General features: G+C 45.3%; 1 protein-coding gene across 1 annotated transcript; it reads right to left on the bottom strand.

The window, feature by feature from the left end:
• Positions 1 to 43,345: 43,345 nt before the first annotated feature.
• Positions 43,346 to 112,520, bottom strand: NCR3LG1 (natural killer cell cytotoxicity receptor 3 ligand 1). The gene is made up of 12 exons (XM_088458238.1): positions 112,466 to 112,520; positions 100,771 to 101,103; positions 96,581 to 96,913; positions 88,862 to 88,969; positions 75,869 to 76,333; positions 71,848 to 72,207; positions 66,553 to 66,858; positions 59,111 to 59,422; positions 57,377 to 57,682; positions 55,824 to 56,141; positions 53,117 to 53,164; positions 43,346 to 43,829 (listed from the first exon to the last, which is right to left on the bottom strand). The coding sequence occupies exons 1-12, from the start codon at positions 112,515 to 112,517 to the stop codon at positions 43,507 to 43,509; spliced, it is 3,264 nt and encodes a 1,087-aa protein (XP_088314364.1). The 5' UTR covers positions 112,518 to 112,520; the 3' UTR covers positions 43,346 to 43,506.
• Between the last annotated feature and the right edge of the window lie 215 nt (positions 112,521 to 112,735).

The raw sequence follows: 112,735 nt of genomic DNA, 5'->3' as shown, positions 1-112,735 counted from the left end.
TAATTAATAGGATTCAAACATCTCATATAGAAAACATAGTCATCTCCGATCATGCGCCTACATGGTTCACGTTACAACTATCTACCCCCAAAACATCTTCCTTCAATTGGAGATTCCCCTCATACTTATTCACTTCTCCAGACTTCAAAAAATACTTAGAACAACAATTTCTTAATTATAATAATGATAATGCTTCTCATATTGGCGACATATCATTGTTCTGGGCCGCATCTAAACCAGTAGTGAGAGGGCATATTATGGGATATGTTTCCCATAAACGCCGTAAACTTAACACACGTTTCACGGAATTGAGTAACGCCCTATCACAATCGTATGCCATTATGCTGCAAAATAACAACACAGAGACACGGCGGAATTATTTGAATAACAAAAATTTATATGACACATTGTGCACTGAAAGAGCCCAATATTATCTAGATTTCCAGAAACATCGCTATTTCCGTTGGGGAAATAAAGCGGGCAAACTGCTAGCTAATATAGTGAGAAGTCAGAAAACATCCTCTCCCATTCTTTCTCTTAAAGGTCCCCTAGGATCATTACATACCAACGAGGACATTGCGGCCTCTTTCTTACAATATTACACAGACTTATACTCCGCACAGGATGATAACCCTGTTCTGGGGATGAACTTTTTGAAAGAGGCTAATCTACCTTCCCTCTCTGAAGAGGCCCGCGACTCCCTAACAACTCCTGTTTCGGAGTTGGAGGTTGCTCTAACTATCAAGTCCCTGGCCAACGGAAAGACACCCGGCCCAGATGGCCTTAGTGCCGAGTACTACAAAATATTAAATCCACTTGTAACCCCTCATTTAGTTTCCTTATTTAATTCAATATTGAAGGGAACCTCAACACCACCAGATTTTAACCAGGCCCGAATTATCCTTCTCTTGAAACCTGAGAAAGACCCTACGCTGACCCAATCATATAGGCCAATATCTCTGCTCAACCAGGATTTTAAAATCCTCACTGGTATTATCGCTCAACGTTTACAATTAGTATTGCCACATCTCATACACACCACACAAACTGGGTTTATGAAAGGACGACATTCAGTGATCAACGTCCGACATTTGATTGCAGGATTAACTAAATCTCACCAAATGAGAAATAACCAAACGCTCCTTGTCAGCTGCGAAGCTGATAAGGCCTTTGATAGGGTGTCGTGGAACCACCTACTGCGCATCTTCCAGTTACAAAATTTTGGTCCCGAATTTATTACATTATTCAAAACAATATACCACACCCCTATAGCATTCCTAACAGTTAACGGCCTGAATACTCCATCCCTTAGACTACATAGGGGAACCCGACAGGGTTGTCCCCTATCTCCTTTATTATTTAACCTGGCTATAGATCCTCTTATCCGCACCTTTTTGCTATGTCAACAATGGCAGGGAATAAATATCGGAAATAATACTTTGAAAGTCTCCGCGTATGCGGATGACTTATTACTGTATTTTGAGAACCCACATTCTGCCATACCTAAACTCCTTCATATCCTGAAAGACTTCCATATTATCTCTGGTTTTTTGATAAATTATAACAAAACAGAGGCCTTGGCCCTACACTCGGACGTCACAAAAAACTGGAAAAATTCTTTCCCATTTAAATGGGCCAAAACAACTCTAAAATACCTAGGCCTTAATATCCCGGCACATCCCTCCGCCCTATACTCAGTCAATTTCCCTGCTTTAATACAACGTACACTTTTAGATTTTAAAAAATGGAAACATCTCCCACTCTCATATCTCGGTAGATGTCAATTAATTAAAATGATATCTTTTCCTAGGATTTTATATTTTTTTCAGATGCTCCCTTTGCTTCCTTTAGAATCTGATTTAAAATTGATTAACAAAGCGATCAGCAAGTTCATTTGGGCGAACAAAAAACCCAGGATTTCATTATTCAAACTCAGACAACCACCTGCTTTAGGCGGAATTAATCTCCCTTGCTTAAAATCTTATGCTATTGCGTCAAATTACCGATACGCAATTGACTGGATTAGAGGAACAAATGGATTTGCTGACACGCTAATAGAGCAATCTTTTAGTGTTGAAATGCCATTAGCTAGTTTGCTACACACACGACCCTTGTCCTTTCCACCTCACGTAGCACAAAATCTACTACTACATACTACATGCTTGGCTTGGCGCCGAGCCAGAACTCAAATGAGAGTCCCTCCCAATGTCTCCTTGTTCCTTCCTATCGGCCATAACCCAGGGTTTGATGCTGGTTTTCTAACACAGACTTTCAAAACCTGGAACACACAGGGATTGCGTTACATATATCAATTATTGGATCTCTCCACAATGACTATTTACTCTCATAACCAAATACAGGAAAAATTTCCCTGTATCCAAATCCCTTTATTTATATATTTCCAAATACGTAGTTATGTCAATACTTTACTCCCTAAAATTCCCATTATACCTGGGAAAAATGGTTTGGATGATGTGCTGTCTCGCTGCCTCTCTATGTCATTTTCCACTTCTATGCTATACACCTATATACGCCGGGAAATAAATTTGGAAGTGGAGACGGTGGGATTTGCCAAGTGGCATTCCACATTCCCTAACATACCCCTATCCACCATTTTGAAATCTTTTGTTAGACTCAATAAGCAATTAATTTCGGCTTCATACGCGGAAATGCAGTATAAATTATTGCATTGTGCCTATTTCACCCCCAAATTAAGACTCATCACAGGTACTTCCACAGACTCAAATTGTTTTAAATGTGGTCAACCTGATGCGGATCTAATGCATTGTATGTGGCACTGTGCGGAGGTACAGAGGTTCTGGTCCTTGGTACACACCTATATTTCCACCAAGTTGGGAATTGCCTTTGAACTAACACCCGAGTGGGCTATGTGGGATATTGTACCATCATCTGGATCATCCTGTGCCCCTGGAGGTGCCCGTCTATTACTAGCAAAGATTGCAGCAGCTGCGAAAAAAACAATATTATCTCAATGGATATCCACTGACACTTTAACGCTCAGTCTTTTACAACCTAGAATTACGCACCTATTTAATATGGATTGGTTAGAACTATCCCTTAATAAAGACAAGGAAGCAGAGAAGTTCTTTAATATTTGGCTCCCATTATGTTCACACATTAACACCTCAGGTTAAAGACACGCTTCGAGCTGCAGTTCAACTTACAGCCTGGTATAATGAAGAAACCTTGTCTGCAGGTGAACCACCATTTTAATTCCTGTATTGTTACGTTCCTCATGGATACATTGTATTGCACATCACTGTTGTGGTCCTGTTGATGTCTTGTCATTTTCTGATCAATATGTTATATTGTTTATTGCGGTTTTACAATAAAAATATGTTTTAAAAGACGGTTTTTCTCCTGGCAATTGCTTCGGCCAGGAGGGTGTCTGAATTGGGGGCGCTTTCCTGTCGCCCTCCTTTCCTGATTTTTCACCAGGACAGAGCGGTGCTCCGCACTCGTCCTGAGTTTTTGCCCAAAGTGGTCTCGAAGTTCCATATTAATCAGGAACTTGTTGTGCCAGCTTTTCAGTCCCCTGATCTTTCAGCTGGTGAGACTTCCTTAGATGTGGTCCGGGCGCTTAGAATTTATGTAGACCGGACGGCTTTGGTTAGGAAGTCTGATTCCTTGTTTATCCTCTTTGGTTTTCACAAGAGGGGTTGGCCTGCCAACAAACAAACGTTAGCCCGTTGGCTTCGTTCCTTTATTTGTGAGGCTTATGCACAGGAGGGCTTACCTGTGCCAGCCTCTGTTAAGGCTCATTCCACTCGTTCTGTGGGTCCCTCTTGGGCTGCTAGACGTGGCGCTACTGCTGTTCAGCTGTGTAAGGCGGCCACTTGGTCTTCAATTCAAACGTTTTTGAGGTTCTATGCGTTTGACACCTTTGCCTCTCAGGATGCATCCTTTGGGCGCCGGGTACTCCTTTCAGCACAGGAGCGTCCCCGCCCTTAGTTGTACTGCTTTGGGACATCCCCAAGGTCAACCCTGTGGACCCCCTATGGACCCTGAAGTAGAAAACAAGAGATATGGTAAGAACTTACCTTTGTTATCTCTGTTTCTACGAAGTCCATAGGGTCCACAGGGCGCCCGCCCTGACGCACCTGGCTTCAAATGGGCTGGTCACCGGTTTTCCGTCTCCCATTTCTGTGAGTATGGTTTCTTGTGTGTTCCAGTCTTCCTTCTCTCTGTTTAGTCTCCTCCTCCGGCCTTGGCTGCTTACCAACTGAGGTGCTGTGGCCGGGGGCGGGGTATAGAGGAGGACGGACCCAAGTGCATCCTGGGAGCAGCTAAAGCTTTAACTGCGTGGTGCCCATGGATCCAGATCCAGCTATACCCCAAGGTCAACCCTGTGGACCCTATGGACTTCGTAGAAACAGAGATAACAAAGGTAAGTTCTTACCATATCTCATGTTATCCCACTACTTCACTGTACACTGACACATATCAAACACTGTATGTATCCCACTACCTCACTATAGACTGACACACATCACACACTGTATGTATCCCACTACCTCACTATACACTGTCACACATCACACACTGTATGTATCCCACTACCTCCTTGTACACTGACACATCACACACTGTATGTATCCCACTACCTCACTATACACTGCCACATCACACACTGTATGTATCCCACTACCTCACTATACACTGTCACACATCACACGCTGTATGTATACCACTACCTCACTATGCACTGACACACATCACACACGGTATGTATCCCACTACCTCACTGTACACTGTCACATATCACAAACTGTATGTATCCCTCTACCTCACTATTCACTGACACATCACACACTGTATGTATCCCTCTACCTCACTATACACTGACATCACACACTGTATGTATCCCACTACCTCACTATACACTGACACACATCACACACTGTATGTATCCTATTACCTCACTGTACACACACACATCACACACTGTATATATCCCACTACCTCACTATACACTGACACACATCACACACATCACACACTGTATATATCCCTCTACCTCACTATACACTGACAAACATCACACACTGTATGTATCCCACTACCTCACTGTACACTGACACACATCACACACTGCATGTATCCCACTACCTCACTGTACACTGACACACATCACACACTGTATGTATCCCACTACCTCACTGTACACTGACACACATCACGCACTGTATATATCCCACTACCTCACTGTACACTAACACATCACACACTGTATGTATCCCACTTCCTCACTGTACACTGTCACATATCACACACTGTATGTATCCCACTACCTCAGTATACACTGACACATCACACACTGTATGTATCCCACTACCTCACTATACACTGACACATCACACACTGTATGTATCCCACTACCTCACTATACACTGACACACATCACACACTGTATGTATCCGACTACCTCACTGTACACACACACTGTATATATGCCACTACCTCACTGCACACTGACATCACACATTGTATGTATCCCACTACCTCACTGTACACTGACACACATCACACACTGTATGTATCCCACTACCTCACTGTACACTGACACACATCACACACTGTGTATATCCCACTACCTCACTATGCACTGACACACATCACACACTGTATGTATCCCTCTACCACACTATACACTGACACATCACACACTGTATGTATCCCTCTATCTCACTGTACACTGACACATCACACACTGTATATGTATCCCACTAACTAACTATACACTGACACACATCACACACTGTATGTATCCCACTACCTCACTATACACTGACACACATCACACACTATATGTATCCCACTACCTCACTGTACACTGACACACATCACACACTGTATGTATCCCACTACCTCACTATACACTGACACATCACACACTGTATGTATCCCACTACCTCACTGTACACTGACACATCACACACTGCATGTATCCCCCTACCTCACTGTACACTGACACATAACATACTGTATGTATCCCACTACCTCACTATAATACTGACACACATCACACAATGTATGTATCCCACTACCTCACTATACACTGACACACATCACACACTGTATGTATCCCACTACCTCACTGTACACTGACACATCAAATACTGTATGTATCCCACTACCTCACTATAATACTGACACACATCACACACTGTATGCATCCCACTACCTCACTGTACACTGACACACATCACACACTGTATGTATCCCACTACCTCACTATACACTGACACATCACACACTGTATGTATCCCACTACCTCACTGTACACTGACACACATCACACACTGTATGCATCCCACTACCTCACTGTACACTGACATACATCACACACTACATGTATCCCACTACATCACTGTACACTGACACATCACATACTGTATGTATCCCACTACCTCACTATAATACTGACACACATCACACAATGTATGTATCCCACTACCTCACTACACACTGACACGCATCACACACTGTATGTATCCCACTACCTCACTGTACACTGACACACATCACACACTGTATGTATCCCACTACCTCACTATAATACTGACACACATCACACAATGTATGTATCTCACTACCTCACTATACACTGACACACATCACACACTGTATGTATCCCACTACCTCACTATACACTGACACACATCACACACTGCGCTTACCTCTTACCAGGGAAGTCCAGGACCAGAGTATTGTGTCCCTCCTGGAGAGGGTCATGTTGGGAGGTATGCTGTCAGACATCACACACTGTATGTATCCCACTACCTCCTTGTACACTGACACATCACACACTGTATGTATCCCACTACCTCACTATACACTGACACATATCACACACTGTATGTATCCCATTACCTCACTATACACTGACACATCACACACTGTATGTATCCCACTACCTCACTGTACACTGACACACATCACACACTGTATGCATCCCACTACCTCACTGTACACTGACACACATCACACACTGTATGTATCCCACTACCTCACTATACACTGACACACATCACACACTGTTTGTATCCCACTACCTCACTGTACACTGACACACATCACACACTGTATGTATCCCACTACCTCACTATACACTGACACATCACATACTGTATGTATCCCACTACCTCACTGTACACTGACACATCACACACTGCATGTATCCCACTACCTCACTGTACACTGACACATCACATACTGTATGTATCCCACTACCTCACTATAATACTGACCCACCACACAATGTATGTATCCCACTACCTCACTACACACTGACACACATCACACACTGTATGTATCCCACTACCTCACTGTACACTGACACATATCACACACTGTATGTATCCCACTACCTCACTGTACACTGACACATATCACACAATGTATGTATCCCACTACCTCACTATACACTGACACACATCACACACTGCATGTATCCCACTACCTCACTGTTCACTGACACACATCACACACTGTATGTATAACACTACTTCACTATACACTGACACATATCAAACACTGTATGTATCCCACTACCTCACTATAGACTGAGACACATCACACACTGTATGTATCCCACTACCTCACTATACACTGTCACACATCACACACTGTATGTATCCCAATACCTCCTTGTACACTGACACATCACACACTGTATGTATCCCACTACCTCACTATACACTGCCACATCACACACTGTATGTATCCCACTACCTCACTATACACTGTCACACATCACACGCTGTATGTATACCACTACCTCACTATGCACTGACACACATCACACACGGTATGTATCCCACTACCTCACTGTACACTGTCACATATCACACACTGTATGTATCCCTCTACCTCACTATTCACTGACACATCACACACTGTATGTATCCCTCTACCTCACTATACACTGACACATCACACACTGTATGTATCCCACTACCTCACTATACACTGACACACATCACACACTGTATGTATCCTATTACCTCACTGTACACACACACATCACACACTGTATATATCCCACTACCTCACTATACACTGACACACATCACACACTGTATGTATCCCACTACCTCACTATACACTGACACACATCACACACTGTATTTATCCTACTACCTCACTGTACACACACACATGTATCCCACTACCTCACTATACACTGACACACATCACACACTGTATGTATCCGACTACCTCACTGTACACACACACATCACACACTGTATATATCCCACTACCTCACTATACACTGACACACATCACACACTGTATGTATCTGACTACCTCACTGTACACACACACATCACACACTGTATATATCCCACTACCTCACTATACACTGACACACATCACACACTGTATGTATCTGACTACCTCACTGTACACACACACATCACACACTGTATATATCCCACTACCTCACTATACATATACACTGACACACATCACACACTATACGTATCCCACTACCTCACTATACACTGACACACATCACACACTGTATGTATCCCACTACCTCACTATACACTGTCACATATCACAGTCTGTATGTATCCCACTACCTCACTATACACTGACACACATCACACACTGTATGTATCCCACTACCTCACTATACACTGTCACATATCACAGTCTGTATGTATCCCACTACCTCACTATACACTGACACACATCACACACTGCGCTTACCTCTTACCAGGGAAGTCCAGGACCAGAGTATTGTGTCCCTCCTGGAGAGGGTCATGTTGGGAGGTATGATGTCACACATCACACACTGTATGTATCCCACTACCTCCTTGTACACTGACACATCACACACTGTATGTATCCCACTACCTCACTATACACTGGCACATATCACACACTGTATGCATCCCACTACCTCACTGTACACTGACACACATCACACACTGTATGTATCCCACTACCTCACTATACACTGGCACACATCACACACTGTTTGTATCCCACTACCTCACTGTACACTGACACACATCACACACTGTATGTATCCCACTACCTCACTATACACTGACACATCACACACTGTATGTATCCCACTATCTCACTGTACACTGACACATCACATACTGTATGTATCCCACTACCTCACTATAATATTGACACACCACACAATGTATGTTTCCCACTACCTCACTACACACATCACACACTGTATGTATCCCACTACCTCACTGTACACTGACACATATCACACACTGTATGTATCCCACTACCTCACTATAATACTGACACACATCACACAATGTATGTATCCCACTACCTCGCTATACACTGACACACATCACACACTGCATGTATCCCACTACCTCACTGTTCACTGACACACATCACACACTGTATGTATCCCACTACTTCACTATACACTGACACATATCAAACACTGTATGTATCCCACTACCTCTTTATAGACTGACACACATCACACACTGTATGTATCCCACTACCTCACTATACACTGACACACATCACACACTGTATGTATCCCACTACCTCCTTGTACACTGACACATCACACACTGTATGTATCCCACTACCTCACTATACACTGCCACATCACACACTGTATGTATCCCACTACCTCACTATACACTGTCACACATCACACGCTGTATGTATACCACTACCTCACTATGCACTGACACACATCACACACGGTATGTATCCCACTACCTCACTGTACACTGTCACATATCACACACTGTTTGTATCCCACTACCTCACTATTCACTGACACATCACACACTGTATGTATCCCTCTACCTCACTATACACTGACACATCACACACTGTATGTATCCCACTACCTCACTATACACTGACACACATCACACACTGTATGTATCCTATTACCTCACTGTACACACACACACATCACACACTGTATGTATCCCACTACCTCCTTGTACAGTGACACATCACACACTGTATGTATCCCACTACCTCACTATACACTGCCACATCACACACTGTATGTATCCCACTACCTCACTATACACTGTCACACATCACACGCTGTATGTATACCACTACCTCACTATGCACTGACACACATCACACACGGTATGTATCCCACTACCTCACTGTACACTGTCACATATCACACACTGTATGTATCCCACTACCTCACTATTCACTGACACATCACACACTGTATGTATCCCTCTACCTCACTATACACTGACACATCACACACTGTATGTATCCCACTACCTCACTATACACTGACACACATCACACACTGTATGTATCCTATTACCTCACTGTACACACACACACATCATACACTGTATGTATCCCACTACCTCACTATACACTGACACACATCACACACTGTATTTATCCTACTACCTCACTGTACACACACACATGTATCCCACTACCTCACTATACACTGACACACATCACACACTGTATGTATCCGACTACCTCACTGTACACACACACATCACACACTGTATATATCCCACTACCTCACTATACACTGACACACATCACACACTGTATGTATCTGACTACCTCACTGTACACACACACATCACACACTGTATATATCCCACTACCTCACTATACACTGACACACATCACACACTGTATGTATCTGACTACCTCACTGTACACACACACATCACACACTGTATATATCCCACTACCTCACTATACATATACACTGACACACATCACACACTATACGTATCCCACTACCTCACTATACACTGACACACATCACACACTGTATGTATCCCACTACCTCACTATACACTGTCACATATCACAGTCTGTATGTATCCCACTACCTCACTTTACACTGACACACATCACACACTGTATGTATCCCACTACCTCACTATACACTGTCACATATCACAGTCTGTATGTATCCCACTACCTCACTATACACTGACACACATCACACACTGCGCTTACCTCTTACCAGGGAAGTCCAGGACCAGAGTATTGTGTCCCTCCTGGAGAGGGTCATGTTGGGAGGTATGATGTCACACATCACACACTGTATGTATCCCACTACCTCCTTGTACACTGACACATCACACACTGTATGTATCCCACTACCTCACTATACACTGACACATATCACACACTGTATGTATCCCATTACCTCACTATACACTGACACATCACACACTGTATGTATCCCACTACCTCACTGTACACTGACACACATCACACACTGTATGCATCCCACTACCTCACTGTACACTGACACACATCACACACTGTATGTATCCCACTACCTCACTATACACTGGCACACATCACACACTGTTTGTATCCCACTACCTCACTGTACACTGACACACATCACACACTGTATGTATCCCACTACCTCACTATACACTGACACATCACACACTGTATGTATCCCACTATCTCACTGTACACTGACACATCACATACTGTATGTATCCCACTACCTCACTATAATACTGACACACATCACACAATGTATGTATCCCACTACCTCGCTATACACTGACACACATCACACACTGCATGTATCCCACTACCTCACTGTTCACTGACACACATCACACACTGTATGTATCCCACTACTTCACTATACACTGACACATATCAAACACTGTATGTATCCCACTACCTCCTTGTACACTGACACATCACACACTGTATGTATCCCACTACCTCACTATACACTGCCACATCACACACTGTATGTATCCCACTACCTCACTATACACTGTCACACATCACACGCTGTATGTATACCACTACCTCACTATGCACTGACACACATCACACACGGTATGTATCCCACTACCTCACTGTACACTGTCACATATCACACACTGTTTGTATCCCACTACCTCACTATTCACTGACACATCACACACTGTATGTATCCCTCTACCTCACTATACACTGACACATCACACACTGTATGTATCCCACTACCTCACTATACACTGACACACATCACACACTGTATGTATCCTATTACCTCACTGTACACACACACACATCATACACTGTATGTATCCCACTACCTCACTATACACTGACACACATCACACACTGTATTTATCCTACTACCTCACTGTACACACACACATGTATCCCACTACCTCACTATACACTGACACACATCACACACTGTATGTATCCGACTACCTCACTGTACACACACACATCACACACTGTATATATCCCACTACCTCACTATACACTGACACACATCACACACTGTTTGTATCTGACTACCTCACTGTACACACACACATCACACACTGTATATATCCCACTACCTCACTATACACTGACACACATCACACACTGTATGTATCTGACTACCTCACTGTACACACGCACATCACACACTGTATATATCCCACTACCTCACTATACATATACACTGACACACATCACACACTATATGTATCCCACTACCTCACTATACACTGTCACATATCACAGTCTGTATGTATCCCACTACCTCACTGTACACTGTCACACATCACACACTGTATGTATCCCACTACCTCACTGTACACTGTCACATATCACACACTGTATGTATCCCACTACCTCACTATACACTGACACACGTCACACACTGTATGTATCCCACTACCTCACTGTACACTGACACACATCACACACTGTATGTATCCCACTACCTCAGTATACACTGACACACATCACACACTGTATGTATTCTACTACCTCACTGTACACTGACACACATCACACACTGTATGTATCCCACCACCTCACTGTACACTGACACACATCACACACTGTATGTATCCCACTACCTCACTGTACACTGTCACATATCACACACTGTATGTATCCCACTACCTCACTATAGACTGACACACATCACACACTGTATGTATCCCTCTACCTCACTGTACACTGACACACATCACACACTGTATATATCCCACTACCTCACTGTACACTGACACACATCACACACTGCATGTATCCCACTACCTCACTGTACACTGACACACATCACACACTGTATATATCCCACTACCTCACTGTACACTGACACACATCACACACTGTATGTATCCCACCACCTCACTGTACACTGTCACATATCACACTGTATGTATCCCACTACCTCACTATACACTGCCACATCACACACTGTATGTATCCCACTACCTCACTATACACTGACACACATCACACACTGTATGTATCCGTCTACCTTACTGTACACACACACACATCACACACTGTATATATGCCACTACCTCACTATACACTGACACATCACACACTGTATGTATCCCACTACCTCACTATACACTGACACACATCACACACTGTATGTATCCTATTACCTCACTGTACACACACACACATCATACACTGTATGTATCCCACTACCTCACTATACACTGACACACATCACACACTGTATTTATCCTACTACCTCACTGTACACACACACATGTATCCCACTACCTCACTATACACTGACACACATCACACACTGTATGTATCCGACTACCTCACTGTACACACACACATCACACACTGTATATATCCCACTACCTCACTATACACTGACACACATCACACACTGTTTGTATCTGACTACCTCACTGTACACACACACATCACACACTGTATATATCCCACTACCTCACTATACACTGACACACATCACACACTGTATGTATCTGACTACCTCACTGTACACACGCACATCACACACTGTATATATCCCACTACCTCACTATACATATACACTGACACACATCACACACTATATGTATCCCACTACCTCACTATACACTGTCACATATCACAGTCTGTATGTATCCCACTACCTCACTGTACACTGTCACACATCACACACTGTATGTATCCCACTACCTCACTGTACACTGTCACATATCACACACTGTATGTATCCCACTACCTCACTATACACTGACACACGTCACACACTGTATGTATCCCACTACCTCACTGTACACTGACACACATCACACACTGTATGTATCCCACTACCTCAGTATACACTGACACACATCACACACTGTATGTATTCTACTACCTCACTGTACACTGACACACATCACACACTGTATGTATCCCACCACCTCACTGTACACTGACACACATCACACACTGTATGTATCCCACTACCTCACTGTACACTGTCACATATCACACACTGTATGTATCCCACTACCTCACTATAGACTGACACACATCACACACTGTATGTATCCCTCTACCTCACTGTACACTGACACACATCACACACTGTATATATCCCACTACCTCACTGTACACTGACACACATCACACACTGCATGTATCCCACTACCTCACTGTACACTGACACACATCACACACTGTATATATCCCACTACCTCACTGTACACTGACACACATCACACACTGTATGTATCCCACCACCTCACTGTACACTGTCACATATCACACTGTATGTATCCCACTACCTCACTATACACTGCCACATCACACACTGTATGTATCCCACTACCTCACTATACACTGACACACATCACACACTGTATGTATCCGTCTACCTTACTGTACACACACACACATCACACACTGTATATATGCCACTACCTCACTATACACTGACACACATCACACACTGTATGTATCCCACTACCTCACTGTACACTGACACACATCACACACTGTATGTATCCCACTACCTCACTGTACACTGACACACATCACACACTGTATATATCCCACTACCTCACTATGCACTGACACACATCACACACTGTATGTATCCCTCTACCTCACTATACACTGACACATCACACACTGTATGTATCCCTCTATCTCACTGTACACTGACACACATCACACACTGTATATGTATCCCACTAGCTCACTATACACTGACACATCACACACTGTATGTATCCCACTACCTCACTATACACTGAGGGCCTGATTCAGACCCGGATGCAAGTGGTCGTTTGCTCGTTCGGCGTACGAGCGAAAAAATGTAAAATCAAGCGCTTGCTCGTATGTTTGCTCGCAGCTATTCTTCCGCCCCATAGTCTGCCAACCCCTCCTCTAGCTAGTGAACGTTCAAAATAGTGACCGTCCGTCTCCTCTTTGGTTGCAGGGAACGCTCGCACAAGTCAGTTCCGGAAGTGGCCCTGTCAGTTTTCGATTGCCTGCTATTTCATTCAGCAAACATACTTGAATCGATTAATGGCAATCACTATATTAATTACCTTAATTGGTATTCACATGTTTGCAATCCTTTTTTTTTTTTCATTGTCAATAAACTTATTATTGTTAGTGTGTGTCATTGCTTCCGCAGAATACGTATGGTTGGACCAAGGGGATGGTTGTTCAAAATTAAAGTTTGTTTGAATGCTACTATTGTTTTGCGTTTTTTATATGCAGATTTTTCATCTTTTTTATTAATATTTAAATTAGCTTACGCATTTCACTGCATCAAGCCTATCATAACTCACATTATATTTGTGAGGGTGTAGGTCACATGACTCATACAATAACCAATAGAATGCTTTCTGTTAATTTACAAAGTACATTAGCCAATCAAATTTTTTCTAGGACCTTTATTAAAACTGTTTTGTGTAAAAAAAATCATTGCCATCATGAGAGCCGCAGCTTTTTGTTGCCGCGAACTCCTGGTCCTCACTGATGTGATGGACCGGAGAATAACGGAGCATCCGGCCCCCAACACTAACCTCCGCAAGCGGCTTGCCTATGCGGAGGTGCGGCACCGCCTGCGTACGATCGCCTACCGCCGAAATATCGGCCAACTTGAAAGAAGGTGGTCCGATCTCAGGCGCAGATCCCCACGCCTGTTGGCCAATTTGCGTCAGCAAATACAGGAAAGTAAATGTTTTTTTTTTTTTATTTAAAATGTAAGCATACCTGCGTGTGCATGTTTCCCGTATAGCCCTGTTTCTTTATTTTGGACATACCTGCATGTGCATGTTTACCGTATAGGCCTGTTTTTTTATTTTGGACATACCTGCGTGTGCATGTTTACCGTATAGGCCTGTTTCTTTATTTTGGACATACCTGCGTGTACATGTTTAACGTATAGCCCTGTTTTTTTGGTTTTTTTTGGTGTGTAAATTTTGGAATAAAAATATTAAATATGTAATGATATAAATTTTTCGACATCATTTAGGGGCTGAGCGCAGACTACAACGTCTCCAACGTTACCGACGTCGGGCTCATCCCCTATCCCCCACTCCCACCCAAACATCCTCTTCCCCAAATTCCCCCTCCACCCCAGACCTGGCAGACCGTGATGCCCCTCCCTCTCCTCACATTCCCATCCCTCCAACTTCACCCTCCCCTCCACCCCCCCTCTCTTTTCCTCCCCTCTACCCCCCCTCTCTTTTCCTCACCCTCAACTTCCTCCCAAATCACCCCTCCTCCATCCGTGCAGCACTGGCCCACCTCTGAGGAGGACGATTTCGGGGCTCCTGGCCCAGTCAGCATTATGACCAGTATGTTTCCCTTTTAAACTATGGTTGCTTTTGCATTTTTTTGTTTATTTTGTCCTTTTGCCTGTGCAGTTCAAAATTGTAAAGTATTTCTAATGTTTTGGATATATATCTTTGTGAAACAATGTCTAGGATGTTTTCCCCTTACACATATGACACATGTCCAAACACTCATACTTGTGTCTTTCTTGTTTACAATACCAACGAATGTAGTATTTTTGCGTAGTTGTCCCTATTTTTTGTAGAATTTTGATGTAAATTTTTTTTTTTTTTATACAATCTTTGCGTTTGGCATTACTTTTGTGTTGCAGATGTTTTTTTCTCATTTTTTTGTATAGTCTGACTTTTAAGTTGTTTGGTAACATATAAATTAAGGTGTCATTTTAGTAATCCCCACATTTTTTAAACCCACAGAGGACCAGAGGCGGAACGAACAAATGTATGCAGGCTTGCAGAGTTTGAGGATCCATGTAGTAGGCATGCTAGTGGTCTTGGATCATCTGTTGGCGCTCCTGCGCCACTAATTTTTTTTTCTCCAAAAAAAGTTACAAAAAATAAAATATATTTTGATTTATTTAAGTCTCATTCCTTGTCTGTAAATCTTAGATTGTTGAACCTTACATAAGTTGACTATTTTAGCATGAGTTTTTAAGTAATGTAAATTACATTGTAGAAAGCTCAAGTAAGTATGTAAGCTGGCACATTAAACACCTAACAATACCAATAGGTTTGTAGAATTAACTGCAAAAATATTTTTTTCTTTTTTGTGGGTAATGTAAAAATGAAAACAAACCTGCTTAGGCCTAGATTAGAAAACATACTGATTCACCATAATACCTTTGGTGTTTGTTTTTAGCCACAAAGCAGGGTAAAAAACTTTACAATTTAACACATTACAGGATTAGCCATTAAGCAAGTTTGCCTTTTTTGGACCAGGTTACACTTGCTTGTAATTTACCAAGGAAATGTTTGTTTAACGTTAAAAATAAATTTAATGCACACAAATAATAAACACAAAGTGAATTGTCACAATTCACTCACAAAAATCCAATCAACACCAAAAAGCCCAAAATAACAACAACAATCAAGAACTGTTTGAAGAAGTAGCATGCCAACATGAATCCACAAATGAGGTGAAGAAATCATTGTTCCAGAAGTTATATCCAATGTGTCCACATGAAGTAATTTTTTAGGATCAGGTAGTATGCATTGTTTTTTAAGGTAATTCTATGGAATAAAAGAAAAAACAAATAAAAATTTAAATTGTACATTAAAATAATACATGTCAACATTGTGTCAATTAAATTAATTTGAGGAAATAATTACCTAAAAAATCTGGAAGCAATGTCATCGCGTATGGCCCCCCCACATACTGACCTCCGACCAACCTCGGGGGGGCCATCCTCAGGCAAGGCATCCTCTGGCTGCATTGGGACACCACTCCTTATGGCGATGTTGTGAAATATCCCACACAGGACCACAATTTTCGAAACCATATCCGGCAAATGCATGAGCTCGCCACCAGAGTGGTGGAGGCATCTGAATCTGCCTTTTAAAAGGCCGATACAGCACTCCACCACCTGCCTGGTGGCTGTAAGTGTGGAATTATACTGACTTTGTGGCCCTGGTGTGGGAACCAAAGAAAGAGTGAGCAGCCAGGGCGTGCAAGGGTAACCACTGTCTCCTGTGAAAATATTACATCAGGACCATTGGGTACCAAGCTTTGCATTGTTTTCAATAGAAAGTGTCAACTTACCCAGAAGCCATGCATCACCAGCTTGTAGGTTGTTTAATTTGTGCCAAAGCCCTGATTGCCAGATGACGAAGAAAAAATGTGCACTGCCTGGGAATTTGGCATTCAGGGACAGGATCTGGAGGGAGGCATCACATACCACCATTACATTCAGTGAATGAAAGTGCTTTCGGTTCTGACATATTGCCTCCAGACTTGCTGGAGGCTGAAGTGGTATGTGAGTACCATCAACAACCCCTATGATGTGTGGGAAGGCAGCAATTTGGTAAAAATTAGCCTTCACCACACTAAGGGAACCCATATCCAATGGCATTTTAATAAAATGATGGAGGTGTTTAAAAAGTGCATCCATCACTGCCCTCAGGATCCTTGAAAAGGAGGATTGGGAAATTCCTGCCACTATTCCCACGGTGGTTTGAAAGGATCCTGAGGCACAAAAATGTAACACCGACATTAATTGCGTAATTGGTGGTATTGCTGTAGGACTGTCAATTTACCGTTCAAGATCACTCTCTATTAATGAGAGAGTGTCTATGATGATTTGTGGTGGAAGATGGTAGCGCCTAAACACCTCATCATCTGGCATTCCAAAAAGGGTGACAGGTGTTCTATATATCTGGGGCCTTGCACACCTACGAGGCCTACACCTGGGACGAAGTTGAGGTTGGTCGGGTTCTGGAACCATGGCCAATATAATACGACCAACATCAACCTGAAATGGTAAGCCAGGTAGTTATTGTTTTAGACAAATGTGTAAAGAAAAATATACTTATCTTTTCAAAGAAATCCAAAGATGCTTACAGGCCTGGGACGTGTCATGTGCTGAACAACCTACATTTCAAAGTAGAAAATATATTTAAGATTAATTTAATAAACTATGATTGTAAACAAAGTTCTTGGGGGAAAAATAGAGAAGGGAGGACACATTAGTTCTGAAAATATTACGCAACATTTAGTGGTAAGACATGATTTTACACTGAAGAATTCAAAACACATTAGTTGGCTAAATAGTATGCTACTTTTACCGTTAAATGACACATTAGTTCGCAAAATAGTACGCTACTTTTACCGTTAAATCAAGACACATTAGTTCGCAAAATAGTACGCTACTTTTACCGTTAAATAAGGACACATTAGTTCGCAAAATAGTACGTTAATTGTACAGTTAAATCAAGACACATTAGTTCGCAAAATAGTACACTACTTTTACAGTTCAAAAAGGACACATTAGTTCGCTAAATAGTACGTTAATTTTACATTTAAAACCACTCAAACATTAGTTCGCAAAATAGTACGCTACATTTAGTGGTAAGACATGATTGTTCCCAGAAAATAAACAACATTACTTAGCAAAACATATGCTAAGAGCAACACATCGAATTTGTAAATTCATGAAACCAAAAACACTTACCAAAAACAGACAAATATCCCAAAGTTCAAAAACATCACTGGGGCAATGCCAAAATAACTGTAAAAAAGAAAAATATTACAAACATTTGTAAACTATTTACTATTATTTTTTATGGTGGTTTTTTAAAATACTTACTAAAAAATTCAAAGAAAAATAGCCAAACAATAAAAAAAAAAGCGAACGGAAAAGAAAGAAGTAAGAAAAAAAACCAAAAGATCCCACTAACAAATTGCTCCTTCTACTCAAAAATCAGCCAACAATCCACTCCAACACAAAAGCTCCATCAATCATAACATGCCACCTCGACTTGAGTCACACCAAGCCATAAATAGTCTTTATTTTCCCGCTCAAATTAAGGACCGACAATAGGAGCGCACAATCAATGATGCGGCCAAATAATGCTGACGCATGTATAAAAACGTCACTGAAAACCCAAATCGGTCTGCTCTAGTGAGACCTGAAAGTCCAAAATGACTACAGAGCAGCAAAGCACTGGCCAAGAGGCGCCAGGTAAGTATTTGTCTTTTTTGGGCTAAAGGATTATGTTGAACAATAATTTTGGGAACACTTTACATTATAAATTTTATTTCCATTTTAAAAAAAGGTGTTGAGGATGTCATGGAAGAGGCTGCTGGGCCTAGTAAGCCAACTAAACAACCAAAAAAAAAAGACAGCCACAATTCACAAGAAAGGAGATGGAGGTTTTGGTACAAATGTGCAATGACAACCTGCCACAGGCAGCAAGGAATATGGGTGCAAGCCAGAAATGGAAAATGTGGGATGACATAGCCAGTGCTGTCAATAAGGTGGGTGAGTTTGAACGTTCAACCCAGGAGGTCAAACGCCGGTATGTAAAAACTACATTTTAGTAAAAAGTGTTTACAGGTCCAAATACTGCAGGAATAATGCCAACTTTTTAACCCATAGATGGAGCGACTTCAAATATCGGCTTAAGCAAAAACTGTCTGACAGGGCTAGGCATGCAGGGGGGACAGGTGGGGGTCCCACCCCTGTGTCACTGGAGCTCACCGATTTGGAGGAGATGGCCCAGGGGTGTGTGCAGGATGAGGAGGTGTTTGGCGTGTCGAACATGGATATCGACATGACAGACTTTGCGGCTCCTCATGTTGCCTCAGGTAAATGTAGTAATGTTAATAACTCAGAAATGTGTTTGGGACAATATCTAGATTATAATGTTACTCTTTTCTCTTTTTTCTCACAGAGACACAGGGGGATGAGTCTGCTCCAGAGGGGAGCTTTGGCCGCAGAATTTCTGCTGGTTCTGCAGGGGAGGAAGCAGTAGATCTGGCTGGGGACCCTGTGGCAGACAGTCCAGGGCATTCCCCCTCGCAGGCAGTGGCCCTCCTCACTGAGCTCAATATTAAAATGGATCAGCACACTGAGATTCTGGTGAGGCTGGATGCCAGTCTGATACGGGTGGCGGAGGCCTTGGAGCAAAGTGCTGCAGCCAACGTGACCATTGCTAAGGCCCTGGCGGAAAATACTGGGGCCAACGTCCGTATTGCAAATGCCCTGGAGCAGCTCGTTCGCCAGCAGATGTTGGAGCCGGCCTCCCTTCCTGCCGGAACATCAGGATCCTCCACTTCTGGCACAACAACAGCCATCCCTCCAAATGTGCCTAGCCCAATGCCTAGTCCAGAGGCCCCAACATCTGCCTCTGGCCAGGCTAGCCGAAGGACCTCCCGGACCCGTTCAGGCTCCCTCCCTACCCCGGCCAAACGGGCCAAAAGGCGATGACAGCACTGGCTAATTTTCCCACATTCCTTATCTGTGTTTGCCCCGTATTCCTTAATGGCCAAAACCTCCCTCTCCTTTCTTGTGAATTGTTTTTACATTTTGTTTGTTTGTGGTTTAAAAATGCCACTTTTTTTGTTTGTGCGTTTCTAAAAACATTTGTTATCCATATTTTAAAAACATTTGTTATCCATATTTTATTTTTGAAAATACTCAAAAAATAAAAATTGTGTAAAAAAATAAAAAAAAATTGAAAATCTGAACAATTCTATTGTTAATTTATTCTAAAACTGGTTAAAAGGTAATCGGACAAACAAAATTACAAACAATACAACGGAAATGTAAACATTATTTAAAAAAAAAAAACCAAGGGTTAAAAACCATTTAAGAGTTTTAATTAACACTTAACAAAAAACAAAAGGACGCTTGTTTTCTTGGCCCCTAAAAAAAGCAGAAAAATACCAAACATGCCTACAATATTGTTGGCCGAAAAAAAGTATTAAACTAATTTAGGAAAAACACGCAAATTTAAAATACATTTGTAAACGAATTGATTGTATAACCCAGAAATTAGTAGCTGAGTAGTTCACCTGCGTACGTTTTTTTGCTAATAAAAAAAGGCTATTTGCTAAACACCTTACAAGCATTTTTGCAATTCAAAACAGATTGTTTTTGTGTCCTCAATTGATAAATCGGAATACTATCGATGAGCCACGGGAAGGACGAAGAGACCATCGTCATTGCGGTAGAGTATACCAGACCACAAGCTGAGCGAGCAGTTTGAATGGGAAGTGGATCAGACAGTGACGTATCACTTTTTCCGTTCACATTGGCCGTTCACATCAGATAATTAATACGCCCAAAAAACGCCTCGCCACGCTTGCGTTTTCCCATCTCCACCCCCGTCACCGCCCCAAAACGGACAGTTCTGTCAATCACATTTGACATGTCACTTCCTGTTCGCTATTCGACGAACGACTGAAAAAATGATCGCAATCAGCCGTACGCACATGCGCACTGTTACACCGACGCATGCGTGGTTTTACAACATCGGACGGCTACGAGCGTACGGCCGCTTACGAGCGGCTCTGAATGAGGGCCTAAATTCCATCATAAATGATTTCCCCGATACCAAAAAGGAACTAGCCAAATGTCAAAGATTTTTGAGGAATTTGGGTAGTTCTCATGAGCCAACTAATAAAGATTGGCGTGTAGTGTTAAGGGCCTGTCTACCACGCAATACCGACGTGACAAAATTTATCACGGATTGTGTATTGGATGGTGATGTTCCCTTAACAGATCAAGTAAACCAAGGTAACATTTCCCGCATTGTAACTCAATTGGGTATATATTTTCCGGTAGTAGTTAACTGGAACAAAATTTTTACCATAAAGCAAAAGGAGAGTGAATCTGCAGAAGATTATTGTGACCGGGCTCTGCAGGCTATCACCCAGTACACTGGGTTAGAAGATATTAAAGATAGCACTCACCACAGGGGAATGATAGTCACAGTACTCATGGACGGTCTTAAAGAGAACTTAAAGACCCGGGTTCAGACCTCACAACCTGGCTGGAGGGGAGTCACAATAGATACACTCATAGAATCTGCCATAGAACATGATAAAAACATCTCAAAGAAGAGAGAGATCCAGAGCGAAAAACTAATGGCTGTCAGTATCCAAGCTCTGGAAGGAATGACGGTAACATCACAGCCAACAGACACACTTGCATCTACACACACACTTACACCTGAACAGTTATGGTATATGCCCTCACTAATCCCACGCAACAGCAAACAGCTCTATTCCACTAACCCTACACAACCACAGGTCCCACCCTACACAACCACAGGTCCCATACTACTCACAAACTTCATACCCCCCACAATACCCTTATCCTCCATATCCGTACCCATATCCATCACCTTTTCCCCCTGCTCAAACCTTACAACAACCCGTATCTTCATACTATCCACGAACATGTTTTATCCCAGAGAGAGTTGCGCACGAGGTGCGGGATATGTTGGACACTCCCCAAAGGATAATGTATCACTACAAGTTTAAATGAAAATCCATCTTAGGTAGATCAAATGTTGTCCCAAATTCCAGATTCCCTTTGGACTAAGGATGGATAGGACACTGGATTAATGGCAAACGTAAGCCCTGTAATGGTAAATTTAAAAAGCGGTAGGCAAGCTCCAAAAATTCCCCAATACCCACTAAAACAGGAGGTAGAATTAGGGTTTTTTTCCAATAATTGAGCGATTATTGCAACAGGGAATTTTAGTTCGTACAGCTAGTGTAGCCAACAGTCCCATCTTCCCGGTGAAGAAGAGTGGTGGGAGGGGTTATAGGCTGGTACAAGACCTTAGAGGTGTTAATAAGGTAGTAGAGAGCCAATTCCCAGTAGTGCCAAATCCAGCTGTCATCCTGATGCAGATCCCACCAAATGCAACCCATTTCACTGTCATTGACCTCTGTTCTGCTTTCTTCTCTGTGCCTCTCCACCCTGACTGTCAGTATTTATTTGCATTTACATACAAAGGTGTACAATACACATGGACACGGTTGCCCCAAGGTTTCATAGACAGCCCCAGTATCTTCTCTCAGGCCTTGCACGACTGTTTACAATCTTTTCAACCTGCCAATGGATCTGTTCTAATTCAATATGTGGACGATTTATTGCTATGTTCTGATTCGTTTATGTCATGTTTGAATGATACTAAACTTTTGTTTACTTCATCTCTCGCATACAGGACACAAGGGGGCTAAGGACAAACTACAGCTGTGCCAATCCAGAGTAAAATATTTGGGACACTGCCTAACTCAGGGGTTACGACATCTCACAAATTATAGAATCCAGGCCATACAGAACATGACACTGCCGCAGAATCAACAGCAAATTTGTACCTTCTTGGGAATGTGTGGATACTGTAGAATGTGGATCCCAGGTTTTTCTATTTTGGCCTTGCCTTTACAGGAATTAGTCTTTTCCTCAAAGCCCAATCGTGTCATACACACAGAGGAATCAGAGCAGGCTTTCCTTAATCTTAAGGATAGTCTGACAAAAGCACCTGCATTGGGAATACCTGATTATGAAAAACCTTTCGATTTGTATTGTACGGAAACCGATGGTTGTGCTGAAGGTGTCCTCACACAAAAACATGGTGATGCCAGTAGGCCCATAGCATACTACAGTGCCCAATTGGACACTGTGGCAAGATCACTCCCCACCTGTTTGAGAAGTGTAGCAGCTACCGCTCTATTGGTGAGTAAAAGTGAGGACGTAGTATTGGGTCATGATATGATTGTCTACACTCCCCACGCTGTATTTACTCTGCTGAACTCTGCTCAAACCAGACACGTCTCTTCGGCTAGGTTTACCAAATGGGAACTAGCTCTAATCGCACCTGCAAACATCATTGTTAAACGTTGCAGCACGTTGAACCCAGCAACGTATTTACCATATGTACAACATGATGTACAAAGGGTGGAAGGAGGCGAGTTGCTGGCGGGAGGTGAGTTCAGCAGACATAATGATGCACACGATTGTATGGAATATCTGAATCAGACCTTTACTGCTAGACTTGACATACATGACACACCTTTAGAGAATGTAGATGTGACTTTTTACACGGATGGGAGTTGTCATAGACAAACAGACACAGGTGAATTATGTACAGGTTATGCTGTTGTAAATGACACAGACATCATAGAAGCTAAACCTCTTGGTCCTCCTCACTCAGCCCAGGTGGCAGAGTTAGTAGCACTAACTAGAGCGTGTGAACTGGCAGCAGGCAAGTCTGCTAACATTTACACTGACTCGAGGTAGGCGTTCGGGGTGGTGCACGATTTCGAGGCTCTATGGCGTCTGAAAAATTTTATGACAGCAGCAGGCACACCAGTTGCACATTCCCGACACATAAAACATCTTTTAGAAGCAATCCAACTGCCCAAAGCGGTGGCAGTAATTAAGTGTAAAGCCCATACATGTGAGGATGATCCAGTGTCACTGGGCAACAACAGAGCTGATGAAGCTGCAAAATGGGCAGCAGGGTTAAAAATGTTTTCTCCAACTGAAAAAATTATGTCTTTTCAAACAATTGATATGCTGAAGTTAATTGAGATGCAAAATTTGTGTTCAATCCAGGAAAAGTCCATCTGGAAGTCTTAGGGATGTGGGTAAGAGTCCTCCGGGCTCTGGAGGGACGGACAAGGTAAACCAGTAGCCCCCAAGGCATATTACCCCAGCCTGGCTGAGGCAGCACACAGTCTGACTCATCTGGGAAAGCAAATGTGCAAATTGGTAAGAGCATACTGGTGTGCACCAGGTTTTTCTTCACAAGCAGAAAAGAGAGCAATGTCCTGTCTGACCAGCTTGAGGAAGAACATAGGGAAAGCGATCCCTACCGAACCGTCCCACATTCCACCGACTGATGGACCTTTCCAGGTGATACAAATTGATTTCATCCAATTACCACCCTGCAGGAATAGTATGTATTGGTGTGCACTGACGTATTTTCTAATTGGGTTGAGGCCTACCCAGCGGCCACTAATACTGCTGCATTTACTGCCAAGAAAATAGTTCAGGAATTTGTATGCAGATACGGTATCCCTAAAATCATAGAGAGTGACAGGGATACTCATTTCACAGGTGATGTTTTTCAAAATATGTGTAAGCTGATGGGTATTAATAGCCGACTTCACACCCCCTACCGACCGCAATCCAGTGCCAAGGTAGAGAGGATGAACGGGACTATTAAAAATAAGTTGAGTAAAATCATGGCAGAGACTGGACTAGGATGGCCAGAAGCATTACCGTTGGTCCTGCATAGTATAAGGACCACTCCCAGACCCCCTCTAAATCTGTCACCCTTTGAAATACTGATTGGTAGACAACCTCATTTGATTATAAGCCCACAGGAAGACTTAAAAGGTAACAATGAGGTAACTGTAAGGTATCTTATATCAATGAGTAAGCAGTTAAAACAGCAACAGCAGAAACTGAAATTGTTGTCCCATGATATGCCTGAAACTAACTGTCATGATGTTGAACCAGGAGAATATGTTATGATCAGAAATTTCTTGTGTTCAGGTTGTTTGACTGATCGGTGGGAAGGTCTGTACCAGGTGCTGCTGACAAGTACTACATCTTTGAAGGTGGCTGAGAGAGATACCTGGGTCCATTCCACTCACTGCAAAAAGGTCAATCAACCGGTGGAGACCAGGCTGATAGCGTGGACCTGTCGATCGCGAGCTTGTTCCGGGAGGATTGAAAAGGTCGTAGTGAGATACCTTAACTAAAAGAAATTAGCAGGTCTTGTTGTGGCAATGGATGGGCCTGCTGTGTTCATTTTCATATTCTCTTTTAGAGTGTTCACCATCCTGGTCAGTTCTGGGATATCCGGTTTCTGTGACGGGGGACCGATTGAGGAGATGGGAGCTGATGGCAGTGCTGATGGAGTGGAATCAGGAGGAGTGCTATGCCAATCAGGGGACTGTCTGACCAATCTTAGTACTGTTATTGTTAAGAGAACTGTTATTACGGATACTCGGGGACGGTGTGGAAGTTTATCGTCTGAAGATTCCTGTATTTGTGAGCTTTGTGGGTCCCTAGTTAATGAGAGCTGTATTCAACGGTGCCAGCCTAAATATAACCCATACTGGGGTGGGTATCCTTTAGAGGATTATCATAGCATGGTAGGCAAAGTATTAAATCAAACTGATTGCTGGGTGTGTTCACATGTGCCACAGGGACAGCATAATGTAGGGTAGGCCATTTCAGCTGAAATTTTAGAATTGCAAAAAGGGAAAACATTGGATGGAAAATTCCTCTCATCCAAACCACCTCATTTTAAGCTCCATCAATTCCAAGTAGATAGATCACTTTTGTGTTTGAACATAATCAACCCCAATAAACCCGGGAGTTGGGAAGTGACAGGGAATAATCAGACGATGACCTTTTCACAGAGAGCTGATAATGAGTCCGTAAATCATGATCTGTTATGTTCAATTAAATATAGTGGGAAACATTTTAGGTACCGGTATACATTGAGTTCCACCAAAGAAATTATTGGTAAGGTACCAGATGGTTATTGTACTAAAATAATACAACCAGAAACTTGCATATACCAGATGGAAGAGCCTGAGATAGGATTGTTTGGAAGGGAAATGTGTTTTATGATGCATACCATTCCTTATGTTCTCCCCGATAATGTTTATTTTATATGTGGAAGAAAGGCGTATAAGTGGCTCTCCCCGAGTTCCGAAGGTTTGTGTTACCTGGGAAGAGTAGTCCCAGAAGTTATGACCCTCACACATGTTGAAAAGCTTGGTATCCATAAAAAGACACCATCACCATACCTTCACATGCAATATGAACACAGAGACAAACGAAATATGATACCTGGTGACGTGCATAAAGCCACTCAGTTAATTAGTGAGACAACTGGCTTCCAAGCTTTAGTTGCACTGGATCCCATCAGGATCGGTCGGGGTACATTAAATTTTAGATATATTCAGGAACTTGCTAAATTGATAGATAATATCACCGAGATGTATGATGACACATTCAGGTATACAGGGAGAGAATTGCAAGCATACAATAAAGAACTGGTGCAACACAGACTAGTGTTAAATTATTTAACTGCTGTTACTGGAGGGTACTGTGTAACTTTGGCCACCCAATTTGGAGTAAAATGTTGCACCTATGTCACCAATGATACCAGCGACCCCAAGGAGGTGATAGACCGGAAGATGGATGAAATTCTGCAGCTAAAATGGGAGTTTCGTAAGAACCATAATGCTTCAGTGGCTGAAGTAGGGGAGAAGATAGAAGGATGGGTTTCATGGCTGAACCCAGTGAAATGGTTCTCAGGTCTAGGAGAATGGGTCCAGGAAGTAATCGTCAGCATAGGCAAATTCTTGATCCTTATACTGATTGTCATCATAATAATTGGCATATGTTTCCGGTGTGTTCCTAATGTGTTGAAGTGTGGAAAATGTAAAGATAAAGTAAAACGAAAGAACAAAATTATGATGGTGGTCATGTTAAATTTGTAAATGTTAAATTTGTAAAAAAACCTTTTAATATATTCCTTCCTATAAACCTCTAAGATTCACCTGCCTAGAACCTCTAAGACAAAACCCTGCCTAAAAACCTCTAAGACAAAACCCTGCATATACCTTCTAAAACCACAAGATGTCGCTATTTTGATTATACCATTAATGAAATACTGAGACAGTTGAATAGCGTTCCAAAGCGCTAAAGATTATTATTCAGGTAAAAGTACAGATGTTACAACGCTATGATCTAATAATGAGCGCAAATAAATAGTACAAACATTAGGTCATAAGGTACAGTTAAAATACATGAAACGGTTATTAAAGATCAAAATGCAATGAGAGATATATCAATGTCTGCTGAGAGCACACGTTCAAGATGGCTGGTGATGGAGTGTGTGTGTGTGAGGGGGGGGGTTGGGAATGTTTCCTGCCCTATTGTCCAAACCGCATGGTCTACAAACTCCATTATGAAGCTACCTCATTGAAATCTCCCATAACGCCATAGTTAATTAAATATGCACGCTGGATATCATATGCCAACACATCAGGCAAACACTGCACCATTTAATATTCCAACATGTAGCACACAAGCTGATTCCAATATACAACAATACCATCCTACTACAGACCTCATCCAGTAGTCACTAGACCGTGGGGAGGGGGAAGGGCCGAAGCACATGTTTTTCCTTTGTTTGCAAGCCTCATGATCCCTAGGCAAACTCCATCCTGCACCAAGCTGCAACTCCGTAAATCATCCATCAATGACTACAACAAAGACAATATACCTATCTGACCCACACAACACCACAACTGGGCAGAATCACAATTTCCCTTGTTCACCCCACATGGAGGCAAGCCATCTCCAACAAACCGCAGACAACATACCCATCTGACTCACACAACACCACACTATGATCACATTCATGAGTATACAACACACACAAAGCCCATCTCTCCCAAGCAGAGATACCGTTCAAGCACACGGCAAGGCCCAAACACAGAACACATGGCAAGGCCCAAACACAGAACACATGGCAAGGCCCAAACACAGAACACACCAGAGGATCTCAATCAACCAGCATCAATCATTCACAAATATCACAACAATTCCACAATCAATCCCTTTCCTGCATGCTGACAACAGACCACTGTACCCTACAGTGCAGATGAAAAGCACAGACCAGACAACACATCATCCACTGCATGCCAACACAGACCCATGAATATCCTTAGAAAACTACAAACCACACACCATGCTAAGCTAATAACAGATTAACACCAAAAAGCCACAGACACCCAAATAGGCTAAATATTGCACAATTTATACTTAGCTACAACCCAGGGGAACTGAGATCCATTTTCCGTTGTCTTGTGAGAGAGGAAACCTCTCTCTCCTCCAAAAAATCTGCCAGTGTGTGTGTGTGTGCCGGCCTTTGTGTCCTCAGAATGCCATACTCCTCCCCCCACCTGTGAAACTCCTATCCCAACAGTGTGATACAAATGCTAAACAGGTCACTTCAAATGGACACAGATCAGCCTCCAAAAGCTTGTTGTCTCCTTATTCCCCCCTGCATGCATAACTAAACTGCTAACATTTTACAAGGTACATTTTGGTGTTTTAACTCTCTACGGTCCATAAGTTGAGAATGCATGTTGCGATCTTCATATTGATGTCACCGGAGCGCTGTGGAAACAAAGTCGATCAGTACGGTTCCACACACAATCCAATTGTCATTTACTAAGCCATAGTTACAGAACAAACATTCATTTCTTTATATACTGACATTGCGTTTAAACCAAGTAATAATTATCCTTTTTGCGTTACGGGACCATTGCTTTTAAATGTATGTATGCGGGGAAAACAGCACTGAATTGCATTGTGCGTCTGATTGCAAACAGATTCTGTCTTCGCCAATTATCCGGTTTTGACAGTCAGTAATGACAATATGAATACCGAGGTAAATATAGAACTGCATTACAACCCTGAACTAGGAAATACCATCATTTAATGTATTGTATTTAGACATGCATAGAATGTATTATTGAAATGTTATTTTTAAAACACCTCAGATAATGTAAAGTCTCAAATTTCCTTTCAAGACTACCTTTATAGGATTGATGCATCCCCACATCACCCCCATGATCTTCCAAGATCCGCGGTGTGCGTATAATAGTAGTTTTATGTCCCCACTCAGAGATACATTATTGATAGATTAAGAACCACCTTGTGCCATCCCATAATAACACTAAATAATATATAAATGTAAGCCTAAATTAAATTTTTAAATCAGATTGTGATAGCATATTGTTCGCTATCAATGGGTGGACTGTCGAAGCTGGATTATTGGCTGAGACAAGATCAGCTTAAAATTAGATTGTAAAAAGACGCCATCTTGCGACTGGCCGCAAGACGCCATTTTAGAAAATGAGATTGCAAGACACCATTTTGCGAATGGCCGCCCAAGCGCCATTTTAGGTAAACTCACACTTAAGTACATATGGCGATATCACTATTAGCATCATGCGACTGCATCTTTCGCCATTTCTCATTCACACATAAATACGCATAATTGCGCTGTTAACTAGTCGCATTTTAGCGAATGCATAAGATCCTGTGTGAAAACGCTGTTTATTAGCTTCATGTGCATGCATCTGCCCCAAGTTAACTAGCGTCTTTATATCAAACCCCAAATACTTACACATTACATATTCACATAAAAGGTTTCATAAACTTTAAAGTATAAGATTCAAGTATGTTCTTTTATTATAATTGCTGTGAAATAAAGGTTATTTGGTAGCTAAGGTCTAATACATGATAAGCAAGTCATGTTTGATATTATACTGATCTGCACTCTTTCAACAGCATTCCGGTATTGTCGGTGTGAAGATCGCAACAAGCATTCTCAACTTATGAACCGAAGAGATTTAAAGCAGCAAAATGTATTCTTGTGAATGTTTGCATGGGCGGGAAACCAGAGACCACCAGTTGTTAGAGGCTGGACTGTGCCTATTTGAATCAACCTGTTAAATACCTTGTAACATATGCACTCTCCTTTAGGACCAATGGTATTAGCAACAAACTTCTCTATTGTGTTGTCTGTTTCTGTGAGGGTATAAATGTGTGTTGTGACCCCAGTCTGGAGTCGTCTTGCTGAATGCTGATTGACGGAGGTTTCTTGCTGATGCCGATATCTGTTCCAGAGCACATGCGTATGTATACTGTACTTGGGTCTGTATAATTCTTTGTGCTAAATTGTACTTAGATCATAGCGTGTAACTGACTGTACTTTTACTTGAATATTACTTTGTGCTTTGGAACCACAGGTTCAAGGTCTGGAGTCTTTATTTACTGTATGACTGCGTACGCAAAATAGCGTCATTGTTACAAGTCCAGTCCAGGACTTGTCTCCTGCCAGTATTCCTCCTGCTCCTGACCATGCTTCTAGGTTGCCGGTTGCTAGGAGACCCAGACGTCAGAGGATTTCACATGTTTCCTCCTAGTGTTGCCTGATTGGCAGCTGATCCTATTTGAACTTCCTGGACTGTCGCCGCCCTGTCGGCTATAGAGTTTTCATGTGGAACTTTTGGTTATGCAACCTGCTCTCTGTGTATCCAGACTTCCAGCTATATTTTCTACATGCTGCGTGTATTCTGCTCACCGGCTTTAAAGTGACCCAAGTACCCTGGGTCCAAGCAATGCTGTCTCCAGGGCCCTCAGGCCATACAGCTATCCTGCTCCTATACCACATTTCAAGTAACGCTGTCTGCAGGCCCCTCCAGGCCATATAGCTATCCTGCTTCTATACCACGGTTCAAGCATCGCTGTCTACAGAGCCACCAGGCCATACAGCTATCCTGCTTCTATACCACGGTTCAAGCATCGCTGTCTACAGAACCTCCAGGTCATAAAGCTATCCTGCTTCTATACCACAGTTCAAGCATCGCTGTCTACAGAGCCCTGCAGGCTATACAGCTATCCTGCTTCTATACCACGGTTCAAGCATCGCTGTCTACAGAGCCTCCAGGCCATACAGCTATTCTGCTTCTATACCACGGTTCAAGTATTGCTGTCTGCTGAGCCCTCCAGGACATAGAGCAATCCTGTTTCTACAACAGGTTTCAAGCATCGTTGTCTACTAGGCCCTCCAGGCCATACAGCAATCCTGCTTCAACACCACGTTTCAAGCATCTCTGTCTACTAGGCCCTCCAGGCCATACAGCAATCCTGCTTCATCACCACGTTTCAAGCATCACTGTCTCCAGGGCCCTCCAGGCCATACAGCAATCCTGCTTCATCACCACGTTTCAAGCATCACTGTCTACTAGGCCATCCAGCAATCCTGCTTCTACACCATGTTTCAAGCATCGCTGTCAACTAGGCCTCCTGGTCATTTAACAACTTTAGTTTGGACTGTAAGTCTACAGTATATTCTATTGACTGTCCTATTGTTTCAGCTCCTTATTACATCATGGACATGTTGTGTTTGTACTGGCCCTCCTGGTCCACCATATCATTTATTAAGTAAACTGCCATTATTCTAATATTCTGCTTGTGACTGTTCTTCTATGTGCCACGTATCTCCAATACCTACATCTCGGTCCTAGCAATTGCTAGAGGATCGTAACATTATAGCCGACCAAATCTTTGGACTACGATGGAGCATACACAGAACCCAGCACAAATTCTGGCAGCTCAAATTCAGACTCTTACTCAAAAAGTTAATGAACTCTCACTTAAAGTTGAAGATGTCCGTACCTCCTCGTTACAAGCTGCACTTAAGGAGCCCAAAATGAACTTGCCTGATCGTTTTGCTGGGGACAGAAACTTGTTTGTGAATTTCCGTGAGAGTTGTAAACTTTATTTCCGCATGCGTCCAGTCTCTTATGGTTCTGAGACACAAAGAGTTGGACTTATTATTTCCCTGCTTCAGGGTGATTCGCAAACATGGGCATTTGGACTGCCTTCCTCGCATGTTGCCCTTCAGACTGTGGATGCCTTTTTCCTTCAGCTGGGCCTGTTGTTTGAAGACCCAGATAAGGTATCACTTGCAGAATCCAAGCTTCGCTCTCTTAAACAGGGACAAAAAGCTGCAGAGGATTATTGTTCTGAATTTCGTAGATGGGCAGTGGAATCAGGCTGGAATGATTCGGCTTTGCGTAACCAGTTTCGGATTGGTCTTTCTGGAGAAATAAAGGACATTCTTGTGCAACATTCCCCGGCAAAAACTCTGGATGACTTCATGCAGACGGTTATACGTATTGACTGTCGTTTACGTGAAAGATGGAGAGAGCAGCAGTTGCCTACTATGTCCCCCCGATCTTCTTTGTTACCTCCTTCACTGGATCACGAGGAGCCTATGCAAATGGTAGCTTCTCGTCTGTCTCCAGGAGAAAGGCGTAGAAGACGTTCACAAGGTCTCTGTTTGTACTGTGGAGACAAGGCTCATTCCATAAAAGACTGTCATTTGATATTTGTTAAAAGACAGGGTCTAAGTGTACAGAAGGGATTACACTTAGGTTTAGCCTCAATTTCCTCGAAGAATTCAGTACTTGTTCCTGCATCCATTAATTCAGCTAATAAAGAGTTCAAGACACAGGCTTTTTTGGATAGTGGAGCAGCAGCTAATTTTATGGACTATGCGTTCTTTCAGAAGTTAAAGATTCCTGCAGTTCCATTAGAGCAAGAAGTTTCCATTTGTGGCCTGGATGGAGGATTAATCCCTAAAAGAACTCTTAAGGTTAAGACACCTTTTATTCGGCTTTCTGTGGGTGTTTCACATATAGAACTCATTTAATTTTTTCTTATGCATAGTCCTTTGGTTCCAATTGTTTTGGGCCTTCCGTGGTTAAGATTACACAATCCTTCCATTGACTGGTTCTCTGGGGAGATTATTAAGTGGAGTCCTGAATGTCAGTCCTCATGCCTTTCACTCCCTGTGCAGATGCTACAGTGTCCTGAAGTTTCGTCCGCTTGTAGCGTTCCTCCTCAATATATGGATTTTGCTGATGTGTTTTCTAAACAAAAAGCTAATGCATTGCCTCCACATCGAACATATGATTGCGCCATCAATCTTGTTTCGGGTTCTTAAGATGTTAAAGCTGACGCTCTCTCCAGAAGTTTCTTCTCTGACCAACAAGTCTCCGTTTCTGAAGAACCCATCATTCCTAAAGATTTCATTCATTTTGCCTTAACCCGGACTCTGGCTGAGACACTTCAGAGATACCAATCTGAAGCTCCATTGAATGTTCCTGCTCATCTTCTTTTTGTTCCTGAGAGACTTAGGAAAACTGTCCTTTTGGATTTTCATTCTAAAAAAGCCTTTGGTCATCCAGGCATTACTAAGACTATGGACATTCTCTACTGTTCTGTCTGGTGGCCATCCTTAGCCAAAGATGTCCGTGAGTTTGTGTTAGCATGTGAAGTCTGTGCCCGTAATAAGACTCCTCGGACAGCTCCTCCTGGTCTTCTTCTTCCGTTGTCTACACCTAAGAGTATTGCTGACAGGCATCGAAGACCATGTTTTTTGAAAAAGGGAGATTTGGTCTGGCTTTCTACTAAGAATATCAAGCTGCGCCAACCTACTCATAAATTGGGACCTAGATTCATCGGGCCTTTTCGCATCATTGCTCAAGTGAATCCCGTCGCTTTCAAGTTGCAACTACCCAATTCTTTATGTATTAAGAACACTTTTCATTGCTCTCTCCTCAAACCATTTTTTTCTTCCACGAGATTTGGAAGTAAGCCTAGTTCTAAACCTGGTCCAGTGACTGTCCATGGTCAACAGGAATTTGTTGTTGAAAGAATTCTGGACTCCAAGTTCTCCAGAGGTAAATTACAGTTTTTGGTTCATTGGAGTGGTTACGGCCCAGAGGAACGTTCCTGGGTTTCGGAAGATGCACTCCATGCTCCCAGACTGAAAAGACTTTTCTTTCAGACGTTTCCTGATAAACCTGGATCTGGGGGTTCTTCAACCCTGCGTCAAGGGGGGGGGTACTGTTGCAAGTCCAGTCCAGGACTTGTCTCCTGCCAGTATTCCTCCTGCTCCTGACCATGCTTCTAGGTTGCCGGTTGCTAGGAGACCCAGACGTCAGAGGATTTCACATGTTTCCTCCTAGTGTTGCCTGACTGGCAGCTGATCCTATTTGAATTTCCTAGACTGTCGCCGCCCTGTCGGCTATAGAGTGTTCATGTGGAACTTTTGGTTATGCAAGCTGCTCTCTGTGCATCCAGACTTCCATCTATATTTTCTACATGCTGCGTGTATTCTGCTCACCGGCTTTTAAGTGACCCAAGTACCCTGGATCCAAGCAACGCTGTCTCCAGGGCCCTCCAGGCCATAGAGCTATCCTGCTCCTATACCATATTTCAAGTAATGCTGTCTGCAGGCCCCTCCAGGCCATACAGCTATCCTGCTTCTATACCACGGTTCAAGCATCGCTGTCTACAGATCCTCCGGGCCATACAGCTATTCTGCTTCTATACCACGGTTTAAGCATCGCTGTCTACAGAGCCTCCATGTCATACAGCTATCCTGCTTCTATACCACGGTTCAAGCATCGCTGTCTACTAAGCCCTCCAGGCCATACAGCTATCCTGTTTCTATACCACGGTTCAAGCATCACTGTCTACAGAGCCCTGCAGGCTATACAGCTGTCCTGCTTCTATACCATGGTTCAAGCATCGCTGTCTACAGAGCCTCCAGGCCATACAGCTATTCTGCTTCTATACCACGATTCAAGCATCGCTGTCTACTAAGCCCTCCAGGCCATACAGCTATCCTGCTTCTATACCACGGTTCAAGCATCGCTGTCTACAGAGCCCTGCAGGATATACAGCTATCCTGCTTCTATACCACGGTTCAAACATCGCTGTCTACAGAGCCTCCAGGCCATACAGCTATTCTGCTTCTATACCACGGTTCAAGCATCGCTGTCTCCAGGGCCCTCCAGGCCATACAGCAATCCTGCTTCATCACCACATTTCAAGCATCACTGTCTACTAGGCCCTCCAGCAATCCTGCTTCTACACCACGTTTCAAGCATCGCTGTCAACTAGGCCTCCTGGCCATTTAACAACTTTAGTTTGGACTGTAAGTCTACAGTATATTCTATTGACTGTCCTATTGTTTCAGCTCCTTATTACATCATGGACATGTTGTGTTTGTACTGGCCCTCCTGGTCCACCATATCATTTATTAAGTAAACTGCCATTATTCTAATATTCTGCTTGTGACTGTTCTTCTATGTGCCACGTATCTCCAATACCTACATCTCGGTCCTAGCAATTGCTAGAGGATCGTAACAGTCATCCTTAGAGGTTTATAGGCAGGATATTAGAAGGTATAGGCAGGATATTAGAAGGTATAGGCAGGAGTGTATAGAGGTTCTAATTCAGTATCGTTATTATGTAGACATAACCCCAAAATTGATTGGGACTCTATGCAAATACTGTCCTGGGGTGAAGATTGCCGTACCTTCTGTTTACCCCATGTCACACCAGTAAAAAAAATACAAATGTCTGATAATTCGCAAATTCCTTGTCAGTATGTTTTGTTTAGTGATGTGTTCTGTAAGGCTGGAGCAGATTCTTTACCTCCACACCGGGACTGGGACTGTCCTATTTAACTGATGCCGGGAAAGACTCCTCCTAGGGGTCACACATATCCTCTATCCCTGCCTGAATCTAAAGCCATGTCTGAATATATTCGGGAGAATCTAGAAAAAGTTTCATCAGACCTTCCACTTCACCAGCTGGTGCAGGATTCTATTTTGTGGCCAAGAAAGATCTTTACTCTCTGCCTCTTATTACGGAACTATTGTACAGAGTCAAGGGGGCTACAGTATTTACAAAACTGGACTTGAGAGGGGCATACAACCTCATCAGGATTCGTTCAGGGAACGAATGGAAGACCGCGTTCTATACCAGGGATGGACATTTTGAATATCTGGTGATGCCTTTTGGCTTATGCAATGCCGTCTTCCAGGGATTCGTGAATGAGATCTTCAGAGACTTGCTTTACTCCTCAGTCGTAGTGTATCTTGATGATATTTTGATCTTCTCTACTTCACTCGAGAAACATCAAGGCCACGTAAAAGAAGTTTTATCCCGTTTGTGAAAGAATCAGTTATACTATAAGCTTGAAATATGCATCTTCGAGGTGCCTTCTATCCCTTTCCTAGGTTACATCATCTCAGGATCTGGATTGGAGATGGACCCAAAGTAAATACAGGCCATTCTCGATTGGTCCTGACCTATTTCCCTAAAGGCAGTTCAGAGGTTCCTAGGGTTTTCCAACTATTATAGGTGATTTATTAAGGGCTTTTCCACCTTGGTGGCATCAATATCTGCATTGACCCGGAAAGGAACTACTCCCTCTCAGTGGCAGCTTTCATCACTGCTCCCATTATAAAACAACCCAATTTAGAGAACCCTTTTTTGCTAGAGGTGGACGCCTTTTCCAAAGCAATAGGAGCGGTACTTTCTCAGAGATTGGAGGATAACAAAATAAATCCCTGTGGGTATTATTCTAAGAAATTTTCGTCTGCAGAAAAGAACTACCCTATTAATGAGCAGGAATTGTTAGCAGTTAAGCTTGCTTTTGAAGAGTGGCGATATTTACTTGAAGGCGCCAAGTACCCCATCACTGTGTACACTGATCACAAGAATTTACTCTTTTTGAAAAATATTCAATGCATCAGTCCTCGCCTAGCCCAATGGGCAATTTTCTTCTCCCATTTTGAATTCAATCTAACCTTTCGCCCAGGATCACAGAATTTAAAAGCTGATGCACTGTCACGATCTTTCTCTTCCGAGAGTTCTGCCGGAGATCTTGTAGTAGCACCTGTCCTAAAATCCAAAGTATTTGCCACTACCAATATCCAGCTACCTCCAGGGAAGATCTATGTAGTTCCAGACCTAAGGAAGCAACTTCTAACCTGGGCACATTCATCACGATTTTCCGGTCATGCCGGCACCCGAAAAACCCTAGAATTCCTTCAACGATCCTATTGGTGGCCTACCATGAGCACCAAAGTCTCAGAATTCGTTGCCTCTTGCATCCAGTGTGCCCAACACAAGACTTCTCGACAAGCACCAGCGGGAGAGCTCAGACCCCTTTCCATCCCAACTCGTCCTTGGTCCCACTTGTCCATGGATTTTGTGACTGACCTGCCCATCTCAAAAGACTACACGACCATTTGGGTAGTGATAGACCATTTCTCAATGATGGTACATTATATACCTCTCAAGAAATTGCCTTCTGCCCCTGAATTGGCTCAACTCTTCATTTCCCATATTTTTCGTCTACACGGATTACCAACTGAAATTGTGTCTGACCGCGGAGAAAAAGTTTGTGGCAAAGTTTTGGAGAGCCTTATGTTCAGCCCTGCAGGTCAAGTTAAAATTCTCCACAGCTTATCATCCCCAAACTAATGGGAGCACAGAGAGAGTGAACCAGGACCTTGAGACGTTTTTGAGGATCTACATGTCTTCCTCTCAAGACAATTGGGCAGATCCTTACCATGGGCAGAGTTTGCACATAACAGCTCATATCACTCTTCTACTGGACAAACTCCGTTCCTCGCGGTCTATGGCTACCATCCCAGAGTTCCCAATTCTGCCAGCCTTTGATGTACCAGCAGTGACTACTTCTTTATGGAACTTTTCTCAATTTGGTACCGGATTCGTTCTTCACTGTTGAAAACATCCCATCGATATAAATTAGCGGCGGATAGGAAGAGAAAAGGTGCTCCTAGCATGAAAGCAGGGGATCAGGTATGGCTCTCCACCCATAACCTACGTTTAAGGGTTCCCTCCATGAAGTTTGCCCCCCGCTTCATTGGCCCACTTACCATAACGGAAGTAATTAATTCTGTAGCTTACAAGCTAAGGCTACCTACTTACCTCAAGGTTCCAATGTCTCCTTACTCAAGTCACTTGTTCTTAACCAATTCTTACAATTCCAGACTGAGAGATGGGTGGAGTTCGAGGTTAAGCAGGTCTTGGATTCTCGATTGCGTTATGGACAACTTCAGTACCTGTTGGACTGGAAGGGCTATGGCCCAGATGGAAGATGTTGGGTGAAAGAAAGAGATGTCAACGCACCCCGTCTCATTAAAATTTTTTATTCCGAAACCCCAGAGAAACCCAAGAGGTGCCCAGAGTCACCCATAAAGGAGGGGGTACGGTCACGATCAGGGCTGTGTGTGCTCGGGGGCAGCGGACCTTACCTTTCCGGATGTTATGGCGGGGTCCCGCTGGTGGAGGTGCGGGCACTTGGAGATCTGCGCTGCATGCCAGGGGGTTCCGGAGACATACTGTCCTGAATACTTGTGGTGAGTATGGGTCAGGTTTGGCAGTGCTGCAGCGTGACATGGGGGCTGCCATCTTGGATTTCAGCATGTGACACATTCCAGCCAATCCAGGCAGAGCATTCCGGGCGTCCTAGCAACCAATCCTGCACTTCCTCCGGGTATTTAAGGGCTGATCTGCAGTCCTTTCATTGCCAGTGCAATGTTATTCCCATCTCTTGCTGGGTGCTAGTTCTCTGTGCTCCTTTGCTGTGTTTCCAGTCCAGTTTGCCATTACAACTCTGCTTCAGGGTTGCCTACCCTCCCGATTCGGGCGGGAGCCTCCCGATAAATGGGTGCAGCTTCCGCCCCCCCAGAAAGGCAGGCAAGCCTCCCGCCTGCCGCTGATCCCCCGACCCCCCCTCCGAATTACCTGATAAACCCCCGCGATTCGCGTCATTTTGGCCCCGCCCCTGCTTCGCAATGCCTTTTTTTCCTGCATTGTGTAGTGGGGGCGGGGCTAAAATGACGCGATCACGTGGCCACGCCCCCTGTCACACCCGCAAACCCACCTCACCTCGTTTGGACCCACCCCCTTTTGCCGACCATGCCCCCTGTTCTGCCGATCTGGCTGCTCCCTCCCGAAAGGAGCAGCCAGATTGTCAGCAAGTATGCTCTGCTTGCTTCAGGATCCAACTACCACTGATTACCGCCGTGTGCAGCAGTGCTTCTCCTGGCTCTTGCTCCCAGTTGGGATCCCTGCTAAAATCCACGACATCAACGTCCCCTCCGGCTATCCAGTTACCTACAGTCGGTACCCACGTGCCTTTCTGGGTAAACGGCCATCTGAGACGTTCACTATCTTTATTGGGCCACTCATGAGCAGTACTCCTCTCAAGCCAGCGTCCTTCCAGTATCAGAAGACTGTTCTTAAACCCACTCCTGATTCCATTCCGGGTTCAAGTCCACAACCATCCGTGACACCTAGAATATCAACAGGGAAAGCAATAGGTCCCGCACAGGACTTAAGATAATAGTATATTAATTAGAAACCAACGATAATGAAAATACTGTATCCCTCTTTAGGAATCATATATAATATAGTTGGTGGTGCACCCGGAGTCAGTGTCTACATATAGTAAACCAAAAGAAGAAAATAGGAAAGACTCTTTGTTGGGGCACTCTTATACAACAGAAGAATGAAAGACTATTAAAATATAACTTTTAATTCCATATTGTTTAAAAAATATTTTTTTTAATCCAATTATGAAAAAAAGAAACAAGTATATAAAATGATCAGTAAAATATCATTCTATATCAGTCTTATTGCCAGATCTGTATCCCCCAAAAGTCCTATGCCACCAAGTAATGAACAGGGACCTGTTCTCTCAATTAGTTAATTAGATTAATTGTTCATTATTTGGTGGCATAAGACTTTTTGGGGATACAGATTTGGCAGTAAGACTGACGTGGATTAATATGTCATTGAAAATTGTATATACTTGTTTCTTTTAGCTCATAATTGGATTTAAAAATAATTTTTAAACAATATGAAAATAAAAGTTGTATTTTAATAGTCTTTCATTCTTCTGTTGTATAAGAGTGCCCCAACAAAGAGCATTTCCTATTTTCTTCTTTTGGTTTTCTATATGTACCTAGAATATCGCAAAGGACAGCTAACCCCGTAAGAGCGGACCTTCGCGATGCCCCCGAAGAGAGGGTCTTTGGGCTTAGCACCCAGAAGTCCCTTTGCCGTCCTTCTGCGCATGAACAGGAGGCTACAGGGGGGGGGGGTGATGGGAGGAATCCCTCTCAGAGGGAGCGTCTTGAGAAGATGCCCATAGGCTTCTATTGGGCAACGCCACCTGAAGATAGCGTTATCCACTGGGACGAAGCATTCCACTGCTTTGTACATATGAGGTATGTATTCTATGTGTTTTCCCTTTTAGTACATCTTATAACACCACCTGGTACAACTATGGCAGGTGCAGTATCTCCGTATGGTCTTCACAATGAACAACTGAGCGTACACGTTGTAATGCATGCGCCATAGCAGTTTCTAGGGATTTTCAGTAGCAAGAATATCGCGTAACTAGGTGAACCACAGGCCCATTATCTTCACACGGGGCCAGATTCAGAAATGGATGGAATTGCAGAGACGCACCCAAGCGGCTGTGTAATTCTGCCCATCTAAAACGCTAATGCAGCAGGAAACAGAGGGCCTGATTCAGAGCCGCTCGTAAGCGGCCGCTCGTTCGCTCCGAGCGATGTTCGCACATCTGCGCATGCGTATGGGTTGTAATGCGCATGCGCCAACCAGTCATTCCGGTCGGAAATCGTGCGCTCGCAAAACAGCAGAATGAGGCGTTTGTGGGTGGTAACAGGAGAAGGTGCTTGAAAATGGGGAGAGGAGATCAGAACGCAGGCGTGCCAAACGGTCAAAACGGGCATTTTAAGAGTGTGCATAATTAACAAAGCAGTGTCATCGACCGCGTCACTTGGTTGTCTCTTAGCCTGAACTGCTCGCAGTGATAGCGGTAGGAAAATGCTACCACAAGAATAGCGAGCAGTTCATACGCCTTTCGATGTACTCGATTAATCAAATAAATAGCGGAGATGACGTATGATGCGAGCGGCCAGGGGGCGTCTTTACAAAATAGCGAGCGCATGTTTCGTTCGTTCAGACATAGAGGCGTCAACAGACCGCAAAGAGCGCTCAATTTAAATAGCCAGACCCTTTTTCTGAACGAACGTCCGCAAATAGCGTCCGGCTCTGAATCAGGCCCAGAATCCTCCGTGCTGCATCTGCAATCCCAGCTCTGCGACCAGGGTCACAGCCTGTGATCACCATCGTGCCCATTGTTTGCCTTTGGCCAGGCTGCGGTAGCTGAAGCCTACTGCAGCCTGACTGGATCCTGGCAGCTTTTGCGAAGCCAGGAAATCTGCGCCCATCGACACAGATCCTGGCCTAATCCCTCCCCGGGAAGAAGACAACGACAAATTCTTCAGAGCTGGTCGCAAACATTAGTTAAACAAAAATAGGGTGAGAGTTTTCCATGTAAGATTTAAAGGGCAATAATTATACATTATGAAATTATCAGGATAAGGGGTCCTATACTGTATTTCATTTTTCAACTTCTCTTCAGCTGCGGCTGCTCCTAACTATCTCTTTACACTGCACTTTTCTTACTATGGTGGTGCCCTGGGGCAGCTTGGCTGGCTCTGATTTGGGGGGTCCTGCGCTCTGGATTTGAACCCTAGTATGTTAGGGACCTACCCGAAAGAGGTTACCTGGATATGGTGGGTAGGCCCATAACCTTGGCCATGATTATGCTAAAAACCTCTATTGATTGCAAAATTTAATTGCATTTATATATATTATTAATAATTTGGAGTTGTGCACCTGAGATTTGTCTGTTTCTGTGCCTGCAATTAGTCTCATCAGGTAGCACCTCCCATTATATATAGTCAGGTTGTGCAGTCCAGAAATCTTTCCCATAAATCACACACTTGTACTTTTTATTATTCTGCAAAGAGACAAGAATCCCAAAATTCCTGAGCCGTGTAGTCTCTGTTCTGGTATGAATGATGAGAGTCCACCATCATACAATACAGAGCATTGTACAGAGGTAGATATTACTCGTTCTGGTTCCCTCATAATCTTCAGGTCTTGTCCTGTTCCCCCAGGCTCAGAGTGAACATTTCCTCAGTTGTCTGATAATTATAACAGGCCTCAAATCTGATTGTACAACTTCTATCCGATTCCTGCGCTTTGAAGGTGACTGTGGAGAAACTGCCAGAACCGTCCTCCAGGTCTCCGTTTTTTGTTATGCCGTCAATGGGAAATGCTCCATTATACCAGGAAAACGCAGAATTTTCCACATCACATCCATCAACGTAACATCTAAGTGTGACATCGTCGCCCACTCGGGGGCTGTTCGTCAGACACTCAATTCCTCTTATTTTAAATGATTTCCTTTCATCTCCTGTGGGGGGAAAAAATGGATATTACGTTAGTAAATGATTCGGTTACTGAGCAGATCTTGAATTCTTCCAGAATACACTTTTAAAAACCACACAAGTGGTATACATACATTATTAAATTAATTTTAGGAAAATCAGAGTATCTGAATAGTGACAATGGGCTCTATTTACTACAATCCCCATATTGAATGCAGATTGTAGTGTGATATTACCGAGTGAATTCGCATTGCGAATTCAGGCAATATCACAGGGATTTACTACAAATCCCATACAGGGACAGAGCTTGCGATAAAGCTCTGTCCCTGCAAATCCCCTTCGGAGCCTTATCACGGTATTTTCGCAAAAAATACCGTGATTAAGTGCCCGCGCATGCACCGACCGATCGCCGCTGCTACCCCCCGGCGCTAAGCCCCACCCTCCGGTGCTAAGCCCCGCCTTCACAGACCCCCCGCGACCCCCTCCTCCCTTAATAGCACTTACCTGCATGCTCCGGGCCTCCGGTGATGTTCTCCATTCCTCCGGTCAGGTGATTTCCCATACTGCACTGGGGCCCGATCACCTGATGACCGGGCCGCAGTGCACTATGGGAGACCAGCTGACCGGAGGGGAGTCATCACCGGAGGCCCGATCACCGGTCCCTGGAGTCAGGTAAGTAAATTTTTTTTTTTTCTTTTTTTTACAGTAATCAGCTTGCGGTCTGTTTAGACCACGCAGCTGATTACTGGGACCTAATCCCGCCTCTGCTCTCCCTGTTAGAGCAGGGCAGGAGGCCGGTAACCGGGGGAGACCCTGGATAACGTCACCTCCAGGTGGCGTTATTATCACAGGGCTTCCCCTGGTATTTTTTCACATTTTATTTTAGTAACTCTGGTCGGATCACATTTCCCATTACAGTTATGGGAAATGCGATCTGCTTTACTAAAAATAAGTGATACTTAGGGGTTGGAGTAGAATTTTACGAATTCTACTCCAATTGCCATGTAATAACTATAGGTGATACTAAAATAATGTGAAGAGGGTGTGAAATCACAAAACACCCTTTTTCACATTATTTTAGTAAAAATAATGTTGATAAATAGAGCCCATAGTCTGTGATTTTGTGTTTCACCTTAAAAAATAATTGTACTTTTCAGCTGTGGGGGTCACTGGATTCCTAATACACGGGGGTAGGGTTTTCAGATTCCAGGACAAAACTTTGGTCTTTCGTGTGGGGAGGGGACAAATAAAACAAGCATTTTATTTGTCAGAGTCCACTCATGTACAACATATGCCATCAGAGCCCCACATGCCCATCTATATGCCATCAGAGCCCCTACATGCTCCTTTATGGTTTCAGAACCACTTATGCCCATATATATGCCAATCAGCACCCCTTCATATGGTATGCAGGTATGCAGTCAGGAAGCTGACAGTCGAAATGCCGACCGCCGGCTTCCCGACTGTGCAATCCCGACAGGGGACTAATGATAGGCGTCGAAATCCTGACGCCTATCATTATCCTCTCGCCTGGAGCCCGACGCCCAGCATACCGAATGAAGTCGGGGGGGATGGTTAGGGGCTCCCAGGGGGGACTTAGGGTTAGGCACCCCCACAGGAGAGTTAGGGTTAGGCTAGGGCAAGGGGGGGGTTAGGGTTAGGCACTTACAGGGGGTGGTTAGGTACAAGGGAGGGAGGTTAGAGGGGGGGGGAAGAGGGCTAGGTTTAGTTAGTTTACTTACCTATTGGGATCTTCACTGCTGCCAGTCTTCCGGTGTCGGGATTTGAACCATAGGTCCGGCGGTCATTCATACTGATCCCCTTCATACACCGTTATATGACACCACACCCCAATCATGCCTCTACATATTCCAGAGTCCCTATATGCCCCTTTATATAGCATCACAGCCCCCTTATAATATATATATATATATATATATATATATATATAAAACCATACATATAACTTAAGCTTAAAATACTGCTACAATCTCTGTCACTGCCTGCACTGTCTGTCACTGTCTGTCACTGTGTGTCAGTGAGTGTGACAGTGTCATACACTTGCAGGAGTGCAGCCGCACCGCTGCGGAGATGATGCTCTCGTGATATAATGACGTCATCATCTTGCGAGGCTCTCTCCCATCACTAGCAGTCACCAGTTCCAGCCTCCGGGCAGAGACGGGAGGGATTGCAGAAAGGCAGGTGAGTGTGACTGTGGGGCAGATACTCAGTGTGAGTGAGTCTAAGGTGTGAGACTGCAATGTGAAGGGAAGAGCCAGAGCGTGCCACTGACTGCCATGCAGTCAGTCTGTCACTGTGTGAGTGACTGTGACTTGGCTGCCTTTATATATTATATAATACATATATAATATTTATATAAAGTGTACATATCTCTAAACGTGTAAAATGCAATGAGTCTTTATTTCTGGAGTGCTGCCATCCTACTGTATTTATATTATTATCCTCCTTTATTTATATGGCTCCACAAAGGTTCTGCAGCGCCTTACACAGTACATAAAAGAGGACACAAGAAAAACTGTTGTTATTAGAGGTACAATACAATGGAGGACAAGGACACGGTTTATAAACATAGCTGCATACCACAAGCAGCTGGGCGTCAGCAACCAAGAGTTAGGTGCCGTTTGGGGAGTTAGGAGTACATGATAGTATAAGTAGGGGAAGGAGAAGCACGTGAGGGACGAGGGCCCTGCTCGTGAGAGCTTACATTCTAAAGGGGAGGGGCAGACAGGGGCGACACAGATGGGGTATATAGTGAGGAAGCAGCATGGAGCAGTGGGTTAGGATATGTGCTGCGGAATGTGTGTGTTTTAAGATGGTGGATGCTCCCACTCCGGGATCGCAACCCGCTCCATCCCTATGGGAAGGAGGTCCGGGTTGTGAAAAGGGATTATTTCAGATCCCTCCACCCCTTCCTGGCTCCTTCCGCCGGATGTCGGGGCTATTGTGCGCATGCGTGACCTGTAGGTCGCGCATGCACAGTCCCGTCACTGCTCCGACAGGAGCTCCAAAATGGAGCAATGAAGTTGCTCACATGGACAGCTGATTTCGCATCAGCTGTCACCGCGCCGGATCAATGATGAATTGAGCCGCAGATCCCGCGCAGTTCCAGTAAAAAAATCTCAAATTGTCATGTGTATGACATCTGTACGAAATTGTTTCTGCATGTATTTTCTGTTATAATACATTAATGGTATATTTTTGCCATCATTAAATAGTTTGAAAGATTGCTATTATTAATAAATAGAAATTTACTTGACAACAGCTGGCATCGTTTATTGTAGTGGGATGTTACCTCTGACGCGGAGTGTGACCCTCTATTCCTTCTGGTAAGATACCTGAATCTCACTACACCACCCTACACTGCCTGTCAGGGTATTACAGGTAGGCCACCTCAAAACAATCCTGAGTAACAGTCGACAAGGACTTAAGGGGTCTATGTACTAAACCTTGGAGAGAGATAAAGAGGATAGAAATAAAGTACCAACCAATCAGCTCCACTATTCAAACACAGGCCCTGATTCAGAGCCGGACGCTCTGACAGAGCGCTCGCTCTGAATCAGGGCCGTCCTTCCTGATTTTAGAGCGGCCTCCTGGCCGCTCGCGTAGCTGTGGGTGGCCACCCACAGCTATAGCGAGCGACCAAAAAGATGGTCACGATAGTCAACCATCGGGCTTGCGGCGAGACCCTTGTGGTAGGGTCTCGTCTGCCGCAAGCCCTGGAGTGCTTTTGGCTCTATCAGAGCCAAAAGCACTCCCACTGACATCACTTGTGATGTCAGTGGGGCCGGCCCCAGACGGTAGGCGTTCCCATGGGAACGCCTCCGTCTGGCCAGCCACGCCCCCGGCACGCCCACCAAAGGGGGCGTGCTGTCACTCACCATCGACAGCACGCCCCCTTTGTAGCGAGACCCATAGCGACGGGTTGCCCGTCGCTATCCGGGTCTCGCACATGCACACGACGGAGCCGGGTCCGTCGTGCGCATGCGCACTGGCCCAACATCGACCCGCTTGCGAGGGGATCTGAATCAGGCCCACAGCCTGTAAAGTGAGTTAGGAGCTGATTGGTTGGTACTTTATCTCTCTCCAAGGCTTAGTACATAGTGTTCCTTTCCCCTGCCAATGGAAGATGTCAACCGCCAAAATAGACCAGGAAAGGTCAGGAATCTCTTGCAGAGTGAGGGGCTCCTTGGCATGATGAGCATTACGGTCTATGTCACATGACATAGTAGACCAGAGGAGCACCTCTTTAGCCCTCCACTTGATAAGCCTCACATCCAGTGAGACCCTGATGAACCTGGGTGGCAAGGAAACTGCAAGGCAAAGGAAATGACAAAACGTTGAACCCCTCATGAGGATGCTATAAAACAGCTTTAGTTCAACACACATAGCGTAGAAAGGACGCAAGCCCAGAGGTAACTCACAAGAGATGGCCATCGCTCCAGTATAACCAGTTCCTCAAGCTGAAAATAGAAACTTATGTTTGACACACTCAGCGCTTTGTGGTCATAACAGAATACAGAGAATCTGTCGCAATGTTTCTGAAAGTGTATCACATGCAGAAGTTCTGTTTCTAATGAGTCCTGTTCTTAGAATCTGCACTTGAAACTGCACATTCACTGATGCAACCAGGGGCGTATTTATAATGGGTGCAGGGTGTGCGGTGCACACGGGCCCCAGGGGCCAGGGGGGGCCGCAGCGCACACCCTGCACCCATATTATACTTACCTCTCCGGAGTCCCACGTCGGCGCTGGTGTCTGTGCTGGCAAAACGGCTGGAAAATAGTCATTTGTGCGGTCGTTTGCGCATGCGCAGTATAGGGAAAATGCTCGCCGCCGCCATTTTCCCGGTGACCTGCTCATGCGCTATAGACTCTGGGCACACTCTAATGCCCAGAGTCTATAACTGCGGCGCTGGCTCAGTGCGCGGCCAGCTGCCGGACGGAGAAACGCCCCTGGATACAATCCACTCCCATCCAGAGCAATATAGTTACTCAGCTGACTTAATTATCGCATGAGGGAAGTAGTCCATTCAGTATTCCTAATAAAAAGCTATTTTTATTGATATTAAAATATTCAACAAAAATAGAATAAAACACCACAGTTCTTATTCTCACAGCACCTTTTTTCAGCCAGATATACAATAGACGGTGACATACTTGTGAGCAGCAAAGATAAATCCAGATGATAATGGACAAAATAAACAATACCTCTGTTCAGCCTCTCAGTGTGCTTAGGACAGTGTTGGCTAACCTTGACACTCCAGCTGTTGTGGAACTATATATCCCAGCATGCCCTGCCACAGTTTTAGCATGCCCTAATAGCAAAACTGTAGCAGTGCATGCAGGGTTATGTAGTTCCATAACAGCTGGAGTGTCAAGGTTAGTCAACACTGCCTTAGGAGGAATTTTAGCTCACCGGACCCCTGTATGTGTTCTGAGTGCATTGGGATAACCAGCAATGATGTTTCCCCGGGGTCTCCGGAATCCACAATGGTCACCAACCGGGCAAAAGCTCCTGAAGCTCTAGAGAAGACAACACGTCCATCTCCACGATGTCAAAATCATAATCACTGTCAGTAGCCCTGGCTGGTAAACCCTAGTGTTGGGTAGTGGAAAATTTGGGGGGGTCCAAGATTTTTTTCCACTACCATTCTAGGCTTTGAGGCCTGCGGCTGATTATCAGTTTGTGGGATGACCCCATGGTGTCATTTTTATTTGTATTCTGTGTATTCTCACCAAAAAAATAAAAAAAGCCTGCATGGAACCGTGCAGCCCTTTACCTAAGATCACTCTCACACTGTAGGTGTTTTTTTTTTGGCCATCTCTATTGGCGGGTTCAAATCCAAAATGCTTAGTAAATGTGAGGTTCTAGCCTTTTAATGGAGAAAAATGGGGATGGCAAATTCCCAGTGGAATTGAAGTGGTTTAGAGTTTAGTAAATAGAAATCCCGCCGGAGAAACTCTGCAGTGGCACTAATATAGCCTAACAGATGTTTATTAGATTTTCCCCCACAAAGATTGGTTGGACCATTGGTCAGTTTTCCGTCATGTGAATACTGAGGGGAGGGGGTTAGAAGACTGTTGCTATGGCACAGACAAAGCCTGTCTAGACAATGCAGTAAAATGGCTGCCAATCTTTGTTATAACCTGAGCACCCAGCTCTTTTTTTTTTTTAGCGGTTTGGGGCAAATCAACATTTTTGAAGGATACCCACAAAATAGAAGAAGCATCCCCTGGATGTATTGCGGGGCTTCCGCATAAAATATCTCTGATATCTGCTGCAGTCGCCCCCCCCCCCCCCCCCCCCATTCAGATGTCAATAGCAGCACGCATAGGTTTCTATGGGGGCTGCTATATTGTGAAATTTACAAAGCTCCAGTATGCAAAGTATACCATAGATGGGATGTAGGTAATAGACTGGCGGATGCCGGAAAGCAGAAGGACGCGGGACTGATCGAGGTAAGTCCGTGCATTTTAGTACTTAGCAGCCGGGGGGTTAGGTTTAGGGACCCCCGGGCGTCTTAGGGTTAGGCTTCCCCTGAGGAGGGTTAGGCTAGGGGGAGGAGGGTTAGGGTTAGGCTAGGAGGAGGTTAGTGTTAGGCACCCCCAGGAGGGTTAGGTTTAGGGTGCGGGAAAGGAGGGTTAGATTTAGGCACCCCGGGGGGGGACTTACGTTTAGGCACCACCCCGCAAGTCTTAGGGTAAGGCACTACTAAAGGAGGGGAGAGGGGAGGGTTAGGGTACTTACCAGCCTAGACGGGATCTTGTCCTGCGGGCTTCTGGAGTCGGGATTTGAACCGCCATTATTTCATACCCATTCCCCATAGATATGTAGGCTACATATCACACAATTTACCGGTATAGGGTCCTCCCTGGTAATGGCCACTCGCGCTGGTAATGATCACTTTATTTACACATTGCAGGGAGGGGGTCCTATCGGAGCCCCTGCCTCTGCATGTGAATTTATTACCGGATAATAATAAATTGGCCCCATATAAAGTTTATCTAATGGTAAAGCTAAAAGAAAACTGCTGGGAAAACCTTATTCTGTAGCTTTGGGACTGTTGTACATGAATGCAGACAGTTTCTTGTGCATATTTTAGGTGTTTTTTTCTGTGTAGTAGTTGTGTAATCTGTTGTCAATGCCTTTGTTGTCCTTTTGCAGTTAAAGTGGTGGCATGAGAGGAAGTATGTGGTAGGGCAATATTACACTCTATAATCAAAATGCTGGGGGTTCTGGCACAAACATGGGGAAGATTTGACCTTTTTTTTACCCCTGAAATTTGCATTGCCCTTTAGTGCGGGAGCTTGCACATGTTGAAAACACACCCATTTATGCAAAATCACTAAAACTGCTTAATAAGTCACTTTACACTGCAGTGTACACTCATTTTACAGCAGGGGTGGGGAACCTTTTTTCTGCCGCGGGCCATTTTGAGATATATATATATATATATATATATCATTATTCGCGGGCCTGGTGCAGGCCACGCCCCCTCCATGTGATGTCACACGGGCGGGGCCACAATCGCCGATGGTTACAGCAATGCCCGGAGCATCCTGTGATCGTCTGAAACGTCCTAAGGATGCTCCTGGCGGCACTGCTGCATAGATTTTGGCTGCAGTGTGCTATTCTAGGCACCCTGCTAGCCAAATGAGGCTGGCAGAAAAAAGCTCCGAGGGCCAGACCGAATGATTCCAGGGGCCTTATACGGCCCCCGGGCCTGAGGTTCCCCATCTCTGTTTTACACAAACAAAGAATGCTTCCTACTCAGTTTGGAAGGGGAAGTCTGCACATATATTAGTGACTGTTGTCATGAATAAATATTTCCTTTGGCTTTCTTGAATATTAATTAAAGGACTTACTGTAGGCCCGTATTTAATTTGAGGCGAAAAGCCGGAATCGGTGAAAACGTTTCGCCGATGATGTCGTTTCGCCAGGCGGTAAAGTATCGCTGTATTCAATTTGAAAGACTTTCCGTCAAGGCGAAAGGTCAATGCCATGTAATAGGCGAAAAAGTTTAGCCTATGAATAGCAGGAGGAAAAAAGTGCAGAATTGGGGTTTTGGGGTGCAACTTTGCGGGGACCCCAGTTCAGCCTTCAGACAGTCCCCCAAAGGTAAACTGCATCAAAAATTGTTAAAAAAAAACCTTAACACCCCAAAAAAATCACTTTGAATTTGGGGGCGAAAAAAAAAATGTTGGGGGACAAAGTTCAAACTAGCGAACTTGACTCCAGGGGGGTCCCCAAGTATGCCCCAGGTGTTTTTATCATTGCAGGTGCTTGTGGAAGGTGGATTTTTCATGAATTTTTAAACTTAACTTTATCAACTTTTAAATATGCTACCCCTCATTTCCAAGTACCCCAAATTTGCTGGAATAAGTTATTTTCTGCAAAAAACCCCCTCCTGAATACTATTCTGCACCACTTATACAAAAACGCTATTTAGCAGCTATTGAGCCCGTTTAAAACCACCAAATACCTTCAGCGAGCCAAATTAGGGGGTACCATAGCTAACCCCCATGTCAGAGCATCTTTTAGGGGGTGTCAGGCTGATTTCCCCAAATCTGACAGTACTTTCCGCTTGTTTAAGTTTCGCCGGGTCCCATTTTCGCGTACTTTCTTAAATTGAATACGGAGATACGCGGGCACACGCGCGATACTTTTCCGCCTGCAAAACACGCGATAAGTCCGGGAGGCGGAAAAGTATCGTGGGTGTGCTCAAATTGAATACAGCTCTTAACATTAAACGAAAAGCATTGATGTCACGTGAGTTTATGGTATGGCGCTAAGGGCCTGATTCAGCAAATATCGCAATTGCAAAGCTGCGCTCAGGCAGCCTCTGCCTTTCCTTAAATGCCTCTGCCCTTCAGTCACTCGCAGAAGGAGTCATGCGCACGTGCAGGATTATCGGAAATCTGCGATCAGCAGTGCACGCAGGCCCTAATTCCACATATGATATTGTACTGGGTACAGAATCACCTTCTTCACATTAAACTCATGTTACACAATTTTCTTTTGTAGTGAAATTATATAGGGGCAGGTGTACTAAGCCTTGGAGAAAGATAAAGTGGGCAGAGATAAAGTACCAACCAATCAGCTCCTGCCATGTTTCAAACACAGCCTGTAAATGACAGAAGCGGATTGGTTGGTACTTTTTCTCTCTACGCTTTGATAAAACACCCCGTTTATGAGCACGTTTGCATTGATACGTTCCATTCTCCTTAGGTTTATCATCGTAACTGACAATTTAGTTATTCACACCCAGATAATGGATGACAGGATCACTTACTTGGAATCTGTGATGTTTTTGTGCTGCCGGCTACAGGGTCAGGTTCTCCTAGTAATACAACAGAAATAACATATTATAATATATACGTAATTAGAAAGCCTTCTCCGTGGTTAGACGATAAAACAGCCCTATCATAGCAGACAGACTCTCACTAGGAGCTAAAGCTTGTCCATAGAGTGTAAGCTTTGGGGAAGCGAGATGCACTATGCAGAAAAATGCGGTCAAACCTCTGAAAATAGAGGTCTGACCGCATTACCCGCATGCACATAATTCTAAACTTGGTAAGATCATTTATATAGGCACAAGCAATGAAGATAGTACCAATCCGCATCAGAGGGCAATCCGTATCAGCCAGTCATAAGTGGGTAACTAGTTTGCAATCACAAGTGTGTGGTTTGTACTATTAGTTAATAATTATTTTCTGTAGAGATGTGTGCCGACCTTCTTTTTTGGTTTTGGATCTGGTTTTGGATTTTTTCCTTGGTGTTTTGTTTTTCGGTTTTGGTTTTGGATCTGGATTTTTTCTTAAAATATCATAACAGCTAAAATCAAATAAAATGGGCCTGTTTTTATTCCTACAGTATTATTAACCTCAATAACATTTATTTCCAGTCATTTCCAATCAATTTTGACCACCTCACAATATCATTTTTTTCATCTAGTTAAAGCCAAGAGGTTGCATCCAGCTAGCTGGCTGACTAAGCTAAGCGACACAGTGGGCGGCACTAACATGTGGCAGTTCAGCTTCCAATTTCCAACACGGATACAGTGTGTTATACAGTGTGGGTTGGATACACCAATAGTGCACTTACTATGACAGCAGTGTCAGCAGAGCGGTGGTGCCAGCAGTGTCTTCAGTGCAGGTTTGCTGGCTGTGTTGGCAGTACAGGGGTTGCTGACGGTGTCTTCAGTACATGGAATGGCAGTGCTGCGGTGCTGGCAGTGGCCCTGATTCAGCGCCGGTCGCTATTTGCAGTCGTTCTTTAAAAAAAAAAAAGCGGTGGCTATTCAAATGACGCTGCTGTTTTAATTATGCACTCCCATAAAACGCCCGTTTTGACCTTTAAGCACGCCTGCGTTCTGATTTCCACTCCCCGTTTTCAAGCACCTTCCCCTGTTACCACCCACATACGCCTCCTCCTGTCACTCAAAATAGCAGGCATTCGCTATTTAGCGAACAAACGATTTTCGGCCGCACTGACTGGTTCGCGCATGTGTATTAAAATCCGTACGCATGCGCAGATGTGCGAACATCGGTCAGAATGAACGAGCGGCCACTTACGAGCGGCTCTGAATGAGGGCCAGTGTCCACAGTGAAGGGTACCGGCGATGTCAGCAGTGCCAGCGGTGTCTTTAGTGCAGGTTTGCTGGCTGTGTCGGCAGTGCAGGCGTTGCTGACAGTGTCCTCAGTACATGGATTGGCAGTGGTGCGGTGCTGGCAGTGTCCTCAGTGAAGGGTACTGGCGATGTCGGCAGTGCCATTCCATGTACTGAGGACAGGTGCAGGTTTGCTTTCTGTGTCGGCATTGCGGGGATTGCTGGTGGTGTCCATGTACTGAGGACAGGTGTAAGTTTGCTGGCTGTGTCGGCAGTGCGGGGTTGCTGACTGTGTCCTCAGTACATGGGATGGCAGTGCTGGCAGTGTCCTCAGTGAAGGGTACTGGCGATATCGGCAGTGCCAGTGGTGTCTTCAGTGCAGGTTTGCTGGCTGCGTCAGCAGTGCAGGGGTTGCTGATGGCATCCTCAGTACATGGGATTGCAGTGCTCCTCTGCTGGCAGTGTCTACGTTGAAGGGTCCCGGCAGTGTCGGCAGTGCCAATGGTGTCTTTAGTGCAGGTTTGCTGGCTGTGTTGGCAGTGCGGGGGTTGCTAACGGTGTCCTCAGTACATGGAATGGCAGTGCTGCGGTGCTGGCAGTGTCCTCAGTGCAGGGTACCGGCGGTGTCGGCAGAGCAGGGGTGCCAGCGGTGTCCTCAGTGCAGGTTTGCTGACTGTGTCGGCAGTGCAGGGGTGTTCTCAATACAGGGTGCTGACAGTGTCGGCAGCATGGAGGAGCTAGTGGTGTCAGCAGTGGGGGTGCCGACAGCTGGTGTTTCGGCAGCGGGGTTGCCGGCAGCAGGTGTGTCAGCAGCGGGGGGGTGCCGTTTGTGGAACCAGCGCCATCTTCTTTTTTCCCTGCATTCAATGGGCTTAACGCTGATTGGCTGAGAGCCGTGACAGATGGCTCTGTCAGCCAATCAGCGCTTTGCCCATTGAAGGCAAAGGGATTTTTAAAAATGGCCGCTCGAGGCAAAACCTCGAGATCCAACAGAGGATCGCAAGGTTTTGCCTCGATTAGGCAGGAGGAGAGATCCGAGGGGTGCCTCGGGTTGCCCCGAATCCCTAAAGTTCGGGTGGGTCCGGTTCTCAGGAAACCGGACTCGCTCATCTCTAATTTTCTGTATGTGGAAGTTGTCTGCCACCCTGACAATTAAATCAGACAGTGAAAACCCTTGTGAGCGCCATCTTGAGGTTGTCCGTGTCAGTCATTTACATATTGCAAATCATCCACCTAGTAACATGATGACATTCTTCCAAGACTGTATATTAACAAATAAATAAATATAATCATAGTTTACTTTCTTCCAATTATTTTGAAACTGACTATAATCTGGACTTTGCAAGAAACTGAGGAAATACATGAGGTACATGACGTCAGACCCCCTTACCTGTGAGACGCAGAATACACTGTTTCTCTCTTATTGCATTTTTGACCATATGTGTCACCTCACACCGGATGGACATGTTATGGTCACTCAGCTCAGGAGTAATTCTCAGGGTGCTGGTACATGTATATAAACTGTCCTTCCCAATCCGTAGATCTGACATTGTCACAGCGTTACCAGGAAACACGCTTAATCCTTTACACCATCGCACTTGAATGTCTTTTGGGGAGAATCCAGATATTATTACTAAGAATGTAGTTTCCTTCCCCACTTTTGGTTTCGCCGGTTGGACAATAATGTCAGATAATACGGGTAATTCATCTACAATAGAGAATGTCACAATATGTCAGTTCTTGAGTTATCAGCTGTAAAGCAATAATGAGTCATAATCCCTTATATTAGGAAACATGAGGTAGCAACGGGGAAAACACACAACTACCTATAATGGTCACCACCAATACTCTATCATCATGCACAGAAGTCTCAGTAACAATGAATTCTTAGCAAAAAGATTAAATACAAATAATATAATTTAAATATCTAAGCGAGACATCTATGTGACATGAAGGTTTTTCAATCTATAAACATCTCATATTGCTTCATTTTGGGCCTAGGTGCATTTGCCTTTGAGGTAGGAACTTACTCCTTAACAGACCTCGTTCCACCAACAGCAGATCCTCCTACATGTAGTTTTCCTGGAAGTATGACCTGTGTGACCTGGGAGCTGTTCAAGTATAATTTATTGATGACAGAAACAAATATTAAGGAGTCTATTTACTAAGCAGTGTTAGGAGACACAGTGAAAAGTGATAAGGTGCCAGCCAATCAGCTCCCAACTGTCATTTTTCAAACACAGCCTGTGAGATGACAGTTAGGAGCTGATTGGCTGGCACCCTATCACTTTTCACTCTGTCTCCTAACACTGCTTAGTAAATAGACCCCTAAATTATTACTGTAAAATGGTCCAAGACCATAAAGCAACTACAAGATTAGGCCCAGTTACTATGAGGCCTGGAAGTAGAGTATGGGTGGCCTGGCCTTACCGATCCACTCATTTACTAACCCCACACACTGCTAAGGAGAGCTGAGTAGGGTCTTTAAGGTTCTCTCTCTCTCTATTTGTCCTTTCATTTCACTGACACAGTATCTTAAAAACAAAGGAACATGTCTGCATGAGGAGTGTCTCATGAGCCTGTAGGTGCCAGTACCCGAAAGTAAACAGCTACAAGATCCTCCAATTGCTGAACAACATAGTAGTGACATAAGGTAACATTTGGATTAATGCTTATCGAAAACAAACAGAAAAACATTTTAAAATTGGGGACAGCACTGTCAAACCCATTGACCTGTGCTGCGTAATAGTAATCCAGGCATTGCAGGTTGTAACGTATGGGGGAAGAATCTACTCCTTACTATATTCAGTAAAGGATAAACCCTACAATATTTAATGTACAGTATTCAGTACAGCCATACACAGCCCTTCCCATATATTCATTATAAATAGTGTCTTTGCTCTCTGATTAATGCTACTATAAATATAAAACATGAATTCTTACCCGGGAGCATTACATAGATCTCGTTCTTGACTGCTTGTGCAATATCCTTGTGTTTCACACTGCAAGTATACAGCTTCCCATAGTCCTCAGCTGTTGGTGTTATACTCAGTATACAGCATAGCGAACCCTTCTCTACAATGACTCGCGTTACTGTTTCCAAGCGTCTCTCCAGTAGTTTATTATTCTCTAACCAGTCCACCTCCACATCTTCATGTTTACACTCAGTCACATTGCAGCGGAGAGTTAGGGGTTTCCCATAGCTGGCTTTACCGGGCTCACTGGTGATTTTACTAAGTGTGGGAATCCCTGAGGAGCCAGAAAACATTGAATCTGCGTTCAGCACACAATCACATCCACAAACTAACGGGAATATTGAAAGCTCAACATGTAAAGGCAAAAATCAGAGATTTTACTGTAAGTTACTCATTTCTTATTCACTTATTAGTTTATGTACTCTGTAAGGCGCTGCGGAACACTTGTGGCGCCACATAACTAAAGGATACTAATAATAATAATAGTTTTACTATTTGTAAGATGCGATGAAGGTGATTTACTTTGATTTGCTGTTATAGCTACTGGTATATGGCAGCTATTATTATTATTATTATTATTAGGGCAGCACAGTGATGTAATGTTTGGCATTACTGACTAACAGCGCAAGTTCAATACCCAACAAGAGCCCTATTTGTGTGGCTTCCTCCGGGGTACACTGTTTTCTTAGCAACACTAAGTGGATGGAGATAAGGGATAAGATGTATCAAATCTTGAAGTGAGAACGTACCAACCAATCAGCATATAACTGTCACTTTACAGGCTGTGTTTGAAAAATGACAGTTAGGAACTGATTGGTTGGTACTTTATCTCTACTTTATCTCTCTTCAAGGTTTGATACATCTCCCCCAAGGCACCAACTCCAGCGAGCCTTCCTGTAGTTTTAAAGCAGCAATCATTTTAAAGGCAATACCATATTGGTTTTGCCTTTAAAATGATGGCCGCCTTTAATATACGGGAAGCCTCGCAGGAGTTCCCGCAGCGGCTGCTGCTCGCATTCTATTACATAAGCCCCCTTTGTTTCCACACTGGGACAGTCCTTACTATTCCAATGGACTAATTTTGAACATTTCCTAAAAATCCTGCAAATCGTTATGATTTAAATCACCCTCAATCTGGGCTGTAGATCACTAGTGTATGGGCGCGTATTGGTGGATTGGAGAATTGTCAAATCAGGGGGAAAAATGCAAAAACTGTGAATTTTTTTGTGATTGCTGTTGTATGGGCCCAATTAGAACCAAACTTTGAGGCAGATGTACTAAGCTCTGGAAAGTTATAAATTGGAGAGTGATAAACTATCAACCAATCAGCTCCTGTCACAGCTTGTAGCATGACAGTTAGGCGCTGAATGGTTGGTACTTTATCTCTCTCCATTTTACCTCTCATTGAAGTTTGATACATGTCCCCCTAAAATTTTACTCTACACTGGGCACAGCAACAATAATTAAAGCCCAAACTGTTGATGTGCTTCCCCTGCCTATATTGTCAGTCTACTGTGTCATTATTACTGTAGTTTATGTATTTTATTATTTTTCAGTTGTATAGGATCATTGCAATTTTTCTTTTTTTTTCCAGTCATATAGATCATGGGGAGTAATGCACAACAGTGCAGATATTATATATGTGGGTCTATTCTACTTGCACATATTTAATGTACAAAGACATCGGACTGGTAATTAGTACCTCTCAGCTTCATGGTAAATGTCTTTGAAAGTGTCACTGCGCCGTGAGTGATGAACATATGGAAGTCAGCATTATGATCACCGCTATTCGGTATGAGTGTCAGCTCTGTGGATCCATGGAATTTCCCAGATTCCGGGTCTTGTTGGATCTTCTCTTTATGTTGTGTCTGGACCATCTTCTCAAAACCTTTATACCACTGAACTGTACAAGCTCCGGGGTACATGTCACTGACCGTACAGGATAATGTCACCGGTTTCCCAATATCAGGATAAACAGGGTCACAAGTTATATCACTTATACTGGGTGCAGAAACTGTAATATACAACAACATCAGTGTTATATACAGTACAGCATGGAGTCAGTAACAGTGGAATATAGAGTAGAAGCAGTGTTATATACAGTACAGCATGGAGTCAGTAACAGTGGAATATAGAGTAGAAGTAGTGTTATATACAGTACAGCATGGAGTCAGTAACAGTGGAATATAGAGTAGAAGCAGTGTTATATACAGTACAGCATGGAGTCAGTAACAGTGGAATATAGAGTAGAAGCAGTGCTATATACAGTACAGCATGGAGTCAGTAACAGTGGAATATAGAGTAGAAGCAGTGTTATATACAGTACAGCATGGAGTCAGTAACAGTGGAATATAGAGTAGAAGCAGTGTTATATACAGTACAGCATGGAGTCAGTAACAGTGGAATATAGAGTAGAAGCAGTGCTATATACAGTACAGCATGGAGTCAGTAACAGTGTAATATAGAGTAGAAGTAGTGTTATATACAGTACAGCATGGAGTCAGTAACAGTGGAATATAGAGTAGAAGCAGTGTTATATACAGTACAGCATGGAGTCAGTAACAGTGGAATATAGAGTAGAAGCAGTGTTATATACAGTACAGCATGGAGTCAGTAACAGTGGAATATAGAGTAGAAGCAGTGTTATATACAGTACAGCATGGAGTCAGTAACAGTGGAGTATAGAGTAGAAGCAGTGTTATATACAGTACAGCATGGAGTCAGTAACAGTGGAATATAGAGTAGAAGCAGTGTTATATACAGTACAGCATGGAGTCAGTAACAGTGGAATATAGAGTAGAAGCAGTGTTATATACAGTACAGCATGGAGTCAGTAACAGTGTAATATAGAGTAGAAGCAGTGTTATATACAGTACAGCATGGAGTCAGTAACAGTGGAATATAGAGTAGAAGCAGTGTTATATACAGTACAGCATGGAGTCAGTAACAGTGGAATATAGAGTAGAAGCAGTGCTATATACAGTACAGCATGGAGTCAGTAACAGTGGAATATAGAGTAGAAGCAGTGCTATATACAGTACAGCATATAGTCAGTAACAGTGGAATATAGAGTAGAAGCAGTGTTATATACAGTACAGTATGGAGCCAGTAACAATGGAATATAGAGTAGAAGTAGTGTTATATACAGTACAGCAAGGAGTCAGTAACAATGGAATATAGAGTATTGTTGTCACCATTAATGGCCAAAGGCTGCAGTGAGCTGGCTGGTTACTAAGCGACAGAGCAGTGACACAGACACCACAGTTTAAAGCACATCTATGACACATTACCACAGTGGCAGAAATTAGCAAGATGGAATTGTCCTTGGGTCCTCCCACCCAACTGGGGTAGAGCCAGCAGAGTCACAGTACTAGTTTACACAGTGGGCTATTGTCCAAGGAGTCACAGTGCTTATACACACAGAGGGCTATTGCCCAAGGAGTCACGGTGCTTGTATATTCTAGTGCCCCCTATGCAATGCCCCCAGTAGTAGTGCCCCAAATAGTAATGCCCCCTGTAGTAATGCGCCCAGTTGTAGTGGCCCAAGTGGTAGTGACCCCAGAGGTAATGTACTATTAGTGGTGCCTTCATTAGTAGTGCCCCCAGTAGTAATGCCCCCATTAGTAGTGGCCCCAGTAGTATCCCCCTATTAATAGTGCTCCCATTAGTAGTGCCCCCAGTAGTAGTGCCCCTAGTAATATGCCCCATTTAGTAGTGCCCCTAGTAGTATGCCCTCAGTAGTGTCCCTAGTGGTATGCCCGCATTAGTATGCCTCCATTAGTAGTACCCCTAGTAATAATGCCCCCATTAGTAGCGCCCCCAGTAGTATGCCCCCATTAGGAGTGCACCTAGTAGTATGACCCCCATTAGTAGTGCCCCTAGTAGTATGACCCCCATTAGTAGTGCCCCTAGTAGTATGCCCCCATTAGTAGTGCCCCTAGTAGTATGCCCCCTTTAGCGGTGCCCCCAGCACCTGGTACTTAGGTGGCCGCCTGGATTTATGCCTCCAGCAGTAGAGGCTTACACAACCCACGAGAGAACGCAGGACTGCTGACTAGGACAAGACAGGATGGTGATGTGGCAGTCCTTCCACAACTGGCTTACTGGAGTGAGGCTGCAGGTAATGGTATTTAAACAGGCAGAATGGACAGGATACACCAGCAGCAACAGTTAATGGGTCTCAGGAATGTCCAGGGACAGTGGTGCAGCTGGGTAGTCAGGCAATGAGTGGCACGACAAAACTAATTGCTGCAGGGCAGGAGCAACCTGGACTGGGCTAGACAAGACAAGAATAGAGCATGTCAAGACTGACAGAAAACAGACACGAACTGGACGGACACAAAAAAAATAGACACAAGGTACTAGATGGCCTTGCGGGCCGTGGTGCAGCTATGACAGCCAAGATGAGATGCAGGCCATGATGCAGCCTTGCGGGCCGGGATGCGGCTATGACAGCCGAGACGAGATGCAGGCTATGATGCGGCCTTGCGGGCCGTGATGCAGCTATGACAGCCGAGACGAGATGCAGGCTATGATGCGGCCTTGTGGGCCGTGATGCGGCTATGTCAGCCAGGACAAAATGCAGGCTATGATGCGGCCTTGTGGGCCGTGATGCAGCTATGACAGCCGAGATGAGATGCAGGCTATGATGCGGCCTTGCGGGCCGTGATGCGGCTATGACAGCCGAGACGAGATGCAGGCTAAGGTGTGTCTGGAGCAATATGACAGACAGGTGAACTCAGGCACGACAGGAACACAGGCAAGAAGCAGACTGACACGGCTTGGCTGGACTCTGGAATCAACGTGCCACAGGCAGCAGCAGGATATATTCCACAGGTAAATATTAAACAGACAAATAGGTGCAGGACACTGGGACTGTGGAACTTGGAGAGACTGGCAAAAGTTCAGACTTCAGAGAGACATGCATACACTGGTTGTCAGACAATATAACCGGCATGAACTGAACTGCTAGCTTAAACTTAAAGGAAGCAGGATCCAATCAGAACCAATTTCTGGAGATTAATTACTAACCCAAGGCATGTGTGTATTAGCTCTGCAAAGAGACAGCTAGTAATTAGTGGAGCACCTGAAACAAACACACAGACAGACATGAATGACAGGTAGGATAAAACACAGACAAGACAGGATTTCCAGCTTCCTGCAAAAAGGCCAGAACAAGGATAGAACATGATGCAGTATCCCAGTAACAACTATGACTGGGAACTGCCACCAAGATGATTTGCTCCGCAAATCCTAACAATAATTTATCAGTAACTGAAAGAAAAGTCCTTAAAGATCTGGGAGAGTATAAGGATATTGTGATTCACCCCGTTGATAAGGGTGGGGCGATTGTTATCCAAAATATTTCTACCTACAGGAAGAGATCTATAGCCAACTAGGAGATTCCAAGGACTACACCGGTTGTACAAAGATCCTACTGACATTTTGAAAAGGTATTTGGTCAAGATACTGGACAATGCAGCAATTATTTCTAAAAAAAAAAAGACCAAAGATGCCTCCATTCAAGACTGGCCTAAGATCCGAATATTATATACTATCCTAAAGCTGCATAAAAATGCTATTACACCTCCAGGTAGACCCATACTGTAATTGCAGCAACAGATTCACTATACAGGGACTATGTGGTCTCACAGTTCTTAGATTGATCACTTGCAGTCAGTGGTACAGGCGAAACCTACCTTCTTAAAGAATACCACTTCATTAATTTTAAAACTGTAAGAATTGTCACCTCTACCATACAAACATCTAACGTACACTACTGATGTGGTAAGCCTGTATACCAGAATTCCACATGCAAGAGGTATAGAGGCTACACGAAGATTGTGGACTAACTGCCCACTACATAAAGGTCCAGATGTGGATTTTTTTTCTGTCCTTGCTGGAATTTACACTATCAAGGAATTATTTATTTTTGAAGGGAAGCTGTACATTCAATGTCTTGTGTGGCCCCAAGTTTTGCAAACTCCTTTATGTTCGAATTTGAGAGAGGCCTATTTTTCACAGATCCCGAAGGGTCACAATATATAACATCTTATTGTCGGTATATAAATGGCATCTTCTTAATCTTGTCTGGAGAGGAGGCCTACTTCATGAAAGTTATGGAATGGATCAATGAGACTGATACTTTCCATTAAATTTACACATGAGTGCAGATACTCTAAAGTCCGTTATTTGGACGTTGCAGCAGGCCTCAACAACAACGAATTCCATACTTCTGTCTTTTGCAAAAGCACGGACAGAAATACATTCTTACAGGCAGACAGCCATCATCTGTCTGCTCTGAAGAACAGTTTACCCTACTCACAATTCCTGTGAATCCTTAGGATTTTAAGAAATCATCAATATGCGATTACAGAAATTGACAACATGTCACGTAAGTTTCTGGTTAGAGGATACCACCACAAAGAGCTCAAGGTGGCTAAAAATAGGGAGTTATCCTTATCTAGATCAGAAATGTTGCAACCTAATAAGAAGCAAAAATAGGACAATAGGATCACTTGGTCTCAAGATTTTACTACTGCCAGTGGGAGTTGTGAAAACAGCCAAAAAGCTATGGCCGGGATGCAATCGGGAAGCCGGCTGACATTATACCGACAGCCGGCTTCCCGACTGTCATATCCCAGCGAGGGTGAAATGACCGATGTCTAGATGTAGACGTTGCTCATTTCACCGACGCTGGGAGACCGGCGCCCGGCATCCCGATCGAAGGGATGCCGGGCGCTACGAGCGGACAGCCGCTGGGGGGGGGGTAAGGTTTAGGGCTCCTGGGGGGGACTTAGGGTTAGGCACCCCCCCGGAAGGTAAGGGTTAGGCTAGGGGGAGGGAGGGTTAGGTTTAGACACCCCCGGGGGGAGGTTAGGGTTAGGCACCCCCCCGGGGGACTTAGGTTTAGGCAGCGGGGAAGGGGGGGTTAGGTTTAGGCACTTAGAGGGGGGATTAGGGTTAGGCACTTGGGGGGGAGGTTAGGGTTAGGCACCCCTAAGAGAGGGTTAGGGTTAGGGGGGTAGGTTAGGTTAGTTTGTACTTATCTGGGGACGATTGGGATTTCCAGCGCTGTCGGGCTTCCGCTGCTGGGATCTGTTCCTCTGTCGGCCTGACGCTGCCGGGATTCGAACTGCCGGCCATGCAGCCGGTGGTATTACATACGGATTCCCTATGGCCTATTGTATCCACTGATAACTGATTACCAGTTAGCAGCAGTATGTGATACTGTCATCATGCCAGCATACAGACGGGGCTGAAACATTAAGGATGTTGTAGTACATAATGATATCTCCCAACATACTGTAAGCCTGATACCCCGGACCACCTGCAGTTTTATTTTAGAAACAGGCAATACCTTTGTCCATCTCCATTCGAGTAAAACATATTCCATCAAATCTCCATTGACTTGTTCTAGCAGGTTTGTCATTTACTACATACAGGAAGATGCCCCTGTGGTCTTCTCTATATAGGGAAGACCACAAGATAACTAAGGAGCGCATGGCTTTGCATAGGTCGAGTATTAGAGCAGCTTCGGAGGGTAAAAATTCGGACCAGCCAGTAGCCCGCCACTTTCGGGATTTGACTGTCCATGATTAGATACAAGATGATAGACTGGATTCCACTGAATGTTCGTGGTGGCAACAGAGGACATATCTTATTGTAACATGAAACCAAGGTGATCCATACGCGACATTGTATCATTGATGTAACCACAAGAGTAACCTCGATGTAGCGGCTCCCTGCATAGACTTCTATGGGGAATTCTCACCATAGAAGTCTATGGGAGACACAGGCTGGCCGCAATCAGCTAATCAGGGAGCTGCTCCGACGGAGATGCTCCCTGATTGGCTGGCGGCCCCTTCACACATACCTTTGCTGTGTCTGGCATGGATCGGTTTTTTGCGGTTTTTTATTTTAACCCCTGGATCGCCAGTGGACGTGATCGACGCATAGGAGAGGTGAGTATGGATTTTTTTTCTCAGGTACACCCCTATGGATTACTTCGGATACTAGATGAGTATGTGTGAGTGTGAATGTGAGTGTGCATGTATGTTTTATTAAAATTTTACTTTCACGGTGTATGTTTGTTTATTTATGTATTTCTTTAGTTGTGGAACTACAAGTGCCAGCGGGCCCGTAATGCCCTGCATGCAGGTATTTGTGGTTCTCCAAATACCAGCATGCAGGGAAGGCTTGCTGGTACTTGTGGTTCTACAACTAAAGACAATATGCAAACTTTATTTTAACACTTTACACTATCAACCCGGCACCCACCACCCTAGGGTGCCAGGGATAGCCCCGGGCTATCAGTCTAGGCCTGGGGTGCCTGGAGAGGGGGGCCCCTTTATTGGGGGGGTCCTCAACACCCCAGGGATCCCCGGCCTGGACTGACTAGCGGTCAGGGATAATGCTTTGGCCGGGGAAACCGGTGAAAGGTTTTCCCTGGCTGTGGCATTATACCCCCGCTAGAAAGAGTTCGGTACTGGTTCTGGAATTTTCAGGGGACCCCTACTAGTTTTGTCCCCTGATTTTCCAGAACCAGGACCAGCTCAACAAAGCCCTGTGCTGGTTCTTAATATACAGGGGCCCCCTACGCATTTTGGCCCCTGTAATTTTAGAACCAAAACAGGCTTTATAAAGCCCGGGGCTGGTTATGCTTTTGGGGAGGGGGTGCACGTAATTTTTTTTTTATTTAAAAACATTTTACATAAGTACACACAGAAACATGTACATATCTCATGGATATGTACATGTTTCTGTGTTAATCTGACCTGCCCAGGATGTACTAGCTAGCCTGAAGCAGGTCTATTATTTGGGGACTTTTGGTAATCTTTTTTTTGCGAGTCTGAAACAGACACTCTATTACATTGGGCGAGTTGATTGTTTTCAATGTGAAAACATCTGGATGCGAGTTTGAGAATGGAGAGTTTTAGTAACTCTGAAAAATGCGAGTTTTAGTGAACAGACACCCTATTACATTGGAGAGTTGTGAAAAATTGCGAGTTTAGCACCAAACTCGCAATTTACCAAAACAGACTACCTATTACATTTGGCCCATGGTCCTAGTAAAGCCATCACTGGGTTTCTTGTCTTCTTTGATAAATATGTTTTTATATAGATTTTTTTTAATGTACTTACTGAGGTCACGCACTCTCCATTCGACACTTCTGCGATCTGCAAGACTGTCATGTAGAGCTTTACACCTGTATGTCTTCCCCACATCCTTAATTGTCGGGTTGAACGTCATAGTGCTAGTGACATAATACAGTCCATTTGTTTCAGAGAGGGCGTTACTGGTGTGAGAGGATAATATGGTTCCATCTTCCGTGTACCATGTAACGTCTATCCGTGCTGGGTAAAATGAATGAATTCTACATGATAGTTCCATCTGGTCAGCAGAAACAGACTTCTGCGTCATCTGTATTGGATCCAGCACAGGACGAGCTGAAATATCACACAGTACAGTCAGTAATAGGAGCTGAGATATCACACAGTACAGTCAGTAACAGAAGATGAGATATCACACAGTACAGTCAGTAAGAGGAGCTGAGATATCACACGGTACAGTCAGTAAGAGAAGATGAGATATCACACAGTACAGTCAGTAAGAGGAGATGAGATATCACACGGTACAGTCAGTAAGAGGAGCTGAGATATCACACAGTACAGTCAGTAAGAGGAGATGAGATATCACACAGTACAGTCAGTAAGAGGAGATGAGATATCACACAGTACAGTCAGTAAGAGGAGCTGAGATATCACACGGTACAGTCAGTAAGAGGAGATGAGATATTACACAGTACAGTCAGTAAGAGGAGCTGAGATATCACACAGTACAGTCAGTAAGAGGAGATGAGATATCACACAGTACAGTCAGTAAGAGGAGATGAGATATCACACGGTACAGTCAGTAAGAGGAGCTGAGATATCACACGGTACAGTCAGTAAGAGGAGATGAGATATTACACAGTACAGTCAGTAAGAGGAGCTGAGATATCACACAGTACAGTCAGTAAGAGGAGATGAGATATCACACAGTACAGTCAGTAAGAGGAGCTGAGATATCACACAGTACATTCAGTAAGAGGAGATGAGATATCACACAGTACAGTCAGTAAGAGGAGATGAGATATCACACGGTACAGTCAGTAAGAGGAGATGAGATATTACACAGTACAATCAGTAAGAGGAGATGAGATATCACACAGTACAGCAGGGCCGGATTAACAATGGGGCGGGTGGAGCTACAGCTCCAGGCCTCCCCATGAAAATAGGCCCTCAGCATCCTCTGTAGAGCAGGCAGTGATGACAGGCAATTTTTTTTCTTCCTGTCACTACTCCGATCATTAGCCTCCTGGAGTCCTGGCTACCCTACCCTGGAGTCCCCGGCCACCTGAAACCTCGCCTACCCTCGGGGCCACCCGAAGCTCCGCCCCCGGACCGTTCGAAGCTCCGCCCCCGGATCGTCCGAAGCTCCGCCCCCCCAGGTCATCAATGGAGCAAAGCATAGTGTTGTTACTCGGTGCAGACGGGACCCTGCAGTGACACATCTATGGCAGCCAGGCAATGAATGGGATAGGGAGGAGTCGTCGAGCATTGAGAAGTGCAGGAGGGATAGGAGCAGATGAACTGGCTTGTAAGAAGAGTTCCAGGGACCCTCTGTAGGAGAGTGTGTGCATGAAGTGGAAACCCAAGAGAAGAGGTGAGCAGAAACAGTGCCTGCTAGTTTGCCCAGTGCTGGGGGTGCAGGGAGAAGTGGGACCTGCACTGGGGAAGAATCAAGTGAGTCCCTTTTATCTATATAAAAAAAATAAAATACAGGTACTGCCCATTTAAGCCTCATTCCTGCCTTGTGAGTGTGATGCTGGTACACACTATGCCATATGCCGTTCGTGCAGCCAGCAAATAACATATAGCAAAGTGCATTTGCGGGTCTGTACAGACGATATGTCTGTGAACGACGTTGTTCACAGACATATCAGGTCGGCCCTGCAACACAGACGATGCCGATATATCCTGCATATATATTGGTATCTCTGCCTGTGTGTACAGGTGACCCACTGACAACACACGCACTAGCCGTAGGAACCACCCATACTGACATCACAACAGTGGCGGATCGGGCGGGGGGGTGTGGGGGTGAGAAGTGCGAACGCCCCTCGTAACAAACAGCCTCAACCCCACCCACCTGCTGATCCTGCAGGCAGCAGTTCAGCTCCAGGCAGGGCAGACGGAGACGGCCGGGGTGAGCTGTGGAGGCACCCGTGGTTGCCACTTCAACCCCTTCCTCCCACATCACTGAGTGATCCACCTGCCTCTCTGTCTAACAGCCTGCCACTGAGGCTGCTCAGAGGAGGAGAGGACTAAGGGGGCAGGCACAGGCATCAGCTGCGGCCCACACACAGTCTGCTCTGACTCACTGTCCCAAGATTGAGCTTCAATGTGGCGCTTTCTTGAGTGGAGGAAGGCGGTGGCTGCGCTGTGGCAGTGAATGCATTGCAGTACATTCAAGGAACCATTCAGGGATTCCTGGCACTGACTGCTTAGTGCCAGGAGAGGACTGCTCAGAGGAGAGGACTGTCACTGCTCCCCCTGAATCTGCACTAGCCACCAATGCCAAGCAGCTACATTAAGGATGCCACAGCAGCCCACCACAAGCTCACAGAATCAGGCTGACAGTAAGTGTGATGGATATTGATCGAAATTTTTTATTTCATTTTTTATGGGTTTTTTCTCATGTGGTAGCGAATATGTTTGTTGTTTTTTTTTCATGCTGGGGCCTATGTGTTTTTTTCTTTCTTTTATGCAAAGCCCTTATGTTTGGTATTTTCATGTGGGGGGCCTTCTTACTGCAGCCATGCACACAGCATACATGTCACATAATAACAAAGGAGCAGAGTGTAAAATTGAAAATGAAAGGGGAAAAAAAGGAAAGAAGAAGCAAAAAGATAAATAGATGGAGACAGGAATGGGTACACAAAGCGATGACGTAAGGTTATTGCCTGAAAATGGGAGGAACCCCCCCCCCCTAAAAGAAAAGTCTAGATCCGCCCCTACATCACAACTGGGCGGGCAAATTTAAATGCCGGCCAAGTTGTGTTGTTTTTTCAGACATCGAGCGGCCCTTTGGTAAGTATGTATCACTTACCAAATTGGCCACTTGGTCAGCCGGCTGCCGTTCAGCCACTCAGTTGCTTTAGTGGATACCTAGCTTAAGGCATCATATTTCATGTGGATGTGCCCTAGAGTTAGCCATAAATATACCCACACCCCCTTGCATGGTGGTCATGCCCACTTTAGTGGTGTGACGTGGAAACCCCCCCTTTAGAGATCCTGCATTTGCCCCTGTATACGTATATAGAACTGCCAGCAGCTTGTTGTATGATTTATCCCAATGGAGGAGCCATGGTGTGTAACTGTGTATTAGCAGTCACTTGGATGCTTGGTGTATTATTTGGCGGTCACTGTAATGCTGTCTGTATTATATGGCAGTCACTATGATGCTTTCTGTATTATATAACAGTCACTACAATGCTCTCTGTATTATATGGCGGACACTGAGATGCTTTCTGTATAACAGATATGTCCACATTCATCTAGCCTCTTTGAGCGTTAAACAGCACTTGATAGTGCCGAGCATCTTTTGCATGCAACTTTTTTCCCTTTAAAATGCATCTTATTCACAAAGCAATGCAAATAGGATGCACAAACAGCTTATGCTGATTAAAATGATATGCTGCATGCCTATATTCTATGTGAGACTGCGGGTGCATCTGCATGCAAATGTAGACTACTATAAGATTCACGTTCTGTAGCTTGGTAAATCCGACAGTGCTGGTCACACCCCTTGCAGCAGCACACAATAGGCCCTTCATAAATTTCAGCTCCAGGCCCTTGTCAACATTAATCTGGCACTGCAGTACAGTCAGTAAGAGGAGCTGAGATATTACACAGTACAGTCAGTAAGAGGAGATGATAGCACAAGAAAGTTTAGTCAAAAAAAAAAAGGATTTTTTTTTTTCTAATCTGTCATGTGGTCTGCTGGAAAACCACATGACAGACCAGCAGGACGGAGCCGGAGGCTGCTGCACGGACAGGTAAGTCGGGGGGGGGAAGGCGAGCGGAGGGTTGGAGTACGAAACTTAACGCATCTGTAGGCAGTGCTGCGCATGCGCTGGTTTTACAGATGTAACAGCGCATGCGCAGCACTGTTTCCAGATGCGATAAGTTAGTGTAGGCAGGGGAAAGTATCTATTTCCTGAAAAGCTGTCATCGCAAAAATGACAGCTTTTCGGAATAGATACTTATGGAGAGGTGGAATGATGAATTCCACCTATAATTAGCTAGAACTCCATGAGAGTTCTAAAGCTAATTATCTAGGCCCCACAGAACAGTCAGTAAGAGGAGCTGAGATATCACACAGTACAGTCAGTAAGAGGAGATGAGATATCACACAGTACAATCAGTAAGAGGAGATGAGATATTACACAGTACAGTCAGTAAGAGGAGATGAGATATCACACAGTAGTCAGTAAGAGGAGATGAGATATCACACAGTAGTCAGTAAGAGGAGATGAGATATCACACAGTACAGTCATTAAGAGGAGCTGAGATATCACATAGTACAGTCAGTAAGAGGAAATGAGATATCACACAGTACATTCAGTAAGAGGAGATGAGATATCACACAGTACATTCAGTAAGAGGAGATGAGATATCACACAGTACAGTCAGTAAGAGGAGATGAGATATCACACAGTACAATCAGTAAGAGGAGATGAGATATTACACAGTACAGTCAGTAAGAGGAGATGAGATATCACACAGTAGTCAGTAAGAGGAGATGAGATATCACACAGTAGTCAGTAAGAGGAGATGAGATATCACACAGTACAGTCATTAAGAGGAGCTGAGATATCACATAGTACAGTCAGTAAGAGGAAATGAGATATCACACAGTACATTCAGTAAGAGGAGATGAGATATCACACAGTACAGTCAGTAACAGGAGCTAAAATACCATATAATACAGTCAGTAAGAATAAGAGGAGCTATAACACAGGACAGTTAGTAGAATATGAGAACCTGAGATATCACACAGTACAGTCAGTAATAAAAAGCAGCTCTTATATGCCATTAATGCCACATTGACCCAGACTGACATCATCCTCACAAGCTTTGGTCCCTATTCTAAGCTGCAATGCAAATAATAAATGTAACCATCACACTCAATTGTATTATATTTAGTAAGTGAGAATATAATAACGCAAATCCAGGTGGGGAGGCGTGATTAGGATGATTGCTCCCCCCCTTAGGCAGAGGAGATTGCTGCTACTGGGAATTAGTACCCGCTCCTCCCTCTCCCCTCTCGGCACCCCTGCCTGCGGAATAGGCTATATGCAAACGGTATACATTCTGTAGGACATCACTCACCGGTAACCACCATATCCAGTTCTTGCTCTGCAGTTTGGGCTGTTGCAGGGTGATGGGTTCTACAAACGTATTTCACTCCTTGATCTTCACTCACATTTGGTTTCAGTGTCAAGGCACTTAAAAAGCTGTAAGATTTATCATCATGTTCATTGTCTGTTAGATTGTGTGAATATTTCTCATTGAGAATGACGTTTCCATTAGAACCCCACTTAACAAGTTCTGTTTCCTGGTTCTGATCTTTCCTCAGCCAAGTGATGTACAAATCTCTGGGTTTAAATCCATTAATCGGACAAGTCATCGTCACCATCTCGTCATGTGTCAGATGCTGAGGGGCCACGATCTTCAATAATTTGGGAGCAACTACAAGTGAAACAGAATATTCATTATATTTCACAACAAGCACAAATTTAAATAGTTTCACTTTTACCCTCACATATAACAAAGACATTTAATAATAAGGTGGAAATCCAGAGTTTATATGATAGGCTCATTTTTGATACACCCCTGGAAATGCCTAAATTATAGGTAAATCTCAGGGGGGTTCCAGCTGCCCTGAAATAACCCCTTCCCCCAGCTAAGTAGCTCGCCCCCCTTCCCCCCATAACATTTGAGAGAGGTCCCAGGTGCACACTGAGTGCATTACTGGGTGGAAAGGTCTATTGCCCCTTCAGTTTCTGGGCCTAATTCAGACCCGCTCGCGAGCGCTGAGCGCTCGTAAGCGGGTCGATGTTGGCCAAATGCGCATGCGCACGACGGAGGCTGCTCCGTCGTGCGCATGCGCGAGACACGAATAACGACGGCCAAGCCGTCATTATGGGTCTCTCACCAAAGGGGGCGTGCTGTCGATGGTGAGTGACAGCACGCCCCCTTTGGTGGGCGTGCCGGGGGCGTGGCTCCCCAGACGGAGGCGTTCCCATGGGAACGCCTACCGTCTGGGGCCAGCCCCACTGACCTCACTAGTGACGTCAGTGGGAGTGCTTTTGGCTCTAATAGAGCCAAAAGCACTCCAGGGCTTGCGGGAACGAGACCCTACCGCAAGGGTCTCGTCGCAAGCCCAATGGTCGCGATGGTCTTGACCATCGCGACCATCATCATGGACGCTCGCATAAGCTGTGGGTGGTAACCCACAGCTATGCGAGCGTCCAAGAGGCCGCAACAAAAAACAAAACAAAAAACGCCCTGATTCAGAGCGGGCGCTCGTTCAGAGCGTCCGGCTCTGAATCAGGCCCTCTGTACCTGGAAGTGACGTGCAGTTCCCTGCCCATACAGTCCTCCAAAAATAGAAACTTGTCCCCTCGCGGGATCGCTTTGCTTGCCACACTTTGGGCACGGTGTGGCACATCGACTGTGTACCCAGCTAAGAATAGAGCCCCCTCTATTGAACAGAAGCAGTGAGGTATTTACTAAGTATATATATATACATATACAGCTGTATGTAACATTTCTGACTTATTAGAGGATAAAGTTTAGGGAAGTTGCATATTTGTTTATTTTGACGATACTGACAACTCACAATACATACTACTGACACCTCCTATAGCATTATCACTAAACAAAACCAACTTAAATGTGCAGCTATTTATATCCTACTGAAATCTGTGGTTTTTTTTTATAAGAACGTTTATGTTATTATTGGTTTTGGTCATTACAAGGTGAAGTCTGAGCATGTCTTCCTCCTCTGCGTGTAACCAGCTCACCTGATAATAATTTCCATGTGTGGCATGGATGTAATGTGTACTACACCTATGGTGCTAAACTTAATGCATTATTAGTTGTTGCATGAATTGCTGGATTGGAGGGATTGGGAATCCCAGAGCCAAATGTAATAGGGTGAGAGTTTAGAAAATGCGAGAGTTTAGCAGTAAATTCTCAGACTTTTAAACTTGCCCAATGTAATAGTCAGAGAACAGGCAAGCTCGCCCAATGTAATAGAGTCAGAGAACAGGCAAGCTCTCCCAATGTAATAGAGTCAGAGAACAGGCAAACTCGCCCAATGTAATAGAGTCAGAGAATAGAACAAACTTGCCCAATGTAATAGAGTCAGAGAACAGGCAAACTCGCCCAATGTAATAGAGTCAGAGAACAGGAAAACTCGCCCAATGTAATAGAGTCAGAGAACAGGCAAACTCGCCCAATGTAATAGAGTCAGAGAACAGGCAAACTCGCCCAATGTAATAGAGTCCGAGAACTGAACAAACTCGCCCAATGTAATAGAGTCAGAGAAAAGGCAAACTCGCCCAATGTAATAGAGTCAGAGAACTGAACAAACTCACCCAATGTAATAGAGTCTGAGAACAGAACAAACTCGCCCAATGTAATAGAGTCAGAGAACAGAACAAACTCGCCCAATGTAATAGAGTCAGAGAACAGAACAAACTCGCCCAATGTAATAGAGTCAGAGAACAGAACAAACTCGCCTGTTTTTAAACTAAAAACACTCTAACAATTTAAACTCTCATCCTGATGTTTTCCCATTTTGAAGATAAAACTCGACCAATGTGAGAGCTTACTGCTAAACTCTCACATTTTCTAATCTCTCACTCTATTACATTTGGCATCCCTGTGTCTGTATTTGGGTGGATTCTGACATTGTAGTCACCATATGTGTGTTTTCATGTCTGTACATAGGGCGGCCAGATGGAGCAATCAATCCTGTCTCGGACGTCTACAGACAATTCCTTGGACTTCATGCTTGGCTTGTGCTCTGACATGCACTGTCAAGTGTGGGTCCTTATATAGACAGGTGTATGCCTGTCAAAATCATGTCCAATCAACTGAATTTACCACAAGTGGACTCCAATTAAGCTGTAGGAACACCTGAGCTCAATTTTGAGCTTCATGGCAAAGGCTGTGAATACTTATGTACATGTGATTTCTTAGTTTTTTTTATTAAATAAAATTTTCAAAAATCTCAAAAAAACTTTTTACAGGTTGTCATTATGGGGTATTGTGTGTAGAATTTTGAGGACAAAAATTAATTTATTCCACTTAGGAATAAGGCTGTAATATAACAAAATGTGGAAAAAGTGAAGCGCTGTGAATACTTTCCGGATGTACTGTATGTATGTGTGTATGTATATATATATATATATATATATATATATATATACACACACAGTATATATATATATATATATATATATATATATATTGAACGCAAGGCGGCACTCCGTAATAAATGTATCCAAAAGCAGAAGATAGTTTTGCAACATTTCAGCGCTTTATTCCGCGCTTTCATCAAACATACAAATCATGATTTGTATGCTTGACGAAAGCGCAGAATAAAGCGCTGAAACGTTGCAAAACTATCTTCTGCTTTTGGATACATTTATTACGGAGTGCCGCCTTGCGTTCAATATGTTCAGTTTGCCCCATTGCTAGAGGCTGACTGTGGAGGGCACCCGGCCCAGTCACTTGTGGAACCCGTGAGTGCCGGAGTGATGGCTATATATATATATATATATATATATATATACACACACACACAAAGTCCATCATAAGACAATCCTTTAATTATTCCATATATGAAAAAGTGCATGCTATAGGTAGAATCTATAACTTGTACCCATATATGACTTGCCATGTGTTTCTCTGTGACAAATAGAATAGTAGGCGGTATATATGAATGTATAACTCAAATACCATACATGCAACATTTTCCTTTTTTCCCTTAAGGCGGATGGTCAGATGTATGCATCCTTAAGAATAAATATCATCATAAGTACAGGGGTATCACATGGTAGTGTCTTTGTAGTGAATGTTAAAATTACAGATAAGCGGTTTGGTTTTGGTTCAGACCATCCTGCCAAGTTTGGGTTTCAGAATTAGGCAAAATGTCATCTTTCCCAGACCTCTCAGCACAGATGTCTGTGAAAAATGACGTTTTGCCTCGTTCTGAGATCCCGACTTGGTGGGAAGATCCGTGCCAAAACTGAACTGCTCATGCCACAAGTCTAAGCCAAAAGTCAACAAAGGACTGCAGGAAATCAACCACAAGTGCCGCATCTGGGAAGAGACTTACCTCCAATGATGTTCAATGTTCTCCATACAGAGACCGGTGACCTCAGAGCCGGGTGCGCTACCTGTACCGATAGTTTAGCTTCATTATCTTCAGCAATGCTGGGAGTTATATGTATAGAACACTGACAGCTGGAAGTACCAAGTCTACTGGTCTTTATAACAGGAATCAATTCTAGACGTAGGGGTCTCTCCTCATGATTTGCAGCCCCATTAATCAGTCCCTGCTGCTCCTCTACTTCTATTACCACATGGCCTCCCCCAGTACTGTCATCTCTTGTCATGCGGGCTGAGGGAATGGGGTCTCGGGATCTCCAGGAATGGATAACAATCCTCTTCTCTCCTCTTCTCAGACATACAGAGATTTCAATGTCATTGGGCCTGAAGTTCATGATCTGACATGTGAGGGTCGTCCTGGTCATGTCAATAATCTCCTCATTCCCCGAAATCTCAGAAAGGCTGGGAGGATCTACGGGAAAATAAATATCATGTAATAACTTTTATTTATGCAGTTTCACAGCCATATGTTTGGAGTCAATATCCTACATACAATAAAGTCATACAGTCCCTATGAACAATGACAAAGATCCCTAGACCCTAATAAAGTCAGTCAGCAGTCCCTTAGAAGCAGAGTAATATCAGGAGCCAAGAAAGAAAAAACAACCTCACTTGCACTAAGAATTGTTCCGATAGCTGACAAAGTTCATATAGAGAATGTCCAGTTCACTCTGATGAAATGATCCAAACGCACAAAAAATAAAATCAGAAAAAACACACAATAGTGCAATACTATCAAACAAAGGCACAACACCCCAGGGATGTGTTCACGTAGTTAGAAAAACAGTGTGAATGGGTCATATTAGTCTTTAATATTTTATTGAGAATTTAATATTTTAGAACAATAGCCCAATTTCTTCTGATGATACCCTCCATTCTCTTATGATGTTTATTGAATTGTGTGTTGAAAGCTAACTGAAAGGTAGAACTGTTATCAGTTCTGTTCTCTTCTTTGTTGGGATTTAGTAGTTGGTTTCTATCAATACTACCAATCTCTTCCAAAGTATTTTGTAGAATAGTTTTTTTATAACCCTTTTTGACAGACATTTTTATACTATTATTTGCTTGTTTTATGTATATAGCATCTTCCGAACAATTGCATCATAACCGTAATAACTGGACCTTATGAATATTATTAAGCCACTGGGGTATATGGTTGCTTTTATATATCATTATAGGTGTTACAATCAGCTGGTTTGGTATAATTACTCTTTATGATCCTCCCTTCGATAATGTTGATTGTCAAATCTAAGAAATTAACTTCTATTTTGATAGAAAAAAATGAGTTTTATGTTAAGAGTATTATCATTTAGATAATCACAAAAATCCTTTAAACTGCCCTAATCTTCCTTGCATACAAATAAAATATGTGCTGCCACCAATGCACCAGATTTATGCACCAGCCATGCCCTGACCAAACATGGGATTCCTCTTACCTAGACATAAATAGGTTCGCATAACTGGGCACAAATCTGGTGCCCATGGCGGTACCAACAAGTTGTTTGTAAAAGGAGCCGTCCAAATGAAAATAATTATTCTTTAAAATTAATGTTATCCTATCAATCAGGAAATGACAAAAGCCTTTATTCATTTTCAATTTGTTTAGGGTTTCTCTAATGGCATTAATCCCATCTACATGGGAAATAATGGTCTATAATGACCATACCTACTTTTTCAATATATTTGACATGATATTTATTATATTATTATGTATATACTGTATATGTATTTATTTCCATTATTTTAGAAAGACACTCATCTTGAAAAAGGTACTGCAGCGTGCTGATATGCATTGAGGTATTGGTGTGGTACATTAACATACACTACTCACCTGCCTTTCACTGACCCGGGTTCCGACTTCATTAGTGCAGTGGGACTAATACAGTTCCATCATTTGCTGGTATGGGCATTTCTGCATTTTTTATTAATAAAAGCCTATGTTTATATGTCACACAGCATTATACAGTAGCTTTGTTTAATTCTATTTTGGTTCACACTAGGGGTGAGCGGGTTCGGATTTCTGAAATCCGAACCCCCCCGAGCCCCCCCGATCCGAGGCCGATCCGAGTCAGGCTCGACTTTTCCCGCCTGACTCGGATCTGAAATCGAGGCAAAACGTCATCATCCCACCTTCCGGGTCTCGTGGGTTTTGGATCCTATATAAGGTACCCACGTCGGCGCCATTTTCTCACTCGGCTGTGGACAGTGAAGAGGGAGGGTGGGAGTTAGGGCTGGCTGGGCTGTGTAGTGTAGTGTTGTGCTGTGCTGTGCTGCTGTTGTCCATAGGGGCTGTGTCCACTACTTCAAAGTCCATAGGGGCTGGCTGGACTGTGTTGTGCAGTCAGTTGTCCATAGGGGCTGTGTCCACTCCAAAGTCCTGTGCAGTGTCCCAGTCCTAAAGGGGTGCTGTAGTGTTGTCCAGGGGGTGCTCTGTCCATCAGGGGTGCTCCCCCCAAGTGCAAAAAAAAATTATACTTTTTTTGTGTTTGTGAATTGTGTGCACTGTGGCTGCACGTGCATCAACAAAGGAGCAGCGCCAAGCGTGCGCCTGTGTCTCATAAGTAAAAGGCCGGCTGGCTTGTCCGTTAAAGGGTGCTGTAACCCCCAAAGGGCACTCCAAACAAAATAAAAAAATATATTTTTTTGTGTTTGTGAATTGTGTGCGCAGTAGCTGCACGTGCATCAACAAAGTAGTGCCAAGCGTGCGCCTGTGTCCCATAAATAAAGGGCCGGCTGGATTGACCGCTAAAGGGTGCTGTAACCCCCAAAGGGCACTCCAAACAAAATAAAAAAATATATTTTTTTGTGTTTGTGAATTGTGTGCGCATTAGCCGCACGTGCATCAACAAAGTAGTGCCAAGCGTGCGTCTGTGTCCCATAAATAAAGGGCCGGCTGGATTCACCGCTAAAGGGTGCTGTAACCCCCAAAGGGCACTCCAAACAAAATAAAAAAATATATTTTTTTGTGTTTGTGAATTGTGTGCGCATTAGCTGCACGTGCATCAACAAAGTAGTGCCAAGCGTGCACCTGTGTCCCATAAATAAAGGGCCAGCTGGATTGACCGCTAAAGGGTGCTGTAACCCCCAAAGGGCGCTCCAAACAAAATAAAAAAATATTTTCTGTGTCTGTGAATTGTGTGGGCTGTAGCTACACGTGCATCAACAAAGGAGCAGCGCCAAGCGTGCGCCTGTGTCCCATAAGTAAAGGGCCGGCTGGCTCATTTCTTAAAGGGTGGTGTAACCCACAAAGTGCACTAGTCTCCAACAAAAATAAAAAAATATTTTCTGTGTTTGTGTGCGCCTTAGCCGCACGTATATATCAATATAACATAAATGGAGGACCAAACTTTCTCAGATAAAAATAAAATAGGGAAAGATCAAGAACCACTTCCTCCTAGTGCTGAAGCTGCTGCCACTAGTCATGACATAGACGATAACATGCCATCAACGTCGTCTGCCAAGGCCGATGCCCAATGTCATAGTAGAGGGCACATACAATCCCAAATGACAAAGTTCAGGAAAATGACCTTGAAAAAAACATTTAAATCATCTGAAGAGAAACGTAAACTTGCCAATATGCCATTTACGACACGGAGTGGCAAGGAATGGCTAAGGTCTTTCCCTATGTTCATGACTAGTGGTTCAGCTTCACATGACGATGGAAGCCCTCCTCCCACTAAAAAAATCAAACGAGTTAAGCTGGCAAAAGCACAGCGAAGAACTGTGCGTTCTAAGACGATATCACAAATCCCCAAGGAGAGTCCAAGTGTGGTGGTGGTTGCGATGCCTGACCTTCCCAGCACTGGACGGGAAGAGGTGGCTCTTTCCACCATTTGCACGCCCCCTGCAAGTGCTGAAAGGAGCACCCACAGTCCACTTGCTGATATGCAAATTGAAGATGTCACTGTTGAAGTACAATAGGATGAGGATACTGGTGTAGCTGGCGCTGAGGAGGAAGTTGGCGAGGAGGATTCTGATGGTGATGTGGTTTGTTTAAATCAGGCTCCGGGGGAGACAGTTGTTGTCCGTGAGATGAAAAAGCCCATCACGGTCATGCCTGGGCAGAAGACCAAACATTCCACCTCTTTGGTCTGGCAATATTTCTATCCAAATCCGGACAACAACTGTCTTGCCATATGTACCATATGTAAAGGTGAAATAAGTAGGGGTAGGGACGTTAACCACCTAGGAACATCCTCCCTTATACGTCACCTGCAGCGCATTCATAAAAAGTTACTGTCAAGTTCAGAAACTTTGGGTAAGACTGTAAGCAGTCCAGGGACACCTAAATCCCTTTTTCCTGTTTTATCCAAGGAATCGGTGGATGAGGAGGATGAGGACGACATCTTGCCTCCGTAGAGCCAGTTTTTGCAGGGACACATTAACTGCCAGCTTGTTTTGTGGGGGCCCAAACGAACCAATAATTTCAGCCACAGTCATGTGGCAGACCCTGGCGCTGAAATGATTGGTTTGTTAAAGTGTGCATGTCCTATTTATACAGCATAAGGGTGGGTGGGAGGGCCCAAGGACAATTCCATCTTGCACCTCTTTTTTTTCTTTGCAGTATTGTACTGTTTTGGGCCTAGTTTTTCAAACTGCCATCCTGTCTGCCACTGCAGTGTCACTCCTAGATGGGCCACGTGTTTGTGCCGCCCACTCGTGTCGCTTAGCATAGTCATCCAGCTACCTCGGTGCAACCTTTTGGCCATAAAAACAATATTGTGAGGTGTTCAGAATAGACTGGAAATGAGTGGAAATGAAGGTTATTGAGGTTAATAATAGCATAGGAGCAGAAAAACCCACAAATTCTGTGATTTTAGCTGTTTTTATGCTTTTTTTCAAAAAAATACAGATCCAAAACACAAAACCCAGAACCCAAAACACGGAAGGGTGGTTTTGGCAAAACCAATCCAGATCCAAAACACGAAGAAAGATCCAGATCCAAAACCAAAACACAAAACACGTAAAGTGGCCGGTGCACACCCCTAGTTCACACCCACAGGAGAGTATCTTCCATTATATGAAGACCTCTGAGTCGATGGTATAGAAGATAAGAAAACCTTTATGTGCATATGCTTTCCAGATACAAGTAAGCATACATGTAAGGATTGCACACAGCACACAGCATATTATCCACTCACGTCCAAGTGATACCTACGGCGTTTTGGTTACCTGAAGCTGAGAGACGACCCATACACACTGCCTTCTTAACTACGTGTACACATCCCTGGGGTGTTGTGCCTTTGTTTGATATTATTACACTATTGTGTGTTTTTTTCGGATTTTATTTTTTATGCCTTGGATCTACTGGAACAATATCTGGTTTAGAGTGAGTAACCAAATAAATATTTATGTAACACTTATTCAAATACACTCTTGCAAAAGAAACAAGAGTCACACTCACAGCATGGTCTCACACAAGAAATGATCACACTCACATCAGGCTCTTACTTATGCAGAGTCACACTCACAGCAGGGTGACACTCACAGCAGGCTCTCCCACATGCAGAGTCACACTCAGAGCAGGGTCTCACACAAGCATGATCACACTCACAGCAGGCTCTTACTTATGCCGAGTCACACTCACAGCAGGGTCTCACACATGCAGTGACACTCCCAGCAGACTCTCACATATGCAGAGTCACACTCACAGCAGGTTCTCATACATGTAGTCACACTCCCAGCAGATTCTCACATATGCAGAGTCACACTCACAGCAGGGTCTCACACATGCAGAGTCAGTCACAGCAGACTCTCACACATGACGTTAGCAAAACCATTGTCCATTCTTACACCATCTCCCTACGTGACTACTACTGCTACTATTACTGACTCCTCCTATGTGAGGGGTCTTCAACCTTGGCCCTCCAGCTGCTGTGGAACTACACATCCCAGCATGCACTGCCATAGTTTTATCATGCTTCTATATCAAAAAGGTGGCAGTGCATGCTGGGATGTGTAGTTCCACAGCAGCCGGAGGGCCAAGGTTGAAGACCCCTGTCCTATGTGGCCTTCCCCTCACTCATCTAGCTCCTCTACAAGCCGCACTGAGTGCAGGGGTAACACAGTTTTGTTTTCAGCAGTTCCCGTTCATATATCACTGACCCAAAGATGGAGCTCCCGGTTGCTACATTTGCCTCTTGGTGTCCGGTGTGTGGAGGGGCTGCAACAGGTGGGGAGGGGGAGGAGTGCAGTCTCCAGAGAGCTGGATTGGGTCTATGCCGCTGACTATGTTTCATAATCTCTCTGTGTGCTCCTGTGCACCTCTCTGTATTCGTGCAGCTCTTCCTCCTACCACTAAGCAATAGCAAGGAGGGCTCTTTGTGGGGTGGGTCTTGCCTTAAGGCATCGTGGCTTAAGTTCTGCCCCTGCACTGAGCTCATCACATGATGCACTTCAGCCGGACCTCTCCATTCTCCCTCTGACCTACACCTTACCTCTCTAAGATAATCACCTCTCATTCGAACCTCCTGAACTTGAGATGTGCTGTTCCCCACTTATGGATGTCCCTTCCCTGCCATCCCAGCCTGTCCCCCAACCTCTAAACACTCTCTCAAAGCCCATTACTACATTATTTTCTGCATTTTTCAGTAACAAACTTTTGGTTTAAGGGTGCCGTGAAAACAATGCTGATACTCTACGGCGCCCTGATTCAAAAAAGTTTGGGAACCACTGCTATAGCCTCTTACCCAATATGACACAGCCCTTTAGTAGAGGGCCTCTACATGCTCAACCTCATCCACTCTTGCTTTGCTATTGCTATTGCCCTTGCTTTTCCCTCTTCCTGCTTTAACTCACATTACAACTCTGTTGACATTCTCCCGACAACATAATGCTGTCGTCATTTTGACTGTCATTAGCATTACTATCGACATATCGTATGTATCCCTTAGAGTCCACATCTCAGTCCAGAATCATTCCAAAATTATTTTATGTGTGGCGCACTCCAGGCATTTCTGCGGTAGTTCACTGTTTCCACGGAAACAGCTAAGGACAAGGCCCTGACTAGAATGAACTGAATGGACAGCAGTCTTTTTTGAATGCTTCATTCCACATACTATTTGGTCTCTAAGGGCGTCTGCGAGTCCCGCTCAACATTGGCAGCAGTGCTCTGATAATTCCCTTAATTCAAGCACATAGGGCCTGATTCAGAGCCGCTCGTAAGCGGCCGCTCGTTTGCACTGAGCGATGTTCGCACAACTGCGCATGCGTACGGTTTGTAATACACATGCGCGAACCAGTCAGTGCGGCCGAAAATCGTTTGTTCGCTAAATAGCGAATGCCTGCTACTTTGAGTGACAGGAGGAGGCGTATGTGGGTGGTAACAGGGGAAGGTGCTTGAAAACGGGGAGTGGAGATCAGAACGCAGGCGTGCTTAAAGGTCAAAACGGGCGTTTTAAGGGAGTGCATAATTAAAACAGCAGCGTCATTGACCACGTCACTTGGTTTTTTTAAAGTCAGAACTGCTCGCAAAATAGCGATTGAAAAAAAGCAACCACAAGAATAGCGAGCAGTTCATACGCTGTACGATGTACTCGATTAATCTAATAAATAGCGGACATGACGTATGGTGCGAGCGGCAAGGGGGCGTATTTTTCAAAATTTCTACCGCAAGTTTTGCTCGCTCGTTCAGTCTTAGAGGCGTGAACAGACCACAAAGTGCGAACGGTTCATTTGAATAGCCACCCCTTTTTTTAAACCGAACGACCGCAAATAGCGAGCGGCTCTGAATGAGGTCCATATTTTGTTCATACATGCCTACTCTCCCGGAAATCGCGGGAAGCTCCCGATTTTTCGGGTAACCCCCCCGCGCCCCTTGTAGAGTAGGCATATCTCCCACATCCCGCCCACTTCCTAGTGAAGTGGTCAGAATGGGGAGATTTACGCAGCGATTGCGGGTCCCCACGAAGGGGGTGGGGCTTAATTATGCAAATTGTCAGGTCCCGCCCCCATCACAACCCACCTGCTTCTCCTCCCTGGGAGAAGCCCGGGGAGGAAGAATAAGAGGTAGGCAAGTATGGGAAGAGTCCTCAGGGGTCTATTTACTAAGCAGTGTTAGGAGACAGAGTGAAAAGTGATAAGTAAGTGATAAGGTGCCAGCCAATCAGCTCCCAACTGTCATCTCACAGGCTGTGTTTGAAAAATGACAGTTGGGAGCTGATTGGCTGGCACCTTATCACTTACTTAACACTTTTCACTCCGTCATCTAACACTGCTTAGTAAATAGACCCCTCAGTATCACTGTAAAAACTGGATATAGATCCAATAAATGCTGCCTTCTCCTTACTGTAACTGAGGGGTCTATGTACTAAGCAGTGATAAGAGACAGAGTGAAAAGTGATAAGTTATAAGGTGCCAGCCAATCAGCTCCCAACTGTCATCTCACAGGCTGTGTTTGAAAAATGACAGTTGGGAGCTGATTGGCTGGCACCTTATCACAGACTTATCACTTTTCACTCTGTCTCTTATCACTGCTTAGTACATAGACCCCTTATTCTCTTATTGATCTGAAATCGCAGCCCTCAGTATGCTCCTTCACAGGCTCAGTATCACTGTACTGCTGAATGCACTAAGCACTAAGCGACTTTCAAGCCGCCCATACACGGTGCGATATGCACCTTCCGACGCAACGGGGGATCCGACGTCCGACATATCAGGCGGTCCCCACACATGGTGCGATCGGGTGGCAGACCGCCCGATATGCCAGCACCCCCCTCCCCCACCCGCATAGCGCTGCATGGGATCGCACATCGTATCCCCAGATCAACTGTACATGCAGGAAGATCTGGGGGTCCGATGTACGACCCTACGGGAGCGCGCTCTGACCGTTGTCACGCCCACACACGGTACGATATAGCAGCAATATCGTACCAATCCGTCGGATCGGCTGCTATATCGCACCGTGTATGGGCGCCTTCACTGTCTTTCAGATGCATCTGTAAGCTTCTGTGACTGCCATCCATAGCTTCTGGAAGCGATACAATAAGACTTGCTTTAATCCTTGTCGCCAGTGTTACATGTGTGAGAGGATGTTTGTATATATGACACCATACTCAGGGTCTGATTCAGCAAGGAACGCAAAGGAGAGAACACACGCACTCAGCCGATGTTTCCGCACTGCACATGCGTATGCATCGCAATGCGCGTGCGCGAACTACCAACTGCGATGGGAACTGCGTGAGCAGAGGCTACGCAGACCCAAGGCAGAGTGATTGACAGGAAGTGCCGTTTGAGGGTGGAGACGGGTTGGTGGTCGGGCAAACACAGGTGTGCCAGTGCGTTGCAACGCCGTTACAGGGGCGTGCATAATTAAGGCAGTGCGGCGGTATATATGCAGCCATATCCTGAGCTCTACACAGGAAGCAGCCAATATCCTGCGGCAGGTCAGGTCAACCACTAATATGCTAATGGGTCCGATGGTTCTCGATGTTACCGATGTTTACGTTATCTTGCGTACTGATCAGACTTCAAGTAAAGGGAGATGGGCGGCTTAATATGCCGCAGGACGTCTGCATGTTGTGCGTATGCATTGATTAGCATATTCTCGCAGCGGATGGGTGCGTGCGTTCTCTCCTTTGCGTTCCTTGCTGAATCAGGCCCTCAGATTGGAACAACAGTGTGTGATAGTTTACTAGATAACAGCATGCAACAACAACATAACTATGTACTGAACACCTACATACCAGGAAGTAACAGAAACAAGTAACAAGTTCTGGCATGTACCTCTGCCGGACAATCACACCGAAACCACAGAAAAGATAGATAGAGGATAGTGCAGAGGCTTCGGCGTATCTACCCATTGGCCAGGATGGCACTCGCCAGGGGCGCCGACCAAAGGGGGGGCGCCGCCCGGCAGTGCCACCAGTAGCCAAGGGGTGGACAAGTCCCCCGGCCCCACAAGTGTAGGGCAGACGGCAATGATAGCGGTCTGCCCTACACAGTTTACAAACACACATCCGCCAGCGGCGGCTGTGTGTTTGTAATAGCAGTCAGCTAATGAGAGTCAGACAGCTGCTGCGTCGTCCGCGGAGGGAGCCGGCTGGAGCTCACTAATGAGCTCCGTGTGCCGGCTCCCCCCGCAGCATGTGATGGGGGAGACGTCATACGTCATGACATCTCTCCCATCCAGGAGCAGAGCGGGCCGGGACTCAGAGCGGACAGCGGCGATCAGGTAAGTTGAATTTTTTTTTGTTCTTTGTTTGTGTGTGTAAGCCTGGCACTACAGGGGGGGGAGGCACTGAAATAGGGGGTGGCCGCTACTGGGGGGACTTTATGGGGGGGTTCCCGCTACTGGGGGGCACTGTATAGTAGTGGCCACTACTGTGGGCAAGTTAGGGGGTGGGTGGCCACTACTGGGGGCACTGTATAAGGGTGGCCAATACTGGGGGTAATTTAGGGGGGTGGCCACTACTGGGGGCACTGTATAGGGTGGACACTACTGGGGGCACTGTATAGGGGGGGACTACTGCTGGGGGGCACTGTATGGGAGGACTACTACTGGGGGCACTGTATAGGGGGGGACTACTACTGGGGGGCACTGTATGGGGGGACTTGAACTGGGGGCACTGTATAGGGGGTGCTACTACTGGGGGGCACTAGAACTGGGGGCACTGTATAGGTGGGGCTACTACTGGGGGCACTGTATAGGTGGGGCTACTACTGGGGGCACTGTATAGGGGCTATTAATCGAGGGGCTACTACTGGGGGTAATGCAGCATAGGGGGGATTACTATTGGGAGCACTGCATGGGGGGGAGGGCGCCAGTCCTTTATATTGCCAGGAGCGCTTGGATCACTAGATACACCCCTGTGCAGAGGAAGGACGCAGGAGGTCACTGGTGGTAGACAGAGCATAACAAGGAGACAGCTACTCGGAAGAATGGAAGTCATCAGTCAATTAGCGCCATACTTGCCTAATTTAGTAATTTCCTCTCTGGGAGAAGCCCACATAAGAGATGCAGGGGGGCAGTGATGAGGGCGAGGCCGGACTACTTGTGTCATTAGGCCCCAACACCTTGAGGCAACGCAGCGAATTGCACATATTTGAATAGGGGACGGGGCCAAATTATGCAATTATCATAGAGTCATGTCATTAGGCCCCGCCCCTCCTCGCGGAATCCCGGTATTATTCTGTCCACTTCACTAGGAAGTGGGCAGGATGCGAGAGGAGTGCCTACTATTCCGGCAGTGCGGGGGCTACCCGATCCTCCCACAGGTTCCGGGAGAATAGTCAAGGATGATTAGCTGTATTTATTCATATAGTCAGTCAGATATTTGATCATATACGGGGAGATGTACTAAGCCTTGAAAAGTGATAAAGTGGAGAGTGATAAAGTACCAACCAAACAGCTCCTAACTGCCACTTTTACAGGCTGTGTTTGAAAAATGGCAGTTAGGAGCTGACTGGTTGGTAGTTCACTCTCCACTTTATCATTTTTCAAGGCTTAGTACATCTCCCCTATAGTCAGGTGTAACTATTCATATAGTCAGTTAAAATGCATAGAGTCAGTCAGTTGTAGTTCATACAGTATAGTCAGTCAAGTAAGCGGTAATTATAATGTAGGGACTGGCAGAGATTTGCTATAGAGCCAGAGTAATAACTTAGGGCCTGATTCAGAGCCGGACGCTATTTGCGCTCGCTCGTCCAGAAAATAGGGGTGGCTATTCAAATGAACCGTTCGCTGTTTGCGGTCTGTTCACGCCTCTAGGTCTGAACGAGCGTACGATACTTGCGGTCGTTTTTTTGGAAACTACGCCCCCTGGCCGCTCGCATTCTACGTCATGTCCGCTATTTATTAGGTTAATCGAGTACATCGAACAGGGTATGAGCTGCTCGCTATTCTTGGGGCTGGTTTTTGCTACCGCAATTTTGCGAGCAGTTCTGACTATAAAATAACCCAGTGACGTGGTCAATGACGCTGCTGTATTAATTATGCAAACCCATAAAACGCCCGTTTTGACCTTTAAGCACGCCTGCGTTCGGATCTCCACTCCCCGTTTTCAAGCACCTTCACCTGTTACCAGCCACATACGCCTCATTCTGTCACTCAAATTATCAGGCATTCGCTATTTTGCGAGCACATGAATTTCGGCCGCACTGACTGGTTCGCGCATGCGTATAACGATCCGTACGCATGCGCAGTTGGGCAAACATCGCTCGGAGCGAACGAGCTGCCGCTTACAAGTGGCTCTGAGTCAGGCCCTTAATGTGGTTAGTTAGTAGTAATTAGTCAGATAGGGTGGGATGTACTAAGCTCAAAAATTAGGGTAAACCCCCGAAAATGCTGTTTTCGGGGGGGGGTTTACCGCATTTCTCATATGCACATGCGCATAAAGACACCAGAGGGACTTGTGGGTCATAAAACCGGAAGTCCCTCTAACGCAAAGAACAGATTATACCGGGAAAGCTGTCCTTTGCGATTTTCTAGGTACATACCAGCGATATTATAGCCGGGTTGTACCCGATAATTGGCGGTATGTACCCGATAATTGGTGGTATGTACCCGATAATTGGCGGTATGTACGGCATCGGGGATGCGATGCTTAGTACATCCAGCCCATAGTCAGTTAATTTATTAGCGTTTAGTGTCAGGCAGGCAGTTAAGAATAAGTGAGAATGTCTGTCAGTTAATATTTAATGACTAGTAATTTGGACCCGTCGTACGCCGTGTGCGTTTAACATTAGTTCACTTTAATCCCTAATTTATAGTTGGTTAGATTGCATCACTTATTACTCTGTTATGATAAATATACTTATTTATTTGTAGTCTAGTCCAACAGACTATTCCCCAAATTCTATCCATATAACCAGCTATAAGAGCCATTCCCTTAGGAGGCCTGTTAATTAGTCTGTTTATTACTATGTGTCGGAGTCCGTGGCCTGAAGATGAAGCTAAAGAACGCAGTATTGATGGCGGAAGAGCGCGTTTTATAGTACTCACCTTTCTTGAATCGTTTATAGTAAAAAACAACGGCTGAGACTATTAGTAACGTAGAGAGAAGTGTCCCAATCACAGCTCCAACAATTGCGCCAGTGTAATCTTCACGTTCTGTAATCAGATAAGTCAAATTACACTTCAGTTATTAGTTACAAAGTAAAGTTTCCTGTGCAAATTTCAATAGCAAACAAATAGTTCTTTAATATCCAATTAGTTCATCAATAAGATGCTGTAATTTTCAGAAATGATGTTAAATATTTGATAGAAGGCAGAAAATAATATCTATTTATACTAGTTTTGTCTATTCTAGTTTCTGTTGCTGGAACAGGGGAGCTATTAGTCACAGGGCGGAGTTCACAATAAAAATCCAAGTCATATTCTCAATGTCACTACCCTGTGAATTACACTCAATGTTGCTCCCATTCGCTCATCTATATTGTGTACTGTATTTATGAAATATTATCTCAAGTCTTTACCAAGAAGTTTAATAGGTTAACATGCACAGGTTCTCAAACTCGGCCCTCAGGACCCCTAACATGTTTTCCAGGTGTCCTCATGGAATCACAAGTGAAATAATTAGCTCCACCCAGCAGCGTAACTAAAGTGGGGCTAGCAGGGCACGTGGCCTGGGCGCTGTGGCAGGCCCAGCAGAGGGGGTTGCCGATGGCCAGGGCATCGTACGCGCATTGCCCACCCACTACCATTGTGCTGCAGCCACCCGTCGACCACCATTGCGTCGCTGGGCAAGGCCCATGCTGCACGGTGGTGTTACTGCAGCAGCAGCTCCCACTTTGTTAGGGCTGCTGCTGGTAGCACGACCATGATGCCAGCATCACACTTCCTGAGCTTCAGCTTCCTGCCTAGCTTCACCATACCCATCAGCACCCGGTTGAAGGGGGGGGGGAGAGACACACAGGGAGATATAGAATGAAGGGGGAGGGGAAGGGACACACAGGGAGGCATAGAATGAAGGGGGAGACACACAGAGAGGCATAGAATAAAGGGGGGACACACACAGAGACATAGAATAAAGGGGGAGATGATGCAGGGGGGGAGATGATGGTGTGCTGAGAGATGATGCAGGGGGGAGATGACGATGTACTGACAGATGTCGTGGTGGGGAGGTGATGGTGTGCTAAGAGATGACACAGGGAGGAGATGATGGTGTGCTAAGAGATGACAGAGTGGGGAGGTGATGGTGTGCTGAGAGATGATGCTGTGGGTAGGTGATTGTGTGCTGAGATATGACGCTGGGGGAGATGATGGTGTGCTGAGAGATGATGCTGTGGGGAGGTGATTGTGTGCTGAGATATGACGCAGGGGGAGGTGATGGTGTGCTGAGATGTGACGCAGGGGGAGATGATGGTGTGCAGAGAGATGACACAGGGAGATGATGGTGTGCTGAGAGACAATGTAAGGGGAGGGTGATGGTGTACTGATAGACAATGCAGGGGTGGAGATGATGGTGTGCTGAGAGACAACACAGAGGGGAGATGATGGTGTGGCTGAGAGACGCAGAGGGAGATGCTGGTGTGGCTGATAGATTCAGGGGGAGATGGTGTTGCTAAGAGACAACACAGGGGGAGGTGATGTTGTGGCTGAGAGATGACACAGGGGGAGGCAATGGTGTGCTGAGAGATGATGCAGGGGAGATGATGGTGTGGCTAACAGATGCAGTCACATGGAGGAAATGATGGTGTGCTGAGAGATGACATGGGGGAGATGATGGTGTGGCTGAGAGACGCAGGTGGCAGATGATGCTGTCGCTGAGAGATGCAGGGAGGAGATGATGGTGTGGCTGAGAGACGCAGGGGAGAGATGATGGCGTGGCTGAGAGACACAGGTGGCAGATGATAGTGTGCTGAGAGACGATGCAGGGGGGAGGTGATGGTGTACTGAGAGATGTGGTGGGGAGGTGATGATGTGCTGAGAAACAATGCAGGAAGGAGATGATGGTGTGCTAAGAGATGACACAGTGGGGAGGTGATGGTGTGCTGAGATATGACGCAGGGGGAGCTGATGGTGTGCTGAGAGATGATGCAGGGGGAGATGATGGTGTGCAGAGAGATGACACAGGGGGAGATGATGTGCTGAGAGATTACACAGGGGGAGATGGTGTTGCTGAGAGACAACACAGGGGAGGTGATGGTGTGGCTGAGAGATGACACAGGGGGAGGCAATGGTGTGCTGAGAGATGATTCAGGGGAGATGATGGTGTGGCTAACAGATGCAGCCACAGGGAGGAAATGATGGTGTGCTGAGAGATGACATGGGGGGAGATGATGGTGTGGCTGAGAGATGACTCAGGGAGGAGATGATGGTGTGGCTGACAGATGCAGGGGGGAGATGATAGTGTGGCTGAGAGATGACACAGGGTGGAGATAATGATGTGGCTGAGAGATGCAGGTGGCAGATGATGCTGTGGCATAGAGATGCAGGGAGTAGATGATGGTGTGGCTGAGAGACAGGTGGCAGATGATGGTGTGGCTGAGGGACGCAGGTGGCAGATAATGGTGTGGCTGAGGGACGCAGGTGGCAGATGATGCTGTGGCTGAGAGACACAGGGAGGAGATGATGGTGTGGCTGAGAGAAGCAGGGGGAGATGATGGTGTGGCTGAGAGACGCAGGTGGCAGATGATGGTGTGGTGAGAGACAACATGGGGGAGATAATGATGTGGCTGAGAGATGCAGGAAGGAGATGGTGTGGCTAAGAGATGCAGGTGGCAGATGATGGTGTAGCTTAGAGACACATGGGGGAGATGATGGTGTGGCTGAGAGACACAGGGGGCAGGAGTTACACAGGGGGTATGTGTCTACTTGAACCACTGTTGTATGATGATGACGTTGTTAATATTCCTACACAAACAGGCATCTTCCAGAATATGTGACCTACATGAATTGTCGGTGTGTTTGAAGAGGGCTCTATTTATTTAAATTTACTAAAGGGCAATTGGAGAAGAATTCGTAAAATTCTACTCCAAGCCCTAATTATCACATATTTTTAGTAATCAGAACGCATTTTCCATAATTGTAATCGTAAATGCGATCTGCCTAAGATTTACTAAAAATAAAATGTGAAAAAATACCAGGGGAAGCCCTGTGATAATAACGCCAGGATAATATCCAGGCTTTCCCCCGGTTACCGGACTCCTGATCTTCTCTAACAGGCAGAGCAGAGCCCAGAGCTGGCCCCTGTGATCAGCTGTGTGATCCACAAGCTTATGACTGCTAAAAGAAAAAAAAAAAAAAAAAAAACTTACCTGAGTCTGAGTCCAGGGCCGGAGGTCGTTGCTCTGGTGATGTCCTCACTCTGGTCAGCTGGTCTCCCGGCTCCTGCACTGTGACCCTGGTCAGCTGCTGCATTAAACAGATGACCGGGTCACAGTGCAGGATGGAAGACCAGCTGACCGGAGCTCCAGAGGGAGGACATCACCGGAGCAGCGATGACCTGACCGGAGGTAAGTAAAAGTAAGGGGGGGTCACAGGGGGCGACAGCGAGGGGGGGTCGCAGGGATGGGGGTAGCGGCAGCCGGCGCATGCACAGAACCTTGTCACTGTATTTTTTGCAAGAAATACAGTGATAAGGCTGCAGAGGGGATCCACAGGGCCAGCACTTTATCGTAAGCTCTGTCCCTGCAAGGGATTTTGAATTTTTCCCTGTGATACTTCCTGAATTCGCAATACGAATTCAGTCGGAAATATCACACAACAATCTGCATTTTAATGCAAATTGTAGTAAATAGAGCCCTTTGTCCTTTCTGGAGCCCACCCTCCCGCCCAAAAATTTTGCTGCTTTGGTTTGTTATGCTAACTTTTTATTCCTTATTCAGGGAAGGCACAGCATGGCGGGAGAACGCTGCATCTCAGTGGCTTTATTGTGGCGCAAGAGAGCGCTGTGAGGGCATTGACCCTCGATGTATATGGCGAGTTTGTCCTTCTCTGTGCGGGGGGAACCGGGCGTTTTTATACGGAAGCGTTCGGACTAGGCCGAGGAGGGAGGCGAGTCCTTCGCAGCGTAAGTGCGTCTTTATGGGGGACGTTTCAGTCATTCCCCGTGTATGTCTCCATCTAGAAGGCTGGAACTGAGGATGCAGCGTCTCCTGGCCACCACGGTTAGGTGAATTAATTAATTGGTAAATAAAAGCTGTGACCTTTTAGCCAAGCTGTTATTGTGTCCCTCTCCTTATTTATTAGTTAAGTTAAGTAAGGTTGTTTAAGGGATTAATCAGCAATAAACCAATGGAGGTCTTATGAGTAAGTTACATTAGGTTCTCCCTATCCTGGATAAGAGTGGTGGCAGTTCTAGATAAAGTGGATGTAAGAATACTGTTTTTGGATACTTTAGCTGATCTAAAGGGTGACAGAGATTGAGCTCTAAGGGCCTGATTCAGCAAGGATCGCCGATGAGATCGCGGCTGCAATCGTGCACGCAGGTCTGCTGCGAAAGTATGCTAATAAAAGCACTCGCACGGACAACATGCAGACGCCCACTCCCCCTCTCGCACATCCATAATACCTTGCAATCCATCCAAAACATTGATAACATCGAAGTACATCGGAGCCTCTCGCACAATTACGGCAGGTCTTATAAATTGATAACTATCCTGTACGCAGTGAGCACTCAAGCTGTGTATGCCGTCGCAGGGGCTAATTTATGCACGCAAATGTAACAGCGTTCCAACACACTGACACACCTGTGTTTCACCAACCACCCCACCGTCAGCACCTCCAAACACTTTCTGCCTGTCAATCATTCTGCGATTGCTCTGTGTGGTCTTTGTGATAGCAGTGCAGCATTCGCACTTGTATTACCCTATAAACGCCCATCTGCGTTTGCGATTGCAATAGCAATCCTTGCCAAATCAGGCCCTAAAATATTTAAGCAACTTTACAGAAGCACCCGTGTACAGAACTCAGTGCTTGCATGCGTGATAACTGATGTTAATTAGAGCATGATCCTGCACAGAATGCTGAATCACCAGTTATACTTTAACATATATAAGCGTGTTTGTTACTAGTTAGTTTTATATGTCCATAACAAATCTTGTTTCCACTATATTCTGTCGTATAATAACTGTGAAATATAGCCAACATCATATTACCATCAATTCTATTCCGTACCATACATGCTATATTATGAAGAAAATAGATCTCAGACTGCACATTCTGGACATATATATATAATTGGAGGTGCTACCGGTGGAGACCATTGATATATACACAAAGAAGAAATACAGGTGCACAACTCCAAATTAACTGATTATATATAAATAAATATAAATATATAAATAAATACATTTCTTATTAGAGCGGTGCTTTGGGGTGGATTGGCTGGGCTAGTTTGGGAGTGTCCTGCGCTCTGGATTTGAGCCTTAGTATGTTAGGGACCTGCCCTACAAGAGGTTACCCGGATATGGTGGGCAGGCCCATAAGCTTGGCCAAGATTATGCCAAATACCTCTATAGTATTTACTGCAAAATGTATTTATTTATAATTTTATATATAATCAGTTAATTTGGAGTTGTGCACCTGTATTTCTTCTTGATGTTATATTATGAGCATGATACTAGGAATCGGTATGAAATACCGCCGGCCGCATGGCCGACAACAGCAGAGTTCCCAGCAGCGGAAGCCCGACAGCGCTGGAAATCCCGATCGTGGATAGGTAAGTACTAACTAACCTAACCTAACCCCCCTAACCCTAACCCTCCTTAGTGGTGCCTAACCCTAACCTCCCCCCCAAGTGCCTAACCCTAATCCCCCCTCTAAGTGCCTAACCCTAACCACCCCTTCCCCGCTGCCTAACCCTAACCCTCCCGAGGGGGCGCCTAGCACTAAGTCCCCACCGAGTGCCCTAAACCAACCCTCCCCCCAGCGCGGCTGTCCGCTCGCGGCGCCCGGCATCCCTTCGATCGGGATGCCGGGCGCCGGTCTCCCAGCGTCAGGGAAATGTCAGGCGTCTACATCTAGATGCCCGGCATTTCACCCTCGCCGGGATATGACAGTCGGGCTTCCCGATTGTATACCTGATACTATGGGCCCTATTTATTAACATTATTTTTACTAAAATAAAGTGAAAAAGGGTGTTTTCACACCCATTTCACATTATTTTAGTATCACATGAATTTACTAAAGGGCAATTAGAGTAGAATTCATAAAATTCTACTTCAAACTCTAATTATCACATATATTTAGTAAACAGATCGCATTTCCCATAATTGTAATGGGAAATGTGATCTGCCTGAGATTTATTAAAAATAAAATGTGAAAAAATACCAGGGGAAGCCCTGGTGTTATCCAGGGTTTCCACCGGTTCCCCAACACCTGCTCTGCTCTGGTCTAAATAGATCACAAGCTGATCACTGAAAAAAAAAAATTGGCAAAAAAAAAAAGTTACCTGAGTCCAGGGCCAGTGAACAGCGTTCCGGTGATGTCCTCTGGGGCGCCGGACAGCTGGTCTCTCGGCTCCACACTGTGACCCTGGTCAGCTGCTGCATAGAACAGCTGACCGGGGTCACAGTGCAGGAGCCTGGAGACCAGTTGCCCGGAGCCTCAGAGGACATCACGGGAGCACTGAAAACTCAGGTAAGTGTAAGCTGGGGAAAAGGGGGGGGTGCAGTCACGTAGGGGGTAGGTTGCGATCACGTGGGGGTGGGCGAAGGTTCTGTCCCTGCATGTGGATGTTAGTCAGAAATATCACACTACAGACGCAGGTAAAATAAAAGTGTCTGCAAGGCTATTCTCCTTGATTAGTGCTCACAGGGAAGTGCATTCAGAGTAGGAGGCAAAAAACTCCCCTGTCATACCGTGAGATTTGATATAAAAATTATTAGAGTAATACAAAGAAGATATTTATAACTTATAAACATCTTCTTTGTTTATTGTAATAATTTTTATGGTTAACACTCACCAGCTATGGGTAGCTCCCTGAGACTGCAGGGAGTCGAGAGATGAGGCGGCAACAGCCTCGCTTCTGTATAGTCAGACACTGCTTGCAGAGCTGAGGGCGGAGCCACACCACAGGCTGTAAGCTGCACAGAAAGAGAGCTAATAGAGGCATGCCTCAGAGTATGGGGGGACATGCCTTGAGCACTGATGAATACCTTGGATGTGTTATGTGACCAGGAAGAGCACTGCAGTGTTTAGAGATCGGAGCTGTCAGCAACAGCAAGAGGAGACACAGTAATGCAGGTAGGAGAATCAATGGACACTGAAGCGTAGTGAGGGGAGAGTTACAGTGAGTAGGGGATCAGACAGGCTACCAGCATTCAGACCAATCTCCATGTGTGCCTCCCCAGCCATTGACCTCACCGCACATCACTGTCTAGAACCCATTATGTCACTTGAGGGGGAGGAGCCGCTGGCAGTAGCAAGTGGACAGCTCACCCTTTGGATGCTCCGAGCAGCACTGCAGCAGGTTACTGTACGCAGGGTGCGATGGCACCGCTCGTACCCCCTCCCTACAGCCGTGCATTTCTATAACAGTTGTATGAAGATTTATATTATTTCACCCACAGTAGTGAAGTCGAGAGGGCGACAGATAACCAGAATGAAGAGCAACTCTTAGTTGTCTGGTCACGCAAATAAAATTACAGCGCACACCAGGGACCCTTTTACCACCCGGTGCCAGCAATAAGTATGGACTCTCCATATTCTATTATTATTACAATTTCCACTGATCTGACAGTTGTGCCTATTACATCACTGTAAAGGTGTACTTACCTGTCACCATCATAGTAAAATTCCTCACAAGCTCATTCTCCAGAGACCTGTGGACCACGATGCAGGAATATCTGTACTCATCATCACCTAGTGTTGTAGGATGTAACGTCAGATGACTGGTAACATTAAACGTTTCATCTTCATTAGTGACTGGGTCAGTGGTGCAGGTTCCCCGATCCAAGGCCACGCAGCCAGGGGATCCTTTATTGTATCTCACCCAGTGTATGGTCACCGGCTGGGGGTAAAAATTGGTGGCTTCACACAACATTGATCTCTCTGTTCCCAGCTGAACATGGATGATATCTTCCGGGGTCAGGGTAACCGATGGACGAGCTGCAAAAATAGACATACAAAGATTTACTCACTACAGACTGTACAAGAGAAGATGCACAATGGGCCTGATTCAGCAAGGAACGCGAGTGAGAGAACGCACGCACTCGGATGATGTGCGCAAACTAGCCAGTGCGATCGGGTTAGGGTACGGAGACTACACGCAGTGTGTATGCAGACCCTTCCGAAATTGATTGACAGGAAGTGCCGTTTGTGGGTGGTGACGGGGGGTGGCCAGGCGAACGCAGGCGTGCCTGTGCGTTGGGACGCCATTATAGGGGCGTGCATAATTAAGGCAGTGCGGCAGCATACGTAGCCACACAGGAAGCTCTACACAGCAAGCGGACAAAACCCTGCGGCTGGTCAGATCAACCACTAATATGCTGATGGGATCGATGGTTCTCGATGTTTACGCAATCTTGCGTACTGATCAGGCTTTGAGTAGAGGGAGATGGGCGGCTTAATATGCCGCTGGACGTCTGCATCTTGTGCTGCAGTCTCCGTGCGTATGCATTGATTAGCATATTGTCGCAGCGGACGCGTGCGTTCTCTCCTGTGCGTTCCTTGTTGAATCAGGCCCAATGTTCCCTGTACAAAGTAAGTTATTAAACTTTAGATGCTGTCTAGATCAGGGATGGGGAATCTCAGGCCCGGGGGACGTATAAGGCCTGCGGAACCATTTGGTCTGGCCCTCTGAGCTTTTGTCTGCTAGCCTCATCTGGCTAGCAGGGTGCCTAGAATGTCACCCTGCAGCCAGAATCTATGCAGCAATGCCGCCTGGAGCATCCTTAGGATGCTTCAGACAGTCACACCGCTGCCCTTACAGCTCCCTGGAGCATCCTCAGGATGCTGTGGGCACTGCTATAATCACCGGCGATTATCCCCCATTCCCGTGTGATGTCACACGGAGGGGGCGTGGTCTGTACCAGGCCCGCAAATAATGTTATATGTATCAATACGGCCCTCTGCAGAAAAAAGGTTCCCCACCCTTGGCCTAGATGAAGACATGGGAGTGACTGGGGCCAGCTAGATCAATATGTCTCAAGTCTGCTTTAGAGCCAACTTTAAAATCTTACCCCTCCACGTGACTGAAAAATGACATGCATAGACAGGAATAGCAGCAGTACAAATATTGGTGGTGCACAAAGAACTGGCTCCTATGCAGTGCTTAAAGTGGTCCTAGAGAGGTGGTGGAACTCACCCTCCACCCCCTTGGTGCTTTTTCAATAAAGGGACAGCGCGCACCGAAAAAAAGGCATGGTCTCAAAAGAAAGGGACGTGGTCACACAATAGTATTTCCAATTCAAATTATACCACACAGTAGCACAATCTTGATTCTCATTACACCACATAGTAGTGTCCCTTATTCATGTATGACACAGCAGTGCCCCTTATACACAATGCCCACAGTAGTAGAGCCTCTTATACAATGCCCACAGCAGTAGTGCCCCTTACACATAATGCCCACTGTAGTGGTGCCCCTTATGCAGTGCCCCCAGTAGTGGTAGTGCCACTTATGCAGTGCCCACAGTGGTAGTGCCCCTTATGCAGAGCCCACAGTAGTGGTAGTGCCCCTTATGCAGTGCCCCCAGTAGTGGTAGTGCCCCTTATACAGAGCCCACAGTAGTGGAGCCCCTTATGCAGAGCCCCCCTAATGCAGTGCCCCAGGAGTGGTGCCGCTTATGCAGTGCCCCCTATGCAATGCCCCATTAGTAATCCTCCTGTAATAGTGCCCCCAATAGTAGTGCGAGGAGGGATCCCGGTGCCTGCTGGTAACAAAATCTCAGCGGGCGCCTCGCAAATGGAGCCTCCCTGCGGTGCCGGGCTAAGGTGGGTAAGAGGAGGCGGAACTGGTTCTGTCTCCAAATAGAAATGACGGGATGCAGTTCCACCTCATCCCGGCCCACTTTAACCCCTGCTCCTATGTCCTCATGTGCTTTCATTCAGAGCAAGACTGCGCAACGTAAATAGGTGAAAGATGTAAATAAGCTAAAGTTATTAAAATATGAATATAGTTAAATGTAACCCCTTTCTTTCCTCCATAGACACACGTATTGGGCCTGATTCTGAGTTGGGCACATCTGCAGCAGCTTCTCCGCCCAGCTGTGGCAGCCTCCTTGCTATTTTGTATCCGTTCGTCTATGCAACTATCCGTGCGTCTTCATGTAGAAATCCAGGCTGCCCACTGATTTTTCTGGCTGCAGCCGTTGTCATTAGACACTAGTACCAGCACATGCAGGGGCGCCGTGAGCGGCCACGAGCCTGGGTACTGAGTGGGTGTGGCCAAATCCAGGGGAAGCATGACCACCCCCCCTCAAAAAGAGAGGTTAAATAAAAGCATTTCATTGCACGGGAGGGGAGGGGGGAGTGGAACGGCAGGTACTACAATCCCAATCGCTTTCCCCCCGAACTCCGCAGCATGTCATTCATGCTGCAGCTTGGGGAACTGTGGGCCTGATTCAGAGCCGCTCGTAAGCGGCCGCTCGTTCGCTCCGAGAGATGTTCGCACAACTGCGCATACGTATGGGTCATAATGCGCATGCGCCACCCAGTCATTGCGGTCGGAAATCGTATGCTCTTACAACAACGAAGGGCTGCTAATTTGATTGACAGAATGTACCGTTTGTGGGTGGTAACAGGGGAAGGTGCTTGAAAACGGGGGAGTGGAGATCCGAACGCAGGCGTGCCAAACGGTCAAAATGGCGTTTAATGGGTGTGCATAATTAACAAAGCAGCATCATCGACCACGTCACTTGGTTGTCTTTTAGCCTGAACTGCTCGCAGTGATAGCGGGAAGTAAACCCTACCACAAGCACTGCGAGCAGTTCAGACGCCTTACGATGTTCCCGATTAATCAAATAAATAGCGGAGATGATGTATGATGCGAACGGCAAAGGGGCGTCTTTACAAAATAGCGAGCGCATTTTTCGGACGCTCGCTCAGACATAGAGGCATCAACAGACCACAAAGAGCGAACGCTCTAATTAAATATCCGGCCCCTTTTTAAGAACGAGCGTCCACAAATAGCGTCTGGGTCTGAATCAGGTCCAGTGAGCGATCTCGCAGAGGGAGACCTGCACATGCGCAGTACAGATCAGGCCCATAGATTGTTTGCTCCACTGGAGCTGGTGACAAATGTGAATGTCCAAATGTTCTCTGTCAAGCGCTGCAGAATATGCATGTGCTGTGCTACATAAATAACTTAATAAATTATAAATAAGATCTCCTTGATAAATATTTAAAAATTGTATATTCTCAGTGCTTTAACTCTGGCCAAGGTCTGTATTACTTAACTTGGGTGGCACCTACAGATTCCCATATTACTGACTGGGTGTCACTGCTCAGTAATACTGCGGGATGCATGATATTTGTATATACCGGTAAAAATGCTGTACCTAGGTTTGCTCGGAGGGTCGGAGGTCGCCGGGACGCTTGCCTGCCTTTTCGGGGGGGGGGGGGGGGGGCGAGAGCGGCACCCAATTTTCAGGAGGATCCCGGCCGAATCGGGAGGGAGCACAGTGCGAAGTAATCGGCCGATTGGGTGCGTATAAGCAACTGCATTCCTTGCTGAATCAGGCCCTCAGTCCAATATGGCAGCGCCCATGGGAGGAACGGCGGGACTGCCATGATCAGAGATGTGGCCGGGGCTCCAAGACCAGGGCCGCCGGCTGTATGCAGGATATCCCCGAGTGGCCCTGCAACCATCCCCAACATCCTACTCCCCGGATAAGTAAGCGCCGGTGCTGCGCTCCGACACCTGGGTGTTATAATGACCCAATTATCTTTAACAAAATTTTTTTTTTACGCATCAATGTATCTGTCTGTACAAATACCTGGCTGTGTATTATATTACCACTCACCCGACACCTCCAGAGTAGATTTTCCTTCCACTTTATCAGGAGTGACTATAACAGTGCAGGTATATTCTCCTTCATCAGAGAACTGGACACGTGGGATATGAAGCTCAGCGTTTCCTCCGTATATTTCACTCTCCACCATGTAAGATCCTGGTCTGTACACTCTTTCTTCAGCTTCGTAATGATACACCTCGTGCCTACTCCCGTTCCATGTCCTGGTCCAGTACACTGCAATAGTTCTATCTGGTCCCACATCAGAGATATCACAGGGGATAGTGACATTCTCTTCTCGTAATGCTCCAATACGTGTTTTCCTCATAGTTACCATCAGTTCATCTAAATAAGAAAGAACAGTGAATAAATTCTGAACACACTGGATTCAATATAACCATATGGAAACATTCTGTATAGTATTTATAGGGAGTATTTTATTACCACTAATGGAAACAGCAATTCTGAGTATAAAATGTACTTTTTGCTTAAATATAAAACCCATACATTGTATGTAGGAGTCTTCTATTCATACATTTGGGTGTGATAAATGGGTATTACATGTCTTTTTACACTCAGGATTACGTACTGATGATACAGTATTTATAGCAGTCAGCACAATATTTAAACCATGTAATCAAAGCAAACAAATAAACCATCTCAATAGTTAGAAAGTAGCAGTTGGATTATGATGTCGCTAATCCTGCTTAGAAACTCTGTTGCAATACAAATCGTTTCTGTTTCTACAACCAGCTTGATAAGGGCCACACCAGTTGCTGAAACGCGTTGCTGTCTCCTTAATTTATGCTGATAGTGGCTACCGACTGCGGACCGGTTATCCACGATTGGACTTTGCCCTCTGATGGGAAAGAACTGCACCGGACCCACCTGTCCCACACGAGCCGGGGATCAAAGACCTTAACACTGAAGATAATATTTCAGCTGTTCCAGTACCCTGAATCTGCGTAAAACCCTATCTAGAACTGATGAACAGGGAGTACAAAACCTGCTGCCACCTTGCCACATGCAAAATATGCATTCACTGCCTTTACCGAGGCGAAGCAGGAAGCACTAACGATGAGATGTATTAACATCTCATCAGCCGGATAGCGGGGAGCGATCCCCGCTAGAGACCGCAGCGCATCAGCCTAGTGCTGATGCGCTGTGTCTCAGTTCCGGCCAGCTCCACTGAGCATGTGCGGTATCTCGCAAGTATCACAAGATCCCCACCCTGGAGCCGGCAGCCCCCGCAGCAAGGACGGCACTGTCCCTGCTGTGGGGATAGGGCATCGCCGGGCTGCAGTTGTTGATAGCGACAGCTGCAGTGGGTGGAACAGTCAGGCGAACTGACCTTTCATACATAGCCCAGGCTATCGGCGCTGCTATCTTGTAGATACCAGCTCCGATAATGACAGGGGCGAATAGCGCCCCTGTCATTTACCACCCGAACGTGTGCTGATGCCGCTTCGGCAGTTAATACATCGCCCCCCATGTGTTTTAACTACAAAAAGAGATATCTGGTTTTTACCACAAATAAGTCTATGATTTTATACACTAATTTTTCCAGTTACAGAAATAGAAAAGACTTGTATTGCAACATAGGGCTTGATTCAGAGCCGGACGCTATTTGCGGACGCTCGTTCAGAAAAAGGGGCTGGCTATTTAAATTGAGCGCTCGCTCTTTGCGGTCTGTTGACGCCTCTATGTCTGAGCAAGCGAACGAAACATGCGCTCGCTATTTTGTAAAGACGCCCCTTGGCCGCTCGCACCATACGTCATCTCCGCTATTTATTAGATTAATCGAGTACATCGAAAGGCGTATGAACTGCTCGCAGTGCTTGTGGTAGCATTTTCCTACCGCAATCATGCGAGCAGTTCAGGCTAAAAGACAACTAAGTGACGTAGTCGATGACGCTGCTTTGTTAATTATGCACACCCTTAAAACGCCCGTTTTGACCGTTTGGCACGCCTGCGTTTGGATCTCCACTCCCCGTTTTCAAGCACCTTCCCCTGTTACCACCCACAAACGCCTCATCCTGTCACTCAAATTAGCAGGCATTCGCTATTTTGCGAGCACACAATTTCCGACCGCAATGACTGGTTGGCGCATGCGCATTACAACCCATATGCATGCGCAGATGTGCGAACATCTCTCGGAGCGAACGAGCGCCCGCTTACGAGCGGCTCTGAATCAGGCCCATAGTTTCTAAGCAGGATTAGCAACATCGTAATCCACCTGCTACCTTCTAACTATTGAAAAGGGCAGTTTGCTTTGATTACATGTTTTAAATATTGTGCTGACTGCTATAAATGTAAGTTAAGAGGGCATATGAAATTATATTATTGTGATGTTTACTACTTATCGTTTTATATGTCTACATAAATAATTTATTTTATTTATCGGTCTATGTAAGTGTATTTCATTACACCAGTGCAGATTCTTTTCATTTCTAGTTTTTTTTCTTTATGAAGTTGACAATTCCTGATCTTCTGCTGCAGATGTGATTGATAATTTACACTTCACATTATCTGTGCGGGAGCAGGCGCTTAGTTAGTTTTATTTATTGAAGATACAGTACAGATGTGTCCAGCTACATCTTCACCGATCGCGCTACAAACGTGCACGCGCATCGCGCAATGCGATTACCCAAAGCAGCATGCACTACGGTATGCTATGGCGTGCACTGAGGCGGCACCATGCAATCCTATGGAGGCGCGGGTGCGGGTGCAGTGCAAGTATCCTCTCGTGGACGCATGCCTCGCGTCATGCGTGGTGCGATTTGCTGCACACGCAGCAACGATGTAGCAGGACACATCTGTATATCTGAAAGTGAGCACTGCACTGTATATACTGAGAGTACAGACAATGCTACCACCATATAAATGGACACTTTTTGTGTGTTGGCATTTACTATTTTTCCAGTGGAAAGTCTTTTGAGATGCAGACTTGGAAGTAGGATTATATTTCGCACCTTGTGGGTGAGGTGTAAATTAGCAGCAGAGGATATAATTAGTGTTCGTACAAAAAGCAGCTGTGTTTGCATAATGCCGCAGAAGCCTGATTAAAGACCTCGTGCTAATGCAAGTTTCAATGGGATTAGAATTAGAGAGTATTAGCACCTATCTATAGGTAACAGGATTACAGCAGATAATAGGCTTTGTGCAGGATCTTGTTGGGAGACTAGTATTTAATGCTCATGTATAGCCCCTACAAGGATCATTACACATCACTATGTGGAAGAGCACAAGATGGAACACACAGCAACATGTGTCAAAAATCCTAATACGCACTTAACATGCTGCAACAATCCTTGTGTATGTTTCACCTAGGGGTGGCCGCCGATGGGTTAATCATGGATGGTCACCATCAATGGTGCCATTGGTGTTTAACATCGATGGCATTAAACCATTGATGGGGAACCATCTATAATTTGCATCCATGTATGGACTTCTTTGTTTTGGGGAATGGCAGGTAGTGGACCAATAAGGGAAGAGGCTGAGGCTTATTGGTCCACTGAACTAAGCACTGTGCCCTCTGCATGTAAGGGGGGGGGGGGGGGAAAGCGGATATCGGCCACCTGTTTGCTAGCAATGCCATTGGATCTCCACCACTGATGGCAAAACCATTGACCATTGGTGGTTGTTAACAGTCTAAGGTCATGCCTAGTTTCAGCAGGGTGGCCATTCTTGGAGACTTGTAGGGGTCCAACCAATTAGATCTAGATTTTACTGGACCAATGGACAGGGGCCAATGGTTAGTCGTGAATGCAGACCTGTACTCATTCAAACAGGAAATCTAACAACAAAATACAGAAATATGACAAATTAATGTGTAACACCATGGGGAAGCTCTTTCACAGGGAAAAATGTGTTATCTAAATGAAGGATTCAGACACAATATACAGCAACCTCGGAATTCACAACTAATTGCATGCTTTATCACTGGGACAGTTTCCTTATTGCCGCTAGTACACATTCACACACAAGAGTCACTAGTTTGCTAAGCAAATTAATGCAGTTGTCAAGGTGATGCCTTCCCCCAGCTAAGCACGGACCAGGTTCCAATATACATGTGATTTCCTGTTTCATTGTATACCTAAAATGCAGTATCTTCATCTTCATACACTTACTGCATTACATTACAATACAATAATATATACCAAGCTTGCTGCGCCGATAATAGGAATAAAGTCATACAATACGATATCTCTACCCATATTCCTGCAGGGGAAGTTGGATCCCTCTACAGTAGTTGTTTAGCCTTTGGCTGCAGGAAGGGGATGTGGTCATATCCCGACTGCGGGGATTCCAGGGGTCAGAATACAGGCGCCGGAATCCCAACTCATGTCAGAATCCCGGTGTCGGTATACCGACTGCTGGAAGGAATTCTGAAGGTAAGTAGTGGGTTTAGGGGTTAGGGTTAGGCACTATCAGGAAGTAAGGGTTAGACACTAAGGGGTTGGGGTTAGGCACAAGGGGGGAGGGTTAGGTTTCAGACCCATGTTCCCCTCTACTCTGTCCAACCAAGTGCAAGGGGTCTGAACCAAACCTAGGGGTCTGATTCTGAGTCGGTGATGTTGGACGCAGTAGAGTGATTTTTTCCTTCTAATGCTGGGCATACACCATACAATTATCGTGCCGATCCACCCTATATTGGCAGATTGCCCCGATAATTGGGAATCGGTATGAAATACCACCGGCCGCATGGCCGGCGGTTCGATTCCCGGCAGTGGCAGCCCGACACTGGAACAGATCCCGGCACTGGCAGCCCGACAGCGCTGGAAAACCCGATCGTCCCTAGGTAAGTATTAACTAACCTACCCCCTAACCCTCCCTTAGGGCTGCCTAACCCTAACCTCCCCCCCAAGTGCCTAACCCTAATCCCCCCTCTAAGTGCCTAAACCTAACCCCCCCTTCCCCGCTGCCTGAACCTAAGTCCCCCGGGAGGGTGCCTAACCCTGACCTCCCCCCGGGGGTGCCTAACCCTAACCCTCCCTCCCCCTAGCCTAACCCTCCCCCCAGCGGCTGTCCGCTCGCGGCGTCCGGCATCCCTTCGATCGGGATGCCGGGCGCTGGTCTCCCGGCGTCGGTGAAATGAGCGGCGTCTACATCTAGACGCAGGGCATTTCACCCTCGCCGGGATATGACAGTCGGGAAGTCAGCTGTCGGTATAATGTCAGCCGGCTTCCCGATTGCATCCCGATAATTGTACTGTGTGTGCAGCTGACCAATGCTAAAATATTGATCGTTCGGGCATGCCGGATTGTCCAGCATGCCCATCTGATGCGATATTTTGCAAGTTAAATGTCAGCCGCATCGGGGAAATGTGTCCTCCCCTGGGGGGCACAGCCCAGATATCGGGGCCAATACTCTGTGAGATATCTCATAGTGTATGCCCGTGATATCTGCAGGGTGTAAGGCTGCCAGATAAAATGTCTGTCGGTCTGACAGGCATTTTATCTGGCAGTGTATGTCCAGCATTAGTCGCACTGTGCATGTATCCCGTGCGCACAGAGTCGCTGTTGTCACTGCAGCACTTGGGAGACGCAAGGTCTCAGAAGTGTTTTGAAAATGTATTGGAAGTTCCTGAGCAGTGACAGGGAGGGGGCTTAGCGGCCGCACAGAGATGGTCCGTCTTACGGGCATGATATGGGCCTGTCGTTAATAATGGTTTCGCATAGAGGGCCTGATTCACTACGGATCACAACTGCGATTACAATAGCGATTATGCACGCAATCTCACTGCGATAGTATGCTAATCCATTGCGATCGCTATGCCGTTGCAGCACAACATAAGGACACCCACCTTACCTTACACATATCCGTAATGTTTAGCAAGACTGTGAAACCATCGGTACCATCGCAGCCTTACGCACACTTGCACAAGCTCTGACCTTACTCAGGAATTGCTAACTCCGCAGGGGGGGAGGGTTTGGTTTAGGCTCCCCAGGGGGAGAAAAGGGTTAGGCAAACCCCAGGGAGGGTTAGGGTTAGGCTACAGGGAGGGAGGTTAGGGTTAAGCACCCCAGGGGGACGTTGGGGTTAGACACACCCCGGGGATTGTTAAATTTATGGTGCTGGCAACTTTCAGCCTGGGGGGCAAACACAAGCCAGTGGCCCCGGCTTTTCTTTCAGCATATTGTGAACCATTTAGCAGCTTGGCCCCGAAAGTGTAATGCCTGAACGCACCATCAACGGAAAACTCCGCCCCCACCCTCCCGCTGGCATTACTGGATAAACACTGAGGGGGAGGGAAGGGGCGCGGCAATGCAGCACACTCTATTTATATATAAACACACACGTGCAATATTGGTTACAAGAGATTATAATTATCGAGACTAGGAACTGATAATTAATAAAAATGCTGCTTTGGGGCCCCATATTAATGTATATATAAATACAAACATTATATATATATCCCTCACACAGCTCCCCCCCCCACAGCTCGCGCCCCTCACTCAGATCTTTCCCCTCATATAGCTCTCCCCTCCTCACACAGATCCCACCCTCTTATAGCTCTCCCTTCCTCACACACAGACCCACCACCACATAGCTCTCTCCACTTACTCATATCCCCCCATACAGTTCTCTGCCCACTCACTCAGCTCCCCCATCACACACACAGCCTCCAACTCTCAGAACCCCCCCCACACACAGCTCTCCCTAATCACTAAGATCACCTCCTCACACACATACAGTGCTGCACCCATACAGATCCTCACCACACACAGTATAGCGAACATCGGTGTAGTACGACCGTGCGGCCGCTTCAACCGACTCTGAATGAGGTCCAAAGATCTTCCCCCTTTCACAGAACCCCCTCACACAAACCCTCTCCCTACCCTACTCACTCAGGACCCCCCACCCCTCACACGGCGCTTCACCCACACATAGATTCCCCCACCCCTAACACAGAACACACGGGGGGAGATCACCTGCTGAGTCTCCATTACATTGAGATCAGTGCCACTCCGCCCATACAACACCACCCTGAAAGCACTGATCTCTCAATTTAATGCAGGCCCAGCAGGTGGTCCCCTAACCCTCCGCCCTCCTGTCCGTGACCTGCCTTCTTCCGGCAGTCAGCCGCACATACCTCCGGGGGCTGGAGCAATGGAGGCTACCTCCTCCATTGTATCCGGTAGTTCCGCCCCTTTCACGAGCAGAGAGAATAGCCTCCAGGCAGCTTTAGGATTCGGCACACTTTGTAAATTCCGCGGCCAGGACCGGTGGTGCGGTGCAGCCCCGGACCACCCGAGTAGTTTCCCCAGTGCCTGTTTGTCTGCCGGCACCTTCTTTACTTGCACTGCTGACAGTGACAGCTGGAAGGCAGGCATAGGAACCTCCCCGGGCTGTCACTGATCTCTTCTTACAGAGCGCAGCGGCGGCCCCTAGTGTACCGGCCCCGGGGGCAGATGGCACCCTGCCCCCCGGCCCAGCCCGCCACTGACCGTGGGGAGGTTGGGCTTAGGCACCACTAAGGGAGGGTTTGGGGGGAGGGAGAGGGGAGGGCTAGGGTACTCACCGGCCCCTGTCAGGATTCTTCACGATCGGGGATGTCGGCATCAGTGTTTTGACCGCTGACATCCCATCCATCGGTATATCATACCGATTCCATCCAAAATACTTGTGTCTATATAATAACAATGGTTTCTACAGTCCTTTGGGGGTGGCTGCTTGTGAGGCACTTTGATCTTGTGGCCACATTGCCATATACTTGTCTGCTAACTGTGCAGTTGCCTTTAAGGTGGCAGGCTGCCATTACCCACTACTTCACCTCTGTGGTGAACTGCGGTAGAACTGCTCTTGGCACAACAAGTCAGTTAGTGTGTCCAAAGTTGTGGCACCAGATCCCTTCACCCACTTCAACTGGGTAAGTACTGAATCTTTTTTTCTGGTAGGAATTATAGGAAACTAGTTTAGGAGGACACTTATGACTTTGTCACATTCCTCAGTGGCGACTCCATGATAAGACTCCAAGACCTCTTTGTCTAGAGTGGGAACTAGGTATCTGGTCCACTCCTTCTTGGGCAGCTCATAGAGGTTGCAGGTCTTTTGAAACACTTTTAAATGTCCCCAACACTGTCCTCAAACTTGGCTAAGTGAATTGGTCCTGATCTGAGCAGAACACTTGGCGATGGTTCTCTGGACCCCACAGCCAGTGGTGCCCGCTTGTCGGGATACCTCTGGAAAGCAAGTATCAGCTCATTCTCGGTTGCTCATTCTCCCAAGTCAGCCAGTCATTCAGCTAGGGTGTCCCCACCTGGGCCCTTCAGATGATGGTGGTGCTAGAGATTGTTGTTGGGAATCACAGATGATATGAGATGGGGTTGGGTCTAGAGTTCTCACCAGCTTCTCTCGGGTTTCTGTTGGTAGGCTGCTTTCTTGGTCACTACCACCTTCAGCATTTCCTTCCTCTGGCATGTCTACTGCCTCCCAGTGTTTGACCACTTCCCTCATGTTACTTTTGGTTGCATTGTAAGGGATTTCAACACCTTTGTCTTGGCACACTATTTCAAAAGCGTCTTTGGACACTGCACTGTAGTCAGCCATCTTGTGCTTTCTCCTGTGCTGCATTTACTCCTGTGTGGAGTAACTTGACATTCACGATCTGGTCAACCACCCACCTGTGTTAATTCCACCGCTATGCCACCAATATCTGTGACCAGGTGGCTTTACTCTGCTGGTTGATATAAATTTTGGGGAGGTTACTCGTACCTGAGTATCGTGAGTGTGCTTACTTTGCTACTCCTGAGGTAAAGGGATTCTCTCTCACCATCAGCAACCACTTGCTGCTGACTCTTCCCACTGCATCATGGGTGGGTAACTCGCTGTCACCATCATGCTCTCACACTGGCACCTGGAACTGCTTGTTTCACCAGGCTCTTACACTGACACTTGGAACCACTTCCCTCAAGCTCCTACACCAGGACCTGGAACAGCTTACATTTTGGTATGTGTGGCCACGCTGTTGCAAAACTCCCTGGATGATGTCAGCTAATTCCCAACTAGCTAGTTACTATGGAACGTGTGCTGTGCTTGTTAGCAAGCAGAGGGCTTGAGCATGGAGTCACTGAGCTCAACAGCAGGACACAAGCAGATGCAAGCATCTTGAAGCATGAAAGATCTTAATTTGTCCTAAAAGACACTGGCCCTCATTCAGAGTCGATCGCAAGAAGCAATCGCTCACTCTGAATGAGGGCGGGCACTTCATGTTTTGAAGTGCTGCCTCCAGGTCGCAAGCTAAGCTGTGGGTTACCACCCACAGTTTAGCTTGCGATCAGGACACTGGTCGCGATGGTTATCACCATAGAGACCATCGGGGCTTATGACCAGACCCTAAGGTTGGGTCTGGGCACTCGTAAGCCCCAGGGAACTTCCTGTTCTGTTTGAGCAGGAAGTTCCCCACTGACATCATCAATGATGTCAGTGGGGCCGCCCCCAAACGGCAAGCGTTCCGACTGGAATGCCTCCGTTTGGCCGGGCACGCCCCGTCCAACCCAGCAAACGGGGCGAGCTGTCACTCAACATCGACAGCTTGCCCCGTCTGCTACGAGAACCCTAGCGATGGAGCGCCCGTCACTAGCCGGGTCTGGCGCATGCGCACGACGGAGCAGGCACCGTCGTGCGCATGCTCTGTGGGGACCATCGACCCGGTTGCGAGCGCATCGGCGCTTGCGACCGAGTCTGAATGAGACCCACTATTTTTAATGGCATGCACCAGGAATTTCACATCACACAAGATGTTTTTAGAAGTTCAGATGATACACACACTACAATGTATAAAAATAGAATACACACTGGGCCCTGAAGTTTTAAGAGTAGTTCACAAATCTTATCAGGAAACAATGTCTTCCGCTATTAAATGTAAATAGTGCAACAGCGTAAACATCGGTTACATCAATGCACATCGGACAGCCGCAGAGAGCTCTCATGCTGTGAAGGGATTGCAATGGCTAATTTATGCACGCCTATGTAAGTTTAAACGGTCAGACACGTCTGCGTTTTTCTAACACCCCCTGTTATCACCCCCAGACGCTGACTATCTGTCACTTACTTTGTGAGTGGTTCCTCTGTACGAGTGTAATCGCAATGCAGTCGCTGCGCGTGCACAGTGCGTCTTTTGAAGAATGCACAACTGCAAACAAGCGCTAGATCTGTGTAAATATCGGCTTTGCGAAAATCTCTGAGTCAGGCCCTTTGTCAATGGGATATGTCCATACTGACTTGTACACACACAGGATACCCCCTGGTGTGCATTCAAGCTATGAAATGTGTTTGTTCGATTATCAATAAAAAGTACATTGCTGAGGGAGAGTTACCTTATGTTTTCCTGTGGCAGAATGTCACAAGCTAATCGTCAAATTAGAAATACCTTAAAACCTCATATACCTTACAAATACATATCTACAGCCTCCAGAACCAAACCTCTGTCAGTGGGGCAGCACTTCACATTAAATAGTCCAGCACAGTAATGCCAACCATTCAAAATAATGTATTAAAGTATATTAAAACATTTTCCAACTATTGAATTATTATTTAAAATAATGTTTCACTTGTCCCAATCCCCAGCACTGGGAATAGCCTGCAACAGGTATTAAGCATTAACATACTACATTATTAAATATACAGTCTACATTAGCATCAACATTTCCCCTAGATGGTGTTATAGAATAAAAGTTTATACAGAGGTGGCTATCATCACTGCATGGCTCCGGACTACAGCAACAAATATATACAGTATACTAATTATCACATGGTACATGATGACTTATCTGCTTCGGTCAGGCATTACATATATCATGCTGTACTAATCATCATACAGGGTGACTTATCTGCTCCGATCAGGCATTACATATACTAATAATCACACAGTGCAAGGTGGCTTACCTGCCCCTGTCAGTCATTACATATATCCTATAATCGCACCCTGTGCAGGGTGACTTACCTGCCCCTGTCAGTCATTACATATACTAGTAATCACACAGTGCAGAGTGACTTACCTGTCCCTGTCAGTCATTACATATACTAATAATCACACAGTGCAAGGTGGCTTACCTTCCTCTGTCAGTCATTACATATACTAATAATCGCACACTGTGCAGGGTGACTTACCTGCCCCTGTCAGTCATTACATATACTAGTAATCACACAGTGCAGAGTGACTTCCCTGTCCCTGTCAGTCATTACATATACTAATAATAACACAGTGCAAGATTGCTTACCTTCCCCTGTCAGTCATTACATATACTAATAATCACACACAGTGCAGAGTGACTTACCTGTCCCTGTCAGTCACTACATATACTAGTAATCACACAGTACAGGGTGACTTACCTGCCCGTCAGTCATTACATATACTAGTAATCACACAGTGCAGAGTGACTTACCTGTCCCTGTCAGTCATTACATATACTAATAATCACACAGTGCAAGGTGGCTTACCTTCCCCTGTCAGTCATTACATATACTAATAATCACACACAGTGCAGAGTGACTTACCTGTCCCTGTCAGTCATTACATATACTAGTAATCACACAGTACAGGGTGACTTACCTGCTGCTAATAATCATACAGTGTGCAGAGTGGCATAATTACACCTGTCAGACATTTCAAATACTAATAATCACACAGGGTACATGGTGACTTCCCTGCCCCTGTCACTCATTACATATATTATCAATCACGCAGAGCACAGGGACTTACCTGCCCCCTTCAGAAATATCAGGAGTAAGTAGAGGATATCTGGATGTGTCATTGCCATGTGAGGACCGTAGCCCTTGTAATACTAAGCAACACACCGATCTCTAGTAGTCTAAGCTGTGCCCTTTGCTTTCACTTTAACAAATACCTGTCAGACACTTCCTGTAAACAGGGAATGGAAGAAACACACAGCACACACCGAGGGAGATGTATCAAACCTTGAAGAGATAGAGTACCAACTATTCAGCTCCTGTCATTTCTCAAATACAGCTG

The sequence above is a fragment of the Taudactylus pleione genome, unplaced genomic scaffold (genome assembly GCF_031769625.1).
Source record: "Taudactylus pleione unplaced genomic scaffold, aTauple2 ptg000820l, whole genome shotgun sequence".
NCBI classification, from domain to species: Eukaryota; Metazoa; Chordata; class Amphibia; order Anura; family Myobatrachidae; genus Taudactylus; species Taudactylus pleione.
This window is presented reverse-complemented; position numbering and strand designations above follow the sequence as displayed.

Excerpts from the sequence above, each read along its gene's own strand:
- NCR3LG1 (XM_088458238.1), bottom strand. The coding sequence starts at position 112,517 with ATGACACATCCAGATATCCTCTACTTACTCCTGATATTTCTGAAGGGG. Across the intron at positions 96,914-100,770 it reads ATCTACTCTGGAGGTGTCGG|CTCGTCCATCGGTTACCCTG; the intron begins GTGAGTGGTAAT and ends CTATTTTTGCAG. Across the intron at positions 66,859-71,847 it reads ACTGGATATGGTGGTTACCG|CTCGTCCTGTGCTGGATCCA; the intron begins GTGAGTGATGTC and ends GTGATATTTCAG.